Source organism: Polyodon spathula, chromosome 6 (genome assembly GCF_017654505.1).
Source record: "Polyodon spathula isolate WHYD16114869_AA chromosome 6, ASM1765450v1, whole genome shotgun sequence".
Lineage (NCBI taxonomy): Eukaryota > Metazoa > Chordata > Actinopteri > Acipenseriformes > Polyodontidae > Polyodon > Polyodon spathula.
The window spans coordinates 17,145,783-17,258,861 of record NC_054539.1 but is presented as its reverse complement, the minus strand read 5'-3'; the positions used below and the strand labels follow the sequence as shown (position 1 = coordinate 17,258,861).

Sequence of the window (113,079 nt, the reverse complement as noted above, 5' to 3'; positions counted from 1 at the left end):
GTCGTGTTCAAACAAGCGGGGTAACGGTAAGCACATATTGCAGTGACCCGCTTTCATGTCTCACTAAAGATCAAATAATTGACATTAATAAAAGTTCCTTCCATGACAACTCTTAAGAATAATAAAACAAAGGAATATCCCTTGTTTGTAAGAAGTTAAACAAATACTAAATAACATTAATGGCGATAACGGTAATCTGTTCAATTTTCTGCGTTTTACTCTCATGTAGTTGAGCCATGTCTTGATAGGACACTGGGAAATATAAACAAAGCCACTGTATTGCGGTTGAGCAAAGCTGGACCCCGTGCAGTAACCGATACAAATGTATTTCCCATGTGTTAGCTCACAGTTAAAAGGATCTGTGCTACCTTACTTATCAAGGCACTTCATTATAGAGTACTTAAATGATTACCTGTTTAATATCATGTTTTGTATAATCTCTATTCTCTGTTGTTTCTGCTTATAATTACCATGATAACTACAGTAACTATTCCAACAAAAAAGTCACTTTACAACCACTTGGTCTACTTCTGAAAGTGTAGTGTTTTGAAAAATGCAGATGTAATTTCTGTCCGCTCCGAATATGTGATTTTGCAGAGACTTTTTAAATTTGCTACATCACCACACTGCTTTTACCATAAGGAATGTTACTGGGTTTGTCAGATCCACAACTGTGAACTCCTCAGCTGCCTGCACTCTGCCTCACACCTCTCTCCAAAACCTGTATTAGAATACTGTTGCCAGGTGTAGCACACATGACTCACCAAAAACAGACAGTGTCAAAACACAAAGGTTGCTTATGTGTTTCCCATTAGAGCAGGGGTCTCCAATCTGGTCCTGGAGCCCGGATAGCCTTTCTTTATGTCACCAATGGTTAACGATCTATAACATGTTAATCTTGACTAATTAAGCCAAATAACTTGTTCAATTAAGTAACTAAGAGCTCAGTTGAAACAAAAAGCAGTAGACCCCGTAGCTCTCCTGAACCTGGATTGGAGACCCCTGAATTAGAGGGTGAAAGTACTGTTGATTTTTATCATAACTTCAAAAACACTCAAACATAGATTCCAAGGTAAAGCATATAACACATTAAACAGACAATTGTTTCAGCTAGTGGCTTCATCAGTGTTGAATCTTGTGCCCACTATCTGTTTGATTTACTTCTACTTGAAGTAAGCTATACAGCGCCCTTATGGGACGGTTCATTTTTGTATTGGCCATTGCCTATATTTTGAGATTTTTAATAACATTTACGTTTGCATTTCAAGTGCAGTAACTATACACACTGTTACTAAAGAGCAAAGAATCCACACGAATAACTGGAAAGTTCCTGTCATCTAAATAATAATTATACATCAAAGGAACTTTCCATGTTTATGATGTTAATAAAAATGCATCAAGTGACTTGGAATAGTAAGCTAAAAAAATGACATTCGTGTACCAGACTACAGACACAGGCGCTGGAACTAGGGGTGCTCCGAATCGAAGTGCGGTGCACCTGCTTCCATCATATACAGGGGTTACAGTTTTGTTCAATGGCTTTCAGCACCTACACTATAAAAATGGTTCCAGTGCCACTGATTGGGCTGTTGAAAAGAAAGGCGTTACAAACACTGACAGGCATCTTTTTTCTTTGGTTAAGTTACTGACATCTGGTGGTTCAATATACACATTTCATTATGAACTTTCCAGGTGTGCTGAAAATACATTGAAACTACGCATAATCTGCCATTGTGGTACTCATAACCATACATATTGTTCATACTGTACATAATTGTAACATGTCCTTGTTCTACAGAATTCCTAAACAAAATATAAAATAGCTAAATAGGTATTTGATGGACATCATAATGCAGAATTATGCCCTTCTGATCCATTAATTATATATACAGCAAACATGAACTCATTAACAAATATATTTTTACTTTTTTTTTTTTTACTATAAGTCTTTCTCTAGTCTAATAACAGACTAGTTTAATGTCCAGTTTTTACAGTATGGAGTACATTAAAAGGCTTATCAAACTGTATTTAAGGTTGAATTACTACATTTATTATTGCCTTAATTGTAGTTCAGCAAAAGTACAATCCTCTGTGAGCAAGCATCTCATTTTTAAGGTTGGCACTAAGAGACATGAACATCCATAGACTAGTGTCAGATAAAACTCTCAGAAGACAATTCAATACAGGGTTATTAAAGAAAACAGTCACACAGGGTCACGAAAACAGTATCTTTTTTTTCATAAAATGGTATCTCAACTTTGCAAAGGAGACAACATTTGTTATTGTTCAGATAATGTATTTATTTAAAAGCCTAGGCTAAGACTTATATCAGGGATTATGGATGTTTGCTTCTCCTATCGACCTTATCTCCCTAATTTATTTAAATATCAAGGAAACTCATCTTCCTCACCTCCACTTCATTTGCAAGCAGTCTTGTCTTGATTGATAGCATGGCTTACTTACGGTTGGTCCATCATGCTGGTCTCATCAGATTAATTCCTCGAGGAGAGTGGTTTCCTTCTCCCCATGTGATTCTGAACTATTAGCACTAACCTCACCCATACCACAAAGAAGTAACCATGACCCAGGCACTAAATTGCAGATATTTAACCAGATAAGCAGGAAATGAAGCAAGCATTTTGTTTATTATTCCACAAAGGAATCTGAAATCAAAAAAATAAATACATTATTTATTAACACCCTTAAGTTGTGCCAGGTGATTAATTTAAAAAAAAAAAAAAAAAAAATGACAATAACATCTTTATTCTTAAAATTCACAGCTTTATTTTACATTGAAGTTTGCAGCTACTTGGCATTAGGAATGGTACATTTTTTAACATACATGTAACCCCTGTGCTGAGCAATGATGCAGTCATAAATAGAAGCAAACAAACCTGGACCTGGCTTTAAATGTTTGTGTTTCAGACACGTTACAACAATATCAAAGCTGTAATAACCCAGTAAAAATGAACAATATGTTTTAGCAATACATACAGATGTTAGTTTAGATTAGATTTAATTTTATGAAACAGATCATGCATTATTCAATGTGTACTGAAAGTTTTTTTTAAAAAAAACATTTGATATTGATTTGTGAATTCATTAATAATTAACTGAATTAATAATTTACGTGGCATTTCTTCTCTCTCTCTATATATATATATATAGTTATGACACTCAATATTCCCCCATTTAAAAAAATAAGTTACTGCAATAAGCAACAATGTTATTGGTTCCATTATTGCATTTCAGTCTTCTTTCTCTGATACTGTGTGAAACTCGCTGCCTGCATGTTCTCAATGCTGCTTCTGCACCAACTTCAGTCCCAAATTATAGACAAAAACAAATGAAGCTCAGTTTCTGTGTCAATCAAATTACATCAAAATGCACACTGCCATACACATATGCTTACTGGTTAAACTTCCCATTGTAAAAGAGCTTGTAAAAAAGAGGCTAATATTCATGACCACATTGCACATTGTTAACCAGTTAAGTGTACAGACTGTCAGCAATTGTTTAAACAGGTTCAAAACGAAGATTAAGATATGTATCAGGAATTAAAAACAGTGAAGGAAAAACACAAAATGTGCACAAAAATGTTCCATAAACTAAAATTTTGTAACATGCGCTAGAAATTGTGAACATGTAACTTTTTCTTGGTATGTTCTTCCATTTTGAGGTTGAAGCATAGCTCTACCACTGAAAATAAATATCTATATCAATGTCATAAACAGTTGTGGTCCTAGACAGTGCATTCATCAGTGTGTTTGTTGAATGCTGCCAATTCAATGCACTGTAAGCTTCCTTTGATTAGCATAGCATTCATTTTAGCTAGATTCAGGGTGATTTATTTGCTACACAACTAATATGGCTACGTTGGACAATGTACACTTTATTACACAATAGAACACTTGTGCTTTTTTTTACTTCAGCACTAAAAAATGACGTCTAGTTTTTATTTTCTTCAAAATATAAATGGATTTACAGTACTTGAAACCCAACGTGTTAGTTTCAGTTTTCTTAAAATTTAAAAACTGAAGACAACAATCATATCTAAAAGGCAAGAAAAAGAACCACAGCCATTATGATAAAATCACTGTACTTGCTATTTTAAAGACTACAATTGTAATGGTACAAGCATTGTTTTACATTTTAAGTAAATGTAATAATACATTACAGAAGCATGGTAGTTTAGATACAGACTATAATTGAATAGTAAAGTGCAGTCTCTTCAAGAGAATACTATTTCAGATTTGATGGAGGCTTGCTTTCACTAAAGGAGCATTCCACAGCTAAGGTTGTTACCAGGGGTCTTTTCTAAATTCCATGATCGCGTTCCACAACTTGCACAGCATTCCTCCTCTGAAAGACAACACAATAATAATCAACACATTTCGCAGAAATGTGACCATTACAGCAGTTTAACAAGTGTACTCAATGAAAGATGTGCTCAGGCATTTGTCAGGCAATAGCATTTTTTAAGCCTAGTTGCCATCCTCCAGTAGGATACTGGTCTTTCTAATCAGAACCTAATATAATTAGATAAGGCAATCTGTGAGAAGTTTAGAATTACTTTTTCTTTTATTACATATGTTTTTCAAAAATTGACAAATAAAAATATTTAGTATACCTTAGTCTTAAGCCCTTTAGATCATCTCTTGTGACGTAGTGAAGAATATCAGTCAGTGTGTAATCTTCTGCCAAAAGCTAGGATATTCAACAAATCATTAGTATGCACTTCATTGAAACAGAAAACTATTTCTTAACAGTGTCTGAGCTAAACTGATGTACAACAATGAACAGCACACATGAAAATTAAGTTAAAATAAAAATGACTTTTAAATGTATTGAACATATATAGGGTATGATGAAGTACATATAAAAAAAAAACTAAAACAAAATAACATTCCAGTCCGTAGGAAACATAAATGGAGGACTTGAATTAGTCAGAGCCACAAAATACACTGGGCTACTGATTGAGACATTCTTGCAATTTTATACTGGATTTAAAAAAAAATAACTAAAACTTATTTTTGAACACAAAACCACTTGCACTAACTGATGTACAGTAGGTAATAATGAACCTTACCCGCTCTATAGTATCTTGGTCAGCTTCGTGTTCCTTCATCCATTTAGTCAGCTCAGGGTCTCCGCTGTGTGCACTGGGTGAATGGTGAGTTGCTGATGAGGCAGGTATGTCTGTGTGAAAACAGGCAGTTGTTAAAGTCATTAAGTACCAGGAAGCTTACAATTAAAAGATCTTCAACAAAGGAAAAGGGGCACAGTGGCAATATAGCTAGTTCTAATGCAAGATAAGGATATTAAAACCTTGGTGCTGTTCAGAGCTGTTCTTATGTGTATAACGATGTCACAGGCTCTTAGCAGATATTTTAGTTAAAGTTATTGCAAGTTATTGAATTGCTTCAGATTTTGGTTGGAAAATCGATGTCTCTGCAAACTGTCAAGCAGCACTCCAATGACCAAACAATTACTGACCTATTGGTTGAGATTTAATTCTCAGTAGTTTGATCTCTTGGTCCCTCTCCTCAATAACCTGATGCAGGATGCTTTGATACTCCTTTTCCTTCTCCAGCAGTTCCTCCAGTAACCTTCAAAACAGAACAAAGTGAACTGAGGTCAATAAAAGGCATCTGAAAACTGTGATGCTTCTAATGTCTGATTAACTAACTTCAGTAGGCGATGATACAAAGGAAGGCGGATACATTTCACTTTAAAATCAGATGGCAGTTATTTTTTCCGACTGAAAGCAGGAGTTACATGCCTGTTGGTTTCTAGTTTCATCCTCCCCAGCTGCATGCTCACAGATCTCTGAGCAGTATGTGAGTTGTCGTGGGAGACCGTGGAGCTGAGCGTGCTCACGCCTGAGGTAGGCACTGTGTCATCGTTGGCGGCACTCTGCCTCTGATCCCTCTGATTTTGAGTGTTGTCATGGGGATCCAGGTCATCCTCTGCATCATCCTGGTCGGCTGCATCACTCTCTGAGGCTAAGCTGAAATGAGGCCTTAGTTCTGCAAACAAAAAAAAAAGGTGTTTTGAACTAAGAATTTGAACTGTAATATTGTGAAGGGGTGTAATACTTTTGTTATTTTGGTCCTGCATTTAAAAATACTATAAATATACTTGAAGGGGAACAGCAACTTAACCATTTCTTAAATCCTGTGTAGACAAGTGCTGTATAACACACGAGATATACCAAATTAGTACACATCTAAACCAATGCTGATACCAACTCTGCTTCACAGCACTGGCATGTCTCATACCTGGCACCAGAATGGTGATAGCGGTCTGCACAGCTTTGCGGATGATATTGTCCAGTGCAAACATCCAGTGGGGTTTAATGTTATGGTTTCGCAAGACTTTATTTACCTAGTGACAGGAATTGAAGTTCATTATTAGCTACCTCCTTAATACACATTTATTACACACACACACATACATTTGTTAAGTTATAATAAATGTATAGGTGCCACTTAAATATATTTTAAATCTACTTAGAATGGGACTATATAAAGCCATTGAGACTCAGCCATAAATCACAAGACACTCTTACTGCACACCAAATCATGTTTTGTATGTTTATCAGTCAAAATCCAGTAAAGACAAAGTCCTAAAAAAAGCTTGTGAATTTCATTAATTAGTTAATCCTGCCCCAAACAATATTAAACAAAGGGTTGCTTGTAATTTTATTATCCTAATCTTAAAATCCTAGATTTGCAAAGCAACTGACAGATGGCACGGTTGAGGTACGGGTAATTAGCATTGATTGAGGAAATAACCACAGGGTTTGCAGTTCAGAGGTGGGGATGGGGGAGAGTAATAGGTGTAATGCATTACATAGGGACAGCTTTCAAAAAAATACTCCTACTGATCAGGTCGGCAGCCATGACAGTTCCAAGTTAATGGGATTGACTTACCGCGTCCTGAAAGCCAAAAAGCACCACCTGCAGCTGGCTGATGGCATGGCTGTCAAAGTCCAGCTCCAGCTTGAGCCGGGACAGAGTGCTGGCGATGATTTTGCGGTCAGTGGTCCTTACAAACTCTCTGAGGCTCACCACAAGTGTGGATATGTGCTCTTGTTTCAGTATAATTGCCTCACTTCCCTGTGTAATTTGTGAAATAAAAGATAGGTCCCTGAATGAGCTGTTCTCTGTTTAGATGGCTGATAATTCATTCAGCTCCTCAGCGTACTTTGCAGCTTGAAGTAGAAACACCAAAGAAAATTATCACTTGCTATACAGAACTAGCTCTACAACACATAGGTGCAATTTCTTGCTTCACACTATGCTGAATGTGTTATTACCAACGGAAACATATTAAGCTGCCGTGCAAGCCTTTTCATTTACTTTCAATTATAAAAGATAATCTGAGGCATCACAAAATGTGGGCATTTGCATTCATAAAGGTAGGGCTGTATCATATTACCATCAAATCCTATTTGACTTACTTTCTTTTTCAAAATCTAAAGCAGGTTTTGAAAAAGATTAACATTCTTGTCTGGCATCTTCCTGATATCTTTAATGCCAGCTTGTTACTGATAATTGGTATCAATCCACATGCGATTTGAAATACAAAAGAAAATAAACAAAATCTAAATCTGCAGATGCAAATCAGGCACTTAATTTTATTGATGACAGCCCTTTGGCAGTTTTCAACTGCCCGAGAACTAATCTTGCATGTTCTCATTTAACATCACTGTAAATGTGGTGTGCACTTGATTATTACTGCCTATTATTATTATTATTAGTTATTTAACAGACGCTTTTATCCAAAGCGACTTACAGAGACAAGGGGGTGAACTATGCACGGACCTGGTAACAAGCCCCTTTAACCACTGGATGACCAAGCCTCTAAGTCTTTGGATGACTCAAAATCACTTCTAAATATAATCAATTCATTTTATATATTTTTTGTAGCACCAGTGTTGTCGATGCACAGCTGCTATAGATTTTCTGACCCCAGTTAATATGAGGTCAAAAGGTGCGTGTGCACCAGTAAGAGAAAAGTTGTATGGGATACAACAGTACAGCATTACACTCACTCATATATTGTTCTTACCTTTTAAGTTGCATTTCTGTCATTTTTTTGTTTCAAGGTTTACAATGTTCTGGTATTTTTTTACATTTTACCTGCACCAACATGTTTAAATTAAAGGTATTCTAAATATGTCTGTGTTCTCTAATGTCTTGGTATGCATTCCCATAACTGGAAGCAACTCCCAAATCCCAGCTCCTCCTTTACTCGCAAAGGTGCAGCAGGAAGGGCAGGAGCTTGCATGCACAGCTCTGCCATCCCATTCCCTTGGTCCTGAGCACCAGAAAAATCATCTGCAAGAGCTGGTTAGATCTGCTCAGATTATTCCTGCAAAAACGCTCCCAGTGTACCAAGTGACACTGGTCCTGTGAGCTGCAGAAAATCTTGAAAGTGACAGTTGCAAATAGTTTTCAGGGCATAAGTGCTACAATATAATTATTTAAAATATATATTTTATTTGTCCAAGGGCTAAAAAAAGAGAACAAATAGAAAGTTATTGCAGTTACTTAATGGATGCACAGAAACTATTGGAAGGCACACCCTCGTACCAAAGACTACAGAAGACCAGAAGACCTTTTATGAAGACATAGCTGCAGTTGACAGAAACACACCTTAAAAGAGCTGGAACAACAAGTGAGTAAATAAAAATACAACCCCTACAAACTTGCTCTCTTGTGGTGTGTGTGATCACTTGCCCTTTGTCTTATACCTGTGCCAAAGCTTCCATCAGGTTCTTGACAACCTTGTCTTGGTCTTCTGTCAGTATTTTATGTAGTGTGGATCTCCTTTCACTGTCTTTCTTCAGCATGAAGAACCCAGTGTCCTTTTCTTCAGGGGACGGAGGTGCACTGTGGTCCTCAAAGTTCTCAACAGGTATGCTGAAAATAATAATAATAATAATAATAATAATAATAATAATAATAATAATAATAATAATAATAATACATAAAATAGTTTCTGCAGCATGTTTTCTAAAGAACTGTATTATTCTGCTTATTCCAGCCTATGTTGACAAGGATTTCCTGGATTAGCAAAATACTTTTGCTCAATAATAGAATCCGAGTTCTGTTTTTTTTATGTTACGTTACGTGTATCATAATATGAGAATGTATATTGAAAAATACGTCTGCATTTATAATCTAGCAAAATCAGCCATTGGTACTTTTTTTCTAAATTGTCCACTTTTTTTGCGTACTTGAGTTTGAAATGAGCAGTGTGCTGGAAAAACGTAACATACTATATTAATATAAAATACAGACACTTCATGTGGTGGTGGAAAATAAATGAACGATTTGTAATAAAAAAAATAAAATAACAGCATTTAAATAGAACTGACAAAAATAAAATGAAAAATAATTAACAATATTCCATGACTAAAAAGCTCCAATAATAACTTGTAAAATGTCATTCTTGGCCAGTGTAACATCTTCTCCAGGCATATCTGTAATTGCTAAAACAGTGTTTGCAAATCAACTTTGTAAACAGAAGGAAACTTGTACCCCAAAAATAAAGATCTACTTCCTTTGACATCTTTCTCACTGAAGCACTTGACTCTTGGTTTGAAAACGAAAGGGTCTGTCTTCAAGTCTGTGTCAGGAGAGACCGAGTCATATTCACTGCTGCTGCTTGTGTCCTCCACTACCACTGGGACCGGCAGAGAGATACTGCGCAGATACTCTGATGGGGCAACAATAACAATGACAAAACAACGACAAAAAACAGAACACTTTTAAAAATTTTTTGTTCTTCAGGAAAAACTTAAGGCAAAAATTATGCAATGGCATTTATTTATTAATTTTTTTAATAGAATGGGTTGAGAATGTTTGATCGTTCATACAGTATTCCATGTTTTTATTTATAAAAAAAAAAAAAAAAAAAGCATTTTATTTCATCATCCAAATAAAGGTTTGCTTCGGTTAGTTTCACACCAGAAAAATTCAAGCGAACTTAAGTTTCTTTTAAAATGAATTCAAATTCACTTGTCTGGCTCACTTGCAGCTTCATCCAGACCACAGTTCTATTGGTTTAGTATGTAGCTGCGTACTAAGCTGCCAACTAGCTAATATGGCATGGAAAAGCAGAGACACTGGAATTATTTATTATTTTATAAAATAGGCCTACATTAAGTTGAATAAGATTTAAAATGGTTTTGTTGCAAATGTTTTGACATATATCCCTCCACCCAAGAAGATTTTAAATAATTGTATATAATTTTTGGTTATGAATAGTTCAGTCTCATAAAAGTTGGCAGTACATTTTGGGATTTTTCATATTTGTTCCAGTTAGTGCGATACCGCAAGTAACTTAGTATTGTGTTTTAGTATCATCTAGGGCAACAGCAGTTACTTTGGATTCACTGCAATTGAGATCATTTTTAATATGCAGCTGTAGTTCGTTGTAATTGGTATTAACTTGCGTACTAGTTTAGTACCGTCCGCCGTACTAAGCACGGGATCATCCCTAGTTAGTCTGTTCCTTTTAGTTTGTTGCAATTTACCCACGGTGTTCTTGTCTGGTGTGTATGTGTGTGTTTTTTGGCAAGCTGTACGTTGCGTAGCAGAGACAGTGGGGAGACACTTTCCTTGGTCCTTGCTGTAGTACGTTAGTAGCTTCGTGGTTTGGAGCGGTTCGTTTCCAAGTGAACTGGAATGCGTTTAGTTTCAAATTGCCACATTGGTTTGATGTGCACCCTGGATCCATTACGTGGTTCTCAGAGATTTCACATATCACTCCAAACGAACCGAACCACACTTCAATCCATATGAAAGGGTTAAGCAAACTGGGTGTGAATGTGCCCTTAATTAAAATGATCCAGACCAGTCTATGAGATTACAGTTCAATTTTTCTTGCAGTTAGAAAATACGTTTATTATAAAAAAAAAATAAAAAAAAAAAAAATAAATATATATATATATATATATATATATATATATATATATATATATATATATATATATATATATATACACACACACATATATATATATATATATATATATATATACATACACACACACACACACACATATATATATATATATACACACACACACACACACACACACACACACACACATAATATATATATATATATATATATATATATATATATATATATATATATATATAATCTATCATAAATAAAAAATAAGTATAAAACAGGTGAAAGAATACAAACCTGACCCAGCTGAAAGAGCTGAAATAAAAAAATAAAAACAATGATGTAAGAAGACATAATAAAAGAATAAGGATTATAAAGATGATGACAAATGGCATTACAGATGACTCATCTCCAACTGCTATCTGGCATAACAGATGGGGAGATAAACAAACCTGAAATACAAGAGGGGAGAAGAACAAACCCTAAAAAAAATCACATATTGCAGGGTGGATACACTTGAAAACACGGCTCCCGGTACGTCTTACTACCCCATGAGGCCTACATGCTCAGCTTGTCTTCAATTGTCACAATTTAAGACTAAATGGAAATGGGTTTTGTAATGACACTTCACTAGCAGTATATGTGCTAGGGATCTTGTTTATACCCAGGTTCTGTTACCTATGTTTCCAGCCTGTCTTGGTTAGCGCACCTGTAAACTTGTTTTGGGTCCTCCTCTTCCTGCTCGTGACGGTCAGAAACTCATCAGTCAGTAAGTCTCTTGCTGTTGCTCGCTTGTCTGGGTCAGGCTCGAAGCAGCGGAGGATGAAGGCCTTGGCCTCCAGCGACATGGACTCCGGGATTTCAGGATGGATTTTAAACATCCCAACCTGGAGACAGATAACACAGTGTGAAGGAAAACTGCACCTTATAAACCGAAAAAACAATACCATTAAAGTAAGTATTAACCCACACTAACAAGAACCATTTCTCTTACTTACAGAAGTATTTGTCAGTCTCTCTCGTAGTTCTGTTTCAGTGCAATAGGGTGTTGTTGACTGTTTCAGTGCAATAGGGTGTTATTGACTGGTGACAATTACGCTAAGTTAACAGGGAGCAACAAGACCGCATGCACATAGTACTATGACTAGTACACGAGACAAAGCTAGAGATGATGCTAGTACTGGTAGCGGGAAATGCTGGCGAGATGGGAGCATACAAGAATACACACGATGGCGCGGAAGCAAATGTGGATGTGTCATATGTTTCTGTGCAAAACCGCGTATACACAAATCTATATGCCGCGGTTGGCAAATTGGTATACAAATGGAAAACCGCATATACATGAATTCCACGGTTGGCAAATACGCAGTTGGTGAGGGATTATATATATATATATATATATATATATATATATATATATATATATATATATATATATATATATATATATATATATATATATATATATATACACATATACATACATACATACACACACACACACACACACACATATATATATATATATATATATATATATATATATATATATATATATATATATATATATATATTATATACACACACACACACACACACACACACACACACACACACACACACACATACACATACACATACACACACACACACACATCAAAGTACCAGTTACCAGACAAACTGGCTTACTGTATTTAAAATATTTGTGCGCTTTTAAATCAACCACATTTATTCTTTTGTCATCTGAGTGGGTTGACATGTTATGCTTTTTGAAACTAATTAGCTTTCAGTTCACGGTGAGAACATGGATAACACATCCCCCTATCACCATTAATACTGTTTCTAGGATACAGGAGTGACACAGCACATTTCAAATTTATAAGGGCAAAACTATCATTGGCTGAATTTGCTTCTTGTACCATGCTTTGTTCTCTCCTCGGCTGAATTCTTAATGTAGGTTTGAACACAATAAATCCATTAACTAATAACCTATACATGTAATCCATATACATGGAGTGTACATTCACAAACCTACTGCCCATGTTCAGAACAGGACTGGGAATGGGGTTGGTCTCAATTGCTCCTTCATTAAATGCAAAATGTACAAAACAGGGGGGCTCCCAAGTGGTGCATCCAGTAAAAGCGCTCCACGTGGAGTGCAGGATGTACCCTATAGTCTGGGGATCACAGGCTCTGGTCCCACTTTTGATGGTGCTGAAAAATATTTGAGTTATTCCCTATTTTTATTCTGATTTAGGCTTTGCTAATTATTTTTATTTTAAAAATGTATGGTTGTTTTAAAAAAAAAAAAAAAAAAGCAATGAAAGGATAATACCTTAAACATGGCAGCCTGAGGTTCCCCGAGTTCGTAAAAGGGAGGCCTCCCAGTTGCCATTTCAATAATGGTGCATCCCAGGGACCATATGTCAGCGGGTTTACTGTAGCCTCTTGGTCCTTTGTCAATAATTTCTGGTGCCATGTACTGGAGGGTTCCTGTATAACATTAAACATTATGCCTGTGTTTGTTATTAAAAAATTGCAATAATATGCTTGTGCGATGGTATCACAAATGAAGAGATGGATAAAAAAAACAAAACAAAACAAAAAAAACATGAAATGCTATGCCAAAAGCACAAAGTACTGCATACTTCCATCACAACAGGATACTTAAAAGGTCATCAAAACATTGTTAGCAATGAGTAATGCAAACCTCCAGTCTTTTGAATCATTTTAAAAAGGCTGTATTTTAAACAGATGAGTCACCTACTGTATGCAATCACTACAATTCTCTATGACCTAGTGTTGTGGAACAAACACAGTCCTATACAGAATAAATGAAGATAATACATACTAGAAAGAACAAATGTTTTTATTTACACCAAATTCCAATTTTCTGATTAATTTTCCAAATTAAAATATATCAAAACAGAGCATTTATTTGCTTGACCAAAAAAGGATATTTCTAAACATGGAGGATATTTAAAATGTAATTTAAACATCCTCCAATTCTGATCCAGTAGGGTGCGGTTTACAGATGACCATAAGGATAATGCAAAAGTATTTCAACGGCATCCACACTGACCACTTTTAACTTTGCCTACATTGCAAGTGTCCATGTAGGAACAATTAGATTTAATGAAGAGGGTCTCTAGCCACAAGCCCAGGCCAACATTTTTAACTAATGGTTAAACTAGGGTTAAATGAAAAGCTTTATAACAGCATCCTAACAGGAAAAGGAACAATGCATCCAGTCAAAGGGATATAATTAAATTCTCTCAAGATTAGCCAACCATGTCACTTCCTCCTGTAAATAATAAAGAGTTTTAACTGCAGTACAGAATCCTTTGTATATGGATTAGTAAAATTAATTGACATTTTAAGCTGCCTTGTTGTTGACATAAACTGACACAACCAGAACATTTGGTTGCAGTTCACTTTGCTGAGTAATACAGTACTACTGTATAAACATGACAGAACTACAACATGTAGTTAAACTAGTAAATGTTAAATGCATTTCTTGATTTTTAACAACTGTGTGCTGTGACTGTTGAATTTTAAAACATGCCTAATTCTAAACGTAATCTATCTAGCTAATGTTAAAAATATTACAGTAATATTGATTGTTATATCGCCCCTGTCTTGAATCAACGCCCCACCCCCACTTTTGCCTTAACGTTAAATCTACACCCCCGGGTTGTTTACTCGGCAGAATGCGGTAATAAAAGCCCAACAGTTCCTGAGATGGATCTAAATCTATTTGTTTATTATTCCAACACCAACGGCATTAAGATGAAATCTTTTTTTTTTTTTTTACCAGCCAACGCACTACAGTTACCTGTTACCTGTATGAATACAACCTTAACAAATCGTAACAACCACATAACTTCCCAAACAGATTCCCTGCCCCATTCCTTGGCTGTTCAAGTAAATTTACTGTTTCCACCATTACATCCCATTAATATAGTGTGAGTGTTTCAGTGCCTGTCATAATCATACATGCTCCACATCTTGTGCGGTGGGTTTTGCAATAAAACTGAACTCTATGCAAACACACATATTGCTCACAAAGTATTTTTAATCATGCTTAGAATTTCCCTCAACAGGTTAAAGCACATACACCTTCCACCTGATAGAATAATGCTATTGATTTATTTTAAAACTGCAATAGAGTCTTCTCATTCTCCATTTAATGCATGAAATAATGTTAATAAAACTGGTCCCTAAATGCCCTTATGGTGAAGTATACTGAACCTTCCACCACACTGTAGATTTCACTCCCTGTGCAGGAGGATTTGAACACCACTTGCAATTTTAAACTCCCGTTCCTGCACATGGGGCTTAAGGTCACATATCCACGTTTGTGTTTAAATAAAAGACCATCTCCCCCGTACAATCACAACTCTCAATAGTGTTTCTGTAGACATCAGCATGAGGAAATGTGATGCTCAGGATGAAATACACTTTAGCAGAATACATCAGAGAACAGAAAGTGAATAAAAGAGTCAGTAGTCATCAGCCCCCGACATGAATGGAAATGATCAAAAAAAGTATGTTATTTTTTTTAAGTCAAATAAAGAGCAGTTACATACCTGTAAAGGTTTCAGTACAAGGGTTGAGTCCAGCAAGTCTCTTTGAAGTTCCAAAGTCAGAAATTTTCAGCACTCCACTATATGTGTTGATCAGTACATTGTCACCCTGGAAATTAAAAAAAGAAAAACTATCTTAAAAAAAACCTTTGATCTGCCGGTATTATAGCTACTACTAGCTAGCTATAATACTGGCAGATAAACCCTTTGAACTGTTTACAAGGTTTAAGGCAAGCCTAAAAATTGCAGCTAAATGAGCTACAGCTTGCATTATCTATTTTGCATGCTTTACATCAAAACACATTCATCCAAACTGGCTGACAGACCTACATAAAGCAGAGGTATAGCTGAAAATATGGCTTAATACATTTAATTATGTAGGGTGCTTAGGACTGATCAGAATTTGCATTTGCTAAAATGTATCAGAGAGAATTCCCCTTATGTGTCATAAAAATGAAGATATGGATCAAACATTTTAGAAATGTGCCTATCACAATAAATATACTGACATGAGTATTGTTAAAATCAAAAAGGTAAGGTTGGGATAGTCATAGAAATTATTTATTTGGCATTGAATACAATTTGACTCAGTTAAAATACTTTGTTTTCACACACACACACACACAATTACTTCAATTTAGCGCCACCTCGTATTAAAAGAAGCCCTCGTATTGACGCCGCAGTCATATATCAGCTTTACAATAGAGGCCGCCCTCGAATACACGCTGGTATCAATAAAGAAACATTAAGGCATTTTATTTCTCCGCCTACTAAGAAAAACACAGAGTAAACACATAAACTCGCAACACTGACTACGTACATGTAACGCCCCCGAAGAGACGGGCGCCTCAACCTAGCACGTAAATTTCAAACTAATGCACACACACACACATAGTAAACACATTTTATTTTATGGTACTACAGTTCTGAAAGAAGATAAAAGATAAACTAGGTACAGAACAGCAGTCCTTATGAAGTTCTTATAGGTGGTTTTGTTGTTTTGTTTTTAGTTAAATTTTTTTTTTTTTTTTTAACTAAAAACAAACTTAGTAGGATATACTGTAGTTTTTACAGAAATCAAGTTGATATTCTGAAGTAATTTTTAGTGTAGAAAAACATCTACGTCTCACTCTTGGACTTAACTGCCAAACCAGCATTGTCCCACCCCTTAACAACGAATACACACTCCCAATTCGCTGGTACAGTACTCCCCTGACCTTCCAACTCCCACCTAATAGGCTCTTGGTAACTGTCACCGATAAACGTACTGTAGTCACAGTAGGTTAGCCACACACCCTGCTGCATACAGATAGACTACCCTATTACAGAAAATTAGCAACCGTGATACTTCTAAAATGTCATGAATCATGTAATAAAATATTGCAGCGTTTGAAAATCGTAGTATTATTAATAAAGGCCGCCCTCGTATAATCGACGCCCTCGTTTAAGAGCCGCAGTCATTTTGATCAATTTAAAATAAACGCTGCGGCGCCAAATTGAAGTAATAGGATATATGTGTGTGTGTGTGTGTGTGTGTGTGTATGATCAAACATATTACACCGTGTAACAAATATATATATTTTTTTTGGTTCCTGGGTAGCAAGTGTTATTTCCTAATTGCTTATGCCTCAAAAGTATAGAAAATGGCTATTATTCCTCACAAACTTTGCTTTTGTGACCAGGACAGTGATATTTTGAAATTTACCTATTTTCCAGAACATTCCAGATAGATTCAGTGCTGAGTAAACTTGGAGTAACTTCTAGAACTTTCTAGAACTTTCCAGTAATATAAACAGTAGTATAAATACAGGGGCCTTAAGCCCACCAGTTCAGTTTAGTTCCAGCTGCCTAAGTGGATACATATCTGCATTTTTCTGAGATGGCATCAAGAGGCTGCAATGGTGGCATTCCTGATGGGTCTCCAAGGCGGTTTTACCAAGTTTCCCTGCTATCTTTGCCTTTGGGACAAAAGGGACACCAAGGCGCACTACCACAGGCGGGACTGGCCACAGCGGACAGAGTTCTCTGTGGGGAGGAACAACGTATAGTGGGAGCCACTGGTGGACCTCCGGAAGGTGTTGATGCCACCACTGCACATCAAATTGGGCCTTATGAAACAATTTGTCAGAGCTCTAGATAAGGAGTTGGCAGCCTTCAAGTACCTTCAACACTTCTTCCCTAAGCTGTCTGAGGCAAAGGTCAAAGCCGGTGTCTTCGTCAGACCACAGATAAAGAAGATCCTGGCGTGCAATTAATTCCCCAAGAAGCTCACTAGTAAGGAGAAAGCAGCTTGGAACAGCTTTGTTGTAGTGGTTCGGGGCTTCCTGGGCAATCACAAGGCCGAAAACTATGTGGAGCTGGTTGAGACTCTGGTGAAGAACTACGGCACAATGGGCTGTAGGATGTCCCTCAAAGCCCATATCCTTAATGCTCATCTTCACGCCGCTACCAAGGACAGTATATCGAGAACATGATGGGAGACTACATTTGTGGGCTGATTCGTGAAAGTGATTTACAGTATAATCGTAAATCCTGAAAAACTACTCACTTCTAAATCTTTTGTAGTCATTTTTGTATTACTTTAGTATAAATACATGTTAATTTGGATTCATATATTGTTTTTTTTCTGACTTTATGTGAATGAGAAGACCGTTTTCTCAGTGGAAATAGGTAAATTTCAAAATATCACTGTCCTGGTCACAAAAGCAAAGTTTGTGGGGAATAATAGCCGTTTTCTATACTTTTGAGGCATAAGCAATTAGGAAATAACACTTACTACCCAGGAACAAAAATTGTGTTACATAGTGTTATTAAGGTGGTGTGTAAAAACTGTGTAAAATCTATAGTATTCCTGCGTTAGGACCTACAGAAATAAAAATGCTAAAAAGGAAACAGTTTTTGTTTTTAAATTTAACTTTAATTTCACTATGACACGAACCCATAGAGATACAATATCTACTTTCTAAGCGTAGATGTTTTTTTTCACTACACTGTAATTTGGTAGTACCTAATGGGTTGTGCATTTTTACAGTTTTCATAATCTATTTAACAGATTTTCACTTACATTTAAACTGCCTCATTAAAATAAAAAGACTTACTCAAGCAGAAACTGATAAAATAAAATGTTAGAAGGTTCACTGACAGCAAATGATGCTGACATCATAACAAAACGTCATAAAGTCATAAAAAAAATGTGTGGACTGACAACAAAACAAAAACAAGACATTTAACATTTATCAGTGTGTGTCAACGGTATGCAAAAGCAGGAACTAACATACACTTGGGGGTGAGGCTACTTGCAATATTAGTACAGAGGGCTTCTGTGAGTGTTATAAACCTGACATAAGCTGCTTGGTAGAAAACATGTCAGTGCAGGGGCATTGTTATTCAGTTGATTGCCAAAAGTCTCTTCTTAGGTTGTAAGCAGTGGCTCTACTATAAGAAGTCTACACAACTGAACACGAGTTTAAGCAATTCAGAACATTCTGAGCACTAAAGCAGAGGCTTAGTCACATTTATAATTAAACTCTCATTACTCCTTTATCAGTTTTACTGCTGTGCTACAACACTGCATTACATTTGCCTGCCACAGTTCTGCAGCAACAGTCTGGGTATTATGCTAATAATTTGCTCAAGGACTGCCCAGTGTATTTTTTTCTAAACATTAACTTTACTATAGCTGGTAAAGAATACAAAAGGTAATTTTTTGAACATGCCTTGCTTTAAAGGTGTGTCACACGCCAGGTAGAAACTTGCTTTGGAACATAATGACAGTATACAAGCGTGCTGAACACCAGTTCGTAGACTAGTGCTGCAGTAATCTCCTGACAGTGCTTGTATTTTTTAGTTGCAGATGGTTTTCTCTGCTGAAACTGCCAACACCTCAGGGCTCAGATCTCTGTCTGTAATGACTGTACTGTCATAACAGACAGTTAGAATTAAATCCTGCAACAAGAGTGCTTCTGGTCCCTCTTCATTCTGGAGAAAGCCCTCTTTGTTAGGAAGGTCATGGGAAAGAGTTTTAAAAAGATACTATGTAATAAAAAGAAAGAAGCACATTACATTTTAAAACAAGAACCTGACAAATAATGCAGTGCTGTAATGTTAGATCACCTGATTGGAGGCTGAAAAAGACAGTGACAGCTGTTCAAAACCTGGTATTGCATGAATGAGATTTGCCTTGAGTGTAAATAAAACACAAATACAAAACAATATCTTACCTTTATATCCCGATGCGCTATCTGATTGTCATGAAGGTATTTTAAACCTTCCAGGATCTGCTTGGTGTAAAAGCCTATTGTTTGCTCATTATTCTTTAAGGGTCCCCACTTAGATCGCAGGAGAGCAGAAAGGCTTCCTGTAATTAAAATACAACATTGTAATAATCATAAATTACAATACAAAATGGTTGTTATTGCACTGTGCTTTATAAATAAATAATAAAAACAATAACAACATTATCATCGCATGATCATTAGTGGACCCCCACATTGCCCAATCTAATTTAAAATATTTTTCTAGAACTAGCAATTTTAAGAAAGTGAACAGTAGTCAGTACTCAGCAATAGCAGGAGTGTGGCTACAGGGGCATGTGTACTGTATGTCCAGTTGCAACAGTCAGGGCAAGCTGGCCTTACTTGTGTTAGTTTGTTGTTGTGCACACAACAGTATATACACCAAAATAAAATCCCCTATTTCAATGAATATGATGAAATTAAATGTCTATTTCAATTTATTACATATATTTTAAGAATGTGTATTTTTCCTCATGTTGATGCATGCAGTACTCATGTGGGTTAGTAAAGGTTTCCTTTTTTCACTGTTAGCATGCAGCGTAAGTTTTCAAACAGGTTGGTTAAACCTAATTAATTCCCTGAAAACAAGATGGCTCAGCTGTTTTGCAACAGAACATCTCTAAAATCACAGATACAGACATACAGACCTGGGACCTGGTGTTCTTTATGGCTTTTTAATCATTTAGAACGATAAGCCTAACTCACAAAGCTTTAAAAGTCTATTTTTATGAAGAAAATACAGTTCGATAGGATTTTTTCCATGCTGCGATTTTATATAAAACAGTAAATCTTTAAGGACCTGCTTTCCTGTGAGCTAGTTCAATAGATACATGGCAGATACATGTGGATTTATCCCATTTCTAGGTAACAATGATTATTTTATTTTAAAATATATATATTTTACATATAGTAACACAGCAGGGAGGGGGTTAATTGTGTAATTGCTAATTATCCCCTGCACCTGGCTAGCATTGTAAATTGTATGTGTATGTATGTGTATATATATATATATATATATATATATATATATATATATATATATATATATATATATATATATATATATAACCCATATAACCCATATAATGACCTGTCATCATTCTAAAGAAATAAAACCTCGCCTGGAGTTAAAGAGGCTTACCTCCAGGGACTTGCTCCATGAATATCTTGATGAAGCCATTTTCACTGATGGAGCCCAGATACTGGACTATATTCTTGTGCTTGAGGTGTTTATGCAGAGCTATCTCTTCATGCAGAGGCTGCGAGAATCTGAAGGCAAAGCACACAACTACTGTTTTATACCACATAACAGGTATCCAGGTGAAACAACAGTTATTTTATGGCAGCCTGGCCCCCGTGTGTGAAAAATGCTTTTCTTCACCCAACTTACGTGTTACAACTAATCTAATACTTGCATAATGTGGGAGAACAAGCATGTTTGCAGGTAACCTTTTCTGACAGAGATAACCTTACTTGGTGGGGAGATACAGGAGGGAACCATGGAACAGATAGCACACAAAAAACACTGGCTTTAAAAGCTCCAGTATTTGTGACTGATTTCACCCTTTTGTGAACTGAGGACTATAGGAACGTACTTGTGATGAGCTTAGAGTCAAGGTAAGAAAATATTTAATATTTAATGCCACTTGACACTTTTTTTTTTTACTGGTATAGTACAAAAGAATAACTAGTTTTCAAACTAAGAAATCGAGGATACTTCATGAATGAGGAATATTTGTAACAAAGAGATTCACCTAGCCAAAAAAATCCCTAATGTTGAATATGAAAAACACTTAAAGCATAATCGCCTTATAACCTCTAAATCTAAAATGATCAAAACTATCCCCCATTAGGAGAATAGTATCTATTAACCTACATAAATAGGGCCTAATTTTGAAATGTAGTAAAACGCAAAGTCAAGGCACTGTATTTTGCATTTTATTGTGGCTTCTCGTCAATTTTGCACATGTTTGCACTTGTTACTGGTGCAAAATTGTTAGCTCTGGCAAACTGATGACTGGTGTTCAGTTACATTTAAATGGCTACCAGTGCATTTAATTTTGTATTTTTCCTTGTATGAATGAAAATACCAATAATACAGAGGAGTTATATCACATTCCTTGTCTCTTGTAAAAACACATTCAGTGCATACCTGCTGTCCCTCTCAGGGATCTCTTTGATAGCAATTCTGACCTGGTTACTCAGGTCTCTGCCTGCGTAAACGACTCCATACGTTCCCTTTCCAAGGATCACCCTCTCGCCATTCTCATCATACTCATAGTCATACTGGAAGATCAATCAGGGAAAAGATGTGGTTTATTGGTAATTTTTCGTAATAGCTGAGCATGGCGAATGTAGTGAACAGTAATATTTGTTTATCCTTTCCCCTATAACATTAAATCTCCCCAAAAACATACAGACATCAACAACAAAATATCAGGTGACACCTTTTTTTATATACTCTAACATTATATATCATTCTTGTAATTTTATACCATTTACTATATCCATCCTTGGGGCCCTTCTCTGCCCTATAATACAACTGCTATACAGAAAAGCACTAGATACATTACATGGGAATATAATATTTAGGCCACAATGTTTTCCTCAAATCACACAAGAAGCTCTCCCTTACCTCAAGGGCGTACCCCTCACACTCTCCCTCATCTGGACCCTTTCCAGACTCCTCAGTAATGCAGTTCACCATCTCACAGAACCTGAGTTAATTCAAACAGCATGCATTACCACCCAGGAAACTGGTACTGCAAAGCACCCTAGGGCTTGCATGCCATCTGAAAGTATGTCTGAATGTTTAACATGCCAAGAACATGGGAGTACCTGCTTCAAGGTCTCCTGCCATTGGAAAGAGCAATACATGCTTTAAAGGTAAACAATTAAATTACATGCAGGTCTTGCAAACAGAACTAGGTCCTTGACCCTTCGGTCACAAATAGTGAAATGTTCTGAACTGATTATGAGCTACTGTCTATAATGCAGAACAGAAAAACCACAAACCTCTTACAGTGGAGCTCAGTACAAAAGTAAACTTGAAAGTCTTCAGCATTGTGCAGAACATACAGGAAAGAACATCGCTCGTCGAACTTTGAAACACTGAAAAAATACACACAGGCACAAGTTACACATAACCATCTTGCGAGTACACTAATGGCAAACTAGTGTGCACAACAGTACACTGTCTACATATACTATATAATATTAGCAAGGAACAGTTTTTTTTTTTTTTTTTTTTCTAGGAAACAAATCATTTAGTAATGTTCTGGTGGAGTTTATTTTTTTCATTTTCCTTTTTGTAGTAATGCAGAGTGAATTGAGGAACTATTCTGTAAGAATACTCAAAGAAATAGCATTTATGATAATTTAAATCTATAAAACAAACTTCTGATGGGCAGAATATGACCTCATTATGTTGCAGGATTATACTAATTTTGGAAAACGCAGATGCAATGGAGACAACATCTGTTTCTGCAACTGCTAGGTTTCTGGAGCTCAAAGAAAATTAGGCTGGCAGATCACTTTATGAAAATATACAGTTATATGTAGATGACCAGCTAATAAAACATACAAATAAATCAGGGAGCACACTTTTTTTTTTTTTTTTTTTTTTTTTTTTAATCTTGTATTGATACTGCTTGATACATCTCTTTTGAAACATCCTCCTGACCCATCAAGTACAACGGCTTTGTATCCGCAATTGTGCTTTTAGAGGAATAAAACAACTCTATAAAATAATTTGGAAACTTGCCTTACACCTCGGATTGAGGCAGCTGTAAAGTTCCACTCGTGAATCCCCTTCTGCAGGTTGATCCGTGTGGAGGGAAGACAAAAAGACAAAAAACAAGATACATATGAACACGCTGCAGTTAATATATTTAACCTGACCCATCAGGATGTGTAATGAGCAGTCATAGCAGCGTATTGGCATGTAAACACAACGTAACGATTCACACAGTTAAAACTAAAATTAGGCTAAATAAAACTCAATAATACTATACTGATATTTCAACAAACAACCTTTTTTTAAGCTTGAAAGATCACTTGCGCTGTTATTACATTTATTCCATCTTCTAATTACATTTAAAAAAAGGACCATACGGTTATTTAGCTATAGAAGAAAACATAATCTTTACAGTGCAGTGTTATTTTACTGGTCTTTATTTTGCTTTCTATAGTTATGCAAGTCAAAAGAAATTATGTTAAGTATACTAAATTACAAAAGCGGAAAATGTGACATCATTTCATTATCACCTAATTTAGGAGTCTCCAAAGGGTTACAGTTTGAACCTATATTAAAGGCCTATATCTTTCTTTGACCTCTCTAATATTTAACTTGTATCAGATATCATTGCATTATGGTATTAATGTTATCATATTTACTAAAACTTTTACCTACACTAGGAGAAACAGTTTCAAAATTAAAAGCAACTTACAGCTCCTTACTTACAGTGAAAACAAAAATAATTATACACAGCTTTAACATACAGTATTTATCATTGAACATTACTGCAGGATATACAGTAGAGAGTCAATTATCTGATCTTTGATCAACCGAACGCTCCTGTAATCACGTGACGAATTGCGTGTGGCGTATTATACACACAGCTGCTGCTGCTAGAACGGCTACGAGATTTAGGTGCCAAAAAAATGACCAGCAGACTGAGACAAATGAAAGTTACAGAATTATTCAGACCACCAAAACCTTAGATGGAGCATTAAATTGCTGCAGTTAAGCAAATTAAAACAGACACCTCTGTCTTGATTTTTCTTCTATTTCGCCAGTAAAAGCTGGAGATTCTGTCTATGTTATTAAGCAGCTAAGAACCTTTATTTTATTCACTTCAAATGCAAGTATCAAAATATAGAAACATTTTACTGAATTTTTGAAGTTTAATGATTCGTAAAGTTCTGTAATGTGTCAAAGTTGTACTAAATTGTATTCTTTGACGTTCAAAGTTTGGTATATGGTATGTTTAATTACAGTATTTCATTATCTTAACTGTAGGTGTTAAAGTTTTACTGAATTGCATTAATTCAATGATTTGTAAAGCGTTGTAATTTTGTATGCTTAATGTGATAGAACAGGTTACTAGCTGTATATAATCAGTAGGTACTTGTGTGTGTTAACTGTTCGATTATCAATACAAATCGATTATGCAAACTTATCGGTCCCAGATATTTTGGATGTTGTTGATCTACATCATTGGTTATCTAATCTCTTACAACCAAGGCACTTAAATACTGCTTTATGCCTAAAAGGTACACTGCTGTGCAAAAGTCTTACACATGTTGCATTTTTCTACTCTGATACATTATGAGCATCGACAATTTACTCAAAGCCTCCAGTAGTGTTTTCTACTATAACAACCTTGACTTGCATAAAGAAAGAAAAACACTGAGTGAAATAGCTTGCATCGTTCTATTTCCAATGCATGGTATTCAAAGCATAATCAGCAAGTACAGAGAAACATCATCTGTAATTAACAAACACAGGAGACTCTAGAAGACCCAAAAAGCTGTCTAACAAAGATGAGCAATAATGGGGCAAATATTCAAAGGTCTTGTGATTTTTCTCATCTTTCTCACAACTCTGCTTGCGTTGGGAATGTTTTGCATAAAACCCCAAGTGAGTGAAATCTAACAGAGTTGCAGAGAAACTGCAATTATTGCAGCGCTGCAGAAATTAAGAAATTAACATAAACTAACACAGGAAATCAACCGCAACTCTCGAGGTATAAAACCATCGCAACTTTTTGCAAAATAAAGACACATTATTTGGGCTTATCGAGGAATAGCTCCAGCACCTCTTCAGCTATGAAAGTAAAAAAAAATATATGTAATTAAATGTTTTGATCTTAAATGTGTTCTTACAATTCTCATTTTATTCATTCTGCAAGTTCATGCATGCACTAAACTGACAGTCCAATGCCTGGGATATTTAATTACTTTACCATTTACGTGCCATGAAGATGACTGTGATTCTATTGTTGTTTTTATACACAAATGAAATACGCTTACTTGAGTTGAAAAATGTCTGGAATGATACAAACAAATTCCTACACTACTTGGTTTGACTGAATGAGTAGTACACAACAAGCTTCAGCAAGCTGAACATTAAATTTCAATAAGTTGTTTTTAATGAAAACAAATATTGTAGCCTACTTCACTAAATTGAAAACTGGCTTCTGCTATTTTAGATACCACTGCTTCTGATTATACCACTGCTTAATAAAAGGAACAACATTTTATTTAGGGTTGGTGTTGAACTTAAACCCGTTCATGCCTGCCTGTACCCCAACCCCCACGCAGGAACACTGCCTGCGAACTTCCCCTATTCAAAAAAATATATAAAAACAATAACGGCCAGGTTCTCTCTTTCCATTTTTCAATGAATAGAATTTAATTAATAGAGAATAAAAACAAACCGAGCTAACAACTATCGAGCCTTATTTATTATTTATTTATTTTTTGCAATCTCCACACACTGTGTGTTCTGCTGGATTCACAGCGCTGATAATGTTAAATATAGACAGATATTACTACAACGCGGACCATCGGTCACACCAATGTTTGTGTAGGGTGGGTGTGTTTTTTTTTATTATTTTTTTTATATCAGTCGGCCTTCTGGAGTCATCTGAATGCCATTCCACTCTTTATTTCATTTTAAACCGTTTAAATGCCAAACCATAACAAAACAGAATAATAGTGCATATACACTGAGCAAAAAAAGGGGATGGGCAGTTATATATTGTCCTGCATTTGCCTTAAATTTATTTTTCTGCACATACTACTACCTGGCATATATGATGCAGAATACGTGATTATAAAATCTTACGTAGGCATACGTACAATACTCTTTCAAATAAACTTTGCTATGATTTTGAATGTGCACTTCTTAAGAATGGTATTGTCATTGCTTGGGCCCCGGCACCTCTTTCTTTACAAATTAAGCACTGGTAATTAGTAATGTTTAAAATAAACCACAAATAAATGAAACGTTTAAGTTGGAAATAAACTAAAATGTTATTATGTTTAATCAAAGTATAACATTGACTAAGGACTTCTTCAGTAGAGAAGTCAAGGAATTGTTATACTTTGTCTGTACATTCTGCCCACATGGTATTTCCTCTTTCTGTTGCTCTGCTAGCATTTGCAAATTTAGCTGTCTGAAAGCCATGTCCACTCTTTACCTAGAAACAGATTGTCCTGAAATACTTCCTGCGAAATAATTAAGAGGAGTGTAACCAGTCTTAAGTGATTTCCATGCAACATAGTGATTTGAGAGCAAATTAACTTTTCAATTCAGCTCGTGGTGGTGAACTTGTGGGATTGAACAATGGTCAAATGGTCCATCCTTCAGTCCAAAGCACCTTTGACCATTGTTCCAAAGTCCAATTTCTGTGTTCTTGTGCATATTTTAGCCTTTTAGTCTTGTTCCCCTTTCTTAACAGAGGTATTCTCACTGCAACACATCCTTTAAGTCCTGATTTCAAGAGTGATCTTCATACTGTTGATGTGATGGACAACGACACCTGTGCCTCCTGCCAGTTCTGTTGTCAATTCAACGCTTGTCTTCTTTCTATTCCTTAAGGATATTATCTTCAAGTATTGCTCATCCTTCTTAGACAGCTTTTTGATTCTTCTAGTCCTGGGTTTGTCAATTACAGGTGATGTTTCTCTGTACTTGTTAATTATGCTTCGGATATCACACCTTGAAAATCATGTGATGCGAGCTATTTCACTCAATGTTTTTCCTTCTTTATGCAAGTCAAGGTTGTTATAGTTGTTATGAGTGGAGTCTTTGAGTAAATTGTTGATGCTCATAATGCATTAGAGTTGAAAAATGCAACATGTCTAAGACTTTTGCACAGCAGTGTATGCTACCTAGTATTGCCAGCACTCGGTCAAAAAAATTCAAACATAATTCCATGTTAATAAATTCTATCGATTCTCGGTTATGGTTAAATTTGCATACTTAGGCTGCTTAGAAATCTACTTGACGCACCAGAGCGAAGTGATGTAGCACCCTGCATCTCCAGGTAGACACAAGAACACAATATTGTAACAGTTTATTTTTTAGAATTAACTTTCAGACTAAAAGAAAAACAAAATGTATGCACTTTTATATTATTCACATCATTTACTGCATCTCATAACCATAAATTATTTCTGTCTTCAAGCTGCAGTGGAGAGGAATTGTACAGTACAGCTTTGAAGTGCATATATAATATCTGTTTTGAATCTGAAATCCCTTGTATTCCATTGGATAATACCTTATCATCCGGTACCACGTGCCATATGGACACAGTCTTCTCTTCAGCTTCATTGTTGATAGACAGATAAGAAGGCTGGTAGACTTTGGTGGGTTCTAATATCAAAACCTATGAAGTAAAAAAAAAAAAAAAGCAAGTTTAGAAAAGCATACGGGTTGCATACTCCTGCCTCTACTTTACTTTGGTAATCTAAACTCCCAACCCTTTTAGTAGCATACCAAACATGTTTGTTAATGTTTCGTGAGTCATGGTAACATTAACAGTTGTTTTGCCAAAAAGGGCAGAATGCTGGTTTATATATATATTTTATATATATAGTTTCTAATTTTCAGTTTCTAGACAAAACACCTTGATTTAAATTCTACAGGCATTTTATAAACACAAGTGTAACCGGTTACACCTGACAAAGCAACCAAATGCCTTAGTGGTAAGTAACTTTGGAACAAACTAAAATAAATAAAAGAAACTCCTCTCTGTAACATTATTGTTTGGGAGCCAATTTTGGAAGCCAATTATTTTTCATGGAAGAGTTCTTATAAAAGGTGTGGGTTATACAATGGTAGCCTTCCAATGAGGTTTTTTATTTTTATTTTTATTTTTTTTAAGTTTACTTAGAAAGCTCAAACAAAACTGAGAAAGATAAAGATAAAAAGTAACATGGGCACTGTCATACTCACAGGGAAACGAACTAAAGATAGTTCTTTCTTTGTGGCTTCTACAAGGAAGTCCATCCAAAAATCCATTAGCTCCTGCTTGGGGTTGGGCTGTTCTATATTCTGCTCCTTAAATTGCTGGTAAATCAGTATAGTCTCCACCAGTGATCTTAAGTACCTGCAGTTCAAAGAAGGGCTACTTAGGAACAAAACTACAATAAGAATGATTTAGTATATGCGCAAGAACTACCACAGATACAGGCCTGTAATATCAATGATCCATCCAAACGGGATAGATAGATTTAAGACTGGTTTCATAGACTCTGATTAGCATGAGTCTTCTACTGTACCTAAAATAAAATTAGGTAGTCCAAGACCTGAGCTAACTGGGGTCCAGCCCATAGCGAGGAACAGGTGAAAGGCCTGTTTATTAAAACATTATGAATTTTTATTAATGGAGAAGAAATGGTGTTCATGGAAGCACTGACTGCATTAGTATTCTACCATTTACCCTGGCAGACATGATTAACAAACTGAGGGATGCATTCCTCCATCTGTCAGGCATGAATCAGTAACAAAGAAAGTAGTCACGTAAGTACTGATACTAATACTGGGACATGGTCTTTAAATATTACAGTTTCTGCAATGCGTAAACTGTCAGGATTAGATTTTTAGCCTCTACTTGCAGAATTTTCACTGCACGGCAAAAAAAAAAAAAAAAAGGTACATTTTTCTTCAGTCATTCCTACTACTGTTATTAGTTGGTAATACTATTGCGCATAAAAACTATCTGTAGAGTAGAGAGAAATGTGGTGGAATTCAGTGCAATTAATTATATATGCCGTACAACCTCAAATAAGTACAATTATACTTGGATAAATTAAATGTTGTGATTTTATGCACGGCTAGGTGGCGAATCACCTTTGACGATTAATCAATTTCTTTGAATTTATTTTCTTCACAATCTCTAAATCTCAATCTCTTTGACCATGGCAATAGTTCCTGTAGCCCAGGATAAAGTACCAAATTCTGCTAGACTGCAGGATCTAAAGGCAGGATCTAGGTTCATATTTTCAAGAATATGGTATGAAAAAGTTAAATACATTGTAGTAATTGCAAACATCAGTGTGCATTATAATTAGGGATACCAAAAAAATGAAATCGGTGTACAGCCAATAAACATTGGAAAAACAGTGGAAATGGCTACTCAATTCACGTTGACCACCCCTTTCCCATAAAAAAACTAAACTTTCCCAGTGCAGCTAGGCAATGTGTCACCTTCCTGACTTGTACTTTAAACCCACCCCAACAATTGAGTAGCAGCACATTCCTATATTTCTATTGGAGACGCCACTTGCAAGATTTAAAATGAGATTACAATTAGAAATGAAGGCTTGTTCGCAAGATTTAAAGCTGTATTACAGTTAAGATACAGAGGATTTAAAACAGAATTGCAAATTGGAGAAATAAAAAAAAAAATGCCTACACACAAACCCTGAAGAATGTGCCCTAAGGATTTCGTTGTGGAAGACAGCAAAGGAAAGAATGTACAACTTAAGTGTGCAAGTACTGTTGAGTTACTACTATACATATTTTGATCCTAGACAATTTTCACAGAGGTCCTCTGATTTTTTTTTTTTTTTTACAGGACATCAGGACCTTCTGTACAATTTCAAACTCGGGTGTCCTGTGTCTTGTTAGTCTCGTGCGAATCAACCACATCAGTTTTATGTTAGAATTCATACAGCATTTCCAGGTTATTCACTTCAAAGCAATAACAGCCTTCACAATAAACCATAACATAATATTAAAATTGGTACGATCCATCCTGAGATTCTCCAGTTCAGTAAAATGCTACGATTGTGCAGAGCCAAATCGTAGAAGGGCAAAAACACAGAAAATAATTGGCGACTTTGATTAATGGTGCATTTGAAGAGAAATTAGTTATTTGCACCTTGCTTATTGGTTTACAAATCATGCACAAAAGCGCCTCTCTGGCCACAACACTGCATTTCCTTTTGAAATGTACAGACTTTCATTGAGGACACCTGGTTTTTAACCCTGTGTGTATCATGCTACAGGCAGCATGTTTAGAGGAGAAAAATGTACTCAGAAGTAATACATTTTTATAACAAATTTGTAGCTTCTAAAACAAAGTATAGGAACAGTTTTGCACTGGCAGAAGGACACATTACATAAAACTTAATTTAATGTTTCAAATGTTAATATTTTTGGAGGGGGGGGGGGGGGGTTATAAGCACAATAACCCACTTCAGGATGTGCAGTAAGACAGATCTTACTTAACTTTTGTGTCATTGAAAAGTCATTGCCACAGAAAATAAAAATTTCTCTTTGTAGATTTGAGGACATTTTACTGCAGATTTCCATATGGAATTATATTTTGTGCAAGGGAAAGACAACAGTAATGTTAAAAAACTTGTGACAAATAAGCCCTTAAAAGCACCCCTACACACACACAAAAGTTTTAGAACACCCCCATTTGTCCAGTTATTATTGAAATTCAAGCAGTTCAAGTCCCGTGAATAACCTGAAATGGTACAAAGGTACGAGGTAAACTGCCAGAGCTTAAAAGAGGTTAAAAAAGGCCCTTTTCAGGGAACAAGTAATGGGTTAACAACTTACAGCTGTTCTGCAGAAATGGAAGTAAATTAAGCCTTGAAAGTTGATGCTAACAGTTCCTACAGGTGTCCCACCTTTTGTTGATTACTTACAAACCCTCTGTCTGTATAAAAGCAGTGTTGGAACAGACTGTGTGACTACACCCTCTTAAGCATTACAGTACTGCATGGAAGTAGCATATTGCTATCATAACGGCGAGAAAAAGGCAATTAACAAAGGAAGACAGACAGACCATTATAACCCTTAAAAGTGTAGGTCTTTCCTTTAGGGAAATTGCAAAGAAAGCCAAGGTGTCATTGAGTACAGTTTCCTACACCATCAAAAGGCACTTGAAAACTGGAGGAAACTCTGACAGGAAGAGGTCTGGCAGACCCAAAGCCACAACAGAATCAGAAGACAAGTTTCTGAGAGTCAACAGCTTGCGTGATAGGCGGCTCCCAGGACAACAGCTTCAGGCCAACAGCTTAACACTGGTCGAAGTAAGCAAGTCTCAGTTTCAACTGTGAAGAGAAGACTTCAAGCTGCAGGTTTGACAGGTTTTTATACGCCGTCGAGTAGGCGAAAGGATGGTTCCTCCGTGTGTGACACCAACTGTCAAACATGGAGGAGGAAGCGTGAGGGTCTGGGGCTCTTTTGCTGGATCCAGAGTCGGCGACTTGCTCTGAGTGAGTGGCACCCTGAACCAAAACGGCTACCACAGCATTTTGCATCGCCATGCAATACCCTCTGGTATATGCCTAGTTGGTCAGGGGTTCATCCTACAGCAAGATAATGACCCAAAACATACCTCCAGGCTATGTCAGAACTACCTTAGAAGAAAACAACAAGACGGTAGGCTTCAAATCATGGAACGGCCAGCACAGTCTCCAGACTTAAACCCCATCGAGCCTGTTTGGGATGAACTGGACAGAAGGGTGAAAGCAAAGCAACCTACAACTGCAACACATTTGTGGGAACTTCTGCAGCAGTGTTGGGAAGAACTTTCTGAACAATATTTGATTTCCATTGTAGAAAGAATGCCACAAGTGTGTTCGGCTGTTATATCAGCAAAAGGTGGCTACTTTGATGAGTCAAAAATTTAGATTAAATTTAGTTAAACAAAACGATTCCATGATTTCTTTTTTGTCTCCAATTGTTTATTTGTTCTATGCTTACATTTCAGAGTACATTGAGACATTAAACTGCGTAAATTTCAATAAAAAATGGAAAAATTGAGGTGTTCTAAAACTTTTGACCGGTAGTGTGTGTGAGTGAGTGTGTGTGTGTGTGTGTGTGTGTGTGTGTGTGTGTGTGTGTATATATATATATATATATATATATATATATATATATATATATATATATATATATATATATATATATAAAAACATTATATCTTACCATATTGGCGCCTTGAGTTTGAAAAGTTTTTCGGAGGCCTGAATCACCCTCTGATTGTCGTTGGCTAGGATACTGGCCCCCAAGAAGAATCCCACATCCCAGTAACTCTGGAGCTTCTCAAGGCTCCCCTTCTTACCAAGTAGGCTGCTGAGCTTCACACCTGCATCGGAAAAAGCTTCCTGTTACACAAGTTCAATAACAGAGCACTTTACTGACAACCAATCTTACCATTGTTGGGCTGCCAGTAAAAAATAAGTGGAGCACTCTACATGAAACAGTATACCGGTACTTTACCTGGCACATCCTTTCTGCTCAATAACATTCTCCAAGTAAGCACGTTGTGACACACAATGGACTATATCTTAAAGTCCCATTATACAAGACTATGAAGGCAGACATCATTCTGACAATTCCTCTTGGAAAATGAAGATACAGTATGTCCATGTTTCAAGAAAGTGTATTAATCTAGATGCCACATACAATGTGATACATGCAACCCATTGTATAGAAAAATGCTGTTGCCTGAAACTTGCCTGACCTATTGCCTGAATTGAGCAGTATATTATATTTACTTCAAACTGCTTGAGCCTGTAGGATACATCACATTATTGTATGAGTTATGTGATTGGACCGAAATGTGTTTTTTTTTTTTTCAAAACAGAGAAATGCAATAGGTGAAAACTAGTAGCCTTATGCCTACTTGTATTGTAAACCAGCATGGACATCATTAGCAACACAAAGGACCTTGGCAGAGATACAAACTGCATGATTTAAAGAGGTTTTCATCTTGTCAGTACATTTTTTTAACACCCCAGAATAACCTGTAGGATCACAAGCTGCATGAAATGATGTCATACAGTGCGCTGGACTTCATATTAACCCTACTTGGCTCTATATTTAGCTTTCTGACTGTCAGTCACAGGACACCGAGTTCTGTTCTGTTCAAAATTTCCCTGACTTCTGCTCTAGTTTCCATTTCTGACATATAAATGATAATGATAACATGATTTAATTTTTTAATGCACAACTGGTGGGTGCAGGGCAATTAAGCTAGCCTTTAATCTATCAAACAATTACAGTTCATTACATTCAACCTTGTTTCTACAGTAATACAAAAAGTTTGGTAAACTTATAACAGGCTTGTTAAATACATATACATAAATATTAGAATTATAAGTGTTTGTAATTACCAACTTTTCGAAGTTCAAAAGATTTGTCAAAGTGGTGCCCAGCTGCCAGGAGAAGGACTGCATAGTTGATCCCTGAATGTAGTGTTGGCTCTGACTCAAATCCCCTCTTGTACCTAGGGAAATAAACAGTCTTTCATTCTGCAGTACCCATTTGGGAAAGCCATTCATTCACCTTACAAGAGCTAACGATTAAAAAATGTGCTCCCGAGTGGCACGTCGGTAAAGGCACTCCACGTGGAGTGCAGGATGTGCCCTATAGCCTGGAGATTGCTGGTTCGAGTCCAGGCTATTCCACTGCTGGCTGTGGACGGCAGTTCCAAGGGGGTGGCACACAATTGGCCGAGCACCACTGCCTGGAGTGGTGAGGGCTTAGGTCGGCCAGAGTGCCCAGAGCTGCGTGGCTCTAAGGTGAAAACAAGCAGACAGCTGGCAGCACATGTTTCAGAGGATGAGTGTGTTCATCTTCATCTCTCCCAAGTCAGCAACGAACTGGGCATTTCAAATTGGGGAGAAAATGTGCTAAAATACAGCTGCTGATTCCAAATTAAAAAAAAATAAATAAATAAAGAAAAGCTGCAGCTTACTGTCAATTTTCAGAAATTAGATTTTTCTTTTTATTGATTACTATTACCATTATGACAGGGCCAATATAATGAGGGTTGAGTGTATTATAATTTAAAACAACCTCCTCCACTAGAATTTCTAACGCCTCTGTGTGCAGTTTTAGTTTGCATTGCCTCTGCCTGTCTCCTGCGGAGGGCTGTGCCTCTCCACCTTTCACAATAAGCCACTGACCAAAAGATATGCCTGGACTGCTGGGGCTTTTTATTTCACACTGGTAATGGGTAAGTCTCGGACACTCATCGTGCCCATTAAATTATCGCTCACAATACATGTAGCGTGCACGCTATGGTATGTAAAGTAGTGTGAATGTAAATTAATGCGTTCTGTTAGTAAATGGGACAGCAAATTTAGATTTATGGTGCACGTCAGGTTCACTATTTAATATGCACATTACAGCTACATATAGTGCCTTTTCGTAAACGAGGCCCATAATTTAATAATACAGACATTTGCTAATTCTGTTTCAATCCATTTAGAATGATTCTATGGGCCACACTCATAGTGTCCAAAGAGTTAACTCCGACAGTATTTGAAGAGAGGATCAATTTTTTGTTTGCTATTTATGATTTATTACCCTCAAGCTGTGTGTTTTCGGCAGCTAGCAATCAAAATGAAGACATCAATCTCAAGCACTGCAATAAAATACCAAGTTATGTATTACCAGTGTGGCTTGAGTACATGATTAAAGAAATACATTCCCCAAATCCCATGCCTGGCATAAGGAACATATGTCTGCCAATTTTCTTCAACTGAACACTAACAAATATGAACTTCTAGTAGGATCTAAAACTCAACTTAAGAATCTAAATATAGCTGCCCTGAAACTCGGAAACTGTCTGCTGCTGCCTTCCCCCACAGTATGAAGTCTTTGTGTACTTCTTGACAGCAACCTCTCCTTTTGATGCCCACATCTCCTCCGTGGTCAAATCTTCCTTCTACCATCTTCGAGACATCTCCAAAGTCCGTCTGTACCTTTCCCTCCCAGATGCGGAGATACTTTGTCATGCATTTGTCTCCTCTCGACTACTGCAACTTTCTATATTGTGGTCTCCCGGCACACACCATAAACCGACTGCAGCTAGTCCAGACTGCTGCTGCCAGGATCCTTACCAGATGTAAAAAACTTGATCACATCACCCCCCCCTCTTGCCCAGCTGCACTGGCTACCTGTAAACTTCATCACACAGGTCCCGGGTACCTCCTCAACCTGCTGACAAGCTATGTGTCTACCCGCAAGCTGAGGTCCCCCGACTCTAACCTGCTTGTTATCCCCAAGCAAAAGTGCACCACACTTGGAGAACGCTTGTTTAGCTTCATGCATCAACTCTTTGGAACTCTCTCCCAGCTTTGGTGTGTGATGCTCCCACCGTCGCTCACTTTACATCAACTCTCAAGACCCACCTGTTCTCGCTTGCTTTCCATGCTCTTTAAGACTGATATCTGCTATTAGCTGCTGTGCTGCTGCTACTATTTCACATATTATGTTACTATAATGTATTATGCACTTACTGCATCTTGTAAAGCCCTTTGTGATGGTGGACCACTATGAAAGGCACTATATAAAATAAAAATTGATTGATTGATATTAATTTGAAATGTTAACTATAAAACATCTATGTTAACCCTGACATCCTGGTGGTAGTAACAGACTCTTACTATTATTTGTAAACCAGAGAAACAGGAGGCTGTGATAAATGTAATGGTCAGCCAGTTTATTTGAATTAGGGCAAACAATTAAATGTGTTTTAATCTGTCCCTCATGACAAGCTACATATTGCTTTATTGCTGCCAAATATTTACAACATCATTTAAAACATTTGTTCTTATTCATTGGGTGGTCACAAATCTCACTACAATGTAATATAATATAGAACTAAATAGACTCTTACCAATAAGCACCACTGTCTCTGCTTTCAAGGTCAGTGAAGTGAGAATCCAAAAACATGTCCTTGTAGATCCTCCCAACCAAACAATACATGTCTGATGCAGCCTGCTGATCAGATTGCACCAACGGTAACATTATAGCAAGGGCCTTCTCTCTGTCCCCGGGCAGATTTCTCCTAGGGGAAAAAAGAGGTGTAGAGATGTCTAGGCAAGCAGATGCTGTATTCGACCCTACATATCCTGTATAGGTAGACAACTTTGTAATTGAATGAAATACAGTAAGAAAAAAAATGAACAGTGAACTAAACACTTCTTGGAACTTTACTGAAAGCTTTGGAAATGTTCAAACGAAAAGACAGAAACATTGCTAACTCCAGACTTAAAACGGCAGGGAAAATAAGTTGTTTCTGTCACCATCAACTTTCACATTTAAAAGGTATAATAAACTATTATTGTTGCCCACATGTAATCCTAGAAGTTGATTCAGAACTATCACTTTAGTACCACCTGAAAACTAAAAGTGATAAGAACTACTTACGACAGTTTCTCTCTGTAGTGCTGTAGCACTGACTTGGCAATACGTTGATCCCTTTGGGCTGATTGTGCATTGGAAGCCAAAGGTGCAGTTTACAAATCAGGATATGGCTCTTTTGACATCTGCACTGGCAGTGGATGTGTAGTCTTTGGAACTTACTGTTACACAAGAGCCAGGTCGACACAGATTACCACTACATGCTTAATGTTAGGCACATGGAAGATGTGTGGACTAAACTAAACCCAATCATGCTGGGCTGGTTGCCATGGCAGTCGCTTCAAACGCCACTTACAGGAAACCAGCCAAAACACTTTGTCCTAATACTGCCAGCCACAGATTTAAAGCAGCTGTAAAGTTCTTACTACTTGAGTCATTGACTTTTTGTATGGCTCTGGAAGAACTCCCTGGTAATCGGTATATCTGCAGCTCTTTTAACCAAAAAGGTTGTACAGCGCTGTACTAGTTCAGAATACAGAGGCTGCAGTTATCACATATTGCAGTGATTTCAAACTCTTTAGGCTCCATACCCCTTTCCAAAAAATCTAGTCTACCCTGTACCCCCATCTGAGATAGGATCATACTAAACCTATGAAAACAGAAAAAATGGTACTGTTTAATTACTAGGCTTAAGTTGATGTTAACGGAAAAAAAATTAAAATTAAAAATGCTTACCTACCAATGTGATGAATGTGCCTGCTTTTTATCACATATTTCAGTAAAACTACACCCTGATTAGTAAACACTGCAGCCCATACACAAGGGTATGTTATTCTGTATTTTAAAATGAACCAATAGGACATCAAGTACAAAAAGCAGTAAACGGGTCATTAAAAAAATAAACAAGCCTCGATTTGCTGGCTCAGAAGGCACACAGAGAAGGAGGAGGGGCTGGAGTTCATCCAATTACTGTTCATGGAAAACTTTTGTTAAACTAATTAAATTTAATAAAATGAAAATTTTACATAACACTTTTTGCTATTTCAAAATCCAGACCAAGAAGTATGGCAAAACGAGTCCAAAAACAGGTTATGCTTTTGAAAAACAAAACTAAGGTTCTAATTTAAAAGAAAACCAGAAAGCAATTCTCAACAGAAGTCATGCATTTCTTCCAACAAATCGCAGAGAGAAAACAGATGGGGCATTTTGCAAATAAACAATTTAAAACTTAAATAGAGGCATTTTTTTTTTAAATCAGGTAGCAATAGGAACTGTGTGAATACTGAATAACACATTGAAAATGTGTGTTTTTTTTTAATTTATTTAACTCGAATGTTATCGTTGAACACTTGAGCTGGGACATTTAAAACGCTATGTGTGTCTTGTGCAGTATCGAATCCTGCCAGAACAAGCACATTGGTTTGAAGAGAGTATTTCCAAAGGCTAATTTTGATGATGCAGTCAAAAATGACTTTCAGCAAAATGCTGACATGTTAAAGTGTTTAGTGTAGTCTGTTCATTTTAATCAGCTGTAAGACAATTAAAGTTTGCTGATGGGCACTCACTGCATGATAAACGCACTCAATAAATCTGGAGTAGGGAATCCAGTTCCAGACACTTCCCAATCCCAGGAGTTAGGGGTTGATTTTTTTTTAATATTTATATTTATTTATTTTTTAATCCTGCGATTCCATTTTCATAATAACAATACCGCGCTTTTGCTTCTATTAGCCCAATAATTAGCGGAGTACATGCGTAGGCTAATGCAATCACTCGACAAAGGTGTTCTTCAGTGAATTAGTCACAGTATAAAAAACAAAGCATTGCAAGTAAAAATAAGTCGTATCGCTCCAGCACCTAAGTAAGTGATTTCACAGTGAGCAGGGCGGCACAGCTACCTGCTCAGCTCAATAATACGGTTATTTAAAAAAAAAAAAAAAAAAAAACTTCGATAAAACACACTGAACGGATTAAACTACAAACACTGAACATTTAAACTCCAGAAAGCAAACGTACTTAGTAAATACTACACGTTTTTAAAAGAAGCAACATCATACAATGACTTTATTTATTTATTTATTAGCCTACAGACTGCAAAACCACAGCCCTGCTATTTAAATATGTAACTTTGTGCTTTGTAACTGTGCGCTCAATGCTAACTCACTGTCATCAACCGGCTTAGTGTTTATAGTTAACCTCGGCCAACAGAAAGGAAACGTGCACCAGTACGGCTGTGATTTTATTTGAAAGCAGATTCAACATTGTTAATTCACAAAGTACTACAATGTGTTAGAAAAAACAACAAACAAACAAAAAAAAAAAAAAAACTGTGATCCGCCATTACGGGATTTTTCTCGCGTATCCTGAGGAGCGCTTGAGTACCCCCAGGGGTACGCGTACCCCAGTCTAAAGACCGCTGACCTACTAGACCATTTTCTTAGATCTATTAAAATAATTCTGTAGGAATGCTTTTGTGAGACATGTCTTAAACTAACTGTAATCTACAAATGAGCACTTTTCATCTGAAGAAAACCTAAAGACAGTACATCTTTCAGTGTCCTATGCTATGCTTAAGATAACACATGGCCCTGCAGAATGGATACATATTGGCAACAAGCAGCTAATACTTTTTAGACACCACATACTTTAAAAACTGTTTTTACTTACTGAATAAAAAACAGATCTTACCGATTTAGTGCAAAACCATAATGAAACTTCACATGAGGATGGGATACAAGATCAAAGGTTGGAAGTTTTTCCAAAGTTTCAACCAGCTGCACAATGGAATCATAATCCTTAGACACACACACACAAACAAAAAGAAGAAAATCAGGAATGAAACATTTTTCGGAAGACTATGCAAACATACTGTTCCTCTGCAATGTGCTAATTAATAAAAATAACAGTCAAGCAGAAACCTGTTGAGGTTTGGTAAATACTTTTTTTGATATATTGGGGTCTATTCAATTGATCTAAATACTGCTGTATTTTACTTAACATAGAACCCTACAAACACACCAAAAATACACATAGGCATTTGATTTTCATAACCCTGGTACACACACATTTGTGTCCGATTGAAAAATTATTGGCTAATGGTTTCAAAAATTACCCTTACTTTGCAACAATGGCCTTATCCAGGGTTATCCAATCAAGGTCATGGAGGGCCATTCCAATCCAGGTTTAACAGATAAAACTAGATAATTAACTACTTTTTTGTATGTTATATAGATGAGGGTTATGCATACTACTGGGATAGTCTTAGACACCTTTATTGTTTTAAAAAGACCCATAGAAACAAATGAACAGCACATCATTCTGGTGTCAAACTAGGTTTGACACCAAGCATACAAAACATACTGCAGGCCATGCACACTTTTGGCCAATAGACCATAGGCAAGGACTAACTTTAAGGTCATAACAGTGAACTGTTTACTGTCTTGCCAATGTGGTTGCAAGCTCTCCAGTGTAATATCTAACAATTTATGTAACTGCTTTGGTTAATTATTAAATATCAGATCATTATTTAGAGTGCCAATTGCTGTATTACTGTCTCTTAAAGCTAGCCAATAAAAGACAGGACACACAGACTTGCTATAGACAACCGTTTGATCCATTCTAGGTTTTAGTATGCATTTACTGGAATAGTAGGCTAATATCATATCATTCAATGATATTTACATAATAGACACCCTTTAAATATTGTGCTTATTGGTTGTAAAGTACATCCATCTGTTGAGGCCTATACTAGTACCTGAATATCCCGGTAGGTTAGAAGCAAGTTAATAACGATGTCTGCTGAGAGACACTCAACATTATCCAAGCGCTGTCGTATCCTTGCCAGTTCAGCAGCCAGCTCCACACCTGTGTACAGTTCCCGGGCTTTTCTGATGTCATTCAGAATAGTTTCTCGGAAATACTGACTGCAGTGGAACACATTCTTATTAGAGTATGCAAGGTCAAATAGCTTTTTTTTAACACAGCTGCTGTTATCACACCACAAGGTTTAGATAACCTGTAACAGGATCTTGTTTGTAATATATTAATCAGAAATATCGATACAAGACAGAAATGGATCATAAAGGAGCAAAGGTCAGGACTTGAATACAACCAAATGTCTTTCTTTCCGTGCTGAATTGTGACTTACAAGGCCACTGAATCAGCTTTCTGAAACATCTGTTAAGAGCTGCATAACTAGATGGAATATACTATTCTAGACTGCTTAGTAAACCTGTTGGTAAATGACATTTTTTAAGAGTTATAAAAAGCTTCCCTCACCAGACAACTTTTTAATAACTTTTCATGAAGCTAAATAAGAACCAATCCAGGTGGCACCAATATCCTTGCAGAAGAAAAAATTATTTACTTCTGGAACGAGCTGGTGGCAATCCAGTGAAGTAAAGAGTCTGGTGGTACTCGCCATGGCAAGCTTAGGCATTGGATTGCATTACAGAAAACAACGAACAGGTGCAGGGGTTGCAGAATAAATCCTTGAAAAAGCTTACTAATGCATTCCAACAACTATTTCTGTCGTAACTATAAAACTCAACAGTGCTAAATTTAGAAATACTGAAAGAAAGACTAGTTGAAAAGACCTCTGTTTTTTTGTATGAATACATTCAGCCGATGCTTTTTAAAAGATCTTTGCTGTCATACAATTTCCAAATGAGTCAGAATTTCTAGAAGCCTCCAAAAATAATGGCTAGAACAATACTTTGTTTTCCATTTGTAATTCATTTCCACCGATTCTGCACAAATCTCCATTCTCAATGCAGAGATTGACAATTTAGTTTATGAAGTTTAGGAAATAGTCACAATGAATGGCATTGCTAGAGTAAAAGTTGGCAAAATAGCTGCAGTGAAGTAAACTCTAGCACTACAAGAGTGTTCCAGTTTCGTAGGTTTACTTGTGCTTGTTTCAGTTTTTTTTTTTTTTTTTAAGAGCAAATACAAGCAAACTGATATCTGCTCTTAAGTGGATGAAATTCTGATTCTGGAGCAAACTTTTTATCAGGTCGTAAGTACTTTTCTTGGGGGTAGCAGAACAGGATCTTTTGCCCTTGTTTTGTCTGATTTAGAATGTACATTTCATTATCAATATGAACCCTTTTGTAGTGTTTTTTATCATTATCACCACATGCTTTTAGTCAAGTTTCTTGCTATGGCAGTTGTTCAACTGCTGGTTGGAGGAATACATTTTATAAGGGTCACATACATGCAGCTGTCTTGGCTCCACAGTTACTCCTACTTTTAAAAGCAAGCAGTACTTGTCACGGACTCATCTGTAACTAGCACCCACTTACCTTTTTTTTAGTATTTCATTAGCAACCAACACTTACCAACAGCTGGCCTGTGAGACCTTCAGCAGCTGAGTAAAACGATCTACCAGAGGCATACAGATTGGCCCAAGCAGCATCTCAAAGCTTGGCTGCATTAACTCAGTCAGTCCCTTCATTAAACTGCTCTCGCAGCAGTAGACTTTATTGTGTGGTGTTACCATATATGGTATAAAGCTGTAATTTCCGGTGCATGACTGTTGATAAAAAACAAACTAAAATTAGATATTAATCTTATCAGAATAGGAAGTTAGTGCCATACTATAACAGCAGAAAAAAAAAAAAAAAACTGTCTAATATTTAGTACACATTGCATTTGCAGAAAGATAGAATATAAATCAAAGCTACATTGGTATTATTACAGTCATAAGTATGGCCACTAGCCTGGCAGCTTAATGCTACGAAATGCTGGACATCGATGAGGAGATTCACTGCACTCATGGGTACAGGGTACAGAACTTTCCCTAAATTCACTTTAGGAGTGAGGTTTATCACAATGTTTGGACAGTTTTTCAAGTTGCATATACTATTGATCACCTGGTAACACAGTGACCCAAGTAAAGGCAGAAAGTTCTTGTGGGTAAGCAGCTAAAGTCCAATCTTTCCCAGCAACGGTGATTTAAATGTACTGATACTACAGTAGCTTTCCTTTGGAAAACTGTATGAGGTCAAATAGCTGTTTAGAATTATCTATTTTAGTGCCGTCTTCAAAGACTTACAGTGCACGACATAGGGGAATTTACAAGCAGTTTAACTAACTTCTCATTGTGGAAGTAGTTACTTTGAAAAGCTGCTGCAACTAGCATTATATTGGCATGGGGAACCTTGCAGTAATGATGTCTACACTGTGCCCTAGATTTGTGTAGGCCGATTTAAAAAATCCTGTTTGAGGTGTGACTGCTTTGTGGAAATTCTTTCAGGTTTTCTTTTTTACAGGGGTGTGCAATTCATATCGCCCGATGGCCGGGACAAGTTTTTCCATTATACTTCGCTCGTTTGACAAATTGCTTTTATTTATTTATTTTTTTCTATGTTGCTTGAAAAACACTCTGGGTATATTTCTAGAGAGCCATGCAAGTTTCAGAAAACTGAATTGCGGAAGTCTAGCATCTACACACCAAACATTTTAAAAAGTGTTTGTCCCAACCCCCTATCACTGTTTGGCTAGCTGTGGAAAAAGCTGATCTTCTATTGGTTACAAAGAAACCCTGAGGTATTATTTACGTTTTCTCAGTTGGAATCAGCCATCCACAAAGGGGGCGGAATCACAACACCAGAAGTCATCGCCTTAATGCGGTAGGCGATGTGTCAGTCATGGATTGGAGGATACGCGATTGCACTCGCTACCGAAGGGGGCGTGGCTGAGGGTATATCAGGGAATGTGGAAAAGCAATCTGTTTCTTTGTTATGGTTATGAAAGGACCTGTGTTTTTGTGTGCTGTTTTGTTTCTGTATTAAAACTTATGTTTGTCGTTTTATAGAAGGCTAATATCCTACAGCTGTAGCTAAAAAGCCAGCAATTAAACCCGGACTACAATTCACCATTGTGCACGTACAAACCTGTAAATCACCACTTTACTAAGAGCACTCACTCTGGACTTGTGACCGTGCTGTGTTTGTTTAGTGTCTATTATTATTTCAGGGCTGAACCCTGTGGTTTACCTGCGCAATACACATTGTTGTGTAGAGCCAGGTATTATTATTATTTCTGGTTGCAAAACAAGCAACCAAGCCAAATAAAGAGCTGTTTAACTGTGAACTATGTTGTTTCAAATCATTCCTGAGCACTGCATCACCTCTACACCTACGCACTACAAACCACTTGGACACAAGCCTACTGTAACTACTGCATGCATTTTGGTAGAAAAACAGCAAAAAAAATGCAGAGGTTATACACATTAAAATCTAGGGTTTAGCAGTTATAAAACTGAAAGAACAGCAAGAAAAATCAGGAATTCCACAAAGCAGCAGTAACAGATGGCAATGATTTTGTATCTGTGATGCAACAAACTAAAACAGCTGTACATCAGGAGTTTAATTCAGCATATAGAGAAAGTGGGGAAAAAAAAAGACAGAAGCTATTTTTATATTTGAATAACTCCAAGTATTGCTTATATAGTTGTACTCTTAGTATGTTACTTACATTTACTAGAAAATGTGTTCCAAACTGCACTGAAAGTAACATTTCCTTATTAATTTGGCTCAAGCACAATGTCTCAAGTAAAATTAGAACACACATGGAAACTCCCCAATTTAAAAGGTAAGTTAATGGTGGCAATTCACCAACCTAGCAAAATACAAATACAAGTTTCATAGCACGAACACATCAGTCAGCAGTTACTTATTTTAACCAAGTGATCCTGGTTAAAGCTGATCTGATGCTCGCCTGATTTTCCAAGAATTAAGATCTGAAATAAAGCTGGAGCTCAGTCTGTACTGGTTTCACATTGATGAAACCTGTTCTAAAAGTAAAGCGTAATGCCATTTGTTGTATTGCTTATAACACCCAGAACCATAAATGTAACTCGCTTTCCAAAACTTGGATTAAATTATGGAGTATAACACGTATTTGTTTCATGATTTTTTGTTTGGCTTAAGGACCCACATTTCCAGTTTATAAGGACATGTCTACAAACTACTGAAAATCACATTTATATTACAATGTAGTGTACATTTGTACCAGCTGAGTTCTACTGTATATACAGAGCGTGAGACAACAATAACCGCACTGCACTTCTATGAAACTTTTCAGGACAAGTCATACAAAAGCACCAAAGAGAAGTACTGTGTGTTGATTGGTGTGTTCAGATCATATGTTTGTCACACTTCCCTGCACTGTAAATGTGGCACAGTTCTCCAGTCAGAAGCATCATCATGTCTTCTAGTGTCATATCTTTCTGTTGCAAGTTTTATTAAGTATCATGGTATTTGATGTATGCAGAACAAGATGACATCTAATGGCCCTTAAAGACAGAACAAAAAGAAAACAGAAATAGGACTACCATCCCCAGCTGTCACAGCTCCTTTCTGAACCTCGCTCTGCAGCCAGCTTAACTAACAGGAAAAGTAAAATCTCACACTCCAGACTCACTGGAATGCACTAATCACGTGTATCTTTTCTGCAACAACATATATATTTCTTACTACCGAGATATATTTTGTTAGTATTGGTTGGTGGTGTTGTATCTGTCACAATGGTTAAAACCCTTGACGCATGCTTAAACAAATCTGGTGTGCGTGAATTAGACCAAATGCCCTTAAACACAAAACCACCTTATAACAACTAAGCCACTTATCACTGCTAAGTCTGGAAAGGGAAGTAACAATTAACTCCCATCTGCTGCAATACATCACATTAGCCATAAATAAAGACTTTATCCGTAATGTAAACCATGCAGTGCTGCAGTCCATCCTTACCTACAGTATACCAAAAGCAGTGCAGTAAAGCACAGTAACAACATGCTACAGGACAGCAAATCACAAGTACAGTAAGTACAGTAAAGCACTGTAAAAACCATGGTTAGCCATACCAGAATGGTAAAGTGTAAATAACTAAATTAATAACTTGCTTAAAACTACCTTTTGAATAGATGTCTTAAAGGAACTTTTGCATAAATGGTTTTATTTATTTTTTTTAAGTTGAATTTTTTCCCCCTCATACAAGGCCAGTCATAGTAAACAATGTTCCAAGGTTCGAAGTTAGCGAACGTATATTTGGTACCATTTTGCTAAATGTTCTACTAGCTTTTCATGCAGTAACATTTCTGCAATTGTGAAGAAAGGTATTGACGCAGTTTTTTGCAATGTGGAGTAAAGACAACTAAAAAGTAATACTAGAATAAGGGAAATCTTTGCCTATCTTTTAGTTATTTAATTGTACACATACATTGACTTGCACATGCATACATAATGCATTTAATAAATACAAGTGGCATTTGTCTTAGTTTAAAATCTCAATGTGGCAGTTGATTTACATACTGTCACAATCGTATAAGATATGTATCAATCCAAGGATTCATCTCAGATTCAGCTGCATTAACAAAACAAAAATTAATTGATCGTAGATTAATTAGATTAATCGATCAACAGAAGACGTCAAGATTAAAACCCCTATATAGTAATTAAAGCGTGTATATGCATGTGTGTAGATATACTATGCTTGAAATATGTATGCATAGCTCAGATATTATTTGTAATACTGTATTGAAAAAAAACACCTAGAATACATTTTGATTCAATGTATCTATTTTTACACACAACCGATAGTCGTTATTTTAATGTGTATTAATAACGTTTACATACATTTATAGAGGGGCGTGGGGTGTAGTTTGACATGACACCGGCAGTGCTGTTGCTGTACCCAGTGAGAAAGAAACTGTAGTCAAGAAAGTGGAACTATTTTTTAACATAGACAATATAGATGTTTGTGATGATGTGGTTTATTTTCTTTTTTTGCATACTAAAGATGTCTGTGAAATCCTCAATGGTTGTGCTAGGAGGTGACATTATATGAGTGGAAACAAGGGATTTTTTACCTCGAATGTCGACCTTTCCATTTGAAAATGTGATTTTAAAGGAGACATCGCTGTATCGAGGAACAATGTCCTCAACATGATTGCCAATCCTTTCAGGGCCCTCACTAACATTCTCATTTACTGCCACTACTACCATGTCTTATGCTCTCAAAGTTATTGCAATAGAAGCATTATACAGCTGAATTTCTGTAAAATCCTCCATGAACTCATAAAGAATCATCGCTTGCACTATTTTGCTTGCCATTTTAAAACTGCTCGCTCCTAACAGATCGTTCGATAACTGCCAACACATGTTACGGGGCGCCACCAGAGAGCGCTCTGCCATTGAACGCACTCCAGGTGTTTGACTGCAGCTAAAAAAGATGCACTGATGGATTCCCCCTTTTAACATTAGGATACTCTTTCCATTACAGAATAGGTCCATTTTCCAAATGTGTAGCCTATTTCTGTACCATTCCAAAAATCATTCTACAATTTAGGATATAGTAAGTCCCTAAAATACAGAACTTAGCCAACAATTTTACGTTGTTACATTTCATTGACACAACGCTACAACCCACTTTGTTTGTGACAAGGCTTTGCTCAAATAAATAAGTGGATTCCAGGAGATGCCGTCTCACTTACATATACGTATACATACCTACCTACCTCACTCACTCAGAAGCTCAGGAGCTCAAAACATTGAAATCAAAACTCCAGTTAGGGGGAAATGTATCCTTATGTGTTATGCTTAAATTCAATACTTCAGGTGTTTTGCGCAAGCAGCCCCTGGAGTTTACTTCAGTTAATCACAGCGCCTTCAGTAAGTGACGGTTGTTACACTGACACAAAATAGAAGAAAATAAATGAAAGAACAGATAAGCAGCCCGGAAACTGCTATAATTAAGATTTATAAAGAGCATGTAAACTGAACAGATTTGTTTTACAAAGTTTCTGTAAACTGTAAAATGTTTTATATCTATAAAGTGTTTGCAGTATAACTGGTGCTGTAAATTTGCACATTGCTGAGCAGAGTAGAACAGGAAGTAAGAATGGAGGAAGTTGATGTTCTTTGTTTTGTTACTAGTTTGCTATTAAATAAAGTGGAACATACTTGTTTGTAATAATAACAACAACAGCAGCTAAAACAGCCCAGGGGTTTGAATGTTAGTACCATGCGCCTGTGGTTGGCTCTGGCATGTCCTCCCAGATGCCAGTTCCCGTTGATGCTCGGTGAAGCCTTTAGGCGACCGGAGGCAGCTGGGAGGTGCATGGGACTATATATGAACGGTCGGTGTGCTTTAGCTGTGTATATAATTGTACTTCTCATGCTAGATAATAGCATTCCATCTATATAAACATTACTTTACACTATATAATGATGTTTTGTCATGAGTTTATAGGGCGTTGACATGCTAGTACACTCTGAGTTTAAATATTCATCCCAGGCACCTCCGGGCTTGCCTGGGTGTCTCTGGGCACTTCCCCAGGCATCTCCAGATGGGTTTTAGGATGACTGACTTACTGACGCCATAGCAAATCGGAGCCAAAAATAACAGTATATAAAACATAATAATAGTTTAAAAATGAAACATCGGGTGAATTTATTGCAGATGATAACGCATTATTTTATTTTTATACTGTCATCTAGTCGACACATGTTAAATGTACAAAAAGCTGGATTAAAAAAAACAGATCAGTTATTACCATTTAAACATATGGTATACACGCCTAATCAGAATGAAACAAATAATCCTTAAGATTTTTTATTTTATTATTGAATGGAGCCAACACACAACCTAATACATTACTCTGCTACTATCTTGTCAAGTAGGGTGATACAGTTTTGTATTGATTATTGGGCCACTTAAAATTGTATCCAGGCCAGTACACTATCTCAGGTGGCCCAAGGGGCCAGTAGTAAACTCTAAATGTAGAGCCCCGTGCACTTTTTTTTTTAAAATGCACCCATCCTTATGTGTAAAGTGGTTATGAAGTTAGGCAAAAATTTGCATTCTCCAGACTCACTGGCATGCATTAATTATGTGTATATTTTCTTAAACAATACATATTTTTGCTAGCAAGATATCATATTTGTAGCAAACTTACAAATCTGTGCCACATACACAAGTGTATATATGAGCTAACTATCTATATGCAAAGCATTTTAAAATGAAACATTGAACTCTTCTGAGCAAACAGGTAGAAGGCAGCACATAATGTTACAGTCCAAATAAAATAAGAAGCATTCAAATCAAAAAAGAAATTGCTATACCAGTGACTGACAAATGTGCTATTCAACTGATTAACTGCAAAGAGAAAACCTCTAAATAACATGCTTGAAGACTGCAAGAGTATTTAGAAAAGTAAACATGGTCCTGGGGAAAAGAAACATTATTATTAGACAATGCAACAATAAATTAGTCAAACTAATGGCATATGCAAATAAGATAACTGATTTCTGACAACACACACACATACAATTGTTATCTCTGCCAAGCTAGGCTACCAAGATGGAATATTAAAAAAAAAAAAACAAAAAAAAAAAAACAATTATATATATATATATATATATATATAATATATATATATATATATATATATATATTCAGATCTTTCAGGGAATGGTTACCAGATTAACAACTAGACAACATTTTTAGACTAGATTTATGGGAGGATGAGCTGAATAAAATGAGCCTAAGCCTGAGCCTAAATGTGGAATATTGTTCCATGGAGCACTGCCAAAAGAAAGAGAAAAACATGTGATGTTATTCTGGTGGGAAATAAGGCCAGAACAATGTAAAGCTATTCATCCAGGAAGAGGAACTAGTAGCAGCAGCTTAAGATACTGAAAATAACTTATACTCACAGTGTTCTTCTGGAAAATGATTTCCTGAAAAAAAAAGAAAAAAGGAATTCATTAGGAAATGAAGACAAACCTAGCTACCTATCAAATAAATTATTATTTTAATTATCACTGAAATATTACTTCCTGAACAAAAAAAGTCTCTTTGAACAACGTTACTGTAGCCTGCAACTCACTGGCATGAGACATCTGTGAAATCAACAAGGATCTCCAAAAGCTACATTTACAATCTGGCCACATACAGTACCAGCACTGTAAAGAGAAACCACAGCTTACCATTCAGCCCATGCGAGTTTAAATTGTAGCTAACAAAATAGTTCAATTCAGTTTCTCCACCATGCATCTGTTAATGTTATAGATCTCAAATGTGCAGTTTTGAAAGAAACACGTTCTAGCAAATATGTATTTTCATTTCAAAACAGTACACCTTGTACTACACTAGGTTTGACAAAAAAGCCATGCTTTTAGACTCTTGTACTTCCACTGTCATTCCACCCGATTACTCTGAGTCACATGTTTCTTTTAGAACTGCACATTTGAGACCAATGTCCCCCCTTTTTAGGACCCCCTAAAATACATATAAAATAGACTTATACAAGGTTTTTTAAGTAATATATATATATATATATATATATATATATATATATATATATATATAATATATATATATATATATACAGTTACAGTACCTATAGAAAGTCTACACCCCCTTGAACTTTTTTCACATTTTGTTGCATCAGTGCATCAGAGTTTCATGCATTTAAATGAAGATTTTTTTTCCCCACTTACCTACACACCATACTCCACACTGTTAAGGGGAAAAAAGTTTTTTATTGAGAAAGATTATATATTAAATACAAAACTGAAAGATCATAATTGGATAAGTCTCCACCCCCTTGAGTTAATTCTTGGCGGAAGTACCTTTGCAATTACAGCTGTGAGTCTGTTGGGATAGGTCTCTACCAACTTTGCACACCTACTTTTCGCAATATTTGACCATTTTTCTTTACCTAACTGTTCAAGCTCTGTCAAGTTCCTTGGGGAGCGTTGATGGACATCAATCTTCAAGCAATGCCACAAATTTCCGATTGGATTTAGTTCGGGGCTCTGACCGGGCCACTCAAGGACATTTACCTTTATGTTCCTAGCCACTCCAGTGTAGCTTTGGTTGTGTGCTTTGGGTTGTTGTTATGCTGAAAGGTGAACTTCCGTCCCAGTTTCAGCTTTCTAACAGAGCGCAGGAGGTTTTCCCCTCAAGGACTTCTCTGTACTTTGCTCCATTCACTTTCCCTTCTATCCTGACAAGTCCCTGCCGATGAGAAACATCCCCATAACATGATGCTGCCACCACCATTCTTCACAGTAGGGATGGTGCTCTTTGGGTGATGCACTGTGTTGGGTTTGCGCCAAACATAACACTTCGCATTTAGGCCAAAAAGTTCCATTTTAGTTTTGTCAGACCACAAAACTTTTTGCCATATGGCTACAGAATCTCCTGAGGTTTTTTTTGCATACTTCAAATGGGATTCAAGGTGGGCTTTCTTGAGTAAAATACAGGCCAGATTTGTGGAGTGCTTAGGATATTGTTGTCACATGCACACTTTGACCAGTCTTGTCCTTAAAAGTCTGTACCTCTTGCAAAGTTGCCATTGGCCTCTTGGTAGCCTCTCTGATCAGTCTCCTTCTTGCTCGGTCATCCAGTTTAGAGGGACGGCCCGATCTAGACAGAGTCTTGGTGGTGCCATACACCTTCCACTTCTTAATCGTGTTGACATTGCTCCAAGGGATATTCAAAGCCTTTGATATTTTTTTCATACCCATCCCTTGATCTGTGCCTTAACAACTTTATCCCGCAGTTCTTTTGAAAGCTCCTTGGTGCTCATGATTGAGTCTTTGCTTTGAAATGAACTTCCCAGCAGAAGGAACTGCTGAATTTATCCTGAAATCATGTGAATCACTACAATTTAACACCAGTGGAGGCCACCTAACTTGGTGTATGATTTTGAAGGCGACTGGTTACACCTGAGCTAATTTAGGTAAAATTACTTTAAAATGGCCCTATACTAAAACTGTCAAGGTAAAGAATGCAGACTTATTTTTTTCATACACATATACTCTCCTACTACTTCGCCTCCCTATATATCTTTACGACTTAATCAGACAATTTAAGTTACCTATCCTAGGCCACTAGAATGGGACTTTACACAGCTTCATTCAGCAAGGATATTCTCTTATACTCTCCTACCCTACCTGTTAGATTATAAGTCTCCTGTCTGGCTGTATTTGTTTTAGACCTTTGAACCTATCCTGTCTTATTATGCAAATTGATTTTTATTTCTGCAGCAGGTTTAACGATGGTCTGTTTTTCTGTTTTTTTTTTTCTTTTAAATGTCCCCTTTCTTTTAGGAAGCACAGGTATCAGTATACATTTTGTGCCCCTGTTACATTGTGGAACTACAGTATTTACAAGATGACAGTCATGGCTCCCATTTCCCCCATAAGGCCATTTAACTTGATTTCTCCTTTTGGTGCATAGATCAACTTGTATGTTCTTACTGTAAATACTGTTTTTATATAACCTCTAGTGGAAACATATATTGCATAATTAAAGTGAGTAATAATTGCAGTGTATTAACAATAATGTATGTACTGTACCTGTAAAGACTGAAGGGAATCTGAATTGGTGTCACAGTATAAAATGATGTTATTGGCCATGCTGAAGCTTTCCCTCACTCCAAGATGGTAGAAAAGGGAAGGCTGACGGAATGCGTCACTCATCTCCACAACAGCAATGTCTGAAAAAACACAAACAAATCCTCCTGTCAGGTAGTTTTATCTGTGGTACTTTGACACACAAAGACATAATCTAGCAGCAATGTTAACATTGTGCATTGTCTTTGAACACCATCCTTTTCACCTGCAGTGCATCTATTTTTGGCAGGAAACACTACTCAGTACATATCACTAAAACAGGACTAACCCATGTAAATGACAAACCGAATATGTAGAGCCTGTAAATAACTGCTGTTTGAACGCATACAGTAGAAACAAACGTCTATTGACTCCCGATAGTGCCAAGACTGTTACAGCAGCTGGAAAAAATGTGCTGTGCCATCTATTATTAAACACATCTAACAACCATACAGCAGTGTATATATTAACTGGCACAGACACAACTGGGATGATATAATTGGAATGGAATTCAGGGTGGTCATACTTTCCAAAAACCTTTATGAAAGAATTTGACAATACTGATTACATTTGACTAATTAAAAATACATATATGTCAGTAGCATAATCAGTTTTCCACACAATAATAAAACAATACAGTGTGCACAAGAAAAGCTTGTTTTGAAAGATCAGGGGGTGTCCCTTACTGTCTAACGTTCCACCCTGCTGCAGACAGCTCTTTTTATTACCATCAGGAAGTGGTTTTCTGTCAGAGCGAACATATGCAACATTTTATATCAGAGAAGACATATCAAAGAAGCCTCATATAATAAATGTGTTCTGTCAAACAAGATGCACTGACCATGTACCTGAGTTAGGAGAACAACAAGTCACCAATTGCTGGGAATACATGAATGAGAGGCTTTTCTTTACAACGCTTTAATTAGTTATTAGTTGGTGAACACAAAATTATTTGGGGGGGGAACAAATCTGTTTGTTCAATGCTGTAACAACTCACAATGACAAAAACTAAAACTTGGTGGTATGCTGTACATCTCGTCAGGACATTCTCTTAAACGAAATGATACCGGCAAAGGAACATTTACATAAGATAGGTTGAAAAGTGTGCATTTGTGTGACATTTTAAAATGATTGCACATTTACAGTGAATTGAGCAGTACTGAGGGGCAGAATATCAAGATGTTCCTTTATCTTATGCAGGGTAGTGTACTGAATACCAAAGAAGATATTGCTTGTATAATAATGAGTTGCACTTACAGCACAATACAAGTAAAGGTTAACAAATTCACTAAACACATTAATATTCGTGCATTAATTTCTCAAAAGATTTTTAAATTTTCAAACAAGCATCCTGTTGATCAACTTAAAAGTGCACTCTTCACTTACCACTTAACCTTCTCAAATGCATACATACATCTGCTTATCTTGTGAGCTTAAGCTTACCACAGTCTTATACACAATCTTAAATCTTAACCCTTTGCGGTCCTTTTATTCAGCACCGGTCAGGCGCGTCAGGTCCAATTTATTTTCACATGAGCTGTTTATTTTACATGCGCTGTTTAAAATTTTTATTCACAGTAAAACAGGTTTAAAAGGCACTGCATATCAACAGGAAACTCAGTACTGCATCTCCAGCCCTGCCCCACCCCTTGTTCGCTGTATTTATCACATACCTCTTCATAGTCGTGCATACTGATAAATCATCTCCTGATCACTCGTTTTATCACCAAACTCCTCAATAAAGCTATCCAAGTCATTATTTTATTACTATAACATCTCAGAAAGCTTGGCAAATGTCCACAATTCTCTTTGAGTGCTGGATTCCGGAGCAGCTATCTTGTTTGTTTATGTCCGTGTTATGTCTGTGGTGAAGGAACTATGTGTATTGCTCAGATATGCCTCCATTTTTTTTTCCAGCTTCTGTTGGCCTCACTCGACCATTGAAAGCTTTTCTCTGCTTTTTCCGGAGGAAAAGAAAGACTAGGGACCTGTGCTTGACATCTTGGCAGGTGGCCTCTGCAGTTTTTACCTTATAAAAGCAGTATGCAGTTGCGAAGCAAACTATACCTCAGTAGGGCGGCTCTCCCAGCGGCTCAGAGGGTTGGAAATGCAACGTATCACTCGTCATTTCTACAATGACAGTTAATGTATACCCAGGTCTGAATTAACAGGCTGTTCTGTATACATTTCAATATGCATTATTTTATGATTAATTACCACATTCCATAAACATTATTTAAATTGCCATTACTACACTGAAAATGGCTCATCCAATGAGTCTGCAACCTTTAAAAGACCATTGGATTTGTATGGAAAATATAAGGTCAAACAGTAAGTGAGGACACTCATACTGTGACTAATGGTATCTGCACTGTGGATTAACTAAGGACTACATATTAACTATTGTACCTACTTTCCATGCAAAAGCTTATGAGCACAAAATTGAAGAACAAAAAAGTTAATTATTCTATCTCTCTGGAATGTGGGACACCACATTCCAAAGATTCCTAATGTTCCAAGCATTGCTCTTCTGAGTTATAGTTATTACAGTATTTGTTTAATAGATTAAGATTCATTCTCGGGGAACAGCATGTATCTGACGATCATCAAGAAGTGATTACCTACTATGAAAATATGTTATTTTATGTCTGGTTGTTTTTTTTGTTTTTTAAAAACTATTAGTACAAAACAGCAAGAACTGGAACACATTGCTACTTTACTTCCCTTTATTTATTAATAGCATGATTAGTGGCAAAAATCAAGTTTCAATCACTGAAAGGAACTTAGTTTTAGACCTAATGGGGCTTTCCAGTTTTAAAAAAGACACCAAGTACGGGGAGACGGTTGAAAAATAAAAAAAGGTCTGAATCTCTCTGATAAACAGTACAGATCTTTTAAATCTAGCAGGTGGAAGTAACGTTATCAACACCTTTACAAAGTGCGTGTGACAAAGCCTAACCGCACACGCCCTGTTGAGCTTTCATAGCAAACAATCCACCCCTGAGTAGAGATCATATTGTTTGGAGAGCAGTGGGAACAATGAAAATGAACCACTGTTCGAGTAACCCTTTAACGGCATACAAGTTTGTTTTGTTTTTAAAGCAGTACCCTCTGAAAAAAGTTACTGTATCAAAAGGACTCCTAGATACCTTTAAAAATATATATAATATATATATATATATATATATATATATATATATATATATATATATATATATATATATATATATATATATAGTGGCATAGGGGGAGAAGAGCGGAAAGATGTAGTTCTGGGGTTAAAATGGATGCAGGTCTATATCAGCCAGAGTGCCTTGGGCACTGACAGGCAGGCATATAAAAGGATTAGTGGCACAAACCAGGCTTGGCCTGGATGCTTAATATCAACTCTGTTGCATACAATACAAAGCTGCATAGCATTTTTAATGTTTGTCTGAGAATTTTATTAAACATTTTCTCCAAAGAAACGTTTCACAAATGGCACCTAAGAAGAAAGGTGAGGGGATATATGGTTCTTAAAATAGACTGCATACAAATTTCAAAAAAGCTTGCAGGGATACTTTCAAAGGTTTTTTTTTTTTTTTTTTTTAAATCAAACAAGACAATTCAGCTCCTTTTGGCCTTGTTCCTATGAGAATTAGGAATGATGGCAGGACATTGGCTTCCCAAACTGACAGACATATGCAAAATATTACATTTACCATAGATTAGGCAGTACAGCACCAACTGAAGCTGATGAGATAGTTGTTCTGGAGCCAAATATTAAAAGTGCTTTCAAAAAAAATCTTCCTGTTAGAAAGAACAAACTGCAGAAGGATAACTCTACTTTGGCATAATATATTACCACGAGGGTTGGCTGAGCAATGTACTTCTTCCATATAACCAGAACCTGCTCTCTGCGCTTGTATCAACATTTCTTTCCCTGTGCATTATCTTCATAAGCCCTTTCGCTGAGCATAAGTGCATATTTTGATTTACCCTTCATCCAATGTTTTGTTTTAATAGCTGGAAAACAGCTATGATGTACTACTGTAAGTACATAACAGTAAGTGTATCATAAAACAAGAGATTACGCTGTACCAAAGCATGGGGCCTTGGCCTCAGATCAGGTTTAATAAAAACAGCTGTGCAGTTTATTAGGTTTATAAAATGCTTTTCATTATACCAATGGAATTACGACTGAAGAAAAATAAAATGCATTCATTCAAATATCCAGAATGAAGCATATCTGACTTTCAGTGATAATTATTTTAAAAGTGGAGACACTTTTCAAACTATGCCATTCCAGCAGTCCCAGCTATTGTAATGATTTGCAATGACTCGGAGATTGCTATACTACCGATGAAACAGAAATTAGTGCTTTTTGAACAGTACAAAGCTAATATGATCTTATACTATATTAATCAGCAAGCCCCTTATAAAAGTTTATCACAGTATTTGAGAAGTTTTCCCAGGCTTTTCCCATGGTTAAACTATGCATTTACCATAGATTGTCGGGTTTATTCATTTGATTTACCATACCTCACCTTTCTTTACAATGCTTACTTATGCTTTATCACACTGCTATGCTTTTATTATGATAAGCTTTCACAAGGTGACAGACTAGTTTAAGGGAAAGACAAACCTCCACCTCTCACTGTATTGAAGATTCTTCGACAGGACGTACAAGTTTATCGGTTTGACTTGACAGCTTAAGGACAGCACTGGTTGCATAATTTTCTCAGCATATCATCAGCTCAATTGCACAGAACAACCACATTTAAATCTTCCTGTCACACACGGTGTCAGACAAGAACTATAGGTTTATTATTAAAAAAAAAATGTAAAAAGTGAAACAAAAGATCATAAAAAACAGCACGGTGCAGCAGCAGCGCAAGTTACAGGCAGAAGGGGCTTCGTGGTGCAGAGCTTGTGGGACGTGTGGCCCCCTCTGGATGGAGCCCTGCTATCTGGGCGAGGTGAGCACGGCGGAGGAAAGGCTCTAACTGTAGGCGCTCGAAGCACCGGCCTCACAACCTCCAAAGACGGACTTTCCTAGTGCTGAGGGAAGGTGGCCTGGACACCTTCCTCCCCTGCCTTGAGGACCTGTGCCTTGCCTGGGCACTACACAAGGTGCTGCCCCTTTTAGGGAGCAAAGGAGCCATCTGCCCTGAAGAGGAAAAAGGGGAGGAGTGGCCATCCCCGACAGTGAGCACGAAACGGGTGCCAGCTGCATAGCCAAAGAGTGAGGAGCCACTGTCACCATTTACTGAATCCCCCACATCCCGGCCAACTACACGTCGGGAGGGCAGCTGGGACGACTACCTCAGTGCTCTTGAGGCCAGGCTCAACTGCCCCCTCCTGGAGGAGGAGGAGGGGGAGCCATCTCCAGTGCCACAGGTAGAAGCCCCGCTGTCTCCAGTGCCACACGGAGAAGCCCCGCTGTCTCCAGCGCTACAAGGAAAGGCCCACTATCAACGGTGAGGACACCCTGGTAGAAGAAGGAGGAAGTGAGAAGACCACCACAGTCCTGATCACCAACCCAACCCCAAGGATCCACATGGGGAAAGACAGACATGAGGGGAAGGGGGTTGTTTTTTAGTGAGGCGGGGTGGCTGATGGTGGCCATGTATGCTGCGCACATGAGAGGAGGAGTGTGTGTGTGGGGGGACTATTGGGTTGGCAGGGAGGGGGTCAAATTTCTCCCTGTCAAAAGATGTGGGAATGTGGCTGGAGCCACAGGCGTATAAAACAGGTGTTCATGGGTTTTTTTAGAATTAGTATTGACAATTAATGTCAGTGTTCATGGTGAAGGTTAGTGTTTGCGTGCTGTCCCGTCAGTTTGTTTATGTTTCGTAAATTTTGTAGAATCTTTTGTTTTGGCCCTTGCGCCATTTTGGTTTGTCAAGTGTGCTTCGTTAAATGTTTTGTCCATGTTGTTTTTGTTTATTTTGTAAATAAAAGTGTGCGACAGCACTTAAACCTGCAGCTTGCTTGTCTGACTCTCACTTTCTGCCCATAACAGCTTGGGTCGTGACGTCACCCTGTCACAATTATATAGGACTTAAAAGTCCAGATTTGAAAACAGTAAACTAATATTTTTATTATAAAGTATGCTATCTAGTACTGAACTAGGTTAAATAAATCAAAGTTTGCAAGCTATGCTTTCAGTGTTGCACGTTTCACCTGGAGGGTGAAACTGTCCCCACCCCCTTAAATGGCTTCCTTCCTGTCATCAACCAACCACCTACTTCTCCTATTGAGGAACATGCTTGAAGACAGTGCTGTGTAAGCCAAGTGCAAATCAATAACCTGAGAAAGGGTTTAGAAACTGAGAGCTTCCTTTAACCTGAAGCAGTACCAGATACCATATTTTAAAAGGAGAATTCAACAATTGCCAATAACATGGTAATGTTGTGACAACTAATTTAACTAATGTTCTCTTTGCTATATTATATAAATAAATCATTTACTTGAAAACAAGACATTTTGTGTTTGAATTGAAAGTGATGCTCTCGAGGAGTCGAACAGATCAAAGTTCACGTATATTTTCCTCTAGAGGAATGATCACTTTTTGACGTCACTACTGTGGCATTATGCCTTTTTTTTAATGGTTCAGGATGCAGATATAGCCTTCATCCATGTATGTATTTATATGTATTTATTTATTCATGATATATATATATATATATATATATATATATATATATATATATATATATATATATATATATATATATATATACAAAACTGAAACTTGTTTGGTGCACCTGCTCATAGACTTGAATTACCATAATCCTCAAACTCTTATTTTCTTGACTTCAGATTAATGTGAATGCGACGACTGCAGCATATGAAATGCCTAAATTTTGTAATTCCACCTTTTTCCTAATACACTGTATATAGACTCCTGGGGAATGTAATCCACAAAATTAGATTCAACCGGTTCTTACTATCCTTGCACATTTATGGCAACTCTTTAAAAATAATCCATGAGATAATCCCTAGTTAATGACAGGTTTATCACTTAATGGCACAAGATGAAATCTTACGGTTTGAGGTTATGCTTTTAAATTGTGCTTTACTGTTTAGAATTTATAATAAACATAACACATTTGCAGCTGGTTTTTACCTTACATACAATAATTTAACAATACGTAGTCCAAAATTAGTGCTAATCAGGGTCTGTGAAACCAGCCAAAAGTGATTTCAATAAACAGTACAGGATAAACAACGGCAAGAGTTGAATCAGTGAAACTATCCTAATTGAAACTTGTTCCATAACGAGATACAATTAATTGTTAATCTGGTAATTGGATTTGGTTTGTGCTCCTTTATTATGCTTAGTTCAAACAGTTAAAATGTTTTTTTTTTCTTGCATTGCTGCAATGTTACCATGAGCTCCTCGGAGTTTGAGTTTGAAATATCTGTTTGTGTCTGTTGTAAGTGAAGATAGTAGCAAACACTATGTTTTAGATGTAGAACATGAAAAGTTGCATTACAAAAATAAAAATGCAAAAAACAAAGAAATGTGAACCAGGAATGGAGAGGAAAGTTATTGATAGTTTTGCCAAACCTAAAACAGATGTAAAAAGCTTGTTTGAACAGTGGTTAAAGCCAGGAACAAAATGCAAAAAGCTGAGTTTAAATCTGATGTCAGTGTAATTGATGGAGGTTTACAAAGTAATGATGAAATTGCTTTTATTAATTGCTGAAAAAAAAGGAATGAAAAACTACATCTCCCAGAATGTGACAGCTATCCAATATCATTGATTGACTGGCAGTTAGTTAAACTAATACACCTGTTCATAATTGAACAAGCCAGACAGGTATAAGCCAGGTTAAAAAAAAAACAGCTCTGTGGGAAGATAAGGAACTGTGTATAGATCTGAATGCGTTGGGCGTTAAAAGAAGTCCAATATATATACAATTAGTGATGTGTATTTAAAGCCAGTAGACCAGATGCGCATTTGACTAAAGATACAGTAGGGATCCTAATAAGTTTAGTTAGCGCTCCAAAACATGAGCTAGGGTTTATGTTTGTTTTGCATTGCTTGTTAAAATAAACCGTGTTCCCACTGGAAAAGGGAAACCAGAGAACGATAAAACATACAGGTATCGTGTTAAGAAGCCAGAACTGTGTTCAAGATTATACTGTAAATAAAGAAGCTTTGAAAGAATTTGTAATTATATATAAAAAATTTTAGATAAATAATTGTATTACCCTACTTTTAGCAATCAATATGTAATGCTAAATTGAAATCGCAAGCCCTTTTCTAAGTGTTACGTTTGAAATGTGCAATACTAATTAATTAATTGTTGAAATGATTGTTGTGTAATGAAATTGCATTAGTTTTTCTGTTGAATTGGTCTGACGTTAACAAATCCACAGTTTTAATCAACAATATATCTGCCTCGTACTCCCCTTCTCTTCATAGTCACTCGGCCACTTTTAGTTAGTAAATTTGTAGAATTAATCAAGAGTTAACATCTGCTCTTAATGTAATATTTCTTACAGTAATGATCCCTTATTTGTATAAACGTGTATTAATATTGATGTATTTTCTCACACATTGTTTTTATTCAGCGTGAACTCACACAGTTCAAATATTTAAGACTGAAGGATGAAACAACAAATCAAGTTCAAAGCTACTTTGCAGCTTGTAACATTCTTTGTCTAAAATCCATACCGTAGCTTCTCTGACGCACTCACTAGATACTGAACTGTATAAAGAAGTGTGCTACTTGGCAGTGCAGACAGCCATACAAGTCCTTAACTACGCATTCCACTTGAACAGCTTCTCCAAGACAAAGAATGTATTTTGGAACATGTTTTTTTTTTTTTTTTTTTAATTATTATTTTTTTATTTACTCAACAGCATTCATTTTAATAGCACAAAGTCTTCCAGTACAAAATGCAGCGTGCTTGGCCTGTACAGATCAAGCCCCAGCAGAAGACTTTACTTAATGAAATTTTTCCTTATTAGCCTTATTTTGTATATATTTGGGTTATTGCGTATGTGCATATATAGTATTATTAACATATATGGATATTCAAATAATTTAAACAGAACTAGATTAAAATTCGGCTGCTTTTTGGTACTTAACTGCCAGTGCTATTATAGACCCTTCAACCCTTTTACTGCATGGATGGCACTGGTGCCATCTTGCCTGGTAGTTTAAACATATACAATTATCCAGTTGTGTACCTAAAATTTGTTTTCAATGTTTTGCTATTTCACATACACATGACTATCCTTCAAATAATGTAGACCTATATTTAAATGTCCTTTTTTAATTTGCAGCTTAGTTAAAAAAAAAACAAAAAAAAAAAACATATAACATATACCACATTACACATAATCACATATTCTATGACCATACATGAAAAAAGGAAATTTGATTCTATGCTTAAAATTGCAACACTTTAAAATGCAACAGTGCAATACACATTCTGACTCCTTCCATACCTTCAGTGTATATGCATTGCTAATGTATATAGACATTTCAATGACAGTTGCTGTTTTGTAATTCGGTGTTATTCCCCCCCAAAACATCAACGCTAAAAATGAACACACAAATCGGTAGACAATTGTTAGTTTTGCTCAAATCCTTACACCAAAAAAAAAACAAACTAGCAAGTAGGTATGTATGACATGGTTCATGACATTTTCATTTATTTTTGTGTAATACCTTCACTACCTTATGTAGTTCTGCTTTTTAAACTAGTAAAACTTGTGCTTTCACAAAAGGGTTTGGAATGTGTATGCTTTAAAACAGCATACTTTTTAACTTTCCTGAATCGAGTGAATTAGAACCAGTGCTGTGTAATAATAATATCCAATTCTCCATGAAAATCTAAATTTCTGAAAGAATACTATTTTTAGCATTTAAAAATGCACTGATTAAACATTCACTTCACCAGCGGACAACTTGTTATATGTAAACCCAGTTGAACTTGCTTTCTCTAAATTATGAAACACACAGCATAGAGGGTTTTTTTTTTTTTTTTTTTTTTTTTTTTTTTTTTTTTTTTTTTTTTTTTTTTTAAAAAAAGCTTTAATTACAGGACACAAACAAGCACTATATTTAACTCTTGTTAACAAGGTGACAGACTTTAGTAAAAACACCCTGAATATTAATTTTTTGCCAAAATTACCCCTTGTATTTTTTCGTTGTGAAAGTTTGTTTTTAAATTGGATTTGACAATGGAAAAGTGACCTATTTTTTATTTTGTAACAATTAGTGTGTCAATCCCCTAGAAAACATTTTTTTTGTTTTTTTTAAATTAACATTTCATCAACATAATTGGCTCTCTGTATTTATATTTTGTTTTATGAATGAGTGTGAAATTGCCTTGGTGCCCTTGGGTTGGATTTACGTTTTACCTTTCTGCCACCTAGAACTGCCTTGGTGCCCCAGAAACTTCACACCCAACAGAGGCAACATTGCCTTGCCCTTCATGACCTTAACTTCATGCCCTGACATTCCATTACACAAGTGCACATACTTTTCCTCTGAGTTATCTAAATTGCATTCCATAATGCATGTGCTCACCGGAATGAATGTATTCCAGCCAGCGTATTTTCCATTAAGATGCAAGAGCGAGAAAGCATCTGGAAAGTGCAAGAGGATTATGTATAGACAACAGAAATGTGGTTACTAGTGCCAACTTTCCAAAGCATTGGCATTCGTTTGTGTTGTAAATATACTCATACATTTATGTTTGAAATAACTTCTGAAAACATAGTTAAACCTTAAAAGGGTCAAACATCTAGGATTTCTAAAGAACATAATGTAGAACATCACACAAATTTACAAACCTTAATGGAAAAAAAGTCATAGAAGTTATGTAATGTCATGCTTATTATTTAAATATATCTTGACAACTGCCTATCCAATATGGATTGTTATTGCTGTGTTACCTGTTTGACAATGTGGGCAATAATCCTTACACTGCATTGCACAGTGCATTAGAGCGGCCATATTGAAAAGAGCTTTGAAACAGACTTTGAAGTTATAAGTGTAAAAAGTTGTCAGTGTAAAAAGTTGTCAGGATGTTAACAATGACAAGAATAAATAAAGGTACGTTATATAAACAGTTGTAGCAACACGTGGGGATGTGTAATGTTACATTTTTCGGAACCCCGCTAATCTTTAATACAGTATTTTATTAACAGTGTGAAGGACTTGCTCGTGGGCTGAAAAAAGCTGCACTAATTCTTATTTTTTTCACCACCGACATGACAGCCAATGATGATTTAATTGATTTATAAAGTGAGTTACGATGTTTAAGAAAATACAAAGTCATTTTCTTCAATTAACAGCTTTAATATAATACAGGCAGGTAATCATGTCCCAAGCACCGAACAGACAGATTCAAAGTTCTTACGACTTTACAAGAAGTTAAAAACCCCTTAACACAGGGTGGTTCCCCTACCCTGTCTCTGGCACTTAGCTAATGGTAAAGCAACCTGTTATTGGGTGTTGGTACTTTTACATGCCCCCCACCCAGCTAAAGCCTGCATTTCAAAGGGTACTTTGAAATTCAAAGCAACCTGATCTTATCCTGTTTCCCCATGCAGACAGGGTGTTGGCAGTGTGTGAGATTACTGGGGGAAAGATAGTTAAGGACTTAGTCCTTTTTACTATAACAAGAGAATTGCAAAATGGTTAAAAATGTCCGCCCATGTTGTTGCATGCTCTGAGTGAGATACTTAAGGGACAGAAAAATTCCGGTTTTCTCAATGCACATACATAGACAGAAAGGCAAGTAGTGAGTGTGTACCCCAATTGAGACATGTACAAAATATGTGACGATATGTGTTGAGGTAGCCTTGCAAATGGCTTGTCATCATGAAATGACTATTTATATTAACCAGCTATTGTTGTGATTATTATCTTGGATGTGTCCGTTTTTTTCCCCCAGCTGCCAGCAGTTGCTCATTGGAGAAGGTGCTGTTGGCTAATTTAACCATCTTCTCAAGAATATGCAACTTCTGATGACCTTACCACTCGCTCCCACTTCCTTTGCTAATCCTTATGAACTAACAGCATATAGGAGATTTATAAATTTAGTCACTCAAGAGTATGGACTGTGCTCTTTAAACAGACAGATAATTTAAAACAAGCAGAATATCTGCTGTTATTTCTCTTTTCCATGTTATAACAAAAGTGCTCCCAGTATTAAGAGTGAAATGAAAAACAACTGTTTTTGACTAACTGAAAATGTTGCTTATGACACAGAACAATAAAAATGATTACCAATTCATGTAGATATAAATTGCTGATATTTTGTTGCATGCCGTTACGAATATCATATTTCAATGATAAACATTCAGGAACATTTTTGTTTACTTGTATTCACAATTGCGTACTTCAATTCCGTTCAGCCAAACAATGCATTATAAACTAGAAAACTGGGGAAGTATTCATGAAAAGAAACAACTGTCGTCTTTTTTTTTTTTTTTTTTTTTTTAAAGCAGTCCAGGAGACCTGTAATGAAAGCACCACAGTTGTCTATTTTGAAGCCAGTACTGTATGTTCTAACATTCCTGTTATCATAGACAGTACGATGCAAATATTGCAGTAGTATAACAGCTGTCAGAGATGTGGCCAGACCATATTGAAACACCTGCCACAACACTATACTGTCAACAATGGCAGTCAGGTAAGGTATTAAATTTGGAGACTGCAAGATGTTACAATTGAATAAAGCTCTAGAATAAATCAAGTTGCAGTGTCCATCAAATCCTTGGACTCATTGGCTACATTTACAACAAAAACAGGGGTACAGTAGCACACCCATGGCATTTCCAAAATCTAGAAAACTATAGTATATGGACAGTGTTTTTACATCAAAATTCTAGAAAAAGAACGCTCCATTCTGGGTGCCAGAAGCCGTAGTAAATATAGGCACTGACAGACTATCTGCAAATTTGCCACTTAATTAAACTGGGGAAATTGGGGGTTGACATTTGGGAGTCTGTTCTCCAGAATAACCCATTTCCTTGTGAAACTGAGTAATTTGTTAGTCTTGTTTACGGAAGCAGCTTCCAAGCAAACAGCTTTTAAATTAGTGTCTCAGGTATCGATTATCAGCAAAAAATAATCAGTGAATAACGCCATCCTTAAATCACAGTTTTAACTCATTACTCATTTTGTGACTTTCTCTCTAAGCACAGTAGCAGTTCTCACGTTGCTAAAGAATGTCCTTCTCTTTGTTGCTTGTCATTCTCTGACTTGAGTTTTTGATTAAATAATTTCTACTTTTTTTGACAGACAATATGATCAACCAGGTATACTGTTTTAAAAGCTCTTGCAAATATGACACGTAATTAACAGCAAACATTGAGTCAGATTCAAAGCTACAAAGTTCAGCACATTTATGCACAAAATAAATGCAGACAGCTGCACCTTTTAAAATCAATTATCTTATGTTGATGTTTTTGTTGATCTGCATGCTGGCAGAGTCTATTCCAAACTATACAGGTGTATTACCAGTTTGCTTGTTTGTCTGTTTGTTTGTTTGCCGTGCTCGGGAAAGGTGCACAATTGACAGCACTGGAAGAGTCCTGCACTATTCTTAGCAAGAAAATCTGTTAAAGAAAGACGGCACCATGCTAGTACAGAAAAACAAAGCATTAATAGTAATGTTTTTTTTTTTCCTTTGTCAAGGTATACAACTTTATTTCAAAGAACAAAGATTGGAAAAAGGCTTAAAGTAAAATAGCTAATTTTTAAGATGGTCACTTTAAAAACTGATAGCAGTAAGTTTTCTGGCGATAAGACATAAAATGCAGTATTAAGCCAAATGCAAATATATTGTTGATACAAAGAATTCAGAAAAGGGACCTCTGCATGTCAAGTCACATCACACATTTTATTAAAAACAGTAAAACGCACAAAAAAAAAGCCAGAAACACTTTAACACTTATGTTACATTTCCTAGCACAGGATCTCTTTTGTTATTTAATTTTTTAAATTTAATTTTATATTTAGGTGTGTTTATTAATTTTCCTCTGATTTTCTCCCAATTTGAAATGCCCAATCACTTTTCCCCTCACTGCAGCAATTACCCATCTGGCTCCGATCCCACGACCAAGCCAGCTTCCTTTTTCAATCAGACACTCCAGAGCGGACATCAGCGAGCTACCGAAATCTGGAGGACAAAGGCCAGCTTTGTAGGTGTCCACCTTTGAACTCACTGGGCTCCTGGCCAGCAGGATTCGCGGCAGCGTGATGAGGAGAAACAATCCCTGACTGTTTTGCCTCCCTAACCCATGGGAGCGCCAGAGCCAATGCGACACTCCCTTTGGAGTCCCCAGTGAAGACAATCCTACTCCGTCCAGCCAGGACGCAAACCTGCGTTGTTTGACCTGCCCTGTGCACCACGCAACTGGGCTTCTACCAGGTGAGCCATTCGGGGACCCCAGGATCTGTTTTAATACATTTAAAATCAAGATCATTAGCAGACTGAACGGGATGAATGTATGAACGGTGCTGTCAAGAAAATCCACTCAACCAGGTGACAGTAAATTGCCACATTACCTTTTCAATAAGAGACACTAAATAACAGAACATGACATCTACAGTATCATGGAATGACAGCACATGTAAAAAGCGCTAAAGGAAAGCTAAATCAACTAACTTTGACAAACAATTAACACCAAAGACACCAACCAAGCAACCATCTCTTCAGTCTGTAAAACACTCCATTAAGGTTTAGCTATGCAGTGGCCACTATGGTCTTTAATTTGTATTATTAACTGGAGCTAAAAACTGTAGCCATGGGTTCTTTTAAGAGACAATGTGTGCCCCTGCCATACACCTTTCTAAAGCTTCTGGAAAATCTACATTTCCTTGCAAACAGAAACAGACAAACACTTCCTTATAACCATGAATGTAGGCTGATCTCAAACTTCTAACCAAATCTGTATGAAACAGAGATATTACAGTTCAGCTTAATATTTGACCTCTTGCTACAGGCAAAGGTGGTTGTTGTAAGCTAATTGTATCATTCTTTGTCCACCTGTTGGTGTTGACATACATCAGGAAATTAGCTGAACAATCTGGGAGGATTCAATTAGTACTTCCCAGGTCTCAGGCGGATTTAAGGAACGCTAGTAGGTATTGAGTTATCATGATCTAAAAGCAAAAGGAAAAATATCTCTAAACTGCCAGGTGAACACTATCAACTCAATCTATTCCAACAGCCCAGAGGTTCCCAACCAAACAGACCTAATCTTTCTACCAGATAAGAGAGGAATGTGGTGTAAACAGTGCTATAGAAGTGTTGAAGTTCACTATTAGTAAACACAATAATAAGGTTCTATCCTTTGCAGTTCAATCAAATATATGGATTCAATGATGCTGTGTCCAAAACTCCCTTTTGCAACGCAATATGGGGTCAACCATAGCAATACAAGACTACTGACGTGGAGTTACTGATTGATGGGTTCTCTTGCTGTACTGATTAAAGAATAACATAATGTTTGCAATCACACTGTGGGTCCACACCTCTGGAGAGATTAGGCTATTGTTTGAAAACATTTTTTTTTTTCCTCACTTGGTCACTTTCAACTGCTTACATAGTGATTCATACACAAGAGTGCAATGCTAACTAGGAAGATTCCCCTAACTGTACATTCTTTTGATCGCTCAGATACCCGCGGCCATAGGCAAACAGATATACAATAAGCAGTCAGCATGTTAAAATGACAAATACTGGTGCAGGTGTAATTAAGCTATCTATGGATCTGGTCTTACTACAGCAGGGGCAGCCCAAGTTAAATACTGGTCTGACACAGCCAGTGTGGCAGTGTTTTTACAGTGAGCCCCTGCCCTACATAGACAAGAAGCATGAAAAAGTACCAGGTGGCGCACAATAAAGGAAAATTAAATATATTTTAGTTTTGCACTTTTTAGGCATGCATTATTTTCATTGAACTCTCCAGGGTAGTTCTCTCACTATTTATTTGAATAATTAAAATATGACACCTGGTGACAAAAAATAAATGACTGGTATTCTTCCAATAACACGTGATGTTTTCCGCAATTTTAAAAGATAAGATACAACCCTCTGCGATTCAAGAAACGTATTAAAATGTAGGACAGCTCAACGTTCAAAAAAAGAGGATGGGTGGATCTGGGGCTCCCATTTTGCAAAGTATTAAATCCTGACAATGGAACAGCTCAGATTGGTTTTACATGTATGCATTGTTCATTGTAGTTTCTGAAAACCAGCATCCAGACCGTCAGAACCATCAACAAAAAGGCCAGTACTACTGCCAGGTAAGAGGGTCAAAAACTCTCAAAACAACCAACGGTCATGACGGTGTTGCTGATAGTTCTGACCATTTCTACAACAAACAGAGAATGTACTTGGTGGCACTCACCTGCATTATAAAAACGATCTAGCACTTTGGTTTCACCAAAGTCGAGCTTTCCAAAGTGAAGAATTTCCAGCGTTGTGCCTCCGTTGTCGCATGCCTCTTTCAAACACTGAAGAGCCATATTCTCGTGCATTTGGGTCGTCTCATTGATGACATATGCCACCGTAATTGCTCTGTTTTTAGTTTTACCTACTGTCAAGAGGCCGCCACTTGTTTTGGGGCAATTGTGACTAGTCAGACTGTCACTGGCAGTAGGATCTTGCCAGTACGTGCCTGCTGCAGCAACAGTGTTGGCATTGTTTGACTCACTATCTCCATAGGTGCATGCAGGTTCGCTGATATCATCTCCTGTAGAAGGCCAGAAAGAAGGCACTGAAAATGTTATTCCTTCCATGTCGTGGCTCATTTTTATTTATTTATGTTTTTAAAGACAACAAAAATACGATTGTTACCTATTTCCAGAGAACATCCGCTCTCGTTTTAACACACTTATCCGTGTTCAAAGTTTGCATTCATGTATGTTACGCATTTTGTGTCTAAAATTAGTAAATGCTGCGTTCATCCAATGCTTTCTTTACCCAAATCGTTTGGTTTTGGTATGCAGGAAATACCGTGGTAACATGTCTTTAGTCGGCTTCAGGATTGCCAGACTGTGTCATCCATCCATGCACGTTACAGTCACAAGTGTGCCAAGAACAACTTCAGCTGTTCACTTTGTTTTATTTAATGACTGCCATGCAACTGCAATAACAAAATCTGAGCAACTGGTCTTCAATCTCAATTTACAACGTATTCCAAAAGTCCTTTTCGTTGAGAATGGCTTTAAAAGCTTTTATAAAAACACGTTTTCCTCCACGTTGTCACGCTGTTTGTTATCTCGTTTCCCCTTGTTATTTGTAATTTCAAACTTCACAGGATTGAAACGTGTTCCATTCCAGCAGCCTTTAGGTTTTAATGTGATACTGTATTCCCTTTCGAAGCCATTTAGCGAGAAATCAACTTCAATGTTATTCTATTTATTACATTTATGAAATCCACACAGGCCTGTGTTAAAGTTACAAAATATTAAACTTACAACTACAATAGCAGTCACCCAATCCTCTCTTACGCCGGTGGTGGTGTTGTCAGATACACACACTTCACACAGGCTCAACTTTACTTGGGGCGGGTACATTACCAAAAAAGGAACGGGGCCTGGCCTGGGCTCTTAAAGCTAAAGTACAGGTCTTGTTTACGCAAAACTACAGCTAGTAAAGTAGGAAAGAACCCCTGCTTAACATTTTAAAATGTAATATATCATTTTTAGATAGATATTTCGATAGAGGATGCACCATGAACTTTGACATGTGTATTCAATAATTAGGCCAGACCAGTGTCATCCAACAGTCATGTACAATTTTACATCTTTATGGTCAGTATACTACCTTGAAATCAGCTTGCCTCTTCATCACTCTGTTAAAGCCAACTAGGCATGCTTCTAGCAGCAATAGGAAGGTATATATGAGAGTATTTAACAGTAACAGAATCAAAACACAAATGGATTGGCACTTATAGCTGTACATAAAACATCTTCGAGGCAATATTTTTATGTTCCGGTGTATTCATTTGTTTCCATTAATTTGCATTACTTAAAAATATGCTTTCCATTTGCTGGGGTTGGAAGTCATAAAGTGACATTGTAGGTATAGTCTAAAGTAGAATGGCACGCCTAAGAATGTTGTGCCTCAACCACAGGCATGCATAGCATTGAGCTGCAAAAGCTATTCACAAACCTAATCAATATTTTGTTACAATGTTGGTGAAACAGATAATTAAAAAGCAGCAAAATGTTTGTTTTTTTGAAGTGGTTATCTTAAATTATAAGGGAGAACAGATTGAAAACTGTTACCCTGACTTCTATCCTTCATCACTACAGACAACTAGTACAATAACCCGAGGACATTTTTACAAAATAACCTGACATCAACAGTCACAAGTTTCTGGGAACAAGCAACTAATTCAACTTTTTATTTTAGATAAATTGAAACATTCTCAGAACAAATATCAACTTTTACAGATGTGCTGTTTCATAGGACCAGTTGCTTGCTACCAGGAATCAATAAGAAAAGGACAGCAAACATGTACAGAATATAACTATTTAAAATTTGATAAATCAAAATACGCAAATATTCAAGAAATCAATTTTGCATCCTTCCGGGGTTATTCAATTCATCTGAAAAAAAAAAAAAAAATGGGACAATGGGACCTATTTGAATTATTTTAGGCACTGGTGGCATTTTTATCTGCCAAAGCTCAGATCTATTAAATAGACCGCACATGGTTCTTGGCAAGATACATTTGAAAAATAGGGTCTCAAAATTATTCGATTATGCTGAATACAGATATTTCCAAGGAAATATTGGTGCTGGATATTAAAACAAATTCTGTATACACCTACTGGCAAATAAATGGCTTTTTAACACCAGTCAGAACATTGACGATTTAAAGATGACCTACCACCCATTTGCCAAAATGTTAGATGCTCCTGTCATACACAAATCAATCACTTTTTAATAATAAAAAAAACATATACAGTATATAAAAGTTTAGGTAAACGTCTAACACATTGATTTTTTGTTTTTATTGTAAGCCAGCTTTTGAAGCATAATTGTGTTTTTTGGGGTTATTTTTCACAAAAATACCAAATCATGCTGTACATAAACCAGTAATTTCATTCAATTTACTTTGATTGGTTGATTAAATATAGCCCATCAAGTTTAAGTTTACAGTAAAACAAATGTGTCTTATTTCCAGGACACCACTAATACTACTCTGTAAAGCTAAATGTTCTAGACTATTCTTTCGAATCACAAAAATGCCACTAAAGTCTTAAAAAAAAAAAAAAAAAGGTACATACCAAAATGTGTTTAATATGTTGTACATTATGTTTAATTCTTACACACTTGATTTGCAGTGGGGCAATGCTGATAGTATTTTTGCAAGAAATAATTAATGTTTAATTGTAATGTATTTGCCCTAGATTGTCTTATATGGTCTGTCGCTCCATCTGATGCATATTGAATACTGAGGACTTTGTACTGCAAAAGGAATGTAAACAGACCTAGAGGGCAAGGATGGGTATTTGGAAATATGATTGTGTCTGATACATGTGAGCTAACAATGCCTGCAATTTGTTTAAGGACAATCTTAACATTAAGTGCTGAAATCACATGACTAGGTTAATCTGGCTTCTTTAAGAAGGCAGTCATGTTAACACACCATGATGTCACCGCCCACGCTGCAAACAGACGTCATAGTCTAATAGATGGCAGGATTGTTTGTTTAAAAAAAAACATTTTACTCAAACTTATTTCTGGTAACTTAAATAATTTAACATAAACAAAGCCACATTTAGCCTAAAATACAAGTGCCACTGTACTGAATAAGAAGCACTGAGGTTTCCAACAATAGACATATTGAATATATCCAACTCCAGTAATGCCAGTGTAAGCTTTATTTCTATACACTTTACTGTAGAGGAATATCATTATAACTGCACTTTCACATTTGTAATAGAGGTGAATTTAACTTTTTTTAAATAGCATTGCTCTTTGTCAATCAGTTTACCCAGTGAGAACATACAGAATATTTACTGTAACTAAAGACACACTTTGCTTTGCTGCCACCTAGTAAGAAAATAGATACATTGCAAGAGTGTGGCCTTTTTGCCAGGAACAATCTTGTGTGGCATTTTCCTTTGCAAATTTCTTGGAGTTGAAATTTATCTACAATCAGTACTGTTGTTTCCTTCGGCAGAATGAAATCAAACCAGTATGAATTGAATTAGTGGCATACATGGCTGTGAAGTATTTATACTATCAGAGACATATTGAAGTTAAGGCATTTTAAAAAATGGTATAAAATAAAAAAATGACATCTTCATATTTGCACTTACTTGTTTGCTGTTGTCTATTAGAAAGTTGCTGAAATGTAGCACATTGCTAAACACCATAATCTAAACCAGTATAACAGTACATTATACATTTGTAAGGATTGGAGGTGATTTCCAGTGAGCAGATAGACGAGACAAAAATGTATATTACCTTACAAAGTACAAAACAAAATAAGCTTCTGTTACTTTAAATCTGGGTTCCTTGTCTGGCCAAATGTTCCCAACACACTGGTTTACATTTTTATAGCTGCCACACAGCAATCGTGATGCAAGAACACTTGAATTTTTTTTTACTCCAGATAAAATGCCTGCTTTTGATAATTGTATTTTGTGTATAGCCATTGGCACATTTCATTTTGAAATCACTGTATATTAGGTGTAGATTTAAATTCATTTTTGTGGAACAGCATTCATTTATATAGATATATATTTAAATATGAAAGCACCAAGGTAAAAGAAACAACTAGATAAATTAGAGCAAAAAAAGAAGTCAGGCTTCAGTAGATTAAAAAAAACTTTGTACAGAAATTGAAAATGTTTCCTGTTCAAACACAAAAGTCATCACTTGTTTTTATCACTATCATCTACACACATCAATTAACATACAATATCAGGTATCTTCATCACCTGGCTGAACTGCTGATTTTATATATTCATGTTATTTTTTTTTTTAAATGTTTAATTATATATATATATTATTATATATCATATAATATATATAGATAGTATATCATATAGATATATATATATATATATATCAGGCATATCCAGGTTGGCATTGGCAATGTAATCTCATCTTCAATCATAGTATAAAACAAATACATTAAAAAAGTGCTAAAATGTACTTAATTGTCTTACAGGTGTAACGTCAATTTGTTACCGATAGCAAAATGTAACTATACACAATTTTTTTTGGTCTAGTCAAAACAATCCATCTTGGTAGTTATATAGAGAGTAGTTTAAAAAAAAAAAAAATTATAGGGCAGAACTAAAATCTAATTAACATTACTTAATTTCAAACATTATATATACACACACTAATATATATATATATATATATATATATATATATATATATATATATATATATACACACACACACACACACACACACACACATATATATACATACACATAATATATATTATACACACACACAATGTAAAAAGACTGCACCTCACCACAGTTCATTGCCCCTTTAAAAGCAGGACCCAGGACACAAATGGAAGTTTTAAAGCACTTGCATGTTATTTTTAATAAATACAACCAAAATCAACAAAACAAAAAACACCTAGCTCTGTTTTGAGCACTAACTAAACACAACTGGAACCTAACTATAAAACAGGACAGCTAGGCTGTTTGCCCGTTATAAAAACAAAACGCACAAAAAAGGTTTTCACACAGTACCTTTTTTTCACCTAATGGTTGAAAGCACCATCAACCGGGCCCTCCACACAGCAGCAGCCCTGAGCACTCTGGCTGCTTTCTTTAAATACCCTGCACTTGGCTCTAATTTACAATAACCACCAGGTGCGGGGGATAATTAATAATAAAACAGATGATTCTGCTGAGTGGCCAGTAGTAATAATAATAATAATAATAATAATAATAATAATAATAATAATAATAATAATAATAATAACGTGCTACCTTTGCAAAACAATTTTACAAATGTGTACTGGAGGTTTAACTGCTACACTTCCATGTAAATATTTTCAGTCAGTGTAAGGTGCATTTTTTCTTTTGCTTTTTTTAAATTTAACTCCATCTGTGGTTCATTACTGTTCGTTCACAGCAGCTACCTGTATTTAACATAAAACTAATTAGTTACATGTGGAGTAAAAGGTTAGTTTACTAAACACATACTTTCATATTCAAAAATACATACAATTTTAAATGCAATTATTCATTGTATTATTTCCTGGTAAAGCATATGCTTGGATTGAGAACTGCGATTGCTCAATCACTGTCTGTCCTGTGACATATGCACAAAAAATAGGATGATCGTGTTGCCTGGGGTGTGCACATATTCGCTTGTCGTATCACGTACGGTGTGGGACAGCCATATATACTAATTAACACAGATTTCACAGAAATTGAATAAGTGGTATTTAAGACCTACATGTCCTTAGATGAGCAAATACGGTTATGCCCTCAATCTGAAACTCACAGCAACTTTTGCTAAATAATGTTAATACAGCACTAAGTTTCATTGCAATTGGATAAGTGTTTTTTCCAGATAATATATGGAAAAATGTAAAGTGTGTCATACATACTAATTGTATTGGCCTTGCAAAGCTTCTCAAGAACCACTATATTTGTTTTAGCCTCTAGCATTCAGAATGAAGAAAGTAGCATCACTGAGGTACATTTGAAAGTATATATAGTGGACCTCAAAGGGAAAGTGCAAGTTATCCAGGTGAATGGGGTGATCTTAGAAAGTCAAATTTACAGTTAGAGCTGATTGTACAGTCTGAATTGCAACACTGCATGCTTGTAATCCTGCAGCACAGGTAACCCATGCTGTCCCAAGAGTTTCCTTGACCTGAAAATATGAAACAGCCCACCTGCAATACACAGGTGTTTCTAAGTATGCCAACATTTTTAAAAGCAAATAGCTTGCTCACACCTTCATTAGTTGCGAGTTGGAGAAATGTCTCCCAGTGAAAAGCTCTCAGAAACTTGTTCCCTTCTGAACCCTGTTCTCATAAGAATCCTAAAGAGATCCTGTCTGAACTTCTTCCAGATTATGGTGTACAAAATGGGGTTGATGCAGCAGTGTAGAAAGCACAGGATCCCGGTAATCAGCAGGGCAGCATCGATGTGAACCCGAACACTGCACGTCTCATTGATAATGTGCAACATCATTAAGGTGTCGACCAAGTTGACCAAGTTGTATGGACACCAAGCGATTATGAATACCAACAGCACTGCGAAGATGAGATGTTTTTTCTGGTTGTTTTCAGCCTGGGATGTTTGGGCTTGCTTCCTGAAGCAATTGTTTAAAAATAGGTCAAAGAATAAAATTACCAGAGGCACAAAAAAATTAACTGCAGGCCTAAAGATGCAGACGGGAACTTGCCACATCTCTATGTCTTCATGTCCTACATTCTCAGGGCAATACAGAATGTCACCTAGTGACATAGGGAAAACCTTCTGATAGAGCAGGTTGGACAGGGAAAGGTAGATTGCCACCAGCCAGACCAATGCACATACGACTCTATAGTTCATCAGGGTAATGGTGTCCACACGGATACACACTAACAGCAGGATTCCACTGTAGAAGTTCAACTGCTGCAGTGTCTGGCTCACTGAGTCACTGAAAATCCATTCAGAGCTACCATAGACTGCCCAGAAGGGCACTGTGAGGGCAAGAATAAGGTCAGCAAAAGCCAAGTTTACCAGGTACACGTCAGTAGGGGATATTGTCTGCTGCCTGTATCTAACCACCAGCACCACAATGGTGTTCCCTACTAGACTCAAGATGAACACTAGTGAGTAGAGACTCACCAGAACCTTACTGTTGATGCCAATAACTAAATCAAGGCAGGGAGAGGTGCTTGGATCGAAATCAAAATATGTGTTATTAAAGGTGAAATTTACAAAGAGATCCTCTAGATCACTGGAATCCAAACTCGGCATTTTGGCTTTCTGAAACAAAACACAAGAAGCACAGCTTTTTATTGCATCCAGGCTGATATTTGGATTCTACTCTTATGCTCAGCATTATCTGTCCTACCTCTGATTGTAAGTTATTTTAGTTTTAATGCACATCCCAGGGACATCTGTATTTTAGATATCTCCTAGATGTAAAGTCACATTCCTTTTGCACCCTTACCTTGTTAGCCAAAATTGCATATCATTAAAATGGCTTTGTTATTGTGGCACAGCATCCCAGGCAAGACAGGTCTGCACACTTTTAAGAAATCACAAATAACAAAGCAAACAAAACATAGGAACAAAACTTGACAAGTAAAACTCTTCAAAATAAACACAATAACCCACTTAAGCTATCTCGCTATCTCGCTATCTCTCTCCTCTCTCCTCTCTCTTCTCTCCTACAAACTGCTTTTGTTGCCTTTTATATCATGTGGCCAGGGGCATTCAATTGATCAACCACATTCCACACATTCCATTCACTTCATTCCATATATTCTGCATTTAATAGGAAATTCAATCTCATTAAATTGGTTAATTTCAGGTGACAATTAAGCTATATCAAGAACGACTTACTGCAGTTGCTACAGTAAATAAAGTCAGAGCAGGTATTAATGGGCGGTGAATATGTTTTTATTTGCTCGCAAACAAACTTTATTGACAGCACAGACATCACAGAAGAACATTAAGTAGGTAAACAGTGTCAAGCATTCCCAAACTTTTGGATTTTGGTACTTTGGTATTTGGATATGTGGCAGAGCAGAAGGAAGCCCTGCACAGGATAATAGAGGGCAGGGCAAAGCCCTGCATATTAATAAAATGTGTTGTTTATGTTTAAGAACGGATGACTGTATTATGATTTATGGATTTTGTGTTTCGTTAGAAAACAATGCATTGTTAGGTCGTATTTGCCAGACAGCTCTTAAGAATGTGGCTGGTGCTGTTTATTGAATTATTGTTTGAGTGTTTGTAATTTAGTCATATGTGTATAAGTTTGTGAGTGTTGTTTTTGTAAAAATATTTATTTTTATTTTGTCGCAATAAAAACAGAGCAAAAACGCGCCTTTCATCTGAGTACCTACCTGTTGTCTGTCAGCTTCTGGTTTGGGTACGTCACCCTTGGCTAACCTGTCACAGGATATATAATGCTTAATTTCAACAGTAATCAAAAAGCTTTTTTTTGTTTGTTTGTTTTTTGTAAAAATACATGAAAATAAATCACTTATAGAAAGTAATGGGTTTTATATTTGTATTCAATCCAATTGTTTAAACAAGGTCAAACAGACAGATATCTTGTTTTTAAGTGCCTGTTTACACAATTCTGTAGAGGGCTCCTTCCTTTCCTAAGCTGTTCTCACAAACATGTTCAAATAACAATCTACTATGAAAATCTATAACCACGTTCCATTACATTTTTGGACTGCAATACACAAGCATTAACAACTCATACACATTGTACTCTTGACACTAAATAGGTTACCATATTTAATATAGCACATTATATCATTATAAAATTGAGAATGTAGAAATATTACCTGAAATTTCCTTTAGAAACATTAAAGAGGACTGGCACCAGACAACGTTTTATTTATTTATAGTTAAAGAAATGTGTCTTTTTACTAGTGCCTTATAGGGGTGTGGTTATCATAAGATAACCAAACCACATAAGTTGTTGTGCCTTATTGATAAATTAATCCACACCCCCAGCTTTAACCTTTATCAGAATTTTAGTTTAGCCATGAGTGTTTGACAGGGATAACATCTTACTTTTCAGAAATATTACATTTCTTACTTGTTTGATATCATGTTATTTTTGTTCTCTCTCAATTTCTATTGATGCTTACACTTAGGTCTATATGTACCAGGAGTTATTAACTAATCTTTTTCAACCACATGGTCTGCTTCTGCAAGGACTCCTAAATATGAAATGTCTGAAGTAAGTAAGTAAATGGAAACTAGCTATCCAAAAACCCAGTTTCAACAATAGTGAATGCTAGAGAACACACATAGTATGATTTTAAATAAGTGAGGCATTAAATATTATGAAAATGTAGATTTTACAAAATACCCATTTAACCATTGGACCATAAATTATATTTTGTAACAAAACACTCAACACATTCACAGATATATTCAAGTAACAAGTTCCAGGAATGTAAATATTTTTTTTTAATATAAGGACCTGTGTTAAATTCTCAATAAAGTAAACTAGTCACATATATTTACAAGTGGATTGTCTGTAATAGTTTAAGCATTGTAAGATGGTTGGTTTATAAATGTGTTGTGTGCAAATGTAGTGTGTATGTTTTTTTGAAAGAAAAAGGTATTTGCCCCCCTCAATTCTAGACATGTTAATGAAAGACATCCCACAAGTACAGTGGTACCCCAAACACTGTCCATTTACAGTATGTGCAGCCATATTCACAAAACATTTACCACCAACCTAAGTTTGTACCATTTCTAGTAAAACTTTTTTTTTTTTCTAGAGTTATAGAGCTAACAAAAAGCAACTGTAGCTAACTAAATAGTGCCATAACAGTTGTGCAGCTTTGAAACATGTATTTGAATTTTAAAACATGATATCTGCTACTGCCTTAGGTTAAAAATGTCTCCTTTTACATGCCATTCTTTTAGACTGTCTTGCACTTTCTGGGTTATTTCACCTGGGAAATGAAATTGTCCATCCTCTTTTATTGACTTCTTTCTTGTCAGTTACCAATTAGCTGCTTCCTATATTCAGTAACATGCTTTCAGCCAGTAACAAGCTTTGATCCAGAAGAGATTGCTAAGGTGAAATGACCCAGGAAGTGTACAAGTGCAAGCAGATAACCAGAGAATAAGGCATAGAAACTGGGAGCTTCCTTTAACATTAAATAGTACCAGATGTTTCAAAATGAAAATACATGTTTGCTATAGCATGCATTTATTTCACAACTACACATTTCACTCCTTTGCAGCTGATGGAATTATTTGGTTCATTGCAATTACTTTAGCACGGTGGTAAGTGTATTGTGAAGATGGCCCTTGTTCTTTTCAGTTTACCACAATAAATGGGTGTTATGCAATGATAGCTGTCAAGAGAGTATGTCCCCTTAATTTTCTTTCAAAAAACAAAATGATACACTTCCTTTTCCAGTTACACAGGAGAATAACTGTCCACATTCCCTTAGCCAGCAAAAGGATCAACACCCTCTGGTCTTATGATCTGTAAAGATTTAACATTCTTTATCGAAAAAAAAACAAGATTGCCATGAGTGTATTGTTGGCTGCTTTCAATTATTGGAGGAATGTGATAAAATACATTATCCATCTATTTGAAACTGCACTGTATAATAAAGCTGTCAGAAGCAATGTCATGTTAATTGCTAGTAGTGTGCCAGTTTCAGTGAGGAATGTACAGTTTATGCTATGTTTATACATATAAGCAGCCCGTTAATAGATAAATAAATAAATAAATAAAAACTAAGAAAAAGCCCATAAAATGAAACAAGATGATAACCAATCTGATTTTGCTTGTGTGAGCAATATTCGTTTTATAATACGACATTATCATCCTCTTTACATTTTGTTCAAAAACACTGATCTTTCACATTCATTTTCATTAAATAAAATATAATCAAAATTGGATGATAAGATGATAATGATGGATGATAATTGTCAAAAGATCATGCACACTCTTATTGGTATGACCCACACACATGTCTGCACAGATTTCCCAGCATGCCAAAGGTGTCTTATCAATGCAATTTTATGTAGTTATTATTTGGCATACATTTTCTGAAAATGGTGAGAAAAATTCAGAATATCAGCATTGATAATGCTACATGTACAATATCTGCCTACGTTCTTTACGTGTTAACCACTGTGAACACATAGCAAGACCAATGCTTATATGAACAGACTTTATATGAACTGATTCATAATACCTTGGACAAATGGAAATAGCTACTCTCACTTCAATGAAATAAGGAACTGAGAATAAATTAATTGCAGGCGGTTTTAAGTTCCATAAACATTTACCTTTAAAATGTTTATTAACTTAGGATTTTACTTCATGGATCCGACTCTTTGGAACTCTCTCCCAGCTTTGGTGCGTGGTGCTCCCACATTTTTTTTACTGTAAATCATGTATTATGCATTTCGCTGTATTTCAAATATGATGGATTTTATTGTTGTTATTGCATCATGTAAAGCACTTGGTGATGGTGGTCCAGTATAATAAGTGTTATATAAAATAAAGATCGATTGATCGATTGATTGATAATATTCCTTGTGGTGGAAGCATATTTGAACATTGCGTGATTATCCATTGTCATTATTAAAACAACCACAAGGAGGCAGGCAAAGATAAGTAAAAAGGATAGCAAAGTGTAATAAAGATTGTGATTGTATGACAGTAAGGTACAGAGAGGTATGGGAAAGCGTATTGCAAACCATGGTAAACTAATGGGGAGGAGGGGAGGATGGAGGAAAACAAAACACGTAAGTTAGAGCAAACTCACGGCTTAGGGTTTAAATAGGGGATTAGCAGATGTTATTAGTAGGAAGGAAGTACGGGGAGGAGCCCTTGTTCATGCACCCCAAATAACACACAAGTTTACAACAAAAAGCTGACAAAAAATGTGACCTTTCACATATCTAACATGACATACTGTACTACTATTATGGCTTTCAATAGGCTTTTGTGATAATATTTGTTAGTTTCTTTGATTGCATGATATTAAATAAAAGATCTTAATGATGCTCTGTAACAGGGGGATGTTACCTGGGTGGGTTGTCACTGAATAATAAGGAGTCAGACACAAAGCAGTGGGTGTTTACGCGCCGCACAGGAGAGCAGATTTAATAACAACATCAGTGCTGACACTAGGATACCAGCAATGGCAGCCCTCGTGTCACATTTAATAAAGAAAACAAAACAAAACAAAGCTAAAAATAAAAGTTTGACCCACAAGGTGAGTGCTAGCCTCACTAAAAGAGATGTCCTGCTCCAGGAACTGACTACACCACTACTGGTTAATATATATATATATATATATATATATATATATATAATATATATATATATATATATATAAAGCACCCCCAGTGTACTGAAAGTACTATAATACAACTAGTTTGTCACTTAGACAATAATAAATATGTGGAATATCTATATCTGGATTATATTATTCCTTTTTAGAGGATCCTTTGTTCACTGGTGATATAATTTGTCCTTGTCATTCCCATGTCCTAAAAATGATACAATATCTGACATAGTAATTTTTTAAGAATATCACATCAGGTATGCAAAACTGTTTTGAAAGTTTAACACCAGAGAATCTACTGGTGTTCAGTGATCAAACCCCACCTTAACCCAGGCCCCCTCACTTCCCACACGAAACCTTCTCTCCTGTGTATGTGGATGAGTGTGGGCGGGTCAAGTGAGTAATCCAATCCCAATGAGAAACTATCATCATCTATGGTTGCTAGGGAATAAATAATAATAATAATAATAATAATAATAATAATAATAATAATAATAATAATAATTAAACATGTAATGTTGCTGCCGTTATGTTAGGTACCCTGGTGCTAGAATCTAGAGCCATAGCTTCAAACTGCACCCCTGCACATACTGTACAGTAGATGATGTGTAGCTATCGTTTGATATAAAGCAGGGGTGTCAAACTCAGTTCCTGGAGGGTTGCAGTGCCTTCTGGCTTTCGTTCCACCTGAGCTCTCAATTACTTAATTGGTCTAATTATTTGATTACCTGGACACATTTAACACTTCTTCTCAGGCCTCAAAATGTTTCATAGTGTACCTTCAATCAAGTGCATTTTTAAAACCATCAACTGTAAAAGACCTTGAAAAATATTAAATATGTCAAATTCAACAAATAATTAGATTAGTTATGTTAATTAAGAGCTTAAGTTGGAATGAAAACCAGAAGACCCTGTGGCCCTCGAGGACTGGAGTGTGACACCCCTGATATAAAAGGTATGCTGTGATGATTATGTTACATGCTGTAAGCATATTGTTTTGTTGTATCAAGCATATCCGAATAAATAGTAACCTTGGCTGCAGTCTCCCACAATTGTGTGTGATGTTGATGTATAGTTTAGCCATGTGCACTCAGAAGGCAGATAAGTTCGCTTGTTTATATTCACCAAACATTTACAGGTAAGAGACATTTTATATGTGGGCTGCAATTCAGGCAATAACCTTCTTAAATATGTTAAATTGTTTTAAAACCAAATGCATGGCACCTTATTATTATTAAGTGTTTGACAGGTTTGTCAATGTTCCATGAACTACTATAATTTATAGTAGGAACCTTTATCATAATTATCTATTCATTTTTTGATGATAACTTGCATGCATTATTTGCATTTCTTTAGAACATCCCAGTATGACTAGTATTCATTTTTATTACTGTACTGAAAAAAATAAAAGTGACACATTGCTTATTTATATAAAAATATATAATACTTTATTCCAAACTAGAAAAGTGCAAACATGTAACACACTTCTGGTCACACTTCTCGAAAGACATTACACAAACTGTTGAATAAACAGTCACTTTAACAAACAAGCTATCAATAAAAGTATCAAAGCAGTAAACAAAAAAAAGGCACATAACTTTAAATTAACATAAACAACTGTACAAAAGATGTACAATATTTACAATACTATTACAGTTGAAGGAAAGAAACTCCAACAGGTCATCCAGTCTTTTTATGACACAACTGTTTTACAGCATTCTGAAACAGAAAGTTAAATTCAATGGGTTTTTTTTCAATGCTTTTTTCAGTGCTGTATCAAACATTATAACACATTCACAGAGCACCTTGTCTTGGTGGAATGTTTTTTTTTTTCAGACAAATGCTGAAAATGTAACCTGTCATCAATACTGACAGAGTTCTGTAACAACAAACAAAAAATAAGAGCACACAACTGGCAAGAGGATCAAGGTTCAGTTGGATTGAAGTCTTCATCCTTCTTAACCAAAAGTGCTATGAGTTTCAAAACTGCCAAGTCAGTGGGACACCTCACCTCAGTTTGGTGGCATCTGCCAATTTGCAACCACCTCCTGGTAGTATTGGACTATAGTGCAGCATTTTTTTTGTGTGTTTGTGTCACTGTTTTTCAAACCCACTCAGGGGCAAATGTCTATAAGGCAACTGGCCTCAGACATATGTCGAAACAATATATATGTATACACATTTCTAAAAACAAAGAAACGCATAATATGTTGTGCTATTTTGTTATCTCTACAAATGAGATGGTTATCTGTTCAATTCAAGTTAACAGTCAATGGTATTTTGTTTTTGTGTTTTTTAAGCCATGTCTCCAAGCATTTTTTTGTAGTACATGGACTGGAAGATGTCGTTCTCCCCAGGGCAGTTGTAGTGGCAGGCGCAGGACTTGATGAACATCATCTTCTTCTTCATCACCTCGCCATCGGGGCACTTGAACTCCACGGGAAGGGTGGCTGTTCTGTGAGGAGTGCAGCAGCGGCCATCAGTGCAAACCCCACAGAACTTGGGCCTGTAGGTTTTAGTAGTGGTGCAGCCGGAAAACTCAAATTTCATGGGCTTGGAGATCCTGGGAGTGCGGATACACTTCTTTCCTTTCTGCAAAGATATAAATAAGAGGGGATTTAGATGACTCGAAATAACTTTTTGTTTAAAATGTGTAAACACCAAACAGATGCAAGATTCACACAAAAATATACTTTTTTTTTTTCTATAATACAATGTGCTGGCTATTAACTTAAATCTGAATAGCCAAAACCAGACTGAACATATATTTGTCCTATCTGCTTTGATCAACAGTCTTATTGAAAAAAATATATATACGTTTTTAGAAAAAGTTTTTTTTTTTTTACCTTAATACTCTCCTCCATCTGTGACTCGCATGGTCTGACCAGACACAACCTGGTTTGCTTCTCCAGCCTGCATTGCCTGTTGTCATTGGTAACTCTGGTGGAGATTCCCATGCCGCAAGTCTTGGAGCAAGCACTCCATTCAGTGGTCTGAACCAGGCAGTTGGCACGCATCATGGAAGGGTCAGGACCATAGGTGGCTTCTTCTCTGTAAGCTGTGAGATGAAAAGGAGGGAGAATATGATTAGTCTTGCTGCAAATTGTCCATAAAAAAGGAAACATTTAAACTTGTAACTTTAGCAAAGCAAGCATTTTCTAACTAACCGATGCCTTACAGGAAGACATGAACGTCATGCTAAAGGTTTAGTATTCTTAAGCTTTCTATATTGCAATGAAATGTAAATGCTAACTTACATGGGTACTCCATAACGTTGCGGAAGTAGCTGTGTGGTTTTAACAAAACATTACAGATATACCTAAAGATAAACTCACCAGCCAGGGCAGGGCCGACCATGGTTTGTTGTCTTGGATGATCACACACCCACTCCTCACAGCATTTTCCTGGGACCTTGACTCGTCGTGGCATGGGGCAGTCTGGGCTTGGAAGGCGGATATCTATGCTGCAGAGGGGCACACAGCCAATGCCCCCATCTAGACAGGTGCACTGATATTTACAGCTGCTCTGGAAGCTCTCTCCACTCCTGTACACCATGCCTCCAAAGATACAGGGAGAACCTTCCTTGGCTACAGGAGGAAACAATAACATCAATTAGATTTTGAGAACAGCTACGTTCCAGCATGCACACAAAAGTAATAAAGTAACAATACTTGAATCTATAAGCTTGCACAATGTACTTACCTGTGCAAACTCCAATTCTGCGGGTCACAGGGGATCCAAAGTCACAGAAAAGCCCTTTGTGATGGTCACAGGTGTCGTTCTCAGTGCAGAGCTCCCCGATCTGTTTAGCACACACCTTGCAGCATCTACAACTATCCATGACCAAGCTCACACCAGCAGGGCATTCAGGGGGCATATCAGGGCACTTGCACTCGCCACTGCACTCCTGAGCAGACACCTGTGTGGAACATCAATGTGAATTTACTGCACATTCAGACTCTGCAAGTTCACCAAAAAACAGAAAAGCCTTTATCTAGTAATGTTTAGTCTTGCTACTGTATGCTTGATCTATTTGAAAAATCTAATATAAATAAATGAAAAATCTAATATAGTGATCAGACACATTTAAGTTAGCAAGCTCACCTTGCTAGAATAAATCAAGAGCTATTACAGTTTTACTTGACACACTACATAAATCTGTGATATAGCTCTATATAGCAATACAAATATATGTAAACAATATTACCAGCCAAGGATACATCAATTGGCTTCAATAGAAAACTTTCAAACTGGTCCAACTAAGCAACACATATCATTATTTATTTTTTTAAATAGTGTATTAACTTACCCAGCAAAACAGGGTGAGAAAGATGAAATAAGTTAATTTCAGGTTTTTCATTCCAGCAGACATCTTTTCTGTATTTTTATAAAATGTTGAACAAGATTTTCTTGTCAAGTAGAGTTGCAAAATATTTCTCTGATCAAGTTGATCTCGTTGAGTTTCAGGTTTTCTTGTTATCTCTAAGCCTTTAGCTTCTGTAGATCTGTAGATCTGTCTCTTGAAGTTCTCTCTTTTTAGCGAGTAGAGTTGTTCTGTGTCTAAAGCTGGGCTCTCACCCTGTATTTATACTCTGCTGGCTGCTATGACGTGCCAGCAGAGTGAATGGAGTCCTGGACAAACAAGGACATTCTTGGCATTCTTTCCTAGTTTCCTGCCTCCTCTAGACTCGCACCGGATTGCTCGTGAACCTCTTGACACCCAACATTCCTCCTGTCTGAAAACTCAATACAGCCAGAACATAATTTGATGTATCATAATACAATATTAAATTGAATTTGATAAAACTGTATTGAATTTAGTTTTAAATAAGATTCTAGATAAATAATATAAAAAAAAACTGAAGCATGTTTTTTCTGTCTTGTGTATTATTATTATTATTATTATTAGTATTATTATTATTATTATTATTATTATTATTATTATAATAATAATAATAATAATAATAATAATAATAATAATAATAATAATAATAATAATAATAATAATAATAATTTCTTAATATTGTAGGTATGGTAATATTGGACTCAACCAACATTTACCGTGTGCCATATCAGCACTAATAGAATTCCACTGTGCACATAATACAGCATTGTATTGCCAAAAAAAAAATTGTATCAGATGTCTTCTAAAAGTATAAACCTCAAATCATGTACAATCATGGGACATGCTGGAATGCTTATGTTGGTGAATACAGCCTCCCCTGAATTCCATTATGGTGTATGGTTCCATTAATAATAAACTCTTTACAATGCATGGTTTTGCTTTATTCTGACCAAGTCAACCAAGTGTGCCAGAGGGCCAGGTGTGGATACCTGCTAGCATTTCCAAAAGTTTTGTGAATTAGGTAGTGACTCTGTTGTTCTTCACATGCTTGTAGAGCTTATAGCTACCTTCTCACTTGATATTGTTCAGTTTTGTTGAAGGTGCAGGTGTAAATATGTAACAGTCTAGGAGGTATACAATTCTGCACTTCCTCTTTTCTGGCTGCAATATTTTTAGATGGCAATTACCAGGTTGAGAGCAGTATAAATAAACACAGGTGCAAATGTTTTCATTTATCTTGAACAAGATTGAGACATAATAGCAATTCACTAAACCATTACATCGCCTTCAAGATGTATCTTAATATACTGTGTTGATATTTATAATCCAACTAAATTTTTTTTTTTTTTATATATTATATTCATAGAAGTTAGCATACATTTTAGCCATGTTCTAGTAAATTATTCTCGAAAAGCACTCATACGTTTATGAATAAGCCCCAGTACAGTTTGATATATTACCCCATGCTTTAATGTTACCCCATTTCCTTGTCAAATGTGGGCTGACTGTAATTTTACAAATAAGGTTTAGTCTATGTACTTATAGGCACAGGTGTGATACATTCCTCCTGAAATACCCTATTATGCTTGATCAGTTACAAGACATTAAACAGACTTAAGGATTGCAGGAAAGTGGCTAGACTCTGGGTGTTTGTATATTTTTAAAAAAGGATCACACAAGCCCCACACTCTCCGTCTTGCTCTTATAAAAGCGAGTGCTGCTTTTTGCCAGCCACCAGATCGGAAATGAAATACTCCCAGAGAAAACTTCTATCTAAAGGAATGCATCAAATGAGCCAGCAGACATACTCTTACTACAAGCACACAGACTCACAGGAAGCTTAGCCATGTATGGTGATCCTCACTTTCAGCTTTTCTGTCTCAGTAGAAGTATTGTACTCTACACAGCATACTGCCGACAGATGTCCAAGATTTAAATCAACTCCCATATTTATATTTTCAATATTCCAAGGCAAAAATTTCAGCTGTTGCCTAGTTAAACTTTATATTTTTTCTATGTAAACAATATTGAAAAAGGTTTGTGAAACACACAGTACTTACAGCATGTAAACATTATTTGCATCCCTGGTACTGTACGTAGAATTTGGCATAAGCCTACTGAAACGGTTCTAGTTCATGGATCAAAGTTACACTTACACTGATGTTATCATGGCGTTGGTAATATTATGTTATCTCTTAGTTCGTATCTCAATTAAATGTATCTACTTTCTCACAGTTCACAGTTTTCAATGCCGAAGGCCCAGTGCTTTAGCTAGAAACTTTCTCCAAGAGGTACAGTATGTGGTTACTGGGGCATTACCAAGTCAATTCAGGTCTGTCAGCCTTTAATGTCATGGATTGTGGTTTTCTACACTCATTCTATGGTATGTAATCTAAGCTTTGTAAATATGACAATGATAGTGATGCAAAGAGAAGACATGCAGCTGTTTTAGTCCAAGGTTAAGCAGGGTGATTCTGTATTTACCTTCAAATGAGCGAGGAATTTAGCAGGAAGTACATTTTAAGGCGGGGGCAAGGAGTGGGGGTTAGATATGACCAACCAAAACAAGTTCGAGAACAAGAACAATGCTCCTGTGGAATCAACATTTCATAGCATCTTTGGCTGCCTCCACACAATTCTAATCACTATAGTCGATATATTTCAGTTCAACTGACAGTTTTCAAGTATAAGAAAACAGTACATGATCCAGAACTTGATGCAATGGTCTGAAGGCAAAGGTTGTCAGACCTTTTACTAACACACACAAGCCATGCTTTCACATTTTATTTGAATTTCTACCTTACTGTTATGTCATCCCAGTTCTCCAATATATACTACCATCTATTTAGAACAGTTTTGTTTATCATATCTTATTCTTTATACCGTAAATAACTTTTTTTTTCCCCAATATGCTATTATTGGCGAGTGCATTACCTTCCCATTATAGAAACCGTTGTGACAAATTATTGGCTTCTGAAGACAAGTGGTGTACAAGGTGCCAAGTCGTAGGTAATTATTAGGGGCACTATAAATCTCCAACCCTTTTGGTTAATTTACTGTGATCTAGTATAATCTGAGATAAGCCAATTATTTGAACTCCTCCAGTTGGATTTATTGTTATGTGTACAGTGAGGGTAGGGATGGGCTACAAGAATTAATGACAACAATTACCCCGCACTCTTTATCAGTTTAATAAAGACGCTATATTGCATTGCAGTCAACGGGCTACCTGGAAAAGCCCAGTATGTTTGCCCTTGATATACAGCTATGACCAAAAGTTTTGCATCACCTTACAGAACTAATTAAATTTGCTTCACATAGTAGAATGAAACCTGCTGAATGTTATGTTAGCATATTGAATTACGTAGCGCTTTACAGTTTTCCACATACGTCATGAAAAACTGACAAACTGAAAAATGTGATATTTAAAAAACTAACATAAAATACTGTACTACTATTATGGCTTCCGGTAGATTTTTGCAATATCATTTTGTAATTTCATTGATTTCATGACAGTAAATAAAATATCTAAATTATGTCACTATACCAGTATACATATTATAAATTATGTCTCAATCCTAAAATTGTAGGTAATACAAAACTTTTGGCCATAGCTGTACATCTGGGACCTAACTGTGCTATCAAATTAGAAAGTTTAATGTGGCTATGTTCCTATATCGACCTGCATTGTAGCAGATTGATTTATGAACATGAAATAAAACAAAAAAAAAACTGTATGTATGTATACATCAGGAAATCTTCTAAAAGGATATGTATCTGTTTTATGGTAATGTAACTAATGTTTACAATAAATGGTTTGTATTTAATTTTTATGTGTTTCACATCTGGGCCTCTGCTACATTTTCCACAACTAGATGACGACTGGCTGAGAGAGAAATGTTTCCGGTGATCTCTCCCACCAGTGGTGTGAATTTGGTAGAAATGATGGTAGAATTCTTAAAATAATCCAGTTATGGGGGCTGAAGTTTAAGACTTTGAAATTCCTCTGCTGAATGCATATTTTACGTGTAGATATAACAAAAAAAAAGTTTAATAGAGAAATTGATTCAAATGCTAGTCACAAAAGGAAAAACAGTTTGCCTTTTTGTGTTTTATTGAGTATACTAGTTTTAGAATATATAAAACTGAGTATGTACGTTCTATCATTATAGGCGATGAACAATGACCCATTTAAACAATATTGGCCTTTGACTAACTTTTAGAAATTTCAAAATAAGCATTTTCATAACAGCAAACGGATAGCATTTATCAAAAATTAAAGAACTGCAAACACCAGAAGAACAATAAAATAGTCACATCCCTCGTTTGAAACTTATTTACCAGAACACTAGATGATTTACTAGATGAAACTAACCTGCTTTTTTACGATTGTGAAAAAGCTCAAATACAGGGAATTACAGAGTTTATTTGTAGTGTGACAAGTGAGACAAAATTCAACAAAGCCATTTTGACTGAATGGCATCAAATTAATAAGATTTGTGGTTGCTAGTATTTTCTCAGTAGCTCTTATGAAAAATTGTGAACTAAATTCTGCATCATTACTGGCTATTTCTGGGAACTATTTTCCATGTGTAAAGATTTATTGAACTCTGTGTTCTTTCTGGTACCCAGTAAAATAGTATGAGCTGTGTCGTGCCACAGAACAATTTTCTAAACATACCTTCTCGCTGTATCCAAGGATAATTGCATTTGAATTATACCAAGGACACTTTCCTTGACGATTGTGTGCGCATTCCTAAAATGGTGTCTTTTCATTCTGTTGTAGCCCGAGAGATGCCCGTTTGTCTTAACCTTGTCAAGTCTTGTGTTTTAAACATTTTTCTCAGTAAATCTCATTTTTTTAATGTTTGCAGTGTCACCATGTAAAAACTGGCATAAACAAACATACATGAAAAGGCCAGTTGGGTCTCCCCTTGGAATCAGTTTGCCTCTATATAACTCTGTGATCCAAAAAGAAATGTTGCTGCTATTAGGTTATCCAGTTTAGAAAGAAGCCCTGTGATATTGTGACACTGTAACTCTGTTGACCTGTATAATAGTAGAATATAAAAATATGTTTAGCGTACACTTAGTACTGACATACTGAAATATGTATGCCTATTTTCTGTATTAAGCGTTTTGAAAACATAAAAAAGAAGCAACAGTAAGCATGCTTGAATCCGTACATTGTAAAGACCACTGGGACCTACGTGCAGTGTCCCTAGGGATCACAACCATTACATTTTACACATTATTGTCAAGAGGGTAATGATTTTAAACACTTCACAAAGTTCTTGATTAATTTGCTCTGTTGGGCTTAGCAGTGTGATATCCTTTGTGAACAACGCGGCAGCCTCATAAAATCCCAAATCAAATTAAAGACTCCTTGGTGCCAGCCTCTGGAGGGATTAGCTTTCCCTCCCAGGTTTGAAAACAGTAACAAAAAAATCATATCCCATTGGTGATTAAAAAGAGCAGATAATTAAAATCCCATTTCATTTACAACACCCTAGTTTTAAATAACATTGCTTTTTGGAGAACTTTATGGAAATATAGGACCCTGTTTTCCACTGTGCTAAAATGATAAGGCACAACTTGCTTTCTGTAGTCAAACCTGTTTCATATTTAAATGTGACTCCTATTTACATTTATTTTCTTATTGTGTGTTACTTTAACAAAGATGTAATATGAATGAATGGATAGTTTCCTCACAACTTAATAAGGCAAAGTGCAAAACCCAGCTCTTAGTTTCTATAATGTTTTTAAAATACAGAAAAATAGCCTGTGTGCATTGTAATACAGTAATTGTAAATTACCTCAAAAAGGTAGAAATTATAGATAAAAGATATATGGGATTTGAATCTTTTCAGCGTTTTTCAGTTTTTACTCCTTATCTTTATTGTTGAATAGATACATTTTTAAGCTTATGACATTTGTGATGCTGTTACAGGCAATGTGTTTAATATGTTTCTGCATGAACAAAATTTGTTGTTAAGCAAGTCACATGAATAACATTTACATTGTCGAGTATGTGTTTACTAAATCTCATTTCAGCTAAGCCACACATAAAATGATAAATATCTTGATTTAGATGAAGGACTTGTATAAATAATAACCACATGCTGTGAGATTGACCAATAAAATAAAGGTTTGAAATTGGTTCTGAAACTACAAAAAAAAGTAGAAGCACTGAAACTAAAACTGGGAAAGCCATATATTGGTGTTGTAGTTGAAAAACTTTATGGAAGAGTAAATTCACTAACAAGATAATATTTGAGAACAACATCATATTAACAACAGTGTCCTGGGCCTGTGCATTTGGGTTACCTGGCCCAGTTGATCCCCTTGTCTGTTAGGAACACAAAGACCCATAGGGAAGATTCAATACTTTTACTTTTCATTAGCAGTGTGCAGAAGTGGCACAGGAGTAGAACAAAGTCTAGTAAATAGCTCTTCAATTAGAATGCGAATGATGTCTGTTGAAACCCTAATGAGCTTTAAATGGTTGTTGTAAGGACTCAGTTGGCAGCTGTTTATACAGCCTTAGCAGCACTTGAACAACACACTGTGACTCAAGTAGAAGAAAAGACATTTTCACTTTATTGCTGATACCCATTTCACACTTAAACACCCAAACATTATAACCTAAGCACCGACTAAGTGCAAAGACCAATGTACTGAGGGAACCAGAAGCACAACATTCTAGTCGGATGTGAAAAACTACAGGAAATGAAAAATACAATAAAATAGTGTGTATAAAATACAGTATTATAACTGGGTTGAGGTCAAAAAATTTAAAAGGCATTGTTCAAAGTAAAATTCAAAAGTCAATGAAAGTATTGATTCTGAAATCTATAATACTTAAAAATATATTTTCTCAAATGCACTTGAATAGAAATGCAGTATATTAAACTTATTAAATGTAAACATATGTTTAAGAAGAGTTAAGAAAAGTAAACTGACTTGGGATCATCAATCTTTTTTTTCTCATTTTAATATTTTAGTTTAGGCTGCTGCTGTCTTCCTGGATACCCAATGCAAATTAAATGCAAATATTGATGGATTTGTTTCAAAACAATAAATTAATTGTTCAGCTTTCTGTGGCCCTTTCTTTGAATATTAGAAAAAAATAAATAAAATAAAATTGTTGATTTTTCTTTTGGACCCTTACTGCATATTCAGAAATGTATTCCTTTCGGAACAGGAGTTCAAACGATAACCACAAATGCCCTTTGCCGCTCTCAAGAGACTTGGTTAAGTTTTTTGGACTACATGAAATCCTAACAAATAAAAAACAAACGTAAAAAAAATATATATATAAAAACAAATATCGGTAAGAACAAGAAAGGTACTGTTTTAGTTTTGGTAGATGACTAACCATGAAAGCCCTAATGTTACCTTTTAATGCTGTAAACAAGTTTAGCAAAATTGAGTAGAAGTTTAAGTACAATAAATCCTAAATCCTTCTGACATCAAATCCAAAACCAGTGGAGGATGAAATTACGTTCTCTCCTGTTCTTTTTTTTTTAACATTTCTTCTTTTGCAAGTTGCCATCACTGTGTCTTTGTTTTATCAACTCATACACTGATGACTTCATCATACATTACTGATCAGCTTCTTAATTAATGGGCTGGAGTAAAGAAAATCAGTTATACAAGTAGTAGGAGACCAACTGGTTAAAGCCACATCACACAGAAACAGCTTTAAAAAAAACCCGAGGCCAGGGGGGGAAAGCTTGTACTTGGGACAATGCTAAAACGCAGCTCTTCCCAAATTTGTGGTTTTCCGTTTTACATTATAAGTGATCCAATGCCAGGTAGAAATTCACAGATGTAAGACTTTCATACAAAAGCATATTCTTTTGTGACATGCCTTTTATGATTATTTTGGCTTATTTTTCTCAATTTCAGCATTACTAAGGACTACTCAGTAACACTTTTTGTGTGTGTGTGTGTGTGTGTGTGTGTGTGTGTGTGTGTTTGTGCTTAAGCATAGTTGGGGGCATCAAGTACTAATGGGTTTTGTAAGTGTTGTAGTACTCCTGGGGGTAGCCCCTATATAACTATGTGACTGATTTTGGGGGCGACCAGTCACGCACCTTGTAATTCCACAGAGGACATTGTTAAATGAATCTCAGCGAAGAGTGATTCATGTTGGAGGGAGCTATGTTATGTGGACCGCTTGGAATATACCCTTATAAAAGTTTACCATAGTAAAGCATAGCAAAGTGAAATAAAGCATAAAAATTGCAAAAATACATTGCAAAAACACTGTGGAAACTTTTATAAGGGCAGAGTTAGGAGATTAGATGGGTTCCTTTGTCTGCAATCTTAAAGTCAAGGGATGTCTTCAGTTTTCAGTACTGTTGTGTATCATAGGATTATATCCAGTTTTCCACAAATGTGAAAAATGTCATGTACATGAAAAATCAATTAAGGAAGATAAATCGCTGTGGTCCAGCATTGAGTATTTTGTTTTATTTTGGACAAGTATAGCAGCAAATACAACATTTACCCAGAGTTCTGTGCACTGGGGTGATGTAATTGACTTATTGGAAAGAGCTGCATTCTAACTCTGAGCCTTATTCAGCTACTTGAGGTTTATTTAACAACAGTCAGGAAACATTGGATGCATAGAAAACTCATCAAATCAGACTTCTTAGAAAACGATTTCAACTCACAAGTTAAAGCTTTGTGAAATTTAAAACAAACAGTAATGCCACACCACTTTATCGTTGTTAGCAATGATTTCAGAGACTTTATTATAATTTTGCTTTTGTTAAAGTAGTGACTGTTATATAAATGCTTATATTAATAAACCAGATGAACGCACATCCATAAATTCATATCATTTTAGGTAAAAAGGTCAAGTGTACGTAACAGCATAAATCTACAGAATATAACACGTCTTATTGTTAACAGATGGCAGTACCCTCATTTTGCAGGACTTCAGTAAAGGTTCCTGTTGATTGAATCTTGCAGGTGTTTTGAATTTTGATCATCGAGATGAGGCAGCCAGCTGATAAGGCAGATTTTAAACTTCTAGAATGTTGCTAGCTAATCAGGGCCCTCCAACCACACAGTTGCATAATGCCTGACGATAGCCAAGGATTAGCTTGAATAGATGTAAAACAGAAAGTGTTTGTTTCTGTACACATGGCTATGACATAATATGTCTTTATTTCTTGTTCTTGATTGTTATCATTGCAGTTTGCATTCCCTGGTGATTTTTTAAAAATGCATTTGGATACCTGTGGGTCAGTGCTAATGGATCTGAAAAGCTTTAATTCATGGGAACAGCATACAATGATTCACGGTTGCCAAGGTAAGCAGCAAATTAATGCCCTGTGTCACTTAACTGCTTCTTAAAGAAAACCAGTCTCTATGGTAACAGGCTGCTGCTTCCCAGGGCCAAAAATCTGTAACTTTTTCCAAATGCCCCCCCCCCCCCCCCCCCCCCCCCCCCAAAAAAAAATGCTTTCTATTTTGGGGTCTTTATGAGAGCCTAAACTTGAATGTTTTCCTCACAGGTTACTTTCAGAACCTTGGGTCTAATGAGCCAAGTCATGATCAGAACTGTTGACAGCAGTCTTTCAAGCCGTGCATTACTATTGCAGTCAACAAGACATTTTTCTGATTTGCAATCCTTCTTTGGGGTTTTGGGATCTGCTGCTAAAAAATACGTAACATTTTATAGGACAGAAGATATTTTGATCTGTGGTTTTGGCATCTACTTAGACATTTTTCATCTCTCCAGAAATGCTAGGTTGCACTTTCTTTTTGTCTTTTTATTGTAGCTATTTCTTTATTTTTAATTCCAAATATTTATTTACTGCACATGGAAATCTGCATAAAGAAATCTGCTGTGTATTAAGAGCAATGGCAAAAGCAAAGTGGACTTCTTAGCAGTGGTGTACAGAATTAATCCCAACAATTTGTGTGGCTCCTTCTTGTCCATTCCAGTCTATTATCTTGTCAACAATGCCCTTTTATGTTTCATTGAGTAGTCCAGAGCTTTGTTTCAACCAGGTCATTGACTATTTTATTGCAGATAGGGATTTCAATTTAATAATAAGGCAGCTGCGTCAAAAAATTATAAATCTAAAATGTACAGTAGTAAACAAAAGCCTTTGGAGACTGAATGTACTGTATTATGTAAACAAATCGTTATAAATTACAATGTATGCAGTGTTTATTTCCCTTCTCTCATTCATACTTACTGCAACAACAGAGATTAGCTCAAAAGCCAGTCTGTGATGAATAGAGTCCAAGCACTAAAATGGTGTTTAACCCCACATCCGCTACCAGCATGGGTTCAAAACTGCATACTAAAATTGATATAAAGCACTAGTACTATAGATACTATTATTAAGAAAATATGCCTATTCTTCATGGTGACTTATCAACTAAGATGTTTTATTAGGTACAGAGGAGGCAATTTCATAATGACTACCAATGTAAATGGCATCCCTAACATATATTCTGTAAAATAAAAAAGCTGCTTCTTCCTGTTGCAAGCCAGTTTCAGCCCTGATAATAGGTACTTTGTTGGAACATATTCAGGACTGCACAAATGAATGCTGTATGACACGGTCTATGGGCTATTCTAGAGAAATTACTTGTAGGAAGAATTTCAACTTTCCTTTAAGAATAAGTAGTGGTAACCATTAAGGAATGATCTCGTATTTCTCTAGAACAATTTAGACATTTTGAATCTTGTCCTGTTTAGCCTCGGACAGTTTGGATTTGGAGGGATTAAGATCTAAGCTTCAACAGGGAAAGCTGACAACCCTACTTACTAAAAACACTTTGATTGAAACACTGTTATTTGGCAGTTTGCCACAATCAGTAAATAGTGTAGCTGAAGGGCAGACTGTTATGTGTTGACCTCATCTGTGGAGACCGGAAATCATGCAGAAACAGTTAAGATAAAAAGGGCTTTGTTTTGTTCTCAGTGTGGTAAACTAGACTAATTACAAGTACAATGTTGTTGACCAACACTACTTTTACACTAGTGTTAGACATAAACACTGCTGTTATTACCTTCAGCACAGGGCCTTAAACTGAAGTTTCAATGATATGTCAGTGGAAGAAGAAAAACACAGTTTGGGCCTTTTTTTCCTTCTATTTACAACAGTTAATGTTTTACAACTTATCAAAAAACTACTTGGGTGCAGGTACTGTCGTAGAATGTAATTAATGTTCTGGTTTTATAACATTTACAATGCATTTTTTCTGCATATATGTTTTTGTACTTCTATCATATAATTATTACATTTTTTTACTATTGTAGTTTATAATTGAATATCTTGTCATAAGCAATGCTTCTACAACTGGCTGTTAGTTACCATGTTTATAAGATTATATCACACTGTAACAGGGGATTCGCTGATTGAAGGATGATTGAAGATGACGTGTATGCGTGATCGACAAGAGACTGAGGCTGAAAGGCTGGGATTGAACATCCGCTGGAGTACTGGTTTATTTACATAGACGTACATGCGCGATTCCCAGCAATGGTAGCTCATGTGGGCCATACAGACCGACATACAAAAGACGAAATAAACACTGTTCAAAAACTGCAAACAAAAGGTTCTGTGAAGACGGCTTACGCGACTCCGTTTACACACCGGTCTGCTATACAGGGTGGCATCTACTATCCCGAAACTAACTCCCAGTTCCTCGGGCAGTTCACCCAACTCCAACCTCCAACCTCGGAATGTACACACGGTAGGTGGTTCATTGCAGTTTCCTTCTCCCGGGACAAAACCCCTTTGTTTCCTGAACCCAGTTGTTCAGCAACACAGACGGACCGATGCTTCGGCAGCCGCAGCGCTCTGATCCCTATGGCTTTACAGCACCCATGATATGTGTAATAGGGACGCTTTTATTCCGCCTACCTTGCTGATTAGGAGCTTGCAGCTGGTAAACACGCACACGCTGCTTCTTCCCGCAAGTAAACACAGCAGACAGACTGCTACACACAGAGCGTCAGGTTACATATTAAAACCAATAACGTTCTTATTTATACAATCATAACACTGGTATTTACAATAATCTAGCAAAGAAGCCCCTCCCACAAATAAATTACATTTTTGTCACACAGCTGGCAAACACTTTATTGTTTGTGTGAACTCAGCAAAAATGACTTCTGTCAAGTTCCCTCAAAAATGTTAATAGAGTCAAGAATTTGGGAACTTACTTAAAAAAAAAAGGAAAAAATAAATGCAAAGAATTATGGGGGGGAAAAAAATCTAGACCTGTATGAATTATTGGATCAGTATTACATTAATTCTATGTATAAAGCTACATATTACTGACACCAACTAAGGTACAGGTTTTGGCAAGCTTTTTCTTCAGTGTAAAATGTTCCCACTTTTTTTCTAAAAAGATTAAGAAACTGTAAATGCAGTGAAACTAATTGTACTAAACACATTTATTCTCTAAACTGTCACTGTTTAATCACATTAACATTATTTTTCCTTTCAGATCAAAATGTGATTTCATTTCTGTTTAGTTATGTCTTTCTAATCTGTTTTATGTGCTTATTCCCTTAAAAGGAAGTGTTTTGGAACTGCTGCAAATAATCATCATTGCTAGCTCAATGGACGGCACATATGAGAATAGAAAGGATTGTGAATCTCTAAACCATCTGATATTGGTGGTATGGGCTGAGCTGTACTGCAATGCTACAGATTAAAATTCTTTGGATTAATAAAACCTATTTAAGCAAACTGTCTTACTGTAGTTAGTTCAACAACAGTAGTTCTAATAACAACAATGTTTTATATGCTTTGTAGATTATGATATATAATATTGTATACACAAACAAAGTTGTCTGACAGTAAACCTTTTGCTTTCTAACCTTCTTAAGGAGAAAGGATAATTCATAAACACTAATTTTATTTTACCATAATTTGCTTCTCATGAATTTGCAACAGTTAAAGAACAGAATTGACTTGACTGAACCATACCAAAATATACTTGTGGCAAAGTGGTTCGTAGTGCACAGGTGTGGAAGTGATGCAGTGCAAACAAGTAATTGACCCAACACAGTTCCACAGTTAAACAGCATTTATTTATAAGCATTTTCGCTGTTCTGTGCTCTAAATAATAATGGGCTGGTGATACACATCATTGTGTAACAACCAGCCAAACACCACAGGGTTCAATCCCGAAACAATAATCCCAAAACCTGATTGTTTACAAAACAACACCAACATGACATGAACCAACAACAGTAAGTCCCGTAATAGTGTGAGCCGAGTGCAACAGGTGTTTGTGGTGACGTTCAGTCCGGGTTTGATGCTGACCTCTGAGCTACAGCTGCCGGTGTGTAAAGTAATATGGTTCTAGTAACGACAAAACACAGCACATTAATACAGACACTACTTACGCAAGCAACACTTACAATTTCACCTCGTTCGCCAGTCCTCCGTTTAGCCACAACAAAAATTTAGTTTGTCATAGCAGGTGCAATCGCTCTTTCTACAATCCGCGATTGCCACAGCGCCAACCGCGCAGGGGTCCCGAGGGTAAAATGGGTAGAAGGGCTTTCTCACACAGAGCACCACAGTTGTGGAATGCCCTTCCTACCTTTATTAGGGAGGCTAGGACTGTTATGGCTTTTAAATCTAGATTTAAGTTTTACTTTTATACATTAGCCTTTCTATCCAAATGTGCCTCTACTGTCTTTTTTAAACATTGTTTCTTTTGGATTGTATTTGATGATGATTTGTTGATGCTGTGCATTGCCTTAGATGCCTTTGGTGTGAGCATGGTGCTTTATAAATACAGTTTGATTTGATTTGAGAAGGAAAGGGAATACATAGCAAGGGAATACTCAGACAAAAACAAAAAAATAAACTAACTAGAAACACAACTCAGATAACATCAACATGACAGTAAAGGTCTGGCATTCAGGACTGTTGTAAATGAAAAAGGGTAACCGATTCAAGTCAGGGGAGCTATTGTTCATTATTGCATGCCATTATGCCATAAAAATAACGGAATGGGTGGGGGCTTGGAATGTAATAAGCATCTGGTCATCAAAGAATAAAAGAAGACCTGACGATGAAATAACAGAAAGAAAAAAAAAACAACATGATTGTGTTATTGTAATGAAATGCAACTCATTCAAATGTGAAAGGTCTGTGGAATGTTGATCCCTACCCGTATAGTTAACAAATTGTGGATTTGGGGGATCTGCTGATGCATGAAATGCAATGTAAAAAAAAAAAAAAAAAAAGATTTTGTTCATAAAATCTCTTTCAGTTTGCAGTAACATTAACAGATGAAAGTGACTGTTGAACTATAACCTAATGTATTTCAGCACCGCACCAAACAATAGTCACAGATGTGCATATTAGGCACCCTATTATGTATATTATAGTGTCGATTTTTTTCATATTTCTCTTTTTTTTATAGTGTTTGCAATGTACACACGGTAGGTGGTTCATTGCTGTTTCCTTCTCCCGGGACAATGTAGCAATGTAGTTGGACCTTTAAGAAATAAAATTCCAACAACCTACACATTTTTGTTCCCCCAGCATATAATTGGAACACACCAGAGAGCGATGGTAAGGAAATGACCTTGGCGTAGTGTCTTTTGCAGGATGGATAGTACGCTACCAGTGGAACCAGTGCTAGCCCCAGTTTGATTTTGGAAAAAGTTAGACTGTTGTTGAGAAACTAGTTTTATGGCAGATGGAATAAAGGCCTTTATTTAAAACAGCCAAGATTCATGTTTACTTTTGCAATAAGAGCTTTTCTGCAAAAGTGCAGCCTATTACTGCTAATTGACCAAGTTAAACTGTCTGATGTTGCTTGGCAGACGGGTAATCGTAACCAGCCATTTACTGGCATGAGTATATTGCTCCCTTTCATTTTCTGCTACCTATTCATTATTATGGCCATGGCAAAGTAGTTAGTAGTGCGCAGGTGTAGAGGTGATGCATTGTCACATCCCCTAAAGTACCATTAGTCACACCCCCTCCGATAGCTGGTTTAATCTCGTTTCCTCCAATCCATGACTGACACATCACTTACTGTACCAGGATGAGGACTTCTGGTATTGGGATTCTGCCGGCTTCCAACTGTCCCTGGACTGAACTGCCGAACCATCCAGTCCGGGGCACACTGTTCCTGTTATACATTGCCCTCACAGGTCGGGAGGGAGACCGTTGACTAGGATTCATTCGCTCTCTGTCACAGGCAGTTATCAGCATTATTGCTCATTAAGAAATAAAGAACTTGTCCAAAGCAAGGCAGATATTCCCTCCTAAGGAAATACTGTAAGCTTTCATTTCAGCTTTGCCAGATACAAAGGAGAAATTAATGTCACAGATGCAGCTGGGTAAATAGATAAAGCAAAAAGGAAACTTCATTTCCTATAATTTATTGTACACATTCTGAAAAAAGGGAGGGAGCAGTGTACCTAAACAATAATTAGATTTTTTTTTACAGGCCACATTGAGCAGACTTAATAGGAGTGAACAATCCTTAACCACTTTGGCAAGTGGATAAATTCCAGTGTTAATTAGTTTCCTGTAGAAGACTTTGAATACTTTGAATACAGAGCTGGTCAAATGTACTTGATTTGTTTTATTATCTGCCAAAGAAAATGTTACTTTAACTTGTAGAAAAACCACCAAAATGCGACTTAACTGTTTTCATAAAGACCCCCCCCCCCCCCCCCAAAAAAAAAAAGAATGCAGGCGTTAACAGTACATAGCGTGATAGGAATGTGTTTTGTACCAATTTTGCACTTCCCCACAATGAAAAATAAACCACCTGATATTATTCTTCATTTAAAATTTGAAAACCTTAACTGAACCTACATTATAGAAATATGTGTGGTTTTTACTTTTGAGCTTTTAAAACTTGATCTTTATTATTTATAGGGTGAGAACAGAATGAGTGAGACATTGCCCGTTTTATTATTATGAATCTGAATTTCTTGCTTTTCAACAGGGTTCTTTATGTAAAATGAAACCTAATGTGCCTTCATTTCGTTTCCAGATTTAATGATCAAATATGTTGTTTTTTTTTATTTAAATGCCAAGTGGAATACATTTTGATCAGTTAAATTATACCACAAAAATGTTGAAACCAGCCCCAAGTCATTTAGTCATGCAGTTTCTTCTAAGTATTTGGAAAGAGTCATGCAGTAGCATGCCATCCCTCCCTTGTACCCGTTAGTTTGAGACATAGTTGTTCAAAACAAAAAACTAACAACTAAAAACTAAACCTTCAGTACTTAGTGAATCGAAAATACTAGAACAATACCCCTAAAAGAACACATATAATCTTACAAGAGTTCCTGGTGGGACTGTCCTTAGTGCACTGAAATAGGAGTTTTTTGTAAAAACGGACCGACATTGGTGATTGTTTTTGGGCAAAGAGATTCAGCTGAAATTGTTTCAGTCTAGCATAAAATAACATGCTACACACTAAGGCATAAACAATTGCAGCAGCTTGAATGTGTCTGTATCTAATTTATTCTATATCTACAGCATTGATTTAAATTGCATTTGAAAATCATTTCTGTTTTGACCACCTACTGTACAGTACAAGCATAGAATAAAAGAATTGTAGACCTTGTTCAAACTTTATTAATGCTGCTACCTTCCCTTACAGAAAAGTTTGAGAAATACCACTATACCATTGGGATATCATTATAAAGCCAGTTTATTACCCAGCAAAAGCCAACAGAACGTTCAGGAGACCACCGACACAATGGATTCAGAACCATATAGCACAGTGGTCCTAAAATGGAAGGACACTAACATACATCAAACCATTTTTACAACTGTGATACCATATGATCATTTTAACATTATGCAAATGTTTCCACTTTGCTTCTAATGGCTTAAACCATTGGACCTACTTATGCGCCACAGCTGGTTCCAAGTAAAATGTCCCCAGTACTGCGGTAAACTAGCAGTACCCCAAAGCACGTCATGGTAGACCACCATTATCGAGTGGTGCAGCTTGAAGTGTAAAACCAATACTTTCTTTTTCCAGCAGAGTGCACTAGGAAATGTTTAGGACTTGAATGGGCTGTATGCCGTTGCTCAATAACAAGATTTCTGCTTAGGATCAGTTTAATACTCTCCTCTATCTCTTGGGTACTGTATTGACAAACCATTCTTGCGAACTCTCCTGTATTTGCTGGCAGGGTCATACATTTTTTACCCTTCTTCTGGACAACTTTCTCCTGCATTTTAAACTTTCTCCCATATTTTAAACTTAATATTTTGCCAAAGTAATTTTGTTTGCTAATTTTTCAAGTTCTAAATCATGGTGCCCTTAGCACAATACTGCAAGATATCTGTCGTAGTTTAGGGGAAGCCAGTGAAAGGCAACGCAGGCATTTGTCAGGGTTGTAAAGATTCAGGAGACGTGAGAGCTCCCGAGCCAGTGCTGTCACTTGACTCGCTGCTTACAAAGGCTTCCTGAGATCCTACTCGTCATGTAAAAAAAATGAAGTATTCTTGTAAATTCCAATCCTGCTGGAATACAATACTTAATCTTTACTTTAGTGTAAATAGGGTTTTTAATTGTTACAGTCATATCTGATTAGAAGTTATTTTTCACAAAGTACAATAACACTAGTTTTTTTTATCAATCTTCTAAGGATTTCAAGTTTTTTAAGTGAAGTTGTTCATTGTGGTGACACTGAAAATTATTTCAGCTTCTGTGTTTTTAATTTTATGATTTCTGAATTTTTTATTTGCAGTGGTGAGGTTAGGAGAGAAATTTCCACAAATGAAATTTGATGTACACATATTAGAGAAGAAATGATTGAGTTCAAGGTAACAGACAGCATAGATCTTCCCAAAGAAGGTGGAAAGATTCTGGGGAATTGTGGGAAAGCAAGCAAGATTTAGGCACTTCTTTGAATCCCTCATAGCAATGCAAACAGTGTGAGAAATTTCAGCATGGTTAGGAAGATTGTGACTGAGAACAGGATGAATTTGGATAACTACTGTATGCTCTCTACTGTCATGCAAAATTATCTACCTTGATCCAGCTCATAAATATTATGCAACAGACACATATCAGTCATTTATTAGTCATATGTGAAGACTGGAGGACTTAGCATTCTGTGGAACAAAATATTTTATTCAGTCTTATTTAGTTACATCCTGGGATGTATCTCGATATGTGGATCCATGTATTGACTGCTAAATCAGTCTATCAGGAAGCTTGAATCAGCTGTGGTGCAGATCTCATGCAGTCCAGATTCTTGCTCTTGGAAAGGCTCATATTGTAAAGTTTATATATTAGTTTTCTGTCTCAGTAGTTTTGCTGACGAGAGAGAACGGAAGCAAAGCACATTGTGAATGTAATGGTACTCCTGGCGTCTAATCAGGTTGCCTTTCAGTTCACAAAGGAATTCTTCAAGTTACTTTCTAGATCTAGAACAATGCAAAGTAATCTGTATTATGCCTTTACATTGGTATGAAGTTTTATCCTTGACATGAACCACAAACCTGGAAATAATTTTCTGGGATATTTACTTTTTTTAGTTACACAGTACTTTGAACAGATGCCTTGGTTCTAGCTCTTGGAACACTTTTTGAAACAAAAAAAAACCCAAACAAACAATGCAGTGATACATGAATGTTTGTTCTTGCTATCTTTTCATTTTAGTAACATTTAGGCCATGTGTATCCTATGCGAACATTGTGGATAAAAAGAGGCCTATGGAAAGTTTCATCAGTTTTTTGGCATGAATTATACTTTCATTACACATAAGCTGGGACACTTGGATTGGTCAAGGAAACAAGTTGACTACTGGTAATTAAAAATACTACCATTGGTTGTTGCAAAGGCACACAACCACAAATTCCTCTTTGGCCTCCACAGTATGCAGCCTAAATAGACATCATGATCTGTCTGCATAATTAAAGGCTTCATAAAATACTTTTTATTTACTCCTCCTTCAACAGCTTCAGTAATAACTGAACATACAGTAGTTGTAAGAGAAAGGCTGTGGCTAATTGGAATTCCCATGGAAAAATACATAAATAGACAGAGCTGTTTACTACCACAAGTTGCAAAAATTACAACCTTTTAGGTTAGTGTGTAATAAAGTTAAGGCTGACGGAAAATGTGCATCACAAGTGTTGTTCCTGTCTGGGAACTCCTCATTGAGTAACACCAGTAAATGTATACCCTGGTGTTAAATAACACAGATGTTAATAGAACATTTTCATTTGCTTACCTTCAACGTCAATGGAATAGTTTTTTTTTTTTTAAATGCAAAATAAACCTCTTCATAAAACTATGGCACAAAGCTGTGAACATAAACTTGTTTGCCCACAGAATCTAGCACCAAGGTAGCTGGGATGTGAGCACTTCCAGGTTACCCACCAGCTGTCACAAGGTTAATGGCAACAGGCCTCTTAACTGGAAATACTGGTAGGGTATTTTAATTTTATGTTCTTGTATCATTTTGCAGGCATGACAGCTGTTATCGGATGTATTATTATAAGAATATCCACTCGTTGGTTTGTGGTTTTATTTATCACTGATATTAATACTAGATATCTAAAAAAAAGAAAACTCCTTGTTACTTGGACAAGGTTAAAAAAGTCCTCTCATTCTTTTCATAGTAGATGAAGTGCCTGTTTTAAAATGCCTATTTTACATGGTTTTTGGCAAAACCATATACACATTGTTAACATGGAAATTCATGGGAAAAACATGTATTCTGAACAGTAAGAATGTACAATAGTAATAAGTAATAAGTAATATTATATCAACAAAAAAATATTAGCAATACATACAATACAGCATACATACCTGCCTTTTCATTACTGTATTAATATTTTGCGAAATGGAACCTAAAGAATAATGTTTTCTATAGGAACTGTAATGGCTATAACCCATCCATAACTCCAGCATGTTCTCAGTACTGCTGGAGTTCCCATCCTTCAGGTGGAAAGCAAATCCATAGCAAACTTTGGACACAAGAGACTTAATGGCACTTTTCCAAAGAAGAGAACTATAGGGAGGGTAATGTTCTCATATGCTGTTGGTAAAAAATATATATGACTAAACCCTTTATGAGATGATTCCTTGATAAATATCTTAAATTAAGAAGAGTTTTTCCTAGAAAAATTTACATCATATACATAGACGATTCTAATCTAAGAGATTTTAAAATCTATGAGAATTGTGTCTATTTAAGCATTCGTAACGCATTACTGTAATTTTAGTTGCATTTAAAATAAAGACTATGGCTAATGTATACATGGAAATCAGAAAGCACTTCAACAGTGTGGGTCAGACATTACAGGTCATATGAATGTGCTTTCATATCATGCAGGAAAATGACGTTCAAGCAGAGCGAGCGTGTGCAATAATGTTTATAACAATGCTAAGTCTTTTGAATGTACATGAATAGCAATTGATTTGCTCTTGTTATATTTAAGCACACTGTCACCATGCTCTTGTTCCATGACAAAGTTATCAACATTCCACAGCTGTGCTAAAGATAACGCATGTCATAAAACTGCCCATGAACTACCGGCCAACTTATCTCCAACAATAAGGCTTCCGGGTTTACTCATAATGGCGAATGAAATGTTATCTTGAAAGTTAATGCAGTGGTCAGGTTAAGTTTAAAATTTATAGTAGTATTAAAAAGAAACTTGATATCATTTTGTACATTGGTATACACAAATATTGTTGTGCTTTTTTATGTATTATCTTTCTTTTCATAACACCAGGATAACTTTCTGAAATTGTCTTTATTTAAATGTATTTTGTTTATAGCCCACAAAAACCTTTTAATATATACCAGAAGAATATTGCTAAATTCTGCACCATTTCTATGTAGTTTAAATGTTAAAATGTCTACATCTTATCTTACAAATTCATACTTCTACCAATTATGGTCAAACGAAAAATATATATTGCATGGATTATTATTTAGGCTACTTTAACAAGGTTGGCCAGTCCCTTTTAAACTTTAATAATCCACCCTTGCATATTATACAGGTTTAGCTAATGTTAGTACAAACCTAGTGAAATAAAGTGATAAAAGCAATATTTTTTACCTGTTCAGATGGCTATGACAGGTTTTAGCACTGCCCTGAAGCAAAGTATTGCACCAATGTAACATATTGGTGTTCGTTTAATTAAAAAATGGCAACACTTCACTTTTTGTCACCGATAGTTAGTTTAACCGTGTTGCATTAAGTACTGGCCCAATTAAAATGTTGTTTTCCAGCTATTATTTTTACATATGAACGTGGTGGGAAAAACAAGTAAAATGTCTACTTATTGTCCATGATAATATCAATTATGTCACAGTTACCACTTTCCACAGAACAGAGGATCATGTGGATTGAAACCACCACAGTATAAAATGTTTTTAAGTGCTGATAGATAAAAGGCAAGCAAAGACTGCTTTGTCATTTCACATGGTAGTCAGATTTAAGGGAAGAGTTTTATATTTTAATATGGTTTAATTTTCCATGCACAATATTGCATCTTAAAGAAATTCAATTTCAAATTAAATAAAAAGCTTAGATAAAGCTTCTGCACTCACTTTCAAGCTCTGACGGTCTTGTTTAAATTTCCTTAATCTTTTTTTGCTTGATCGCCAAAGTATGTTCCTAACTTCTTATGTCTTAGATATTTAAACCAGAATGGAATACAGTAATTTCAGAGAAAGGCTGCATCTAATTATGAAGGGAATCTATTCAAATATTTTAGATAATACTGATATGTTTGAAAGGGGCACCACAATCGGATATCACATAATCCAAAACTTTGATAACAATTGTTGTGCATAGTGAAGAGTACGTGTGTTTATGTATTGGTATTTAATAAAAATGCCCAAAAAGAGACAAGCTTTTCCAGTGTAAAATTGTGTTTGTTTAGAACAGGTTAGCAACAATCACTAAAATAAATAGTAACTGTGACATCACAGCTGAGGCACCCCATAGGGGAGGGTAACTTGATCAGAATATTCATGGATGCCATACGAGTATGTCTTTAATGTGACAGATGCTATTCTATCCTGCCTCAGTTTTTCGTTTCCCAATTTCCAGCAACAGAAGAGAAAAAAGGTGTTCATATGGTCCACATGTGGTTTACAATGTGTTTTGCGCTATATACCTCTTACTAACTAATAAGCAGTTGCTATACACACTCATTAAACTATTGCACTACCAACACACAACACACAATACACACACACAACCTGTTCACGTGCTCAGTAATAATAGTATACAAAGAAATGTTGCAGGCCTGAATCAGTGCTTGGGTACATAGTGGCAATAAAATTAAAAAAACAAACACAAAATGCCCCTTCACTTATTTAGGTAAAATAAGCAAAAATAAAAATATATTTTTTCAACTCAACTGGGGTTTTTTCAAATGTACAGTACTCACGACCAGACAACCAGCAAACACATGTAATTTTCCTTCTCTAGCCGATCGAATGCAGTTTCGTAGATGACACAAAACGTTAGTTTACCTACCGTAAACCTGGTTCCCTGAAAGAGAAGATGGCCACCAAAACATCATTATGGGATATGCACCTGCCTATTGGTGTATCAAAGCTGCCGATAGGCCCCGTCCCCTCGGTGATCCCCTCGGTCTCACCTTCCGAGGGTACATAACCGTCAAGCCGGGGAGCCTAACCCTCTTTTCGGGACAAAACCGGGATGTTGACCGACGCGACCGGTGGCCATCTTCTCTTTCAGGGAACCAGGTTTATGGTAGGTAAACTAACATTCCCTTTTCAATTCAAAACATTGTTATGGGAAAACGAGTAATCAGAGCTGTCGCGAGGGAGAAAAGAATGGCAGCATACGAGGGACGCCTTAGCCCTGCCTGACTGAGGTCAGTGGTGCGAGCGTGCAAACTCAAGGACCCTAGTGCCCATAGAGGGCAATGAGGGATCTATCACATTCAAGCGATAGAACCTGGAAAAAGTATGCGGGGTAGCCCAGCTAGCCGCATCACAGATCTCAGCCATTGAGGCACCTCTGAAGAGGGCCCATGATATAGCCACACCTCTCGTGGAATGTGCAGCTACCCGCCCAGGCGGGGGTAAGCCAGCACCATCATACGCAGTCGAGACTGTGTCCGCAATCCAATGCGACAGTCGCTGCTTCGAAAGGGGCTGTCCCAGGGTCTGTGTCCTGTGGCAGACGAAGAGCTGGTCAGACTGACGCAGCGCTCTCATCCTATCCACATTCCATCTCAATGCCTGAACCGGGCAGAGAAGATTCAACTTCCTATCCTCCTCTGAAGCAAACGGTGGAGGATGAAAGGACTCAAGTTCCACAGACTGATTCATGTGGAAGGTTGTAACCACCTTGGGAAGAAAAGCAGAGTTTGCACGCAGTGACACTTTGCTACCATCATCCCAAATACGCATGCAGGAGCTATCCACAGACAGCGCCTGCAGCTCACTAACCCGCTTTGCGGAGATGATAGCTAAGAGGAAGGCTGCCTTCATGGACAGGTGCTTCAACTCAGTGGAATATATAGGCTCAAACGGGACCTGCGTGAGAGCCACCAGTACAATCTCAAGGCTCCATTCGGGGAGAGAAGCCCTCCAGACAGGGGGGAAAACCCTCATGTTAAAGTGTAAAACGGGTTTAAACTGTGACAAGCCTACATGTTCTTGTCATTGCTTTGGGATGTGCAGTTGCTTAATAAGCAAGCCATTAATCTGAAAGGCAAATCTTTATAGCTGATCTGACAGTTTTTCATCGGTCAAACAGATCCTTGATTGAAAGCAGATTGTCTTTAACGTCCCCTTAGTGAAACAGTTCCCTTGAAAATGATGTACAATATGTATTATTTCTGTGCCCACCTCCAGCCTGTTGGAGAGTCCCACAGTCCTAAAAATATGTTTTTCCAATAAACTGAAAGGTTTAGGACATGCCTCTTTAAACAGTCTGCTCATAAGCAATGTGATCAGTCCAGCCTGTCTGGTTCTATGGAATGACCAGGTGGATTTATCCTTCTTATCAACCGAAGTAATGGTTTGAAAGCACATCAAATTCTCATGTGATTGAGTGCAATGCTAAAACTCAAAAAGCACAAAGGCAAACACCTTAAGATTAATTAAGATCAGAACTCTTTGAATTTGAAATGTTATCTATTTAGAAAAAGATCCTGGAAATATATACCATATATGTGCTGTATGTATAGTCTTCTGGGGGAGGGTGTCTGCTATTGTAGCATAGGAATTAGCAGAAACACAATTGTTCAGGATAAGACATTGAAACTATTTAATTAGTTATCCTATGGTAGGCTTTCTGTGACATTACTTGTTGAAAAAGTTGAAACATGTTTGTATGTAATTGTAGGTACTAGGATTCCCATTGCTTTTTAGTTGTTGCTCTGTTTCAATAATATATCCCTTTAGGCTGTCTTTATTTTTTACTGCTTTCAAATAGGATACTTGGCAACAGGCATTCTGGCATGTCTTTCACAACATTTTTTTTGCAAAGCCTAACCAAAACTGGCATAGTCAGGCTGTGACGTAAAGAAGATATATTATAATTATCATGTCATCTGCAAAGGATCAGCATTCTTGAGGATTGTCTTGCAGTACTAACATTGCTGTCTTAGCTCTTATATCATGAACAAGATATTTCCATGCTTTTACTGGAAGTATGTATGCATACTAGTTGTCCTTCACACTTTTCTTTGATTTAAAGTAACTCAGACTATAAAAAAGGAAATCCCAATGATTTTATTTAAATAGCATTCAAGGGTATTAACTTTCCCAATGACAATTAATAATGCCACTGTGTGGTGTTAACTAAAATAATTCGAGGTAACATTTTAATAGGGTGTTAATTAGACCTGAACATAAATGTGGGGCTATGTTGACTTGAGTAAGATACTTAAATAATCTTTAATAGCACCCTCCAGCAAATTGTGTTCTACCTTTCTCATCAACTACTGTGTCCAATCAACTGACAACACATGTCACACACTCCAATGTTCACTTTTTGCCAGGTATTATTTATTGTGCTTTATGCTTCTCATTGTAGTAATCTAAGCCACCTTTTTGCCTTGACCTCCATCACCTGCTGCTGATCACAACATCACATCTTGGACCAAACAACGAAGACTTCAAATTCTTCTTGTAGCCAAGTGGCTCTCCAGAGGCAAGTTCCAAGAGGCTGTAACAATTCACTTGCTCCATGAAGTGGGTGTAAGTTTCACCCACCTGTCCCTTTAATTAGGGTTAGTAGCCTGGCCAGGTTAAAACTTATTTTCCCATAGTTCCTTGCTATCACCCTCTGTTCATCCTCTCCCCCCATTGGCTCATTCAGGTATCCACTCCTCCAATCTCAGAGCTCCTTGGAAGCCAGTACCGGTATTAAAGCTGGCTGGCTAAGCCAGGGAGGATTCCATTTTTTCTCTTGAGGAATCCATTTACAAACAAATAGCATATTACTTAATTAACAGTGTAGCTTGAACTATTTTAGATAAATACTGGTGCATCCATTTTCTCTTTTCATAATCTTGTATCTTGTCTAAACCTTTCTTTTTTGTTTACACTGTTACTTGTTTAAGTTTAGTTGCTGTTCAAGGTCTGTTTGTTTTTTGGTAGTGTGTTCAGTCTCCATTTTGTTCCTGATCCTCCGGATATTTTCCAAATGGCTGTTCACCACTCAGCCCGGTACTACTCAACAGACTCGCCATTTTCGATGATCGCTATTTTTTTTCATCAACTTTCATCCACCATCATCAGTACAGGACTCTATTCGAGACTTCATTATTTGTTGGTGAGATTATTCCTCTTCTGTTTGCTGGTTTTTTCTACTTAAGTTTGATACTTTTGTTCCTGTAGTTTTGGTTTTGTTCTTTTGTTACTTTGGATTTCATGGGCATTGCTTCACTGGACTTGATAGGCCTAAATTTCATTTATCATCCATTGCCATCAAGACTGTCTTTGTAATTGTTTTCCCTGTATAATTATTCATTCACCTTCGTCTCTTTTGCCTGTCCGTGTGTTAGTTGTATATATGTGGGTGTGTGTGTAGGTTTATTGGAGGCCCACCGGACACCGCATTCATTTCGCTTTAGTGTTAGTTTGTTTGGATGTTTGTTTAATTCACTTTACTTTCTTACTCATCTGTACCTTCCACTTAACTAACTATCTGCAATAAGTTGTTGTCATTATATTTAATTTATTACATTATAGTTCACAACAATAAAATGTTTGTTTATGAAATTGACACCTCTGACGTCCCTGCTTTTGCTGTCTGTCACTCTTGCTGACTTAATTAGTTAGATATTGGGCCAGTACAACTGCTTCTCAGTTGTGCAGAGTGATCGTAACAAGGTTATGGAACATAACAAAAATAATGACATTTTTAAAAATGTAATCTACTGTAGTTGGCACATAAACTATTCACCTCAATTCAGTTTACTACAGGGGACACTCCCAGATCTCTAAAAGGATTGAGCATGTTTTATGACCGTAAAACAGGTGCTGTGGGTTCTGAAGTCTTGGATAGGATTTATAAAACACACGCAATGGCATAAACAAGCAATTAACACGTGATTTGTGGGGGAAATGTTTCTGTGCACTTTAGCTTTTGATGTATATGTAATTCTGTATATGCATACAGTGCTGAGAAAAAGTTTGTGAACCCCTGGTTTTATCAACTCAATTAAGGGGATAATTAGAATCAGGTTTTTAAATAATTAGGTAGATCTTCAGGGATGAGTTTAGGAGGCCCCACCCTATATAAAGATCAGAAACTTTGTGAGTTTGGTCTTCACCATACAGGTGTGTGGAAACACGTCATTCCACAGTCAAAAGAAATCTCTGAGGACCTCAGAAAAACAGTTATTGATGCTCATCAGACTAGAAAGGGTTACGCAACCATTTCTAAGGATTTGGACCTCCACCAATCAACTGTCAGTCTACAAATGGAGACAGTTCAAGACTACAGTCAACCCAGGAATGGTTGTCCTACCAAAATCTCTCTAAGAACAAACCGGAAAATCATCAAGGAAGTCACAAAGAACCCCAGAGTAACATCCAAGGATCTGCAAGCCACTCTCACCATGGCTAATGTGAGTGCTCATAACTGAACTATCAGAAAAAGACTGAACAAGAATGGTGTTCATGGAAGGATAGCCAGAAGGAAACCACTGCTCTCTGAAAAGAACATTTCTGCCCATCTGAAGTTTGCCAAAGAGCACATAAATCATCCACAAGACTTCTGGAGCAATGTTCTCTGGACAGACAAGTCAAAGGTAGAACTTTTTGGCCTCAATGTGGAACGTTATGTTTGGCAACCATCAAGCATGGTGGTGAGAGTGTGATGGTTTGGGGCGGCTTTGCTGCCTCAGGACCTGGATGGCTTGCCATCATTGACACAACCATG

At 36.4% G+C, this 113,079-nt stretch overlaps 3 protein-coding genes across 3 annotated transcripts; all 3 read right to left on the bottom strand.

Moving 5' to 3' along the window:
• Positions 1-2,767: 2,767 nt before the first annotated feature.
• On the bottom strand, positions 2,768-69,853 carry map3k5 (mitogen-activated protein kinase kinase kinase 5). Its single transcript, XM_041252320.1, has 30 exons — positions 68,728-69,853; positions 52,316-52,455; positions 49,664-49,687; positions 42,284-42,477; positions 40,699-40,867; positions 39,633-39,739; positions 36,478-36,648; positions 33,965-34,077; positions 32,775-32,934; positions 28,779-28,932; positions 28,102-28,209; positions 23,577-23,626; positions 22,829-22,924; positions 22,449-22,530; positions 21,966-22,099; positions 20,955-21,082; positions 19,739-19,875; positions 15,522-15,627; positions 13,268-13,425; positions 11,642-11,819; positions 11,230-11,247; positions 9,552-9,729; positions 8,762-8,930; positions 6,936-7,121; positions 6,282-6,387; positions 5,783-6,029; positions 5,497-5,609; positions 5,090-5,199; positions 4,631-4,707; positions 2,768-4,362 (listed from the first exon to the last, which is right to left on the bottom strand). The coding sequence occupies exons 1-30, from the start codon at positions 69,128-69,130 to the stop codon at positions 4,302-4,304; spliced, it is 4,077 nt and encodes a 1,358-aa protein (XP_041108254.1). The 5' UTR covers positions 69,131-69,853; the 3' UTR covers positions 2,768-4,301.
• Positions 69,854-74,305: 4,452 nt separating this feature from the next.
• On the bottom strand, positions 74,306-77,918 carry LOC121316933 (C-X-C chemokine receptor type 1-like). The gene is made up of 3 exons (XM_041252321.1): positions 77,848-77,918; positions 77,395-77,440; positions 74,306-76,306 (listed from the first exon to the last, which is right to left on the bottom strand). The coding sequence occupies exon 3, from the start codon at positions 76,295-76,297 to the stop codon at positions 75,290-75,292; it is 1,008 nt and encodes a 335-aa protein (XP_041108255.1). The 5' UTR covers positions 76,298-76,306; positions 77,395-77,440; positions 77,848-77,918; the 3' UTR covers positions 74,306-75,289.
• A 4,843-nt stretch (positions 77,919-82,761) lies between these two features.
• ccn2a (cellular communication network factor 2a) lies at positions 82,762-85,887 on the bottom strand. The gene is made up of 5 exons (XM_041252318.1): positions 85,649-85,887; positions 85,042-85,258; positions 84,675-84,926; positions 84,186-84,397; positions 82,762-83,931 (listed from the first exon to the last, which is right to left on the bottom strand). The coding sequence occupies exons 1-5, from the start codon at positions 85,709-85,711 to the stop codon at positions 83,635-83,637; spliced, it is 1,041 nt and encodes a 346-aa protein (XP_041108252.1). The 5' UTR covers positions 85,712-85,887; the 3' UTR covers positions 82,762-83,634.
• Positions 85,888-113,079: the final 27,192 nt, after the last annotated feature.

Coding starts and splice junctions, on each gene's coding strand:
- LOC121316933 (XM_041252321.1), bottom strand. CDS start 76,297: ATGCCGAGTTTGGATTCCAGTGATCTAGAGGATCTCTTTGTAAATTTC.
- ccn2a (XM_041252318.1), bottom strand. CDS start 85,711: ATGTCTGCTGGAATGAAAAACCTGAAATTAACTTATTTCATCTTTCTC. Junction 85,259..85,648: donor TTCTCACCCTGTTTTGCTGG/GTAAGTTAATAC, acceptor TGTTCCACACAG/GTGTCTGCTCAGGAGTGCAG. Junction 84,398..84,674: donor GGTCGGCCCTGCCCTGGCTG/GTGAGTTTATCT, acceptor TTCATCTCACAG/CTTACAGAGAAGAAGCCACC.
- map3k5 (XM_041252320.1), bottom strand. CDS start 69,130: ATGAGCCACGACATGGAAGGAATAACATTTTCAGTGCCTTCTTTCTGG. Junction 22,925..23,576: donor GCCTCAATCCGAGGTGTAAG/GCAAGTTTCCAA, acceptor GTATTTTTTCAG/TGTTTCAAAGTTCGACGAGC. Junction 15,628..19,738: donor TAGCGCATCGGGATATAAAG/GTAAGATATTGT, acceptor TTTAATTTCCAG/GGTGACAATGTACTGATCAA.